General features: G+C 45.8%; 1 protein-coding gene across 7 annotated transcripts; it reads left to right on the top strand.

Annotated features, from left to right (window-relative positions):
- Positions 1-17,178: 17,178 nt before the first annotated feature.
- Positions 17,179-81,549, top strand: SLC25A29 (solute carrier family 25 member 29). 7 transcript variants are annotated; one of them, XM_069637782.1, is made up of 5 exons: positions 17,179-17,259; positions 23,404-23,447; positions 50,799-50,847; positions 53,673-53,756; positions 78,509-81,549. In XM_069637782.1, the coding sequence occupies exon 5, from the start codon at positions 78,542-78,544 to the stop codon at positions 79,250-79,252; it is 711 nt and encodes a 236-aa protein (XP_069493883.1). In that variant the 5' UTR covers positions 17,179-17,259; positions 23,404-23,447; positions 50,799-50,847; positions 53,673-53,756; positions 78,509-78,541; the 3' UTR covers positions 79,253-81,549. The 7 variants fall into 7 exon arrangements, with proteins under 7 accessions (XP_069493883.1, XP_069493890.1, XP_069493884.1 ...); XM_069637788.1 differs by lacking the exon at positions 17,179-17,259 and adding an exon at positions 19,065-19,211; XM_069637787.1 differs by lacking the exons at positions 17,179-17,259; positions 50,799-50,847 and adding exons at positions 19,769-19,791; positions 77,520-77,625.
- The last annotated feature ends 62,630 nt before the right edge of the window (positions 81,550-144,179 follow it).

A 144,179-nucleotide genomic window follows, 5' to 3' on the forward strand; every position in this document is an offset into this window, starting at 1 on the left:
CAGCATAACACAGTGTGGTGATCCAACAGGATTTATGTATCCTATAAGTTAGCACACTGTATCAAGCTGCACAAGTGATACATCTAATCCAGACATCCCGGACGAGCCCCCACTCTGTTAAGTGACTTCAATTCAGCAATCCCACTAAATCAGTGCCTCGTCTGGGACGCCCAAGGGAAGCCCTTATTTATATATTTTTATGACAAGTTATAATCTGGATGATAAACTCTTATATAACGCCCCACACTTTGAATCCCCCTGACCTCACTGAGCCAAAAAGTAGGTTTGTTTTGCAATTTAAAAGGTTTATTTGAAAATTAAACAATATATATATATATACATCACACTTTTATAAATAAATCAATATTTGATCGCACACTTATGAATATGACCGTGATCAACAATGGATAATATGAAAATTGTACGCTTATTTAATCCCTTAGGAGTTGATATAGAAAGGGTAAAGAAGCAGAGAATACTTTTATGGTTTCAAGGAAAAACAATGATGGAAAGAATGCAGCACAGAAAAAAACTGATATTGTTTCAACCAGGGATAATATAATCACTTTTCCCCTTGTGGCAATTCACTCCCCCCTATGCAATATAAAGAGATGGAAGGAAAGCACACAGTTTTCAGGAATACAATCAACATGCGATACAGATTCAGTTCAAATTCTAGTAATCTTGGAACAACCGGTATGCTTCTAAAACATACAGAAATATTTTGAATGTGATTTGTACTGAAGTGAAAATATGCTAAAATGCAAAGCAAAAGATAGGGATTTTTGACAGGCGAAGAAGTTTGAGCTAGTTTCCAATTCGCGACACTTTTTCCGAGTGCGTCGGGTGCGATTACGGAAAAACTATAAGGAGATAGTTTATGGCTTGTTGGAAAGCTTAGATTCTTAGCTTTAAAATGAAAGTTAAATCTCGTTCCTAGCATACGCGGTTCGAGAGATACGGACGATTTTGTGGAGATAGATTTTCAGAAATGAAATTAAAGTTTCAGAATGACAGATGTGCTGTGGAAGGTTTTGGATCAACAGGATGGACACACAATTCTATGATGCAGTTCTAGATAGGTGGAAATGGTTTGAATTAGATTATTTTAAACTAAGAGATTGGTTTGCACAGTTCTGACTGAGTACTCACACTATAAATTTGAAAATAGGCCGTCAAGGTCTGGTCAGGTTTCGACTGGACTCCTGGCGGGTGGTTCTGAAGTCACAGCTCTCTGGGTCAGCTCTGCTCTGCTGGTCTGGCACTCGCCACTGCACGGCAGTCTGGATCTCTGGTTCTGCTGGTCTGGATCAAGTGGATTCTGGATACAGCACTGCTTTCTGTGTACTGGCACAGGGTTCTAGCCAGAATCAAACAGCTCAGCCCGGCTGTTTGAATAATTTGCAAAAGATTTTGAGGCCTGCTGAAAAAGGATTCAGCTGGTGGTTCAGGCCTCTCTGCTACAAGTTCTGAAGTTTGGATTCTAAGTTCTGGAGCTGGTCCTTCTGGATATTGTCTGGTCCGGCAAAGCGCTTCGCAAGAAAGGGGAAAGTGAATTCTCTACCTGGGTTTCGGTGTTCCTTTTATGTCTTTTGAAAATGGGTGTGTGCGTGGGCGTAACTAAGCCTGCCCCTCACAACTTATCATTGGCCAAGCTCTCCACTCTCCCTTGATTGGGGGAAGGAATGGAGTGTCAACAGGCATCAATTTTATGGCATACACAAAGAACACTCCCCTTGTCAATTTGCACACAAATCTATTTTTGATCCAAATACATAATTATCTATGTACAATTTTTCTAATATTAAATGTCCAGTTAACCGATTTTCTGTAGCACCAAATCATCCGATCCCTGTCTTTGTAAGATGTCGTGTCCACTTATGACAGAATTCTGCCCTTTTCATCAAGAACACAACCTCTAAACATTTCCAGAATTTACACAAACATGCACAAGGAATATGGGCATCAGATGATAAAGTGTCAGATTTTTAACATACAGACATTTGGAGTAATACCTTATTTTCTGCTACTACCTCCCAGAACATACCACAGAGGCCTAACACCTCTTAAAATGTGCACAGAAAAATCACAAGAATAATGATATTAATTATATAATTTTGACAAGTCCGTACTATGAATTATCCATCTTTTTAAAATTATGCTCTGGCCAAGAGAGGTGTGGTTTCCCAAAGCACATGGTGGAATTTCTGGTTTGTCCACTTCCTCCAACTCAGGTTGCTCGCAGAGGCACTGCTCCTCCCAGTTTCTTCCAAGAGGAGGCCATTTACAACCCCCCCTAATTTAACATTTGCCTGAGCCAAGGAAAGCGTGCCCCTCACAACTTATCATTGGCCAAGCTCTCCACTCTCCCTTGATTGGGGGAAGGAATGGAGTGTCATCAGGCATCAATTTTATGGCATACACAAAGAACACTCCCCTTGTCAATTTGCACACAAATCTATTTTTGATCCAAATACATAATTATCTATGTACAATTTTTCTAATATTAAATGTCCAGTTAACCGATTTTCTGTAGCACCAAATCATCCGATCCCTGTCTTTGTAAGATGTCGTGTCCACTTATGACAGAATTCTGCCCTTTTCATCAAGAACACAACCTCTAAACATTTCCAGAATTTACACAAACATGCACAAGGAATATGGGCATCAGATGATAAAGTGTCAGATTTTTAACATACAGACATTTGGAGTAATACCTTATTTTCTGCTACTACCTCCCAGAACATACCACAGAGTCCTAACACCTCTTAAAATGTGCACAGAAAAATCACAAGAATAATGATATTAATTATATAATTTTGACAAGTCCGTACTATGAATTATCCATCTTTTTAAAATTATGCTCTGGCCAAGAGGGGTGTGGTTTCCCAAAGCACATGGTGGAATTTCTGGTTTGTCCACTTCCTCCAACTCAGGTTGCTCGCAGAGGCACTGCTCCTCCCAGTTTCTTCCAAGAGGAGGCCATTTACAACCCCCCCTAATTTAACATTTGCCTGAGCCAAGGAAAGCTCATTGTTCTGTTTCCCTGCTCCCAGGTGCTCCTCCCCTGATTCAATCAGAGAGGTGTAATCTCCTTTTGGTGGGAACAGCAGAAGGCAGCCAGGCCTGCGAATGCAGTTGCTGGGCAAGTTTCAACTCCTGTCGGGGGTAGTTGCCGGGCAGAATTCAATCCCTTCAAGCCAGGCTTCAGCTAAATGTCACTTTTGTTCCAGTTTTCTTCATTCAAATCAAACTTACAATTTTTACACATGCAGCTAGAACGCGGATTCTAAGTTCAAAACTATGACCTTTAAACAGTTGCAACCTATGTGACACTCAAAAGTAGGTCACTCATTTATTTTAAACATTTCGATTTTAGTGGTTTTAAATCCAATTTCACTTAAGCTGCTGACATCCACAGCTCAGCCAGTTTTGTTATAAACGTTGCTTTAGGCTCTTCATCCTTCCAGATTTTGTATGCACACAAGACTACATTCTGCCAAATGCCTGCTGGTGTTCAGTGAGATTTTTGAATATCTTGCAATGTTTAAAATAGGCATTTTTAGCTTGCATTTCAGAGAAGCAAAGGTGATTTCAAAGCACTTTTTGAGCTAACAGTGTCACACATCGGGGTCTGAATGACCCGCGCGCCTTTTCATCACGCCAGGTGAAACAGACCACTTTCAAGGTGCCTACCAAAGTCGTGACACTTTGCCACAGTATCTGACGTTTCTCAGCCCCTTATTTCTCAAGGTGGCGGTTACCCTGGAGATTGGGCTCAACAACATCAAAGGTATCGACAACCCAGCCTTTGCCTACAACTCCCAGGAAACCTACTTTTTGCGTGCAGTTCCGACTATTCGGAACGTGAGCTCTGACGGGCTTACGGCGCTCCGCCTCCTGGGTATATTAGGCACTGCAGCGGTAAGGACGCTGCTTCTGATTAAAGTTGCAACCGGCACCCGAAGTTTTGTCTTCTGTGCAATTCCAATCATTGCCTTCCCTGTACCAATTCCTGTTTACGGACTGCCTTGAGACTTCTCAAGTCTTCTTGCCGACCTGTGTACCGGACCTTTGCCTGCTCTACGGTTTGCTTGCTTACTGATTCTGTACTGTCTTCTACCTACCTGTGTACCGGACTTTTGCCTGTCCTACGGATTGCTTACTTCCTGATTCTGTACTGTCCTCAGCCCACCTGTGTATCAGATCTCGCTGCCTGTTTACTGGATTGCCTTCCTTTTGTCCTGATTTAACTACCACTGCCTTCAACTGGTTTTCCTCACCTTCCCAGTTGACTCCAAGTACTGGGTACTGTTTCCTTCTTCAATTCCTGTGTTCTTTTGTGGATTCCGACTCCATCCCGTTATTTTGGATTTGCTCCCTCAAATGTACGTAAGGACGCTTTGCTGATTTTACACAAAGACTCATTTCAGAAAGTGCACACAGGGACGCCTTGCTGAGAAGTGTGCACCTACCCGTATCTAGTGCGCCCCTCGTGCCGGCCTGGTATAGCATCCCTACTAACCTTCCTGTTTATTATTTTGTACCTCCGTTGTTCTAACCTGGATTGTTTAGGTTATCTCAATTCATGTTCTGGTAAGACTTCCTTAACCTTCTTTATTATTTCCTATCTGAATCCTCAAAATAGAGGTTAATCTCTTTTTCTGTACTTACAGGAGAAATTCCATTTTGTTCCTTTTCGATTACAAGGGGAGTGGGTGACCCAGGTACTTTCTGCTTTTGAGAGGCTTTTTTCTTGTGGTGAACTTTGCTCTTCCCAAAAAATTTACCAATTGTCTTTTTCTTTTAGCTGGGTCCGTGGCGGTGTGTTCTCCCCGCTCTTTTGGGTGATCGGTCTTTCAGTCTGTAGTTTAGTGCAGCTGAGAGTCATATCATCAAAAAGAGCTTATTCCCTCAACAGAGAGGTGGCTCAGGTGGAGGCTCCATCTCGAGCTCTTCAAGCAACATCCAGTACAACTTTCCTGGTCGCTTGCCCGAACTACTTGCCGGCCGGTGAGTAACAAAATCAGAAGCCATGGATGAGACGGTGTCATGCATGCTGGACGTGGTTCTACCTCTTACGCTCATAGAACAGCTAGACCGTTCTATTCCAAATGGCGGTTGTACGATTCATTGCCGGGAAAGCGACGTCTGCACTTTTCACGTAGCTAAATTCACGTGAATTCTGCTTTGTCACGTGAGCTACGGCATTACGTATATAAGTAGCGTGGAAACTTCACTCGCTGCTTCTGATTGAATCATTTGGCATTGTGTAGCTGAACCTCCGATCTGCGTCCTTGCAGTTTTCCTCAGCTGCTTCTTGGGCCTTCTATAGCGTGTTTTCCGCCACACGCTGATTCCTGGAGCTGTTTGTTTGCGTGTACTTCCACACGCGCACGTTGTCTTCAAACGCGGCTGTCCTGGGCTGCGTGTATCCTGTTAGCGTGCAAATCCACAAGCGCACGTTGTCTTCAAGCGCGGCTGGCCTGGGCTGCGTGAATCCTGTTTGCGTGTAATTCCACACGCGCACGTTGTCTTCAAGCACGGCTGGCCTGGGCTGCGTGAATCCTGTTCGCGTGTAATTCCACATGCGCACGTTGTCTTCAAACGCGGCTGTCCTGGGCTGCGTGTATCTTGTTAGCGTGCAAATCCACAAGCGCACGTTGTCTTCAAGCGCGGCTGGCCTGGGCTGCGTGAATCCTGTTCGCGTGTAATTCCACACGCGCACGTTGTCTTCAAGCGCGGCTGGCCTGGGCTGCGTGAATCCTGTTCGCATGTAATTCCACATGCGCACGTTGTCTTCAAACGCGGCTGTCCTGGGCTGCGTGAATCCTGTTTGCGTGTAACTCCACACGCGCACTTTGTCTTCAAACGCGGCTGTCCTGGGCTGCGTGAATCCTGTTCGCGTGTAATTCCACACGCGCACGTTGTCTTCAAGAGCGGCGGACCTGGACTGCGTGAATCCTGTTCGCGTGTAATTCCACACGCGCACGTTGTCTTCAAACGCGGCTGTCCTGGGCTGCATGTATTCTGTCAGCGTGCAAATCCACAAGCGCACGTTGTCTTCTAGCGCGGCGGACCTGGGCTGCGTGTATCCTGTACGTTGTCTTCAAGAGCGGTTGTTCAGAACCGCGTGTACTTTGTTTATTCCACAAAAGGGCGCTATTTCCGACTCCTGCATCTGTGATATTAACAGGTGGATTTATTCATTTCTATACTTTTCTCTACGTGGGAAGGAAGCTTTTCAAGGACTGTTGGAAGGTGACAGTGAACAGTACTTTGGACGCTATCCTGTGGTGCAGCAACCCGGTATCTAGCGTGAGCCTCGTGCCGTTCGGGATAAGTCTCCCTTACTAATCTTCCCTTCCTTGTCATTTGTTCCATTCCGGATTTTCCTCAAGAGACTTCTGCTGGATTCTTCTACACCAGTCATAAGGTCCGTGTGTGAATCAATGCCAAATACTGTTCTATCATTGAGAGTCGATTTGGGGCAGTTTCTTACGATACTTTATTTTGTTCTAGGCTGACTTACTATACCTTACCCACGCCCTTTCCAGTGATCCATCTCTCTGCCTGTTTCATCAGTCAGAGAGTCGTATCATTTGGAAGGTCTAAACTTGACTTCACAACTATCAAATCGTGTGAACAGGGATCCGGAAGACCCTACCATCTGTATCCTTTTGAGTACCGTATCCTTTTCAGTCAATACTTTGGTGCTTTATGACAGACGGACCCTCTGAACGCTTTGGTTCGCTTGGTGTTCGAACTCTGTACGGATATGACGGCAGCGCATGATGCATTGCATCACAGGATCGACAGTCTACAGAGATTTCCAACTCCTCAGACTCTGGGCATAGATTGCTCCGGTGCTACGGCTTCACGTTCTGGCGCCTCTACGGCTGCCGCCTCCGGGTTTTCCGCAAACCCTGTGCTCATGGCTACATAGTTCCCATTGGCCCCCCCCCGGAGCGTTTCACAGATGATCCAAAACAATACCGTACTTTCATTAATCAGTGTAAACTACACTTTCTTTGCCGCCCAACTGCTTTCACCAATTCCACTACAAAGGCAGCTTTCATTCTTTCTCATCTGGGGGGGACGGCAGCTGCTTGGGCTAATCCTTTACTTGAATCTAACAGTTACGCTCTATACAACTGTGACGCTCTTATCACAGCCATGAACAGGGTCTTTGATACCCGCTACAAATCACAGGCCACAGACCTGGAATTTTTGAACCTACGCCAGGGCACTTCCTCTCTGTTTACCTACCTTACTCGTTTCAACCAATTGGTGGCTGAAACAGATTGGCCTGAGGAGAAGAAGTCGGCAGTATTCTATAAAGGGCTGTCTGAGGAATTAAAAGACACCCTAGCTACTGTCCCCGTGGTTCCTACTGTTTTTGGGGAACTTTTGGATTTAGTTTTGCAGATAGACGCCAGAAGGTCCGAAAGGAAGGGGAGCGTAAGCCACAAGTAAATTTAACTCCCACCTTTGACCCTGTGCCAACACAATCTTCCGCTCCAGAGCCAATGCAAGTGGGGGCAGTGCGGGGCCCTCTAACCCCTGCACAACGTGAGTATCGACGTTCTCACAATCTATGTATGTACTGCGGCTCGGCCGATCACCCGCTGAAAGACTGTCCAAAGAAACCCAACAAGAAGGCGGGAAACGCCAAATCCCGGCGATAGACAGAGTCCCTACGCCGGGAATCTTATCATTGGACTCTCATGGTACTGCCTCCGCCCCTGTCACTTTGCCAGTAGTATTTACTGCAACTGCTGACACTTCTTTTTCTTCTCTGGCTATCATCGATTCTGGGGCAACAGGGAATTATATGGACTATGATTACGCCATCAATCACAAAGTTCCTGTATTAGATAAGGCCCAACCAGAGGCGGTCCACGCAGTGGATGGCACTTCTCTGGTTTCTGGGTTGGTAACCCAAAACACGTCTCTCGTCCGTATGCAAACAGAAGACGGACATGTGGAGACTATCTCCTTTGATTTGATAAAAGCACCTCAGTTTCGGGTCATCCTAGGAGTTCCATGGTTACGCTATCACAACGCGGCCATTGATTGGGCTGAAAAAACTGTCCAATTTCCTTCCTCGATCTGCAATGAAAAATGTTTTCAGGACTCAAATGTGTGTCTGGTGTCTTCTTGTCAGGCATTGGCAGCCTCCAATGCATTTATCGGTGCTATTACTACTGCCAAGGAAGTTCATGTTCCCTCAGAATACAGTGATTTCCGGGATGTCTTTGACAAAGGGGGTGCAGATGTTCTGCCCCCTCACAGACCCTACGACTGCCCTATTGATTTAGTTCTAGGAGCTAAGATACCAGCAGGAAGGCTGTATTCGCTTACACTGCCAGAAGACAAAGTACTCAAGAAATACATCGACGTTCTTAATCACCGGGTTCATCAGACCATCTAAGTCTCCTGCGGCATCTCCCCTCTTTTTCGTCCCTAAGAAACAAGGCGATCTTCGCCCTTGCATTGATTACAGGGCCTTGAACGCTATAACTGTAAAGAATCAATACCCTCTTCCGCTGATATCTGTTCTTTTGGATCAGCTTGGTTCTTCGGCAGTATTCACTAAACTGGACCTTCGAGGTGCATATAACCTTGTTCGAATACGAGAGGGGATGAGTGGAAAACAGCCTTCAAGACCCGGTATGGACTGTTTGAGTACCTGGTGATGCCCTTTGGGCTGTGTAATGCACCTGCTACCTTCCAGGCATTCATGAATGATATTTTTCATGACTGTCTGGATCAATTTGTCATTGTCTACCTAGACAACATTTTGATATACTCTTCTTCAATGGAGGAACACATTGACCATGTTTGTTTCGTGCTTCGGAGGCTACGAGACAATCATTTATTTGTTATAGCTGAAAAATGCATATTCAATTCTACTGAAGTAGAGTTTTTAGGGTACAATCTTACTAATCACGGCATTAGAATGAGCTGTTCTAAAGTCAGAGCTGTTCTTGAATGGCCTGTGCCTACTACTACCAAGGCCTTTCAATCCTTGTTGGGTTTTTCGAACTTTTACAGACGATTCATTCACTCGTTTTCATCCATCTCAGCTCCTTTGACAGCGTCAACCAGCTCGAAACGGGCATTTCAATGGAGTCCGGAGGGGCAACAGTCCTTTGAAGCTCTGAAAGCCGCCTTCTCGACTGCTCTTGTACTGCAACATCCAAATCCACTCTTACCATATCTAGTGGAGGCAGATGCCTCAGGTTCCGCCATTGGAGCAGGACTATCCCAGCGTTGTCCCGATTCGGGTGAAATCCATCCTGTTGCTTTTCATTCACGGACGTTGACTCAATATGAACGGAACTACCCTATCACGGAAAGAGAGTTGTTGGCCATCAAGGAAGCTTTTTCTGAATGGAGACATCATTTGCTGGGTGCGCGTCATCCTGTCACAGTCTTTTCAGATCATCGCAGTCTCCTTGCGTTCAAGTCCATGAAATGTCTTACCGCTAGACAGGCTCGCTGGCATCTCTTCTTTTCACAATTTAACTTCACCATTACTAATCGGCCAGCCCGATTCAATACATGTGCTGACGCTTTGTCACGTTTGTCTTCCAATTCCGGCGGTAAAACTAACAACCACTCTCTCTTGCTACCCTGTAGAGTGGTCTGTGCATGCACTCCTCAACCTCCACTACGCTCCCTGATCTCTGAGTGGGTTTCATCACATGCAAGGGAGTGTGAGGCTCTCAACCTCGATATAGTGCAGGGTTTGCCCTACATCCAGGGCAGATTGTTTCTACCTCCTGGCGATGCGCGTTTACGTGCACTTACTTGGTCTCATGATTCGCTTATGGCGGCTCATCCGGGACAACAAAAGACCATTGACTCTTTGCGCCGTTGGGCTTGGTGGCCTTCTATGTCCAGCGACGTAAATGATTATTTGGCCTCCTGTTCAGTATGTTCTCAGTCTAAAATCTCTAGATCTAAACCTGTGGGTTTGTTGCAGCCTCTTCCAGTGCCACACAAACCATGGTATATGGTCTCTATGGATTTTATAGTCGATCTACCTTCTGTGGATGGCGTTCATACTATTTGGGTTATCATTGATAATTTCACTAAAATGGCACTGTTCATTCCGTGTTCCGGCCTGCCTTCTGCACCTGTATTGGCCTCCATGTTTCTAAAACATATTTTCCGATTCTTTGGGCTCCCTTCCATTGTGGTTTCGGACCGCAGCCCTCAGTTTACGTCCCGCTTCTGGAGGGCGTTGACATCATCTCTTGGTGTTGATGACAGGTTCAGTTCTGCTTATCATTCGCAGACGGATGGCCAAACCGAAAGGCTCAATGCAACTCTTGAACAATACCTGGGTTGTCTCTGTCTTGATTTCCAGTCATCCTGGTTGGCAATGTTGCCGCCCGCCGAATTCGCTTATAACAACTCGCGACATTCGGCTTCTGGTGTTCAGGGTCGGACTGTGACAAGAAATAGGCCCGGACGTCTGAAAAAAAAAGTGGCCCACCCCTCACCTCAAAAAAGTGGCCCACCACTCGCCTCAAAAAAGTGGCCCACCCATCGCCTCAAAAAAGTGGCCCTCAAACCATAATCCCTGAATCGCATCAATTCACGACTTTACAGAAAATGCTATGCCAAAAGAGAGAGAGGCGGAAAGTTCACAATCATCGAAATGGTTACACACCCCAGTCATCTGTGCAGAGGGCTATCGAGGCACACAATCTCACAGACTGCGTGTGGACACTCACACAACCGAACACAAGGGCACCTGGGGCAGCAACAGACCTCGCCCCCTGTCAGCGTACCTTCACTCCCCTAGCACCGAGTCAGGGCCTTCATGTTCCCTTGCAATCTATGCAAAGCTTCCTGCATAGCCAGCCCCGCATGCGCACATTAAGGGACTTCACTGTTGACACCCTGATTGGAGAGTGCCACGTTCACGCAACTCTTCATGCAGACCCTACTCCCTGAACTCGCATAGCTGCCAAGTTGCCCACATACATGTCTGACTCCTCGAGCCAGTCCTGTTTCTGTTCCCCACTGCATACTGGGACTTGTAGGCTATTCCTTACAATGGGAAAAAACAAACTACAAGTTCCAGCATGCAATTGGAAATACAGAGTTGGACTAGGCAGGGGTGCATCTACACTAACATTTTGTCGGGAGAGCTGGGGCTAACCTTTCAAACGTTGGGAGGGGCGCTAACATCACAGAATGTGTGGGGGCCGGGGGGGACACTTCCTTGTGTGGGGGAATCTAACTTCTTTACACATTCAAAAGAGACTATTCTAGTGCACTCGCAACGTTACAAGCAATTAACTCTCCCCTTCATATCTGAAACCACACACACCTAATAACTGCAGTGAGAATGAGCGGTCTGAACCCCCTAATCTTCCGATCCCTCCACTGACATGCAAGTACTAACTCCCCGACCCACCCCCCCACCAATCCCGATTTCAATTGTCTACAAACGTATGTATAAGAACGCAAGTACTAACAGTGAAACGTGTTACATTAGTAATTGCCGGGCTTGTGTTAATTGTGCAGCCGAGGGCACTATTTATTTTCTGTGTCCTGTCCTGCCCTGCCATGACTCTGGGTCAGCCAGGCCACGCCAAATAGGCCATAAGAAATAGTCGGTCACATTTTGGAAATCCTCATGACTATTCCCTCTGATCACAAACACGTAATGGAGGACTACTCTGTGCGCACCAGCGTTACTTATTAACACTGCATGATTGGCGTATTGGAAATCACACCAGCCAGTAAAAAAAAAAAAAAAAAAAAAAAAAAAAAAAAAAGAAATGTGTAACTTACGTCCGCCGACTGCGGGCCCAGGCGTGGGCTTCAGCAACCGGCCGCAGGCCCAGTGCCTCATCCATGATTTCGGTCCAGCAGCCACGGGCTGAATGGCCGTCGGGTCAATCAGGCTCTGTCACCTCCCCACCCGAATCTAATCCCCGGAGTTTCCCCATTGCCCTCCTCCCTCTCCAAGCCCTGGGCGCCCCCCGCCCGGCCCTGCTCGCTGTTAATTGAATCGTGTCGGCAGCCCATTGACGGCTCGGCTCCGGCTGCAGGCGATTTCAAGCCGCAGAAGTGATCACTGAGGCCGGATCTGAGGGGAAATCGATGGCAGCCACAGCCCGAGGATTAACTGCGAAACCGGGGGAGATGGGGCGGGGGGAAGCAGAGCAGAGAGGTGGGGGGAAGTGGACGGATGAAACAGACAAGGGAAGAGGGGAACTAGACAGAGAGAACGCAGCCGCTCAGCCCTCTCAGCACCAGGAAGACTTCAGGAACTCACATGACCGGCCCAGCCCCCAACAACCTGCCATTGCAAATGCAATGAATCACAACAAAAGGAGCGGCTCCTGGCCCAGGAGCCGCTCCCCTTGCCGTGACCCACTGCATTTGCAACAACTGGCGCCACACTGTCGGCGGATCGGCCCAGAGCCCAGGGCACCACCAGGCCAGTGCATTCACCAAAGAAAGGCAACACTCGCGTGTTACCTCTCTTTAATGAATGCACACGCTGTGCGCCGTGCAAGCCAGCCAGCACACCGGCCCACACACAGCAAACCGGCCCCCAGGGCCTCGGAACGTATCGGCCACGGGCCGATTGGCCGGCGGGCCAGTCCAGCCCTGCTGGTGTTTCGCCTTTCTTTGCTTTGTATGGCTACTATCCTCGGTCTTTGCCCCTGGATCCTACAATTCCTATTGACAACCCGGCTGCACAAGCTTGTATTCGGGATCTCAAATCTGTTCATAAATCTGTTCTGGAACATCTCCTCCATGGTCAGGTTAAGGCTTAAAAGTATGCGGATCAGCATAGGATTTCTGCTCCCAGTTATAAAGTGGGTGCAAAAGTTTGGTTGTCTACTCGCAACTTGAAGATCCCGGGAAAACGCTTGCCCCTTCCCAAGTTCGTGGGTCCGTATGCCATCACTGAGGTGATTAATCCGGTTGCCGTGCGGCTTTCTTTGCCTTCTTCTTGGAAAGTGCATCCGGTTATTCATGTTTCCCTGGTTAAGCATTGCCCGCCTTCTACTCGTTTGCCTGCTCGTCCTCCCCCGATCAGGGTGGATGGCGATGTCGAATACGAGGTGGCGGATATCCTGGATTTCCAGCTGCGCGGGGGTCGTCCGTACTACCTTGTTGATTGGAAGGGATACGGCCCGGAGGATAGATCCTGGGAACCATTGGTGAACATCCGAGCTCCTGTGCTTCTGCACCGCTTTCATGCCCGCAAGGGGTTGGCGCTGCCTTTGGGGGTGGATGCTGTCCCACATCGGGGTCTGAATGACCCGCGCGCCCCGCGTGCCTCTTCATCATGCCAGGTGAAACAGACCACTTTCAAGGTGCCTACCAAAGTTGTGACACTTCCCCACAGTATCCGACGTTTCTCAGCCCCTTATTTCTCTCGGTGGTGGTTACCCTGGAGATTGGGCTCAACAACATCAGAGGTATCGACAACCCAGCCTTTGCCTACAACTCCCAGGAAACCTACTTTTTGTGTGTAGTTCCGACTATTCAGAACGTGAGCTCTGACGGGCTTACGGCGCTCCGCCTCCTGGGTATATTAGGCACTGCAGCGGTAAGGACGCTGCTCCTGATTAAAGTTGCAACCGGCACCCGAAGTTTCGTCTTCTGTGCAATTCCAATCATTGCCTTCCCGTGTACCAATTCCTGTTTACGGACTGCCTTGAGACTTCTTAAGTTTTCTTGCCTACCTGTGTGCCGGACCTTTGCCTGCTCTACGGTTTGCTTGCTTACTGATTCTGTACTGTCTTCTACCTACCTGTGTACCGGACTTTTGCCTGTCCTACGGATTGCTTACTTCCTGATTCTGTACTGTCCTCAGCCCGCCTGTGTATCAGATCTCGCTGCCTGTTTACTGGATTGCCTTCCTTTTGTCCTGATTTAACTACCACCGCCTTCAACTGGTTTTCTTCACCTTCCCAGCTGACTCCAAGTACTGGGTACTGCTCCTTCTTCAATTCCTGTGTTCTTTTGTGGATTCCGACTCCATCCCGTTGTTTTGGATTTGCTCCCTCAAATGAACGCAAGGACGCTTTGCTGATTTTACAAAAAGACTAATTTCAGAAAGTGCACACAGGGACGCCTTGCTGAGAAGTGTGCACCTACAAGTATCTAGTGCGCCCCTCGTGCCGCCCGGGTATAGCATCCCTACTAACTTTCCTGTTTATTATTTTGTACCTCCGTTGTTCTAACCTGGATTGTTTAGGTTATCTCAATTCCTGTTCTGGTAAGACTTCCTTAACCTTCTTTATTATTTCCTATCTGAAACCTCAAAATAGAGGTTAATCTCTTTTTCTGTACTTACAGGGGAAATTCCATTTTGTTCCTTTTCGATTACAAGGGGAGTGGGTGACCCAGGTACTTTCTGCTTTTGAGAGGCTTTTTTCTTGTGGTGAACTTTGCTCTTCCCAAAAAATTTACCAATTGTCTTTTTGTTTTAGCTGGGTCCGTGGCGGTGTGTTCTCCCCGCTCTTTTGGGTGATCAGTCTCTCAGTCTGTAGTTTAGTGCAGCTGAGAGTCATATAATTAAAAAGAGCTTATTCCCTCAACAGAGAGGAGGCTCAGGTTGAGGCTCCATCTCGAGCTCTTCAAGCAACATCCAGTACAACTTTCCTGGTTGCTTGCCCGAACCACTCGCCGGCCGGTGAGTAACAAACAGGCACTGCTGTTTTTCCTTTGGCACCACGTTTCCCTTATGGCGCTTCTGGCCCACCCCGCTCGCACTGGTGGGTGGCAGGTTAGGCGACCATTTTGGTGTGCGGTTTTCTTGGATTCTGGCGCAAATGTGGGCTTTTCGGCCATCTTGGATTTTCTAAGCCCACAGCACCAAATGTTGCAGCATAATAACTTGAACGTGGGTCAAGACACCCAACAAGCACCATCAAATCGAACTTAGTTGCATTACATAACGACATTCACCACACATTTAGGGCTCTTTCGCTATAAACGTTTAAGTTTCGGCATCTCATCGGCGACAGACATTTTTCAGGAGGAGATACGTAAGATTATCTGTCACATTCCCCATTGCATTAACTATAGCAATGACATTTTGATCTTCTGACATTCCCAGGAAACTCACGTTGCCACACTGATGAAAGTGTGCGCGGCACTAGATGAAGCCAATCTGACCCTGAACAAAGAGAAATGTTATTTCAACAAAAGCACACTCAAGTTTTTCGGCCACATTTTTGCTCTAAAAGGAATTCAACCCGACCCAGACAAGTTAGATCCTTCTTGGGCTTAGCGAGTTACTGCACGAGATACCTACCAGACTTCGCCACCACGAGCATGCCGCTCCGGATGCTCACAAAACAACACAAAAACTTTGAATGGGGCCTGTCACAGCAGGAAGCTTTTGACACAATAAGAAGAGATATGGCTGCGGCCATTTGCATGTCTTAGTTTGATCCCAACCTACAAACTGAGCTCACAGCCGACGCCAGCCAGCGCGACTTGGAGCAATTACTAGCGCAGCACTCAAGGAGTGAGCATGCGCAGAGGAAAATCATCTTGTATGCCAGTAAGAGCGTCACGGAGGCTGAGCAGAGATATTCGCAGGTAGAAAAGGAAGCACTGGCAGTCGTGTGGGCATGTGAACACTTACATCTGTTCCTCTATAGCAAGCCCTTCACGATCATTACAGACCATCAAGCTCTTGTCATTATATACAGGAAGCCGACTACACAAATGCCACCTAGAATAGCAAGATGGGGACTGCGCCTACAAGAATACAAGTGGACTATACTCCACAAATGAGGAAAGGATGAAAATCCAGCAGATTTCTTTCCTCAACATCCGATTGCCGGATCCACATCATCTGGAAGCAGGGTGGATGGGTACATAAACAACATCGTCCATCAGGCAGTTCCATCAGCCATCTCCGTGGCAGAATTGACAAAATGCACTGCGGAAGACGTAACACTCACGCTGGTGACATCATGCATCGGAAATGGGAGATTGAAGTCAGTTGGAGATGCCATGCAAGGGAACCAGGCCATGGACAGACATTTGTTCAAGACGCTTGCAAAATCTAAACCATCATCCCCGATACTGAAGGGAGACTGGATTGTCACACCCGCAACACTCCATCAATGCATAGCGGACATTGCATAGGAGGGTCACTGCGGCATAGTGTCCAGAAAACACATGCTACGGGGCAAAGTGTGGTTCTCAGGAATGGACAAGTTGATTGAAAGGACAATAAAATCGTGCCACATCTGCCTCAGCCTGCAAAACCCTGCATTCCCGGAACCAGTTCACATGACCAAATTCCCCAAAAGGAGTGTGGGAGGAAGTGGCAATAGATTTTTACGGCCCTTTGCCGTCAGGGGAGTATGCCCTAGTAGTAATAGATGAACACTCACGTTACCCAGAAGCAGAAGTAGTACCCTCCACAGCTTTGATACCAGCCCTAGATCGGATATTCTTGGTTTTTTCGGAGTACCAAAGCTGGTCAAGTCGGACAATGGTCCACTGTTCATCAGCAGGGACTTTCGGGACTTTGCACATTATTTTGGTTACCAACACCACAGGGTCCCTCCTCTCTGATTGCAGGCGAATGGAGTGGTGGAACGCTTTATGGCAAACATCAAAAGGGCCATCCACATCGCTACCATTACACACATGCCTATAGAACAAGCTCGGTGCCAACTCCTAAGGGATTATCGCAACACGCCACATGACTTCACTGGGACGTCTCCAGCTGAACTAATGTTTGACCACCCTGTGCGCTCGAGAGTGCCTTAAGAGGATCACGGAACAGAGGACAGTGACACCATGAGCGAGTGAGATGGAGAGATGACAGAGCTAAAGAAAAAATGAAGACATGTGCAGATTGAAGAAGGGCACAGGCTGCAGAATTGGCAGTGGGGGAACAAGTCTTAGTGTGCCAAGTGCAAGTTCACAAGGACACGCCACCTTTCGACCCGCAATCGTCTCCCATGTTAAAGGATCCATGATAATGGCAGAAAGAGAAGGATGGGTCATGATAAGGAACAGTTCATTTTTCAGATAGGCCGGGGATGGCACACTCCAGGTCAGTGAACAATGGAGTGAAGAGGGTTGCATAAAAGAGACGTTGGGATAATCAGCAGATGAATGAGAAAGAGAAGAACAAAGGATCATGGGAGACATCCTAGACGAGAACAATATCACATCCCAGGAACAAGCAAAACCCTGCCACATCGTTCGAAGACCCCGACGGTGGATCGAGAAAATGGGGTAGGATGTTATTTTGTGGGGAGATGTAGCATTGCACGCAGTCACCCTGGTGGGATGCTGCGATGCGCAACCTCGGGTCAGCTGACCCAATGTAAAGTAAAAGTAAGCGCGCTTGGCGCGCCAACAAAGCAGTTACTGTTGATCATCCATGGTGTGTTGCTGTATCATTGCTGGCGGCCCGTGCGGGGCTCCCTGCGCAAGCCCACTCACTGCAGGGGACAGTAGTCCCTGCGCTGTTGGATGATTGCGTAGAAGGCATTCCAAGGGGGTGTGTGGCAAATGAGCTGTGCCAAAGAGCCCAGTGCCTAAACGTTCTGTGCTGCACTGCACGTGCATGCACGACATTCTGTTGCACTGTTCCCTTCTTTTTGCTGGCAACTTTTAACGTATGCGTGTGCAAGGCGTGGAATTATGATTTTACAAATTATAAATACCTACAAAATACCTGCTATAAAATGACATACAAAAAATGTTGACCGATTTCATCTGTTAGTGGTGATTTTAGACACAAGGCATGCGCACTGCTGTTTTTCTGGGTAAAAGCCGTTTTTGTAAGCGTCTTTCTTGTTCTTTCACTTTGATGCACTTGGTTTGTTTGCACGTGGTCAGTGATGGGCTTGAAAAAGACACTCTCATTCTCTCCAGTCCTTTCGTTATCTCGCTAATAGCGTTTTTACAGTGTCCGGCCTGTGACGAACAACTCAAACACGCACGGCTAGGGCTAGTAGCTAGCTAGTCTTTCTCTCTATTATGCCCTTTATTGACACAAAAGACCGACTATTTCGCCTTGACTCACCAATCGAAGAGTGCAGCTATGGCCGCCATCTTGAATGTAACGTTTTGTCTAAAGTTCAGACAGTGTCTGAGGTGCAGCGAGACAAATATCAGTTTGTGTTCATTAAACGAAACGCGTAAATTCAGTCTTCATTAGTATGTGAAGTTGGAGGCAATAAACTATTTTCCAGTATATTAACATTTTCAGGGCAGATGACTTTAGCATTTTAAGGGCAGAAGAAATACATCTACTTTTACTTTGCGTGAAATCATGCAATGAAGCATTTTGTGATTTAGTTTCAATCAGTGCAATTGCCTTGTAATTACTGTGGGATTGGCTGCCCTTCTAAAATGGCTTCTTAGCTTACTTAGAAGACATAGAAACGCGCTTCGCCCTCTCCCGTTCTGGTCCCTGGCCCTCTTTCTTTGTCTATGGCCATCCTTTCACCTCACTGTATAGCTGGTGACGCGTTGGGGTACTAGAGGCAATGCTTCCTCCAATCCGTGGCAGAGGCAGAGGAGGAAGCTAAGAGGGGCGTCGCCGTAATCCCCTTCTCCAATAGGCTGGTGTCCTCCCCCCACCCATAAAAGGATATTTACACCGGTCTGCAGCGGCGTCAGAAATAGAAAGCACAGAAGCGGGCTGCAGTGCAGTTTAAGATTTGTGCACACCCAGGCCGCTAGGATCCTGCGCATGCACTGACCCTCCCCCCCAGCCATCGGTACCCCTAGGTGTGGAAACCCCCCCAAGACATCCTAAGCATACCTGACATTCAAAAATTAGAAATAAAGAGAATTTGCACTAGTTGCTGAGCAGCCGCTTGACCCGCGGGAGGAAGTGGTGCAATTCATCTGGCGCGAGCTTCCAGCCTCTGTGCTACATCATCCAGCTGCAGTGTGCGCCTATACTCGGGATTCTCGGCTGTGTGACTGTCTGCCCGAGCTCTAACTGTGCGTGCACTACTTAGATTACATTCACGAGGCTTGCAGTGGCTGTCCAGTGCTTCTGTGCCTCCATTCCAGGCTAATACCCCTGTGCTACAGTGTGGCCCCAAACCCCAAGACCATCCTTGACCGACTCCCCTGCAGGAAAGGCGTACACTCCACCGCTCTTTGAAGTTCTGTGCTGCTCGCCGGGCAAGGCATGGCGATGGATTTTTTGGCCGGCTGTGCAGGAGGTAAGCGCATCATTGCAGGTGGTTCGGTGCAGCTGCTTGCATCGTTTTGTATAGCGCCAAGCTTGTCACCTCAATGTGTCGTGGGGGTAAATTTAAATTTGAGGCACAGCAGGATCTCGAGTCTCCTCTCCTCGATGCTGTGGAGGAGACTAATTTTGTTATTAGTATTGACAAGGATTTGGAAATATGTTTTCCATTTATTTGCCACGTAGCTGGCTTGTCTTCATGGCGGACAGTTACAGTGTTGTTTCCCACTATGTTTGCCACGTCTCTTTAAGTTACAATTTCCTGGGGTTTTCCGAAAAAGAAACCAGTGCAACCTGAATCTTCTCCATAAATATTTGAATTATTTTCCAAACCTGAGCTCTGCATGTTTGCATGCTTGTGTGGTCTTTCCAGGCAGCTGGTAGAGGGAGCTTCGCCTGCAAAGTCGGTGGGCAGAACTCTAGTTTGAGGTAAATGGGCACCTGTGTGGGCGGTCCTGCCGAGGAATTTTCGCGGTAGAGAACATCCCCGCAACCCCCTCCAGTCACGAGGACGTAGAACAGGATCCTGCTCGCATGACCCATGGAGCTGTGAGGTAGGCTGTGGCATGGATTTAAGTCATGGGACGTACTCGATTTTTAGGTGTGCAACGCAGACTTAATGCGCATGTATGACAGAATGGGTAGGCAGTCATCATGAAATAACATTACTGGACTATTCAGAAACCGATATTTTTTATTTTCTTATTGCTTGGTTTTTCATCACTTATTTGGGGGTCGTGTTTAAGGATTGTCATTTCGACCAACCTTTTGTATGACTAAATACGTACACTTATTTTTTTGCGGGGGATGTTGCGGAGGGAGGTCTCCTCACTGGCATTAATGACCGAGGACTTGCAGTGCAATTCCGAGTTTCACATCTTTAGGCTTGGTTGGCCAGGGCGTGCTGTTGGACATCTCGTTAACCAGGCGACTTTATGCCAGGCTTTTAACCCATGTGGCAGCACTTGGAGCTTTGGGAGTAGATGGGAGCTTTACCTCTGGCAAGGTCGGCAGCCCGCGGCTCACCAGATGTTCTAGTCTGATTCCCATGCTCACCATTGACTATGCTTGCTGACTGGGGAAGATGGGAGTTGCAGGACAAAACATCTGGGGAGCTACTTGTTGCAGACCCCTAACCAAGCTTTATAAGTGTGTCTAGTAGCCTATCGGTGCCCCCAATTCCTTACAGACAAGTAGTTAAGCTCACATCAACTTCAGTCTTCTATTGGTGCAAGCTAGTTTCCGGCCGTATTTACCAATTAATTTAAGATAGCAGGGAGGCCTAACTCCACACACAATACTTGGGGACAAAGTCAAAGAACTCCAACACAGGAATGATTGGTAGGCCACCAACCAGCTTAGTAGATCTGCGTAAGTCTCATTTACCCATTGTAAATAGTAATTAGGCATTTATCCACCACTATAACTCTACCAAGCTGTCTGGTAGGCCTTCACTAACGCTGTGATGACTGATGGGTCTCCATCAAAGCTGTAAACTCTCCTGGTGGCGTTTGACAAGGATATCGTCCACTAACTCAAATGTCGTGTAGGCCTCCATGAACATCAGACTGCTTGTCTATGGGTGCCTGCACACCATTCAGATAACTGTGAGTGATGTCTGGTAAGCTTCCCGGCACAGCGCCAACCCCACAGCCATGCTTAAATCACCAATTGTTTCAGCAACCACTTCTATACATATTGTGATGGTCTCCCTTGCACTTTTACCCCATTATTGTGGTTTATAGAACTTCACCGAGCTTACAGTAGGTGATGGCAGATGCATTGTAATTGGTGGGTTGCTGGCCAGCCTCCATAAGCGTTATAATAATCTGGGAATGATTGGCGGCGACCATCCATTTTACCAAGCCATTTGATTCAATACACCGTATGCTACCTTCCAAACACTTGCATGGATGGTAGAACTGTGGTTATGATGCCTTCCTGCGACAGCACTTAGATGCCTCAGTAAACTGTTTTTCAAAGGCATGTATGTGTTCACCCATCTCAAGTAGTATTACATACACACCTGTAATCTGTTGGATGACAGCTAGGCTTGCCTCCTGTCTCGATCCCCTTTCAGGATGCTGATCAGCTTCCATTGGTCTTGAAAATCTTAGCAGTCGTTGTCAAGTCTTTATTGATCTCAACAACCACTTTCTTAGATAAGACCAGCTCAATGTAAAGCAATGCAAGGATCAAAATAAAGTTTCGATAAGCTTTAAATGTTGTATAGCTGTGTTTTTTATGTTTATTTATAGATGCTCTCAAAGCACATAGGTACATTCACATAGGTGTGCGTGTTCGGCATAAGTTGGACTGGGGGCCAAACGTAGCTGTTGGTGTCAAGCAAACCAGGCTCTACTAGGCTACAAGCAGGAGCTAAATAGCTTCCTGTTCCCCTGCAATTTCGAACCTTGCCATTAGGTTGGGTTGCCCACCACCTCAACAACTCATTTGAAGTGGAAATCTGGGAGACTTGGTCTTCAACAACCCATTTGGAAGGCCTTTCACCTAATTCTCCTTAGTGGTAGCTCGTAGGATTCTACAAACCTCACCAACATACAGGTATAACTAGTAGGCCTATAGTCCCTGAACAAGTCCTTTGAGGTGGCTATTGATGTATAATTTTTAGGTTTGCAGGGGCATGCTAGCAGGGCTGAACAAATTGCTATTGCATATTCTTATCACAGTTTTATAGCACCTAACTTCTATTGTTTTAATTGTTCTTTTATAACGTGCTTAATACCACCAAGTGATTTCTAAGCATGGGGTCGGAATTCGAACCTGTGTTGCGTTGTCTTGATTCCAAGACAAACGCATTGCCCCCGAGCTGTCCACCTCTAAGCGCTGTGGGATGACTGGGAATTCTGTTGCACGTAGTCTAAACATGAAAAACTGTACTTTAACCCTTTGGTGTTGGGGCCACTAACAGTAGTTCTAGCGGCTTTAAACTTGGCCCTATAACCGATAAAAGTCGACGGGGCCAAGGGCGTTTTTCACAATTTTTTAAACGCACATTAACTAAGTTATTCGCCCTCCCTGTTCGACCCACAGTTAAAGTAGAAAGGATTAGAACCTTGTTAATATGGAGGTCACAATTCTGATGAATCTACCCTCCCACCCCCCACTTCAAATTAATCTGCCTGCATCTTTAGAGGAGGTTTTTGAGAGGCAACTGCAGCACGTGTTTGAGGCGAGTATGCTCGTTTTGGAAACTGTGTGCTCAACGCGCCACATCCCTGGTTGCGCTGCTTCAACCACACCCTGACCCTAATCCTGTTCTGTAAAACGGCTTGCAGTGCACGCTGGCCGCTGAAGCTTGTTTTCCATCTTTTTGCCCAATTGATTGACTGGTGGTTGTGTTTTCTGGGGTCTTTGCAATTGGTTGACAGTTGTGTACACACCTTCCAAGATGACGAATGAGAACGGGTGTCTATTTCTCCTATGGCATGCAGTAGGTGTTTCCCAATGTGTATGAACAGCTTATTACACGCCCTCCAAACTGGCCAATGAGAACTGACTTAGCCTAATCACTATTTCACAGCCAATGGGCCTACATAGGGTTGCTCTTCGTCAAGCCAAGAAGAGAACGGGTGTCTATTTCTTCTATGCAAGCCGGCAGTAGGCGTTTCCTAATGTGTATGAACAGCTTATTACACGCCCTCCAAACTGGCCAATGAGAACTGACTTAGCCTAATCACTATTTCACAGCCAATGGGCCTACTTAGGGTTGCTCTACGTCAAGCCAAAAAGATGTTATGTAATCTTGGTGTTTTTTTGTCTTTAGCGCCGAAAGGAGAGAGTCTTCTGCTATTGTGGCAGTGTATCGCTCTGCAAACGCCTTTTCAGATAATGTATTTACTACGCTTGCTCGCTCTCCTCGTGGATCAAGTCTTTTTATAGAGCACTTGTTTTGCTCTGTAGAGTTGGCACCATACCAACCAGTGTTCCCGGAATAAATAATGCAACTACAGTCGAAGGGGGCTTGTTTTCCAAAGGGAGAGGGGCACGGAAGGGGTGGGCAAAATTAGTCTATCCAAATAATTGCAGCAAATAAGAGTTGTAAACAAGGCACCCAACGGAGCACATCTGGTTTCCACCTGTTCACGTTAAATGGCATGTTCTGGCACATTGAGTTTAGTTCACAATCTACCATTTCTTTTTAGGAGCTGCCGGTGTACTCGTGGGACATCCCTTTGACACTGTTAAGGTGGGTACAATTTTGAGTCTCTTCATCAGTGCTCACATAGATTTTGATTATTCAGTTTGTGAAACTGAATTCTACTCTAGGGTGGGGGTTCATAACACATTATTTTCTATTTAGTCCCCGGAAACACAATTGGGTTGGTATGTAGAATGTGTTTATTGATCCTAGAGTTGAAGTTAATCCTACCGAAATGATTTTGTTTTGTAAATTAAACACAAAGGTACATTTCTCTATAAATGTTGCTTGTTTTTATGCATATATTTTGCTTTCTAAAATCTGAAAGTGTAGCGCCCACTTAGTCTAGTCTGCGTAATTTTGTGGAATTCTGCTTTGGATGCAGCCTTTATTGGATTAAAGATGCAGCACCAAGCCTCTGCGCCCATCTTTGTGTTGGTAGACAAATTGCTAGCCTTCAGTCCCCCGGATTCCCTGAGATGGATGGGTCTCTTCAAAGTGGCACCGGTGAATCTTGAATCACTTCCTGTAACCGAGGGTGCTGCCGGTAGTCTTTAACTGCTGATGTTACTCTAGAACATGGGTTTGCAACCTTTGGCTTTCCAGATATTTTGTACTCCCACCTGTCCTACCCAGAATGTCAATGGTGAGGTATTCTGAGTTCTAGTCCAAAACATCTGGAGGGCTGCAACTTGCATACCGCTGCTTTAGAGCTACTGCTGAAATGTGTTAAACTTATAAGAAGCCCCCCAAAAGGTGCTCATTTTTGGATTCTCATTGGAGTTTTGATTGGTTTTGTAGTTTCTGCCATACTGTCACCCATTGCACTGAAACTTCAATCAGTTTGAATTAACTCCAGATGTCTGGCACGCTGTTTTAGGATACCACATTTAGAGCTATTCCTTACTGCCAACATCGGACAAGGATTTGAAATATGTAGGCAGGAAGAACCCAGTGTTTTCCTATTTTCTACCTTGATTGCCTGCAGTACTGCCAATTGTTGGAATTCAATGTTGTGGCCAATACGGAACAGTCCCTTATTTAGATTGTGTAGTCATTTGAATGACGGATGTCGCTTTCAATCAGAAATGACTTCCAATAACGCATTCACAGATGGCAAATGGATTCCCCTGAAGGGGTACCTGTAACAATAGGATAAAGTGGTGAGTCAGAGTGTGCACAAAGGGGACCAGGGACAGACAAAACCACAATAAGAATGTAGGAAATGGTTGACTGTCATTAACCTGTCCCAGGGGAAAAAAGTTTTTGAAATTAAAGAGTACTTTACAAATATGCAAATGACATTTTTACGCAACACTGTAGGGAGTCGAGGGGCCTGCTAGGGAGGATGGGGATCATGCATGGGCTGACTCCCCCCTTAGCTAGTAAGTCTAGTTTAAGCCTAGCTTTGAATAGATCCACAGTTGGGTTGGCTTTGATCAAGATGAGCAGCGAGTTCCAGTGCAGAGGGGAGAGTAGGGAGAAAGAAGCGAGAAGAGTCACAAGGGGCATTGGACAGGGAGGTTGAGTGCAGAGGAGGAACGGTGGGAACCCGATGGCGAGTAGACTGAGATTGATAGATGGGTACAGAGGAGAAAGATCATTGATGGCATTGTAGACAAGAAGGAACTTGGTTGTGCTTATGTCAAAGATGGGGTCTTCGAATTCTCATTGCCCTTTTCTTAAGCTCTTACAAGGCTATTGAATGTGAAATTGAGCTCAATAGTTTCGCTCTTGTATACAGATGGGTTCGATTGAGTTCTTTCTGAGAAGGGATGCAGAAACTTCCTGACCCATCATGAAATGCATCTTCAATGTGTAGCTTGTAACCAAATATTAAAGCTTCTTTCAGCAGAGGAGAGTGTGGATCAGCTTGTCTAAACTGTTAAATTCGGCTAAGGAAACTTAAGCAGGTGCATAAAAAATGCAGTCACATTTTGCAATGAGAAATCAAACTTGTCAGACCTGCAAGTATTCAATTTTTGTTAAATTTGAACTCTTCTGTCAAACGATGTTCCATTCAATTCTCTGGTAGATTCAGCGGACTATAACAGGTGTTGTAATTCCTGGAAAAGAAAGCCTTACCACAGAGAATCGAAAACCAGCAGCCACCAAAGAGTGGGAAGAGTTGCTATAAACCGAAGTTGAAGTACATCGAGCACATGGCGAAATTTCACGCCATTCGACTTGGTTCTGCCTTCAACCGCAATCTATCACAGTGCGGAGGGGAATGGGGGGAGTCACTACCATTACATCCAGGCTAAAACTGCACTAGCGAGGGATGATTATGGACTGGCTCTGATTGATGGAAGCCGACTGAGCCACTTCTAAAATGGCTCTTGCTGCTAAACTGACTAGTTTGGTTGGTGGAAAAAACCCATCAGATGGAAGGGCCTGCAGTCCATCCTAAACCAGAGGGATGTGGGCGGTATTTCCAGCCGTACCACGCTCTTTGGTGTTTGGGAAATCGCAGCCTGTGAACTCAAGGAAGGAAGGAAGCAAGGACAGGAACAAGTTGAGATATCGGTTAACCTGATAATCTAGCATTTTGGCAAAGTTCATGAGCAGCATCTCCTTGCGTGTCGACACGAGCAAAGTCAAAACGACGACGATGACACTGATGTTTGCCGAGGCGACTGCTGCCACTGACGAGCCATAGCACCTTTTTCAATGTGATATTTATTTCTTATGCAGAGGTACCTGTACATTCAGGAAAATGGCATGAAGGTGTTTTGCAAGTCTGCTGTCCTGATGCTGTGCTTAAAGTTGCCGCTGTGGTTAATTTCTGCACACCACTTCAGAAAGGCTGGGAGGCCCTGTTACCCCAAGCAACTCTAAGTTGAGACTCTTCGTGCATCAAGCTACACCCCCCCCCCCAGCTTTCAGCTGTCTGAGACATCTCATGCACCTGACTTGGCTGCTACTGTCTTGGCTGCTAGGCTGCCTGGTGAGTCGGTTGTGCAGTTTCTCCGTGCATCAGATCCTCTCCCCATTTCCATCTCTTTGCCCTCACTCCATGGTGCTCTCCATCTCGATTATTTACTCTGCTACTCTATCACCTATTCTACCTCTCTCTCTCTCTCAAAACCTGTAAGGAAAAATTTCAAAAAGATATCCTTTCTAATCCAGTCCTGCCCATCATGCTTCTTCCAGGCAGACTGTCACAGACATCCCGTTTGTCGCCCCCTCTCCGGACCTATGGACTCCCCACATGGTCTCTGTCCTCTTCCCCTTTCTCTTTGTCACCCATTAAAGGTGGCACCAGATGGGAAGTACTCTTAGCTGGCTTCTCATCCTCTAGGTGCATCATTAAGTTCCATGTCATGGCCCAGGGCTCTCATCCCAACCTCCTCCTTCTTGATGGGCGTCTTCCATCTCTCATCAACTTCCTCCGCCTGTCACCCCTCTTGCCCATTCTCCCTTACCGACGGGCGTATCTCATCCCTGTACCCCTCCTCTGAAGACCTAGCTACCCTCAACTCTCGCTCTGCTGTTAAACACCCCTCTGGTATGTCTCCTTCTTGAAGAGTTTGACCTTGACGTTCTCGCTCTCACTGAGACGTGGTTCACTGCCAGCTCTGTCACTGCTTTTGATGCACTCCTCCCCGAGAGGACTACAAGATCCGCTCTAAGACCAGGCCTAACCAGACTGAAGGCAGAGTGGCCCTGATCTTCCCTGAATGGGTCCCTGCTACTGTCATTGCCACTAAGACCTACTCTTCCTTTGAATGCCTTGTCTGCAGGCTTGGTATCGCTCCCTCCCTCTTGCTGACTCTTGTCACCATCTACAGGACACCTGGTCCAGTCTCCTGCTTCCTCCCGGAGTGGTCTGACCTCACCTCTTCGCTTCTTGCCTCCTCCAAGCTTCTCCTACTCAGACTTTAATATCCGCCTTGACTCTCCTGATTCGGCCACTGGACTCTTCAGCAGCCTCTGGCTTTCTCTCCCTCACCATTCATCCCTCGAGTCCGACGCACTCAGCCGGAAATACCTTGTCTGCTCTTATCCAATCAGACATCCCCATCTCTAACCCTCACTAGACCTCTCTCCTGGTCTGATCATGTTCTCCTGTCCTCTCACCTGGATCTCTTGGGTCCCCCAGCTAAGCCTCTTCTGCACTGTCAGTCTCCTGTCATTCAACCAAAGAAGAGTGTCAGTTGCTGCTTCTGCCGCCACTTTCATTCCCCCTCCCACACTGACTCTGACCTTGCTAATCTTCTAATCTTCATCTCTCTATCGCAACACCCTGGACATCCTTGCCCATGTCACTGGGATCCGCAAGAAGCCTGCCTCTAAGCACAGCACTTGATATGACTCCGACCTCGCTTCTCTGAAACGAAAGTGCGGAGTTGCTGAGCGGTAGTGACAGGCATCAAGTCCATCCTTCCAGCAGACTGGCCCGCCGCCTGCTCCGAAGGCAATATAGACTCCATCTGCTCAAAGAAGAGGGCCCATATCCAAGTAGGTATCTTGGGCCATTAACAACACTGGCAAACTGTTTAAATCTTCAAGGAACTTGCCAATCCTACTGCAGTCTCCACTTCATCCCTGCCCCTCTGTACTTGACTGGCCTCACACGTGTAACCAAAACTCAGGACATCCTGTCCTCTATTTCACTCCCTCCTCCCTTGACCCCCCCTACCCCTCCTACTTCCTTTCTTACCCATAGCACCGGAAGGCGGTCTCTACACCAGTCCTGTGTGAAAGTCTCCTCCAAACAGGTACTACCCTGCTCCTCCAGAATCATCCAGGACAGTATTGCCTCGATTGCGCCAGCCTTGGCCGATTTCTGTGATCACTCCATTGCCACTGGCTCCCTCCCGATAGCCCTCAAGCACTCCCTTGTGCATCCACTCCTCAAGCCCTCTGCTGACCGGCTAACTGCCACCCTATCTGCATTACCCCCCTTCATGGGCAAACTCTCGGAGAAGCTGGTCATCTCCTAATTTATCCAACACACAGAATCTGTTGGTTGTCTCGACCACCAGTCTGGCTTTAGAGTAGCCTGAGGCACGGAAACGGCTCTACTGAGGCACGGAAACGGCTCTACTGAGGCACGGAAACGGCTCTACTGAGGCACGGAAACGGCTCTACTGAGGCACGGAAACGGCTCTACTGAGGCACGGAAACGGCTCTACTGAGGCACGGAAACGGCTCTACTGAGGCACGGAAACGGCTCTACTGCACACCCGTGAAGACTTGCTCCCAAATCTCGATTTTAACTCTCCATCTGTTTTTAACCTTCTGGATATTTCCTCTGCCTTTTCACACGGTCAATCATGCCGCTCTGACAAATCAGTTTCATGACACCGCTGGGCATCACAGGCCTGGCACTGGACTGGTTGACCTCATTCCTCTCCGACCAACCTTCTCAGGTTCAACTAGACCCATTTCTCTCCCCTATCACACTCTCCACCTGCAGCATCCCACAAAGCTCTCGCCGTGGCTTTTCAACATCTACCTTGCCTCTCTGGCCCACCTGATCTCCTCCTTCTCTCCTCACTTCCTGTGTTTTGCAGATGACACACAGCTCTTTCAAGTTTCTCTACTGCCTCCTGTTCCTCCTCTCTCATTCCTGACTGACTGCTATGGTGGGCTACCAATCTCTGCCTTAATCCCAGTAAGACTGAGACCCTTCTCATTGGGACCCCAGCTCCCTCCTACCCTCTGGCCGCCCTCTATGGGTCCCCTCCCCCCTATTGTAGGGCAAAAAACCGTAGTGTCATCTTTGACTCCTCTCGCCTTCTCTCCTCATATCGCAGAACTTGCCAAGAAGGCCCGCTATGAGCTGCACCTCCTCAGAGGCATTCTCCCTTTCCTCACCTTCCCCCATAAACTCAATGTCTCCAGGGCTCTGGTCTTCTCTAGCTGGGCTACTGCAACAGCCTTTTCCTCAATCTTCCTTCATCCTCCCTTTGCCACCTTCAACTAATCGGATTAGGACTGCAAGACTTATCCTTGACCTCAAGCCCAGAGACTGCATCTCCCCAGCCCTAAAATCTCTCCACTTTCTCCTGTTTGCTGCTAGGATGAAGTTCAAGACCCTCTGCATCATCCGTGAAGGTTTTTTGGTGCGTGAGACCCAGCTATATCCAACTCTCTCTTCCTAAATACCTCCCTGGTTTTCTAGTGCCAACTCTCTGTGGATCAGATGCTTCTCTAAGCAGAGAGTGGGGACTATATCTCTCTCTCTCCTCCGCAGGAGCCTCCCTCTGGAATGGTCTCTTCTCCCCTCTTAAGCTTGAGCCGGATCTCCTTAAGTTCCGGAAGCTCCCCAAGACCCTCCTTTTTCTCTTCTTCATTCCTTCTGCCCTGTCTGTCGCAATGACTGCCTGGCTTCCACCGAGTTTTGCAGGGCACCAGGCCCCTCTGCCCAGCCCACCCCCCCTCCTCACACTTAGCATGTGGACCCTCAACCCCTGCACCCCATGCAATTGCTTGGCACTTACTCTCCTGTCCTCCCTTAGCACTCGCCTAGCCTCTGTGGTCCTCTTTTCCCCCACCCCTCCCTTGCACTTCTTGTTACTGCACTTGCACAATCCGAATGTCGCATGGCCTAGTTGGACCGTTATTGTGATCTTCCTCCCCCTGTCCCCCTTTTTGTCTTGTGGTGCTTTGAAACACCACTTGTTGTATAGGCGACTTACGAAGAACCAAGTAATAGAATTTAGTGATTCTTTTTTGGTTACCTAATAACCCACTTGTCATTCGACACATCTCGGTTTTTATTTTTGAGTCTGCCATGGATTTGTGTTGTAGCACTGCTTCTAGCTTATGCTTGCACCTATGAGTGAATGTAGGCACTCCATCACACTGCTTTCTTCTTCTTGCCACTGTAGAATGAAGCTGCTATTCCTGTGTATCTAAGTTACCACCTTGATGACCTGCTTGTTGCTCAAGTCTTCGCACTCTGTGCATGCTCCATGGCTCATTTGGGCTGTAGAGCTGCTATGTTGGAGACCGTTTTCTAGATGCTCCCTTTTGGAATAGGGCCTTTTCTAGTACTCTTAGTGCCAGACGATATATTTTTTTTGCTTGAACATCCTTCACTGAATCTGACACGTGCAGATTGTCGCAACGAACCAGAAAAGCAGAAACGTTTTTACACTGTTCTGCCATAAAATGATAACCTATAGGACACTGCATCTCCATAGTCATCTGTTTAAACAAGAACGTGGAGTTGATGCAGAAGCATAGTGGGAGGATCTGTATGGTTGTGAAAATGCAGGAGTGACATACGCTTTTAAGTTTGGATATGCTATTTATCAATAGTTAAAGTACTGGCAGACTAAGTCATTTGGACATTCCAATTGCTGGAAATCTTTTTAACTTTGAATTTTGATGGCAAACGTTTGTAATTGACTATATGCCTTAAATAAAACCATTTTGGGCGTGCTGGTGAGAATTCTCATAAATGTGTTAATTCCCTTCACCTTAGAGACCCCCAGCAACTTTGCTGTATTTTGAGGGTCTGATTTTTTAAATATTTAACCTGGCAAGAGTTAGCCACCTGGATACCATTCTCGGAGCGGGTTAGGGTTAACCAGGGGGAAGGACACCAGCTTGTGTGTTTGACTACAGCTACTCGAACTGAAGTAACTCCATTTTGTCAGCGTTTTCCAACAATCCCGTGAAGTGCAGGAGTCCCCCCAACGTCCTCCATCTTGTCCCCATGACTGAGGCTCAGGAACAGTGAGATCTGCAGGAACTGCCAGGAACCACCTTCAGTTGCATCTTGTTCTTCATATTAAGGTACTGTGCCAACCCGATTGAGAGAACATCTCTCGCTGTGAAAGTTCGTGGAACTTTCCCAACTTGCAGGCCTAATCGGCTTGTGACCCAACATATGATTCTTTTTTTGTACAAGCTACTTCTGGGAACTTTGGCAAATACTTTACCGTTTACTACAAGAACTGCTCTTTCCTATCCAAGACACTAGTCTGTTGACCTTGGCATAGGCCTATTGAACTCAATCGAGTCCTCCAGTGAACTGAAACTATTTGCATTGCCTAAGAAAGTATTTGGGATCTATTCCCTCTATTTGCCCTCCTATTTAAAGTAATTGAAATGCTATTTTACTCCTATTTCAGGGGAGCCTAATTTACTCAGAAATGGTTTGGTGTTGAAGTTTATTTGTATATGATATTAAGTTGCCTCCTTCTAGTGAATGTTTTCTAAATGATCAGTGTTTTACCAAGAAACCTTGAGGACAAGTGTCTACTTGAACCACTGTTATTGTAAGGCCTCTGTGTAACCTCTTGTACTGCTCACATTCCCTCTTGAGATGAGCCTGGCTGCCCATCTCGCTACCACAAACTGTTTAGTAGACTTATTCCAAAGGTTGGTTTTGCTTAAACCTATAGTCCTAATTGTATGTGGTGGTCCCAGAGGGTACTGCATGCAATTCTGCCTAACAGGGTGTTATTGAAGCTGTTGAGGGGAGGGGTTGAGTAGCTGTAGTACAATTCATGACTCATCCGGTTCATCCGGTTTTAAACGATAATGACCACATTAGGCTTCAAGCTGCCCAGAGAGCCTAACTATTGATTGAAGGCTGGAAAATTGAAAATCACGCGATAATGAAGGTTTCTCCAATTACAATGGTTCTATGTGGTTTCATCCCCAATTTTTGATTTCAAAGCTTCCCAGATTTGTTGACTTCATTCTTGTAAGACAAATAAAACGTTCATAACCTGAAGAGGAAGTGTTTATAATAAATCCATGTTCCAGTCTGCACTGGCCAACTAAACCTTACTGGCTCTGACAAGACATTCTGATTTAATCAGATTGGGGATGTCCAACTCGAGGGCAGTCCGATTTCATGCTGATCTAAAGAAGGGTGAGACTCACTGCACCTAATAGTCATTCCATATGCATTGTACGAATGCGAAGCTTGATATAAGCTCCTACCCAGATGCCACATTTGGTTAAAAGGGAGTTATAAGTTGTTTGGATTTCAGGTGTGTCTATGCTCGCTCCTCCCCCACGCTAAATTCCCATTTTAATGGGGCTAGAGGGAAAAAAGGTTAATCCACTACTGCAGCTTGGTACGTTTACCCCTAGGCATTTTTCCAGTGTCATTAGTCAACCATAGCCTCGGTTCGGCAGTGGCTATCACTTCATACCAGCTTCTCATACCTGAAGATATGGTCAGAATTTACATGGGCGTAAACCAAGGAACGGTGGGGCCAAGCATGTGTGGGAGGGCCAGGCCCCTGGTATGTTTAACAGCTGCTGGCACACTTCTGTTGGGAGACTGCCCAATATTTCTCCCCTTTGGGGTTGAACGTGGACTGAAGGACTACTTGTTACTGCAGATGAGTAACTTGCTTCTCTCTACCTTTTCCATTCACCCGTCCTGGCGAGAGAGCACATGCAGAGATCCATCCCAGAGTTAAGGGAAGTTATTTCTCGTAGAATCAGAGCTGATGCTATCCATAGAAATGACACTAATCAATCGCGTAGATTCCTAGCTATCCAGTACAGAGGCTGGAAATCTTGCTGCAAGAGTGCAGACTTGCAGGTGCCTGCTCTAAATGCTATGATAGCAACGCTAGTCCACGCCTGATCTTAACATCAAACATATACCTGGAACCCTTGCACGGATTACTTGTGAAAAACCGTTTCAGTTTCCAAATATGTGTTGACAATGGACAATCTTAACATTTGTTTTGATCATGTAACTGACTTATTGTGCTTCTAATCGCTTGGGGTACACTTTTGAAAATGATGTACGAAATGTACCCTTTTTAAAATAAATAAAAACATTCTTGTTTTACTACATAGATAAAAATGAACCTCCTGCCGTCCCCAGAGTTCCAGCGCTTCCTCATCCTGTTCGCACCCTCCGTTGGTGCTTCCTCAGTGTAAATCTAGACGCTTCAGTCTTTGAGGGCACCGCTGGGTCCTGAAGGTTAACGTCTCACCCCATTCTTTAGCAAACTTAGGTTGTTGCTCATGGCGTATGTGGCCCATTCCAGTGATACTAGCTTGCGTCAGTTGAGGCTTTCGCTGCCACCTTCTCGCCCCCCCCCCTTCGGCTGACTCCCACCCTGACACAGCCCTCTCCATGCTCCACTCTGCTAGATCTGATACTCTTGATATCCTTGCCCCTGTCATGAGAATCCGCCTGAAGCCCAAAGCCAAATGTAACTCCTGGTATGACTCGGATCTCGTCACCCTTAAACGCAAGTGCAGGGTGGCAGAGAGGAAATGGCGTGCTTCGTGTTCATCCTCTGACAAACTGGCCTGCCGCCTGCTCCAAAGGCAATACCGTCTCTCCGTTCTCATCAAGAAGAGAGCCCTTATCCAAGTCCGCATCTCTACGGCATCTAACAACTCGGCTGAACTCTTTAAAATCTGCAAGGAGCTTGCCAACCCTGCTGCAGTCTCTACCTCTCCTGTCCCCTCCCAGGCCCTCTGCATGGCACTGGCCTCTCACTTCTTCTCTAAAACTCAGGACATCCTGTCCTCACTCTCCTCCTATCACCTCCCTCCCTCTCTTCCCTGCTCTTCCTCTGGCCCTTCTGCAGCCACCCCTCCTCCCTCCTTCTCTGCCTTTCCCCTTTTTTCTGCTGACGAGGTCTCCAGACAAGTCCGATCTATGAAAGTCTCGTCTAAACAGGTTCACCCCTGTTCCTCCAAAACTATCAAGGACCACATTGACTCCCTGGCTCCCGCCCTGGCTGACTTTTGCAACCACTCCTTCGCCTCTGGAGTCTTCCCCTCCCCCCTCAGGCACGCCCTTGTGCACCCTCTTCTTAAGAAACCCTCTTCCGACCCCTCCTGCCTGGCTAACTATCGCCCAATCTCCATCACTCCCTTCCTGGGCAAGCTCCTGGAGAAACTGGCCATCTCCCAGCTTAACCTCCATGCTGAATCTGTTGGTAGCCTTCATGACCATCAGTCTGGCTTCAGAACTGCCAGAAGCACAGAAACTGCTCTCCTGAACATCCGTGAAGACTTACTCTCCAACCTTGATTCTAACACTCCTTGTGTTCTCATTTTGCTCGATCTCTCTTCTGCCTTTGATAATGTCAACCATGCCATCCTGCTCAACCGTCTCCATGATAACCTGGGTATCACTGGTCAGGCTCTGGCGTGGCTGACTTCTTTCCTTTCCAATCGACCCTCCCAGGTCCAACTTGGGTCCTTCCTCTCTGACGTCGTCTTCTCCACCTGTGGTGTTCCCCAGGGATCTAATCACTCTCCCTGGCTTTTCAACCAGTACCTGTCACTCCTTGCTCACTGCATCGCCGCCCTCTGCCCCAACTTTCAGTGCTATGCCGACGATACCCAGCCCATTTTCAGGCTACCCTCGGCCTCCTCCTCTCCTTCCCTCATCTCTGACTGTCTGTCTGCTATCCAGGAATGGTGTGCCGCCAATGACCTCTGACTCAATGCCAGTAAGACTGAGATTCTACTCATTGGCACACCCACTCCCTCATTCCCTGCAGCTCTCTGGCCGGCCTCTCTTCGCCCTCTTCCTGCTCCTACCTGCAAGGTTAAAAACCTCGGGGTCATCTTCGACTCTACACTCTCCTTCTCTCCTCACATATCTGACGTCTCTAAGAAGTCACACTACCAGCTGCACCTCCTCAGAGGTATTCTTCCCTTCCTCTCCTTCCCCCAGAAGCTCACTGTCTCCCGAGCCCTGGTTCTCTCGAAGCTGGACTACTGTAACAGCCTCTATCTTAATCTGCCTGCCTCCACTCTCCGCCCTCTGCAACTCATCCAGAACAGAACTGCAAGACTTGTCCTTGGCCTCAAGCCCAGGGACCGTATCTCTCCAGGACTGAAATCTCTACACTGGCTCCCAGTGGCTGCGAGGATTAAGTTCAAAACCCTCTGCATTATCCACAAGGCCTTCTGGGGCCTGGGGCCAAAATACCTTCGACTCTCTCTCGCTAAATATCTTCCTTCCCGAGCCCTTCGCTCATCCGTCTCCAACTCCCTCAGGGTCAGCCGCTTCTCAAAGCAACGAGCTGGGGGTAGATCCCTCTCCGCGGCAGGGGCCTCCCTCTGGAACAGCCTTCCTGCCTCCCTGAAACTTGAGGAGAACCATCTCCGGTTCCGGAAGCACCTCAAAACCTTCCTCTTTGCCTCTGCCTTCTCTGTCCCTCTCCCCTGCTAAATTCTACACTGAAATTGCACTGAATCTGCAACTGGGCCACTCTCACCGACCTCGGTCCTGGGCCCAGACACTCTCCACTTGCACTGCCTCCCTGGCATCGCATCCCCTGCACTGCGGGACTGTCTGTATCCCTACAGCCCCCCTTCCCAGCACTTGCCTGCACTTACCTTGCACTTGCCACCAGCTGGCCCTATTTATTTATTTTTATTCTACTTACTTGTACTGCACTTCCCCCTCCCCTTCCCCTTGCACTTTTCCCTTCCCCTGCACTTGCGCGGTCTGAATGATACCTGGCCTAGTAGGATCGTTGTCTGTCTTCCCCTTGTCCCCCCCCCCCCCTGCCTCGTCGAGCCTTGAAACACTTGTGTATAGGCGCATTACAAATGCCATATTATATCATATCTTTCTCAGCCAGTCTTGTTCTGTTGGGATTGTTGGTCCCAATCACCGTAGTGCAATGAGGGCCATGGCTGCTAATGTGAAGACTACTTTTGCCTTTTCCCGACCCTTTTCCCTTTCTGTGCCCAGATCCCCCATTCCCGTCAGGACCAACCTGGGATCCTTACCCGCTCCCTCTCTGAATGCCTGCTTCTGTGTCTGCATGATTTCCCTCCAGAAGGGCTTAATCCTAGGGCATTCCTACCAGATATGTCTCCTGTCCCCTCTTCCCCACACCCTCTCCTCCGGGTATATAGCATGTAGGCGTGCAGGAGTGTAATGCCACCCATACAGGTATTTATACTAGGCTTCTTGAAGTTGTGCCTCCCTTGCCATCTTCAGTATTTTCCTCCATAGCCTCTCCCAGTCCTCCCTCTCCATATCCCTCCCCAGCAGTTGGTCCCATCGAGCCATGTACGCCCAGTTTTGCTTTAGGGTGGCACTTTCCAGTAACTTGTACTTATCTGAGATCAACCCTTTTGTCCCTTCCTTTGTCAGTAAAAACCTTTCGAACTGTGTGACTGAGTGGGTTGCCGCTGCCCTGATGTCTTTGTTCATTACCCATTGTCTGATCTGGAAATACCCATGTCTTTCACCTTCCTCTATTCTGATATTTTGCTTGCACTCTTGGAATGTTCTCACTCTCTGGCCCTGAAACATATCCCTTATTCTCCTGCATCCCCATCTTCCATTGGTCAAACGCCCCTTTTTCCAACAAGTCTTTATTATGAAATATCAGGGTGAACGGGGAGGGAAAAGACGTTAGCCCCTTTGTAATATCGCTTAAGTATAGGTGTTGCGGTCTGTGGTTGCATGGGAGCCAGAGAACCTCCCCTAGGTCATGCCACTGCCCGATCCATCTGCACCCATTTTTTCCCTTCTGACCCTAGTAACCATTCCCGAATCACCCTTCGCTGTGCCGCCTCTACATATACTTGGAAGTTGGGTAGGGCAAGACCCCCCCCTCCGCCCCTCCTTAGGTGCCGTCAATAGGCGGCAGTCCACTCTGGCCTCTTCCCTTCCCAGACAAACTTTCCTTGTTGTTGCTAGTTCCCTGAAGAAACCTGGGGAGACGGGCAACGGGATCGCCTGAAACAGAGTAGCCTGGGTAATGTAACCATTTTGACTGCTGCTGTCCTCCCCAGCCATGAGACTCTTGGATTCTTCATTTTTATTGCCTTTACCGTTGGGGGATAATTTGACGCGTACCAGCCTGCCAAAGTTGGTGTTATTGTGACCCCTAGGTGCTTAATTCCCCCTGGGCTCCAATTGAATGGGGAGCTCCCTTTTAATTCTGCCGCCTCTTCGTTGCCCAGCCTTAAGTTTAGTCATTCTGATTTCGTCCGGTTTACCCGCAGGGCTGACCCTTCCCCCCCCCCCCCCCTAATCTCGTCTGGAGTTACATGCAAGCCTATATTGACCTCCCAGGACTGGTTAGTGACAGTAGCATGTCAGCAAAGGCCGCCACCTTATGTTGCCTGCCCCCAAATGGGATGCCCCGAATTTCCACCTACTCTCATATCGCCTTGAGCAAGGGTTCCAGGTAGATCGCATATAGTAGGGGGGAGAGTGGGCACCCCTGCCTGGTCTACGCAGGGTTATTGGGTGAGACATTTAGCCGTTCACACTCTGGTGGGTTGAGTGGTTCTTGTAATTGGCTTGGACCATTTTGATAAATTCCCCCTCCTAGGCCCCTTCTCTCCATGACCCTGAATAGGAACGGTCCATCCACCCAGTTAAATGCCTTTTCCGCATCCAGGGCCAATAGGACCGCCGGAGTGGCCGTTTTCTGCGTTTTTTCCACCAGGTGAGCCACCTGCCTAATATTGTCCACAGTCTGCCTTCCAGGACAAACCCCTCCTGATCTTGGTGGACCAACGCCGGGAGGTGTCCCTCCAGACGGTTAGCCAGTATCTTGGTGTACATTTTTGCGTCCATATCGATGAGGGCGATGGGCCTGTAGGACGTGCAATCCTCCAGGTTCTTACCCATTTTGTGAATCAGTGTGACTTTAGCTTCCTCCATTGATGGCGTGATGCGGTCTAGTTCCCTAAATGTCGGGTGTGGGGTCAGGACATGGCAGTAGGCTTTATAGAACGCTGCTGGGCAGCCATCCAGGGTCTTCTTCTGGGGCAGCATTGCTATGGTACCCCTCAATTGTTTGTTTATTTATATTGCGCACCGGACCCTGAGCTAGCAAGGCGCATATGATAAGAGGGCTTACAGCTTGGTTACAGAAGTTACAAGTTTGCAGAACATGATAAAAACACTTCTTGACTCCACAGGGTCATGGTACATGAACAAATGGTATGCAGACACCAAGACATTGTATAGCTGGCATTTGCATACTAGCAAATCTATAACAGGAACGATACAAGCGGTCAGGATGTGAGCCAAATGCGGGTCACAACATTTTCAGTGAGCCATTTTATTGTATTTTTTCTGAATTTGTTGAACGCTTGGTCAGATCTAAATGCGTGGGGTAGGGAGTTCCACAATTGAGCTGCCCTAACTGGGAAGCTGGACCCACCAATAGTGGTCAGTTTGAATCTAGGCACAAGAAGGCAGTTGGGGCTAGCTATTCTTGTTGGTCTAGTGGAGTTTTTTTCTAGTAAATCGTTCTGTTAGGTAGCGGGGGGCTTTGTTTAAGCATTTGTGGATGAGGGAGGCAGATTTGAGGTTGATTTTCTCTTGGGTAGGGAGCCATTTATGCTCCCATTTTATTTCAGAAATATGTGTTCTTCTGGAAATATTTAGGGCCGCTCGAAGTCCATTATTTTGGAGCACCTGTATTCTGTTGATGGTTGGTTTGGTTGCCCCTATGTAGAGGGAGTTACAATAATCTAACTTAGATAGGATAAGGGCTCTGGATAAAATTAGGCAGCTGTCATCTGTTGTTTCACGGCTCGTATTAATTTACAAGTATAGGCCGTGGAAGAGGCCAGTGAATTTACCTGTTTGGTAAGGGATAAGGTTGAGTCGAGATAGAAACCTAGGTTTTTTACTTCTCTGGCGACCTTGATAATGTTCCCATCAATGGTAAATGCTGAGTAGTTTGGGTTGAGTTTAGAGATGCGAGCAGCGGTGGCCAGGATGATGAGCTCCTTTTTGTCATCGTTCAGGCATAGGCCGTGGTTGGCCCTCCATGCCTGAACGATGCTATAGACTCTGTTCACCAAAGCCAGATCTTCCCCATAATCCCCGGTAAGAGGTAGGAGAATCTGGGTATCGTCTGCGTAATTGGTATAGGTGATACCCAGATTGTCAAGATCGTCAAAGAGTGGCTTGGTGAAAATATTGTAAAGTGTTGGCGAGACACAAGATGGGTATTGGGTCTGCTGCCACTGAGGGGGAGAACACCCTCATAGTCCTGTCACTAAGGAATGACTGTATCCAGACTATGGCCTCCCCTGAAAAGTGGGCCGCAGAGTCCAAGTAATTACACAGGACACTATGGTCCACCAAGTTAAAGGCGGCTGAGAGGTCTAGTAGTAGTAGTAGTAGTAGGAGTAGTGCTACTTTACCCTCGTCTGAGTGAGTGTATTTGGGCCTTTAAGTCGATAAGGGCAGTCTCTGTGCCATGTTGGGGTCGGAAACCAGATTGGCGGGCGCCAAGGAGATGGTTCACCTCAAGGAAGTTCTGAACTTGGGTGCAAGCTACCGTATCTAGTATTTTTAGTAAAGGCACTGTGGTAATGGGCCTGTAGTTTGTGGGAATGTTAGGGTCCAGTGTTTTTTTTTCAGGAGGGGGGAGTACACAGGATTCCTTTAGGTTGTGTGGAATTGTGCCAGTAGTAAAGGAAGCATTGATAAGTTTGGTGATGAAGGGAGCTAGATCTCTAGCAGCGTCCTTGATCAATTGTACTGGGCATTGGTCGCCTTTGCAATTGGATGTTTTAAGTGCAAGAATAGTTTTCTCTACCTCGATCACTGAGACCTTAGAGAAGTTGAATTGGGAGAGTTCTTTGAGTTTGGATATGGTTTTGATCAAGGGATTTTGGGCTTGGGCTGATAGTGAGGCTTTCTTTAGAGCAAGTTTAGTTTGGAGGTTGGCCACTTTGTTGGTTAGTGTCAACTGTATGTCTGTGAACCAGGTTTTGTCTTCGATAGTCATCCTGTACTGCAATAGGGGTTTCCAATTCTTTAAGAATAGAGAAGAGCTCTTTGATTCTGGAGTTGGCTTGGGTAATCAGTGGTCGGTCATTTTTTAGAAAAAATGTTGAAAAAAAAATGACGAATTCCGTTTTTTAAAATTATATATTTTGGGGTTCGGGATAAAAAAAAATGGGTAAAACAAAAAAAAAAGGGGGTTGGGGGAACCCCCTCCCCATTTCGAAAAAAAAAAATCCATTAAAAAAAAATCAGACATTTTTTTTCGAAAAAATGACTTTCGACATTATTGGTTTCGAAATTATGACTATAAACCTGGGTAATCCTATTGTTATACTTTTGTTTGGCCAGGATGATATCCTTTTTATATTGCATTGAGATATTTATTAGATTGGTTTTATTTTCTGCGGTGGGATGAGTGTTCCATACAGTTTCACATTTTCTTTTCTGTAGTCTTAGGTTTTTTAGGTGGGGTGAAAACCAAGAGTTAAGATGCTTTTTTGGTTTACTGCTCCTGTTTAAGCGGAGCAATGCTATCGAGAGCAATAGTCATAGCATTATTGAATTCCTCCACTAAAAGGCCTGGGTCAGTATAGTCTGGTAAGGAGTTAAGATTAGGTAAAATATGGGGTAAGATATTGTCCGCTGTGATATTTTTCTTGTTTCTAGTTAATGTTGGTACAGCAGGGGATGGTGTAGGCGCAGTGGGCCTTTTAGTGTTGAGAGTAAAGGAGATTAATTAGTGGTCAATCCATATTTGGGGGGCAATGGATGTAATGGAGAGGTTACAGTTGTGACTGTTATAGCCCAGCCTGTCCTAACTGCTCCTGAGCATCCCGGACGAGCTTGGAGTGGTGGTGTATCAAGGAAGTCGGTAGCAATTGAGTCGGTGGGTTTTGGGTCGAGTATAGTGCCTCATAGTATCTAGCCAGGCGTTCTTGGATTTCTGCCGTTTGAGTGAGTCGGATCCCCCCCTTTGTCTTTAATGGCCGTGATAGTGTGCTGCTCTCGGGTGCCCCTCAATAGGCGTGCATCTGCCTCATTGCTTTGGCATACAATTTCTGCCGCACAAAGAGCATCACACCTCTGCTTTTTTAGTCCTTAGCACCCCAAGTTACCCCACTGCTCCCCTGTACTCCCTCAGTACTTGCCTTGTGGGGGCCTCCCCTGCCCTCCGTTGCACAGCCTCTACCTTGTCTTCTAATTGGGTCTCCAGTACCCTAATGTGCCTACCTCTTGTCGCCTTTTGTGCTATGATTTACACCCTCAACGTGGCCTTCAGTGCATCCCACCTTGTACTTTTGCATGTGTCAGTGGCTTTATTCAGTTCGAAGAAGGCTCTTTCTTGTCCCCTATTTCTTTGCGGATCACCTGCTCTCTCAGCAACTCCTCTGGAAACTTCCATTTCCAGACCCCCTGTCTACGTCCGCTTAGACCCATCTTCATTTGGACCACTTTGTGGTCTTCTATTCCCAAGGGCCCCACATGTTCCACCCTGCCTACCAGGCTCGCCGGGACCCAGATGTAAATCTCGACTGGGTTCCGTGGACCCCTGACAGGAACGTGCATCCTTCCTGCTGTCCCCGAAGTGCCTTCCAAACGTCCCTCATCCCGGCTCTCTCAAAGTAGTCCTTCAGCTGGGGAGATGCCACTGCACACCCCCCCAGCCCTTTGTTCTGTCCTGTCTATGCACTTATTCCACGTCAAGTTGAGCTCCCACATTAGGAGAACATGGCCCCTCATGAACCCCTCTTATCGTACTCAGGAGGCCCCATAGGAATTGTTCCTGACCTGCGTTCGGCACGTACACCGATGCAGTAGTGCAGGGTGTTACCTTATATTCTCCCCTCGCCACCACCTCTCCCTCCCTTATGCCTGAGGGTGTCCTGCACTCTAAAGTCCAGACTGTTCCTATAGGCCAGCGCTAGCCCCCCCCCCCCTATTTTCGTGGGGACTGACGCAAGGAATATCTGAGAAGCCTCGGACTCAGAGGTGCCCTTGGTCTTTTTTCAGAAGGTGGGTTTCTTGTAGGGCTAGGACATTTGGGCCCTGAGCCTTAGTGAATCTTTCTAGTTTTTCCCTTTTGAGTGGGGTATTAAGTCCCCTCACGTTATGTGTCATCCACTTGAATCTTGCTCCTTATGCGGATACCTCTTCTGCATAAGCCCCTGTTTCTTGCTCCCAGCCTTCCCTCGGGTCTGTCGCCCTATGTCCTTTTTGCCTGTTCTTCACCTCCTTGTACTCCTGGTGCCCCTTCTCAGGTTCGGGCCCTTCCCGTGCCCCAACTTGGGGATGCACCTGGTTCCCCCATCCCCCTGCCTCCCCTGGGTGCTCCCACCCTTACTCGTTCCAACATTTCTATCCCCTGCCCTAGGCCCCAACTACTTACTTATTTGGCCACCAACCCCACTTATAGTCGCGCTATGGGGTTTGTTTTTCGCCTGCATCAGTCATTGCCATTTCCTGCAACCCCTTCTGCAACCCAGCCCTCCTCATTCGCGAGGGGGCCTCTCAAGGCAGCCCTCCACCTTCGTCTCTCTCCTGATGTTGACCACTCCCATGGCCTGGGCCTCGCTCTTGCTTCCGAAGTGGCGGGTCCTTCGCCCCCCCCTCCCCTCCGTCATCCAGGTCCATCATGTCTGCCACTTCTTGGGGGTGGTTATCAGTTTCTGGACTCCTTCCCATTCAAACAAGAGGCCAAATGGGAATGTACATTTGGATCTGATGCTTTTCTTAGCCAGTTCCTTCACTATCTGGCTCATGTTCCTCCGTTTGAGAAGTGTACTGCTCGCCAGGTCCTGAAATAGGAGTATTGTTTGACCCTTGTACAGCCCCAATTCTTGTTGTCTAGCCGCCATCAGGACCGCTTCCTTCTGGCCATATCTCGCAAATTCTGGTAAAACGTCGCAGGGTCTAGCGTTGGGGCCCTTATTTGTTCGTCCCACTCTGTGGATTCGGTCCAGCTCGATACACTCTGGTTGGGAGGGGCTGTTTCTCCAAGGAGCTCTGCAAAAATCCTCTGCGTTTCCCCCTTCAAATCCCTGTCCGTCACTTTTTCCGGCAGCATTTTGATCCGAACGTTGACCCTGCATGATTATTCTCTAGGTACTCCAGTTACACTTACCCCTTCTATGGCTGCCCCGTTGGCGATGTTTCTCTATCTACCTCCTGGAGGCCTCTTTCAAGCAGGTCTGTTCTTTCTCCTAATTGCCCCATCTCTTGTCTTATTCCTCCAGGCCGTGCTCAGGTCAGACCTCCTCAACTGAAATTGGTCTTGAAGTCTGTGAGGGTCTCCTGCAGTGATTGCATCTCTCCCCTGAAGTCCTGTCTCATCATCTGTGCCATGGTGTCCTCTGATTTGTGGTCCCTCCATTCCTTCAGGTGTTCGTTGTTACCCTTGGTCGGTTCTCTAGGCTCCAGGGAGGGCCACAATGTGGATAGGGTTCCCAAAGAGTCACTTGTGGGTGGGCCTGCCTTAGATGACTTCCAAGGCAAGGGCCAGATCAGCAATCTCCTGCTTGACTTCCGTCCCACTAGAAAGCACCTCAGATGGCTCTTGTTCCTTTGGGGCCACTCCTCAGATCTGATCCGTTAGGGCACACCAACTACAATTGGAAAACACTTTCTTCCACTGGGTACGCCCCTCTTTGTGTGCGCCTCATGGCTTCACCCCTTAGTGGGTTCCCTACTGACCTTCCCTGTGCTTTCTGCAGTCTATCCTTCCCGGCTTCTTTCTTGGCTGGGCGCCTGTACCATTGTGGGTGGTGCCAGAGTAACTCCTTAGTTAAGCATCCCTTGTTTCACCCTGACCACTTCAGCGGATGCCCATCAGATGGCTGGGGCTCCTTGGTTCTCCCCCTTGGCTTTGCGGTCTTGTGTGCCCTTGCCCTTTGGCTCTCCACTCTGTGCGCCGTTGTCTTGGGTGTCATGCTGCTAGCTCTTTTTGGGGGAGGTTTATCCCTCTCCTTTGCGCCTGTACTATCTGCCTGGTGGCTGTGGAAGTGCTGGGTATCCCCGGTCCTAGCTCCGTCAATGGGTGGGGGTGCCTCACCCTCTTCTTATTTCTTTTGTCCCCTTATGCCACGCCCTTTTGTCCCCTTATCCCACGCCCTACCCAGCTGGTCCTACCTTATGAACGGGGGCCCTGGGTAGGGTTGCTGCGGTCTGTAGAGTCACCTACCGCCCTCATGTTGCCGGAGCTTCCGATGCCTCTTTGGACTTCGCTTGATCCGTTCCTCCTCCCTCTTCTTACCCACTGCGCGGCGGTTGTTCGACTGCTCGCCCAGCTCCTCTCCCGGTCCTCTGCGTGTGGCTCTTACTGAAGCCCCTTTACGCCTCGAGGCAGAAGACTCCTCCCTGGGTTCCCCACGGCTGGCCTCGCTGTACGACCCCTGTGCCGATGTTCATGTGGGTTGACTGCCTCGCTCCTCTCTTCGCAGCCGTTGCCAACGGTCCTCCCTGAGAACCGCAAACTCTTGCAAGGGGACAATGCACCGTGCAGGGGGGTGCGGCGCCTACCTGTGCCCGCTTGGCTTCAGTAGACACCGCCTCAACGCCCCTGGGGTGTTTTCTGTGGGTCCGCGTGGGGCTGCTCTGTCCACTTCCGAGCCTCTGGTTGCTGCCCTGTACTAGCATCTGCGTGCATGCATGCAATAAGACTCATACACACACGCCTGTACGTTCCAGAGTCCCGGCGGCATCTGCCACACGGACCGCTTTATTTCCAACACGCATGCGTGGCCAGAACGAGGCTTGCCTTGCGCACATCAGTCGAAGACATAACATCCCTTTTTTTCTTTAAACAAAATAGTGCAATAACTTACAACTAAACCATACCCGGAAAACAGTATTAACATTTGCAACCGTGGATCATTGGCCTGGGACAGTCACCTGTTCAGTCTCCAGAGTCTAGGACGTAGTTTTTGAGTCGAACAGGTATAGTGCGGCCTTGTCGCGCAGGGTGCCTCCGTTCCTCATTCGGGATAGGTGGTGGGGTCCCGACTGCCGGCGTCTGATCCATGGGTGGGTCATCTTCAGGGACTTCATCCTCCTCCTCTGGTCGTGCAGGCACTGCGGGGTCGACATTACAGGGCCGATTGTCCATTTTTTTAAAAAAAGGATTGGTTGCGGGTGATAGTTCCTTTTGCATTTGCCGCGGTAATCGTGGATCCCTTAACATGGGTGACGGCCCACGGTTGTGGTTCATAGGGCAATGACTGCTTTCCTTCTGGCCTGCGGTTTCGTACCAGCACCGAGTCTCCTACCACTATCTCCTTATCTTGCATTCTTCTCCTTTCGGTCTCCTTAGCGTTGTGCACTTCTCGATCTTCCCTCACTCTGTCATTGTCTATAACACCCGGCTCACGCCCTTCCAGTTCGGGGAGGAGCCCTCTCAGGCAGCGCCCAAAAAGAGCCTCTGCTGGAGCCACTCCGGTGGACTGGTGGGGTGTCGTTCGGTACTCTGAGAAACCCGAAAAGAGTCCTCTTTAGTTCCCCTCCACTGTTCGCCGCTATGGGAATACCTTGTTGAGCGTCCTCGTGAGCCCTTCGGCCTCTCCATTTGCCCGGGGCCAGAGTGGCGACACTTTCCGGTGCAGTATTCCTTTTTCTCTCAAGATATTGAGCAAATAGGTTCCCAGTGAAAGGCGGCACATTGTCTGAGCAGAAGATTTCAGGGAGGCCATGCGTGGCGAATTTATTTCTAAGGCCAGCATGGTATGGTCGCTGGCTGTTGAGTCCACGAGTTCCACCTCTGGGTACCTCGACCACTGGTCCACTACCACTAAAAAGTACATACCCCTTCCGGTGGATCCAAAATCTGCGTGGACTGTACTCCACGGCTTCTCACTCGGCTCCATTGACTTAATCGGCGGTGCCCTTTCTAGGGGGCTCGCTGCTTGGCACGGCAAACATCTTTTCACATGTAACTCAACGAGGGCCTCCAGATCAGGGGACCATACTTTTGGTCGCAGCCTCGCCTTTGTCTTTGCCACGCCCTGATGTCCGGTGTGTGCCAGCTCCAGGACTCGAGACCTCAGCGACTGAGGAACTACAATTTGCCGCCCTCTTAACAGCAAACCATCCTCCGACATTGAGAGTTCCTAACGAACCTTCCATAACGCCTGCAGGTCCCTCTGGGTTCTGTGTTCTCTCCTTGTATTGTTTTGCAGGACGTCTCTCCACTCCCCGCTCCGAATTGCAGTTTGGATGATCTTGAACACCTCGTCGTTCGCCGACTCTTGTGCCACTACCATTCTGTCCAACGCCACCGGACTGGCACATTCCACAATATTGTGAATAAAATCTTGGCATTCTACTTCTCCCAGGCCCTGTTCCCTTTTCTCGTTGGGGTGGCGGGACAAATAGTCCGCAGGATTGTTTGTTCCTGGCTGGTACACTAACTTGGCCCCATATTCAGTGAGGGCGAGCATCCACCGCTCAATTCTGGGAGGTGGTTTAGACGACACGCCCGCAAGGATCGGAAGAAGTGGCTTGTGATCCGTTATGACAGTTACGGGTTTCCCAAGAATATACAACCTAAAATGCCTGCAGCCCCACAGGATTGCCAGGGCCTCCCTCTCAATCTGTGAGTAGCGTCTTTCAGTTTTTGTGAGGGTTTTGCTTGCATATTCGATGCGTACCATTTCGCCTCTCGCGTCTTCCTGCATTAGGACAGCCCCTAGGCCCACGGGACTTGCATCCACGACGATCTCAGATTCGGCCGAGGGGTCAAAATACGCCACTGTGTCCTGATCGGACAGTGCCTTCTTGATGGAATTGAACGCTTCTTGCACTCTCGTGCCTCAGACCTAAGCAGCTTCATTTTTCGTGAGGGTCCGAAGGGGTTCAGATAGGGATGCCAGCCCCTTGATGAATCGGCCACAATAATTAACCATCCCCAGAAAGCTGCGGACTTCTGTCGGCGACTGGGGGCTTGCGGCTTCACGGATGTCTGACTTTCTCCGGATCCGGGGATACACCGTTCTCATGAAACACAAACCCAAAGAACCCAATGCGGTCCTTGAAGAACTCGCATTTGTCACGATGCAAGGTGAGTCCAAGGTCTTTGAGTCTCTGCAAGGTCGCCTCTAGACGCTTAATGTGCTTGGCATGTGATGGGGCGAAAACCAGAATATTGCCACTCATATTGATTACTCCCCTTAGACCCACCAGAGCGCCCCTGATGGCATTCTGAAAGACCTCTGCGGCAGAGGATATCCCAAAGCTGAGGCTTTTGAATTGGTACAGACCCTTGTGCGTGGTAAAGGTGGTAATGTACCTCGAGTCTGCCTGCAGTTCTAGTTGGTGATACCCTGCCCTTAGATCCAGTTTGGAGAATATCCTGGCCCCCTGAATTTGCTGATGTCTATCGTGGGGGTCAGGTGGCGTTCACGCTTAATGGCTGCATTGGGCAGCCGCATGTCCACACAGATGCGTACCTTGCCCAGCTGTTTGGGTTTGGGCGCCACCACGATTGGCGAGACCCAAGGAGTCGGCCCCTCCATCCTTTCAATGATGCCCATGCTGATTAGCGCTTTGAGTTCGTCTTCAACCTGGGACCTAAGGTGAAACGGGATTCGTCGGTGCTTCAGCGCCATAGGGCGGATCGTTTCATCTATGTGTAGTCGTACTGGCTCTGCTTTCAGTCGGCCAATCCCCTGAAAGGTACTCTCAAACCTCTCCGGAAGTGACTCGACGTCCCTTTGGTAGATCGCAAGTGCAAAGTGAACCAGGTCCAATGCTTCCGAGGCCGCACAACTCAACAGCGACCGTGGGCTGACATCAGTAACGAAAAACCTTGCTTTATCACCTTGTCCCCTCGGGCTACAGGAGCTACAAACACCCCTTTGATGGGTAGGGGATCATCACCACCGAATGCGTTTTGCTCTTGATTTGTCCAACGGAGGGGGACCTGTTATGGCCTCATAATGTTCAGTGGCCAGTACGCACACCAAGGCTCCTGTATCTATCAGTACCTGTGTAGGGACCCTTTGAATGTCTACAACGCACTTTGGTTGTCTGCGCTTCTTGGTCCCGGTAGCCAAGTTTGAGATGAAGAAGACTTCATCTTCCTCCTCTTCCGCAATGTTAAGTCTTTGGGCATCCTGTTCGACGGCAGCGACACTGCATTGTTTCCTAAACCGGCCACCCAGCCTAGCGGGCCCTCTCTGCGTGGTCACCAGGGCAGCAGCTCTGCACATCCTGGCATAGTGCCCTGGCATGTTGCATCTTCCGCAGACTCTCGTCTTAGCTGGACAGTCTTCCAAATGCGGCAAGTCATACCCACAATACTGCGGTGTTGATTCCTGCCTCTTCTGGCTCCACCTGGGCTTCGTCTGGGGATGTTTCCCCAACAGCAAAAGCGTCCTCATGCTTGCCTGGGCGTGTGGCCGCATCCATCTTAGCTCCTCTACTTTTGGCAAGTTCGTACACCCTTCCACTGTCCAAAATCTGCGCCAGCGACATGCCAGGCTCCCTCAGGACCTGCCTCCTCAGCTTGCCTGAACTGCAACCCTGAATCAGTTGATGGCGGATCATTAACTCTGCATCCGTCCATCTGCACGTGGTGGCTAGCTGTCTCAAACATGCACAAAACTTATCTAGCGGCGACTCCGCATGCTGCTTCTCCCCGCACATGACAAACCTGTCAAAGTCAACGTTGGATAGGGGGATGAAATGATCCTTCAGCACGGTTTTGACTGCATCATAGTTCATTGCGGGTAAGGAAAGAGATTTGTAAATGTGCAGTACCTCTGTGCCCGCTGAGTATAGCAGCGTGGCCACTTTGGCATCATCGTCTGTCTCCCCAGTGGCAGCGAAAAACATGTCAAGTTTCTTGATCCATAGAAGCCATCTCGGACTCAGTTTTGGCGGTGGACCTGAGGTGTCAAATTCTTGCATTGGTTGTAGGGATCCATGCTGCCTTCTCACCATTCTTGCTGTCGCCGGAGCGTCTCCATCGCTGTCCGTCATGTTCACAGGTCGCACAGGCACCTTAGTCCGTGTTAGAGGCCGCAAACCTGGCTGCACTCAGGTTCGATATACCTGACCTCTTGCGCAAAGTTGTTGTGAAGATGTGAGAGGTTTGCTCCTCTCCCACAACCTGTTGGCTCAGGTAAAAGTGCAATCCTCCCTCTTGAGGAAAATTGCAGGGTGTCCAAAAATTGAGGGGTGGTTTACCTCGGTGTCTAGGCAGCGCACGAGCACCCTTGCGGGCCGCAACTGCCTTCAGCATCCAAAACAAAATGGCCACCATCACTCGTGTAAGATTTGTGACGCACGTGAAGAAGAAATACCCATAACGACACGTTTACACGTGCCGAGTGTTTCTCTCCCCGTGTCCCGCCTCGTCGCCAATGTGATGGGGGGGGGGGGGCTTCCTGTGCCTCGGGCCGCCCTGTACTAGCGTCCGCGCGCATGCATGCAATAAGACTCATACACACACGTCTGTACGTTCCAGGGTCCCGGCAGCATCTGCCACACAGACCGTCTTTATTGCCAACGTGCATGCGTGGCCAGAACGAGGCTCGCGCATGTGCACATCAGTCGAAGACATAACACCTCGGTTCTCCCCTGCAGTGCTGCTGGGAGCTTTTGTCACTTTCTGCCGCCGGGTCCGCCCAAGGGAGACAGCCTCCTCTCTGCTGCCTGACGAGCCTCCTCGCTGGCAACTCTCTGGGGGCAGCCAGGGAGTACTTTCCTTCTCACGTAGGGCTCCTCACAACTCTCTTCTCTCGTGCACTGCTTTCCGTGGCTTAAAAGTGCTACCACTGGTTTCACTTTGCTCTGGGTCGTCCCCCCTGTGCCTTTTCGTGCTCTCTGCCTTCGGGGGGGTGGTGTATCTGCCGAACCCTGGGAGCAGCCGCTGACACACCTACCTTGTTTCGGCGGCCACCTGGGAATCGAAATGTAACCTTTTAACTGCTTTTCTTATATTGTAATGCATCACTTGTATGTTAACATATGAAGTCCGTGGAGGACTGATCGTGTCTCAATTCAGTTTCTAAACGTGTTTGTTATTTTCTTTGCACCCCACAGCAAATGTTTCATGGTAGAAGGCAGGGCAGGTGTTTATATCCTCGCATGAAAAATGAGTGTCACTCACAGGGAATTTGCTGTGAAATTGCTTTCATTGTTCATTATGGATGACATTTTAACAGTCCAATAAAGAAAGGGTAAAAAAAAAGATGCATGGTCCGTTGTTATGTACTTATCTGTGTTCACTTCTTCAAGGAAGATTGCCCCTTTTTGCTTTTATGTGCCGGTTTCCACAGCAGCTGTGGTAGTTCTAATTTTGAATTGTTAGGTCAGTATGACACCGCTCCCAGTATCCCTGCATGATTTAACACATGCTTGTACCATCTGACACTGTTAGTTAGGGCAGTGGCTATTGGGAGCTGAACAAACATAATAATGCGCAATCCTTTTAGTGAATGGGACCATATGGGGTTGGCTTCTAATCCAAGGGCACACTGTCGCTGTGTTTATGTAAAGTAGCATTGACCACCTGAGAAAATCACTTCATTAGCTGACTGATGCCTCTGTTTAGTTGATCAGTTCATCCAGGGCTCTGACTCCTATACAAGCCATGGTTGTCCAGACTAGCATTCCTCTTTCCACAGTATGTCAATGTAACGTGTACTAATGCGATGTTCTGTTGTAACTGGCTTTGCTTTCTGAGCTAGGCGCGGTCTTCATTAAGTGTTACTTTGTCGTAGGCGAGAGATAAGCCTCTTCCCGGGAGACTTGCCTCGTAAGTATAGACAGGTGAATACTTCTGTTTTTCTCTACATTTGTTTTGAAATGTGTCTATGCAGTCGTTGAGTTTTTAAAGGGTTTTTGTTTGGTTAAAAAAAAGATTTAAAAAAGGGAGGGGGGATATCTATTAAATTGCACAGTGCCCTGTGTGATCTTGTACAAACGGGCGATTATTGTTTGTGGTTTAGCATAACCCAATAGAACTGGCTCCTGATTACACACTCCCTGGCCCTCCAACCTGTTTTCAGACCCTGTATCATTTTTTTTTCTTCCCATTCTTCATCTAAATTCAGACTGAAGGTTTAATTGATCGTCAACAGCGTACATTCAATTTTTGATGCCGGTTTAGCTGGAGGCTCCTTGCCACTTGTCGTAAATCAAATGAGATCCATTGAAATAGGCAAGGGCTCATCTCTGGTAATAATTGTTAAAAAACAAATGGGTGCAAATCCTTTCACTTCCTAAAATACTTCAATACATGTGCCAACTCCCTTCCGCTTGAGTTATCTTAAGCCATTACTTAATGAGCTGATATCAAGTAGTCCCTGAAGGCTTTGGAAAGTTAAGTTTTAAAGGATTAAATACAGTTTACTGTAACTTGGGGAATCACACTAAAGAAATGCCTAAATGCAAAAAAGGTTAGTTAAGTTATGTGATTTTTGTCAGTGGGAAAACCCCAAGATGGCTTTTTAATGAGCCACAAGTAAAGGTGGAAAAAATATCGCGATTCCCTTTTCATATACCAAATATCTACATACAGTTCGTATCTGTGGTCTCAGTGGCATCTAGTGGATTTCACATTAATACGATTCCAGCTCTACAAACGTTTCTACAGTTTATTTTAATTTACATAACATACATTCTACCTACACATGCCCTCAAAAGAACCTATTAATGGGGGGGTAGGGGTTTTATCCCCCAGACCCTCTTCCTGCATCGACCCCTGGAGCCTCCCTTTCTTTTTAGAACTGTTCCCTTTTTCTTTCTTTTTTCAATTGTATAGCAACCATGCAATACTTCAGTATTCCCTGCAATTCGTTATTTTGACTTCAATTCAATGTTTTTTACCTTTATTTTTGAAATTCGTTATTTTTACACCTTCCATTATTCTCTCTTTTTCTGCAATGTAATCATTGGTTACCTGCTAGGGTTATGGATTTAATGTATTTTTTATTTTGTCGGTGAGCAAACCCTGACTTTTTATCGACCTTGAGTATGGAAACATGGCTTGGCAGCAGCAAGGAAGGTGTATTAAAAATAAAAATACTGCCCTGGGATCAAGGGCACTGTTCTATGTTTGCATCCAACCTCCCCACTGCAGCAGACTGGATGTGTGGTGTCTTATGGCACCCATGCACCTCAGCCGGCCTGGTTTTTATTGGCACCCGGTAATGATGCCACCTGCGAAGCTTAGCAACAGCAGATATAGGCATGGCAACACGCGTACAGGCTTGTTTTTCCATAGAGAAAAACTCTAATCATTCCTTTTTGACCTTGTGCTTAGAATGCTTATTGTGACATGCAAGAAGCACTCTAGTCATTTTTGCATAATGCACAGTAAAGCTAATGCATTTTGGAATCGAGCCTTGCTAAGATCATCCATTTCTCCTTTTGCTTGGTGTACTTGTCAAATATTTGGTTTATGGCTCTTTTTCTAGGTCCTTTGCAAATGTGCCCTTTGCATACTTCCGGTTCCCTTCTTGTCGGGTTTGCACATGACCCTTTTAGTTAATCGGGCTGTCCGAAGACTCCATTTAATGGTGTAGTGCTAGTGACGTATGTACAGAGAGCACCCAATCAATTGGTAAAAGTATCCGAGGGAGTGGTCTACCTTTTTGCTATCTTTGGCAGAAGTAGCAAGTTGAGTTTCTACGAGCGCCAACCTCCCATTAACGTCTCATTTAGAGCATCAACTTTTATGTGCCACCAAACAATGTGTTTTTTCCTTCTTCTATAGCTTCGTAGCGTGTTTGGGCTGTACCTTTGCCACTTCCCTTTGTGTCTTGTGTTTTAAACGTGTTATATAAATCGACGTTTGTGTGCAGTGGTTTCTGAAATCGACCCTATTCGAGTGGAGGGAGATTCCTGATATGTCTGCAACCTACTGGCACGACGTTTTGATTTAGAACTAAATGCTTTTTATTTTTCCACTAACACAATCGTCTCTCAAACCTATGCCTATTTTCCATAGGGATAGACCTAGGCGAGCTTGCATACCCACGCTGCGTCCACTGGAGGGGAAAGTCGGTAGTTTTAGGATATTTGCATAGAGATCTCCAGCTAATTTGTCAATTCTTAATGTGTCATTTCTTAATGTATTGTTACATCACGGGACAGAAATCGATTTGAAAGACACTAGCCAGTCTAAAAAGTGCCTTGCCACCTCAATTCTATACATACACACAGCACACCATTTCTTACTCACCAAGAGTCAAATTTCACTTGCCAATGGCTAGTGGTGAGTGCACATTTTGCAACCTTGTTACATTCGCTCCAACTAGGAAGCGTTGATTTGCAATTCATTTAATGCCGATATTGGTGCCAGTATTTTGCTCTTTAGTTGAATTCCTTGGGTCAAGGCACTTCCAGAAATTGCAAACATTTACACTAACTGCATTGTTAATTAAAGTTTGAATATCTCCATTGCCATGCATTCAAATACAAAAAGGGCAATCTGGATCTGTGACATCATGACAACAATTTAGATTATGTGTATCCTAGCAGTGTACAGAGTCGACAAACTTTATGTACATCCCAGTTGCCCTGTTTAAATGAAGTCTGTTTTAAGTGCTTATTGATCTTTGCATTGCGTTCATTGTTGAATTTTCTTGTAGGTCCGCCTTCAAGTACAGAATGCAGCAAAGCCTCTCTACCGTGGGACGTTCCATTGCTTCCAGTCTATCATAAGGCAGGAGACTGTAAGTCATGGTAGTTGGGTCAATCTACCATGGACCGGTAACTTTGGGATACAGGCTATCATTGAAGGGTGAGGGCGGGCGGGGGTCTTATCGCTTAATACGAGATGCAGCCACAATGTCTCAGTTTAAGGGTTTGTATTTGTTAATGTCAGAGGCAGCGAGAGGTCAGAAGGGAGACGCACATGTAAGTACTGAAAGATCTCTTCCCTCAGAGTTGAAAGGAGGCTATCATTGTTCCATTCTTCAAGATGGGGGGGGGGGGGGAGCGAGCACATCGTATTTGGTATTGTCATGCCCACCATGCGATATTTCCTTGAGCATAACCCAATGTTGAGTTTGGATAACTTTGCCCGCTGGTTTGCCAGCATACGTAAGTGGGTTATTTTATTTAATATTCGATGAAAGAGCCTATCGCTAGTTTCAGTGGTAGCACATTGCTCTATTAGTAAGATGCAGACAATAGTCCCTTTTTGCAGCTATAATGGAAGAATGGTGGAAGATTACATTCATTTAAAATTATTTCCCTATCTTGGTTTTTTTTTTTTTTTTTTTTTTTTTTTTACCCATTTTTAGAACGTTTAATGCTTGTACATTGGATGGGGCAAAATCTTTGGTGTTCTCCCTTCCGCATATGGTTTTATGAAAATGCTCTATATTTGAATGATTTTTTAATTTATGTATTAGATGTTATACTTTTTATGCCTTTTGCATGTTTATTCTGTACTTTTCTGAAATTAAAATTTCGAAAAAAAGTCAATTGATTTGACTCACACGTCATGAATTCCAATGATGCCCACTATTGATAGCTTTGCATATTTGTTTTCGTCTTCTCTGTAAAGAAAGCTAATGCTTTGAACTTACCTGTGTTCAGTACTTCTAAGTGTTCACATATTCTGAATGTTAATCCTTTGAGTTATTCCGAAGTGGGATAACTAGTCAACAGTTGTTTAATAATTAAAGGTAACAATATCTCCTCCCTTCAGCTCGCCAACTCAAAATTCGAATTGTGTTCTACAGTTAAGGAAAGAACTCAAGGCATTCCTCTTAGGAATGGCTTCTCCCAAACACCTAGGTCCACATCCTGCGCTTCCAACCCTACCTGAGATTTGGTCATCTGCTCCCCACTGTCTCCTCCCCTAGTTACTTGTTAGATCCCTTGGTGCCAATTGCCCACCATTTCCCTCTCGCTTGTTAGCTCCCCACTCCCTTTTTCTCTACTTAACTCAAATTATTATTATGATTAGAGAAAGGGTTGTACAAGTCAAATGGATTTAGCATCCAATCAATGTAATTGTGTTTGCAGATTAAGGTTCCTTTCCTGTGGAAGAACTTGACCCTATACACTTTAGCCTCTGCTCATATTCTTAAGTTGTTGCACGGTGGACCAACAGAAAACTGGACATGTTGGATTTCAAGTGGTCATAAAGTGACTTATCTCTGTGTAGTTGGTCGGGGGCGTGGGGGAGTGTTTTGGAGAGGAGGGCTTTGAGCATTCCAACCCTTTTTGCCTCCTGGTAGCCCCTGGCACTGGAGCAATTGGGACCAGTTTCAGTTAGACAAGAGCATGAATAAAGACCTACAGTCCTCACTGCCCTATCCCCATCATACCACCTTGTGTATGGTCCGATCACTCCTCTATTTCATGTCAGATACAACTCCACTCTCCACTTAGACATCAATATGAACCAAGTAGGAATTACCGGGCCGTTACAGCTGCTGATCCATCAGACTGCATGGTTGCTCTGATGATCAAATCAAATGATTCGGATCATCCTGACCGTCTCATCGAAAACTACAACAAAGACATGACATCGCTGCTAGACGGACTTGCCCCCATGAAATTAAGAAGTACTAGAGATGCGCCAAACTATCAAAAGTGGTTCTCCCCAGAACTGGCCCAGTTAAAAGCCAGTAAAAGAGCATGCATTGCTCAAAGATAAAAACGTGATAAATAAGGCAGCATGGAAATACAAAGAGAGAATACAAAGATAAGATTATTGAAGGTAAACGCAGCCATTATTTATTTTTATTAGTGTAAAATAGTTTTTCACAGTAAGAAGAAATAATTGAAACCAACTTTATTTTTTTTTATTATTTTTTTTCAATAACCTTTCTAATCGTTTCATTTGCTGGTTTCTATTTTGGCCCTTTACAAGTGAATCATTCCTCCCTCCTCCTTTAGTTTTTCCAGCGCTGCCTCTAGGAACTTTCCAATGGCATAATTTTCATGTCTCGGCACCCATATATCAGTTACCACCCTTGATCAGCCCCAGGGCCTCCCCGCTCTATTATTCGGTCATGCAGATAGCTGATCCTCAAACCTTTCAATTTCGGGCAAAATGGAATCAAATGTCTTAATGTTTTACTTTCTGATTGATAGAACTGGCAGTCTATGCAATTTTGGTGTTTCCTGTATCTTTGCAAAGTGGTTTTATTATGCAGCACATTTAATCTGAATCTTGGAAGTCTTGCTGCTTATGGTGATGGAATTTCTTCAGATACGTCGGAATAACATTCATTGCTCTCCAGTCAGTTTTCAAAAGTGTGTCCGAGATTTCAATCTTGCCTCTTCCCTTTTTTTCTCCAATCATCGACCCAAAGATTCATCTGTACTAGCATTGGATTTTGGCCAAAGTGTCTATCGAGTTCAAGATTACTCCAAGTGTAGTCACGCTCTGTGTTCCATTCGTCTAGGACCCCCTCTATATTTCCAGATTTATGCATTACTAGAACTTCAATTTAGGTGGGCAATCATAAGTGTTGCCTTTCTATGTAACATTAGCTTGTTCCAGATTACTTGTGTATAGAGCGATCTCAATCCTAATTCTTGTCTTATTATAGGCATTGGGATAGATGTTGGTAATTGTATATAGAATATTTTTCCAAAAGTAACCTTCTAGAAAATTCCACAACTCAAGAGGGCAGGGGACACTTTTTGCTTATAGAAATCAATTATTGGTTACAGCGAAAATGTTCTGTATCTTCTGTCTATAACCTTTCCTTGTGCAGTCAATCTTTTACTTTTATTCTCGGGGCATCCGCACAGGCTTTTTAACCTTTTGACATACTTATCTGCATGCCTAGATACTTCAATTCGTTTATCGGTTTCAGGTGGTTTCCATCTAATGACCATATTGCTTTGTGAGTACTCCATGTTTTATCTCCTAGAACCATAATTTCCAATTTTACAGCATTTAGTTTAAAATATTTATTTAGAACATATTTTGCCAACAGATTTAGGGACCTCTTCAAACCTATCTTGGTTTGGTCTAGGAGAATACCATCATCGGCATACAGGAGTCTGCCTACTTCTGTGCCGTTTATTTTTGGTGAGAATGAAAGCTTGTTATCCGGGATTGTTTTCATATCCTCGATATAATAGCTAAACAAAGTGGCAGCCAAACGGCATCCTTGTTTTAATCCCTTCTTGGTTTCGATTTTCTTTGATAAATTGCCACGCTGGTCTAATTTAACTTGCATAGACGTGCCGGAATAAAGCTCTTTTATCGCCTTTAGTAGATTGATTGGGCATCCTTTGGATTCCAGCTTTCCCCACAGCAGATTTCGATATATACTGTCAAAAGCCTGCTGTAGGTCAATGCTGGCTATATAGATCTTTTGCTTATTTTGCAACGCTACATTTTTTCAATAAGCTTAATAGGATAGGTTAAGGCTGCAGCCCACTTGTTCCACAAAACCTGAATGTCTGTCATATGACTTTGTTTCCTTGATCCTTCTTTTCAGTTGATTTTAAGAGTAGTGTAGCAAAGATTTCCCTACACAATCGAGCAGCGCGATCGGTCAGTAATTTGTAGGTTCCATCCAATCTCCTTTTTTAGAGGACTACAATCGCGCTCTTCCACGATTCTGGTACTATTCCCTCCACTATTCTTTTGAACAGTATCTCACAGAATTCTGACCATAGTGTTGTATTTGCTTTCAGTACAGCCTTTGAAAGTCTGTCTGGCCCGGGTTCTTGTGATGCACTGCTTTATTGATGAGGGTTTCAATATCATCTCGATTGATTTCTACATTCCAGGGCTCGGGGGCTTTTTGGTCTTTATCGATCTGCTCTTGCTCGATCTTTTTGTCATCAAATAGGATCTTGAAATGGTTTATCCAAGATTCTTCTGTAATCGGATTTATAAGGCATGGATCTCTATTGCCTTTTTTCTCGTTTAATAGTTGCCATAGATTTATGCCATTGAGTTGGCTACTGCGCTGCATATTTTCTGCATCTCTTTGAAGAATTATCTTATGTGATTTTTGCTAATTTTTATAACTTTTCTTTTCGTATCAACTCCATTTTGTTTATATTAGCCACAGATCTTTTCTTTTGTCTACATCTGTGTCATAAACATGGATTGCCTTGAAATGCGGTTTCGGCAACTGGGTTTGACTTTCTTTAAAGCACATCTGAGTTTATCTCTTGAAGTTGCCATGCTTTTAGATCTCTTGTCAAGACTGAGATGTCTTTTGTTTTTATTCTTAGTGAGTTTCGTCCAGATACCAGTTCCACCCTCTGTTCAATTTTTTTTAGTCTTTTTCTTTTTCTCTTCCTGCTATCGTGACAATAATGGGATCATGATCACTATATGGATTACGTTCCACCTTTTATCTCAGAATTTGTTTGTAACCTATTTCCAGATATAAAGATAAAGCGTGGCTTTTTGCTGTCCATTGGATCATGTTGTAGCTGGTGGCATATCTCCTTTGATATTACCATTTAATCTATGTATACTCCATTTCCTCCATCCAGAGTTTCCCTCGAAGGATCTTTCTATCCTTATAATTAGATTTTCGCTCTTGATTTTTCCAGTCTTCAAAGCAATTGGCGTTCAGGTCCCCGCAAATTACTATTTGGATGCAGCAGTAGTTCTCAGAGAACCGGCCAATCCATTTACATATGTTGTCTATGAAGATATCCCCTCTGCATTTGTGGGGTTCCAGTATACATTTAATAGAAGTAGTAGATCACATTTTTCTGGAGTGTAATTTGACAGCTTAATTATAGTTATCTGAATATATGGATTTGGATTTATGGCTTTGATAACACTCATGTAAGTCCCATTTATTGACATAGTTAATAGGCCAGAGGAAGGTCTTCCACGCAGTCCTCTTTTTGCTGGATTGAGTAAAATTGTGTACCCATCTAACAAAGGAAGCTCTTGCAGCCAGCATTCTTGAATGCATATAATTTTCAGGTCATTGATAGGTTGATGTTCTTTGTTTAAAAAGGTGCCGGTAACCTCTGGTGTTCCAACTCCCAATCTTCCATCTTGTGGGAGTTGAGGTTTTTGCATCCTAGGCTCCGCTTTTCGCTGCCAAAGTTCCAGTCACTGAACTCAGAGTCTGGATCTTCTGACAATGTCGAATTTGATCAGTTTTGAATGTCTGTGTTTCTGCCCTTGATGGTAATTTGAATTGTATTCTGAAAATCTTTTTTCTTTGAATAATGTTGAGTAGTGATCGTCTCAGTCCTTGCTACCTGATTTGGTATCCAAATGTTGTGATGATGATACACTAAGCCATGGTTGCCTTCCTGCTCTGGCATTCCAGGATCGGGGTACAAAGGTTTTAATTCCTTCTGGATTCTTACTCCTCACCTCACTTTCATATTGGACTTAACTTTTTAACAAGTCCCAAGGATCGTAAATCATCACCTGCTTCGATCATTGTAGTTGATATGGTAGAATTTAATGTCCGAGTCAGTCATTTTTGTTTTCGTCTGGAAAACTGTGTTTGTCTTCCGACCGTGTGACTCTCATTCGTGGAATTTATTGCAGCAATTGTATGATAGTGGACAGGTTTAATGAGTCCATCTTTTTCACTTACCATTCTCTCTAGTCTTATCTCAGTGTCCGGATCCCACCCCACTTGTCATTTACTAGCCTATTCCCGATTCATCTTGAGTTTCCATTTGATGCGATTTGCTCCGTTTCTTGTATATTTGTATACTTTTGTTTGGTAACTGGCTTTGGTTTTGTGAGGAGGGATTTCATTATTTCTTGTGAGAATGTTATTAGAAGCGTTGATTTTAGACCTACATTTCTCAATTTTTTTTTTCTTCACTTGACGTCATGAAGAGTACTTTTTCATCTGTCAAAGATTTTGGAGGCAAACTTCTCTTGCTACTTCTTTGAAGAAACCATGGATCTTCCTCTTTTGTTTCGGACTTTCAATTTGTTCTCCTTCGTATACTGATGAATTGAGTAATTTGCGGATACTTTCATCAAATTTGCTAACTTCTTCCTCTGATGTAATTGGGTTCTTGGAAGTTTTGTTCTGCTATCTTGTTCTTAGATGTCTCTGCAACGGGATTTGTAACAGGAATTTTCGTTACTGAAGGTATAGTAATTTTTCTGAGGAAACTCCTTGATCCACTGTTCCTTTTTATATCTTGTTTTTGAAAAAATGTTTGTCTTGCAAAGATGCTTGCCTCCGCAAGTTTGATTATTTTTCACATCATGGTTTTTTTGTTCAAAAATGGAGAACGCATTACTTTCCGCTTTTTCTGTTGATTAACTTCCGTAGGAAGTAAGGGAATCTCTTTGTCATGGTTTGGCACATTTCTGGAGATCTGGGCTTGGGCTGACATTGGACCAGTATGACTGGTGGAAGATATGTTTTTTTTTTTTCAACGACATCCACCTGAGCCAGATCCTTGCAATTACATGCCAAGCTCTTTTTTTCATGAGTCGTTAAGTGAATATGACTATTTGTTTTCTATCGGTCTCTCATCATTACTACGCAATTTTGTTTGTATAGGAGTAGTCTCATTTTAACTGGTTTTGGAACCCAGTGACAAATTTTCTCAGATTTGGCATCTTGGAAGAGATCCATCAGGGATTTAAGGACAATTCCTTGCATGTCTTTCTCTTTGCCTCTTTTTCCCTGAGTGCTTCCATAACCGATTCCACATAAGTCGTCTTGATATTCATCAATGCTAGTAACGTGGACTGTTCTTCATAATTTTCACTCAGTGTTTCATAAAAATGGGCTAGAATTATTGTTACTACTGAGGTGATCAAGTCTTGCATCTCTTTTGCCCATGATGTTTTAGCAAGTTCTATTTGTGGATTTGGATGTTTTGATGTTACATCTGTAGAAGGACTGCTGTCTAAGATTTCTCCTTTTGGCTTGTTGACATCTGGGACTTTCGCTATCATCTGACTCTGATGATTCATCTTAGTTCATCAATTTTATTGGATCGAGCATGGATGCTCTTGTTCGCGTCATCTGAGTTTGTCTATTTTTGTTTTTACAAAGAACATCTTTGATATGTGGCAAATCAAGTTTACAATTTATCTGCTCCTTATTATTCAAGTTCTGATTTGACGTAGTAGCCATCTCTAGATTTTGTATGAGCACTATCTCCAAGTGTCCGAAGTTGCCAATATTTTCTCCAATATTGGCTATTTCATGGCACACATTTCCGTCTTGGGAGTCAGCGAAGTTTGTTTGCCCCGATATTCCAGACAGCTTTAGGCTGGTGCTCTGAAGTGTAGGTCTCTTCGGAGCCCAGCCTTCCTCTTTAATTTGAATGACTGGCTTTCCCACCGTTTTGGCACAATTTGTCTTCCCATTCATTGTCACGATCTTCTCTAGAGGGTCTTGTACTACACGTTTCCTCTGTAAACTGATCACTTCTGCTTACAGCTTCTAAGTCGTTTGTTATTATGTTTTTCTTGGCAATTTATTGTTGTACTGCTAGTTGAATTTAGCCTCACTGTTCAAGATCTCTCAGGATGACAGTGTTCTGAGGTCTTTGGGCACTCTGACTCTCCACATATCAGTAACGTGCCAGACAGGAGATCTTCATCAGTTACTTTGTGAAGTAAATCATTTTCCCTTTCCCTCAGCTTCCTCGAGTGCAGCATTCATTTGACTCTTCAGCTGTTGTGCACTGCTGTGGGGGGAGCTTTGGCTTTAAAATGCCATTTTAATGTTCCGATATCAGAGCTAGAGTGACTTCTTTTGGAGGCTACCTTCCTCGAGTTTTAGCCACCAGTCGGGTGCCGTTGCATGTTTTGCCTATGGCATTTAAGAGCAGTTCGTCAGGGTGATTTCCAAGAGTTGTACCCGCCGACACAATCAGCTTTTTTTTGCTGACTTCCTGCTGTGCGCTATGTCAGATGGAGAAAAGGAAATCACAGCAATGTCTTCCATACTGTCATCAGTGGGTTCAGGCAGCTTATCAGCAGACTTTTTGTTCTGTCCTTTAATCGGCACAGAAGGAGGGGTCGTCGCACAGTCTTCCTTGGACTCATTCAGCTTGTCAGCTGATTCTATGCCCTGCTCGGATGACGTTGAAAGCTGAATCGCTTTGCCGTTTCCCGTGAGCTTTGGGCGGGGGGGTCTGTGCTAGTCGATCACTCACTAGATCGTATTCTGAGTACAGAGAAGTACTGCTGGAAGGGGTAGCGGGGCTTGGATAATTTGCGCGTAATATTTCAGAGTGCTCACATGCTGTTTGTACTGGGTTTCTTTTTCCTTTACTGTTGCCGCTTGCAGTTAAAACCATGCTCTGAACGCAAAGAGGCAACGATAACGTAAGCTTCGTCAGTGAGATACTTTAGCATGCAATTCGCTGTGACGTACTTGGCTCCTTGTATGTTTTAAGCCATTTAGGTCTGGGTCAATTTCAGCTGGATCTCTTCTCGACTCGTGTCGCGACCACTACAGCAAACACTCAGCGTGGCTCCGCGTCCAGAAGTGTGTTGATAAAGCTGAGGTATAGTTCAGACTGAAAACCAACTCCAATTCGGTCCAAACAATGAAAAACTACTCCAAAAGGAGCAGATACCGGGGGTAATCCACTCGGTCTGCACACTCAGCAAGCACTCCACATCCATTATAATGACCAGATAAATAGGGATGGGAATCAAACCAAGGAACTCTTCAAACTTTTCAGATTATGGGGAAAAACTCAGAGTTGTCAATCGGACCATTAACCCTACAAATGACGATTGTACAGAGTCCAAAGGGCCTTCCATGACAAACTCCGGAGCGCCCAAAATAAGGTCAGGGAAGAGTTGGACTACAGCTGTGGTCAATCCTGGTAATGGAGGTTTAAGTATGGAGGCAGACAGCCTGACTTCTAATCTTGGGGATCAAAACCAGAGGACACCGCTTATTGTCTTCAGCTTCTCTTCATTATCCACCATAGAAATTAAAGACCCTTCAAGCCATGCTCCCAATAAGCTACCCCAGGGACCTTCTTCCGTACATGACCCGATGAAGTCTGGAGCGATTTCTATTGCGAATGCCTTGTACCATTTTAACACATTATTTGGTCCAATGAAAGGTCTAAAAACCTGGATTTTGTAAGTGAAAATCATCTAGGACCGTAAATATTACATCGGTTTTTTTGCTGGAAAAAAAATTGCATTAAGAATTTTTCTTCTTCTGTAGGTAGTGATTTAATAAGACCTGGTCTTCTGTGGATTTAGTAGGTGTCCTTACCTTGTGTCCATGCATAATTGCAGCTTTTCGTTGCTGAAGTTGTGCAAGTTTCATTGGGCTCAGGGAGTCAATAGTTGTAATCATGTATATAAGCGATAAGCCCCGAGCAGCAGGGGCATTACCTGACTCAGTAATGCCCCTGCATTGCTATTAGTACCCTGGCCCACAAGAAAGGGGTACTAACAGCATTATTTTTCTGCTCCGAAGTGGAGGAGCACTTCGGAACAGAAATAAAGGCAAAAATTGGCTGCCGGGGGGAGTCTATTTTTCCTTGGTGGCCATTAAAAATTATTGGAAAAAGGAAAACAAATAAGTACCGCCATGGAAAGGGAGAAGGGACTACAAGTAGTCCCTTCTCTCTCCCTTTCCATGGTGGCTGTTAAAAAAATAGTTGTGTAGTCCTTTCTTCCTTTCCATGATGGCCTGTCGCAGATCGGGAGCGGACCCGCTGGGGACAGGAGTGTTCCCAGCGCGCCCACTCCCGAAATGGACCAAGAAGGTAAGTGGGGTTGGGACGATGGGGAGGGGATTGTCTGGATTGGAGGATGCAGGGGGAGTGAAAACACTTACCTGAATCCCCAGTGGGGGAAGATGGCAGCCTCCAGCTGTGGATGACCACCCACCCCCCCTGCCGGGGACAAGGGAAAGGAACTTTAAGAAAGGGATTCCCGGTTGGGTAAAGCCCAGGTGAGGGCCAATCAGATTGTTACAATCTGACCCTCGCCAGGTACTAATCTATGAAAGGTATCAAACTACTTTGAGGTGTTCTTGTCATGTTGTGCTATGGAAACTATCAGTGGTGCAATAGCATGGTAATCGCTGATCAATTTCCAATATGCATTTTGTTACACTTTGCGTATGTTTTACTATAAGTGAATGAAAGGGGAATTCCTGGGAGATCTGTCCAAAAGAAGAGCTGAGGAGAGCCCACAGAGAAATTAGAGGATGGTGCAAAGATGCCATGCAGCGTGTGTCCTAGAACATGTGCGACACCCAGGCAGTATTATCTAATGGTTTTAGGAGAGTCGTTCGGATCTAACCAAAAAATGAGGAAGGTTGGTATTGTAAGTCAAGCTAGATCTGATTTTTTTTAAAAAAAAAAAAAAAAAAAAAAACTTTAACACCCCTTTTGCCTCCGAGTGTAGCCTCAGAGTGTGGTATATCTGCTACATGGATTGACTCTAAAGGTCTACTGGTTGTATTGTTTGGCTGGTGCTGTTTTCATGATTGGCACGCTCTTAAATATTATGGCGCTGCCACCACCAGTTCTGTTTTGGCAGTTCCGCATTTTTGCTTTATGGCTGACTATATCATTTAGTATATGGGTAATGTGAGGAAACCAAGGGTGTCCTCACTTCGTTCCTCCCAGAATCCTCTGTTCGATGGCCAAAGAAAGGTTATCGCTTTTGGAACCTTCCGTTGGAGGTTGATGTGCAAGAGAGGATCATCTGGACCGAGGAAACATGGGGAGTGGGAAAGAGGATGTCCTTGGCTAAAACATGGTATTGCCCATTCCCTTTGCAGAACAAACCCTCTATCCCTCAAGCCTTTGGCCTACTGTCAGCCATGTCCCTGCACCCCAGAAACATCACCTCAACAATGGGACAAGGAGGAGACAACAGAGTTATGCACACTTCCTTTATTCAAACAAACTTCCCCCAAACACCATTTTCGTACTAGCACGTAGATAGTCCAGAGTCAATGCAGACTACATGTGAGCGGACTAGCTCTAATGATCCCGAGCCTCCGCATGGGATATTTAAAGAGCTTAATGGATATCCGTTGAGTAGCAGGAGAGGTAGGTGGAGAAGGCGGAGCACCTTCCTTGAGCGGAGAGAGGGTGCATTGGCACAAGAATCGCTGGAGAACCGAGACCAGTTACAGAGGGAAAGCTGTGTAAAGTGAGACTGCTGAGGTCCTGGGTGAACTGCGAGGAAGGGGCAGTCACCAGCTGGAGGACTCACGTCGGGAAGCCGAACCCAGTGACAGCACGCCGACTGTGGGAGCAAAGCCACAGTACGCTGCTTCATTGCTATAGCGAGATGCCCAGATGGGTAGCAAGACACTGGCTGCCTAGGACCTCACAGACATGCCATGGGTGAGTCTGGATGGGAAAGGGGGCACGAACACGGCAAGCGGGTGGTTTTGCCCATATGTGCATTATATTAATGAAACATTGAGCGGGGAACGTAAGAAAGGCAATTGTGAATACCGAAACAAGTACTTTTGTATACTAAACAAACTGACATTAAAAGCCCTTTTGAATGCCACCCAGAGCAAAAGCAAGCTGTGAGCACTCGTGAGTGGAGTGAAAGAAAGGTGGTACAGTGGCAGATACCACAAAATGTATTTTTTGAGATCCAAGCAGGGCAAAAGTCAAGAGACTGCCAAGAAGGTTATGAGCTGAGAAACCAGTATTGGGCAAAGCTAAGAGTTCAAGGCACTGCAGGTCAAGAGGAAACCTGTGTTGGCAAGAGCCAAGGAATACAGAACCAGGGTTCAAAGTGCATGGTGACCCAACAAGCCATGGAACAGTGTTAAGAGTGTGACTGTTTGTTGCAGTCAAACGCTGTTTTAATCTTGGCTGTAGTTTACATATTGCATTTTGCACATTGCTTCTCTCAGCACCTTCTTGTCGAGTTGATAGTTCTTTTAAAGTAACTTAAATATTTGTATCATTTAGCTTTGAAAGTGTCTAGATTGTGTATTTTTAGCTGTTTTTATTATTAAATTACCTGTTTTTGGTTTTCACATGTTTGGAAATCTTTCACCTAGTGCAGCCCGCTGGTGTTACTGCAGGCGTTGTCTGTGGATCGCACAGCGAACAATTCCCAGTGGAATTGTAGTCTGTGCGCTCATTTGACTGAATTCAGCCTCGTCGGCGCCGGCATGCCAGGGTCTAGCCAGTCTGTGCTAGTCTGTGCTGATGCTGCCGGCAACCCTTTTTTTCTGGAACTGGAGCTTTTCTTCGCACGTTTCTCACACAGGTATGGAATTGCACACGCCTGCATGTTTGGATTGTGAAATTCAAGTAAACCCCACTATGGAGCTCTCTTAGCTGCAATTGTGCGCCAAAAACTTGTAACACCTCTAATAAATGCTCACTCCTCAGGAGATCTTTGAGCATAGGACCCTTGGCACCAATTGTTGAAACTCGGTCGAGTATGTCTAATTATGATCACGTTTTGATACCGTCTATCAAGAAGCATGTTTCAAAACAGATTAAGGGTCTTGTGAAGTATATATCCCTTGACTGGATTACTCTTAAAGGTGCTCTCTTGAATACTAGGTCGCTAGGAAAGTCAGCCATAGATGTCCATGACTTTATTCTGGACAATGATATTGACTTCTTGGCCATAACTGAAACCTGGCTCCAGGCCATAACTGAAACCTGGCTCCAGGAATACAGTGATCCTATTATTCAGGCTGCTATCCCCCAGGGTCTTTACATATTATGGACAACCTAGAGAGTCGGAGATTGGTGGAGGGGGTAGCACTTATCGCTAGGGAAGAACTTAATTTCTTCCGTACCACCACCAAATGTGAAGGCTGTGAGCGGCTTAATTTAATAATCAACTCCTCTCCTACGCACTATATACATTTCTTTGTGACTTATCGCCCTTCCGATTTGAGATGCCTAATTTTAATTGGCACCTCTTGGCCACCCTGACCACATCCATCCTGTTCATGAGAGATCTTGGGAAACCACAATGATAAAGACGCAATCTCTCTTGAACTTCATTTAAAAAATGATATTCTGGTCTACAATAATGAGGCAACCCATATCAAAGGCAATATCCTTGACTGGGTAGCAGCATAATATACAGATTGGCCCTGTTAGTACCAGCCCCTGTGTCTGGTCGGACCACTTCTCTGGACTCTTAAAATTAACCCTTCCTGGAAATTCTACTCCGGAGGAGAAACCTTGTAGGAATACCAATAAAATTGGATCGGCGGATTTACATAAATGTTTAAATATCATGACACATGCAATGCCCTTCTCCAAACCACAAAGAGACCGGGGGGGGGGGAGTAGACCCGGTGGGCACTACAGTGCGTGCCTGGTCCAGCCTATTGGAAAGAGTGGGGTGCGACAACCCATACTGGCCACACACCCCGCTATGGCACAACCCACAGCTCGAACCAACCCTTGACAAGACCCTCCAGAGAAGGTGGGACCCAGGGAAGGGGGAACCTATATCCAGATGGGGAGTTTGCGTCGCTTGGGATAGTCCAGGCGAATGTCGGGCCGTGTTGGTCACATCACTACAGTACTATAGGTTCAAGTCAGCATGCAATAAGCAATGGCTCTCCTTTCCGGAAGTTCTACCGACTCACCAATTCTTAACCAACACCATGACACCAGAAGGATTTACTGGTGGAATCTCTTCCCTCTATCAAGCGGTCCAACGACATACCTCCTCAAACACAATGAAAGCCAAATGGGCTAGGGATCTCTATAGAGAATGCCGAATGGGCAAAATACTACCATTCACCAAATCTGTCTCCATATGTACCAACTTCAGACTGATTCAATTCAAGATACTGAATCATTTGCACATCACCCCCCAGTAAAATCGGCAAATTTGACCCCACATTAAAACCTGAATGTCCTAAATCCAGACCCAAGGGGCAAACTCATTTCACGTGTATTGGGACTGTCCCCTGATCAGAAATTTCTGGCGCAAAGTGGTCGATACAGTGAGTGACATTATCAGACTCCAAATCCCGGCAGCCCCGTTGAAGTACCTACTGGGCGATATTGGGAAGGTCTCGATCAAAACGCAGAGACTTGTCGCAATTGCAGGGGCGGTCGCCAAAAGATGTATCCTTCGAGCATGGATGGCAAAAACTCCCCCCACCCGACAAGCATGGCTGAGAGGCCTAATATACGTACATGAAACCAAAGAAATATATACCCAAAGTGTTGTGCCCACCTGTAGACCAAAGGACATATGGGCCCCCCTGAGGAGATACCTGAAGACATCACCTGACATATCAGAAAACGGATTGACCTGTTCTGCCAATGACTCGACCGACCTACATGAACACTTTTGAGAACTTGGTGAGCACATCAACCGCCACCTCCTCTAACAATGCAAAGGGGACCCTAGCCTGACAATGAGCACCGTGTTATAATGTGAATCTGTAACCGTTAAGTACATGTCATGCAATTATAATGCACTTCTCAGATCTTACAGGTTTTAAAATATCATGACACGTACATCCAATCTCGATCCACCAGATATCCTGTTTTCCAAATATGACTTGGTTATCACTGATATGCTCAACAGGATTGCCCCTGTCAAAACTAGAACTGTTAGGGACAGACACAATCATCATAGTTGGTTCTCCCTGCAACTTAAACTGTTAAAACAGGAAAAAAAGATTAGCAGAATGTTAATGGATTAAAACTCCCTTGGATGAAAACACAATGAACTAGATAACTGAGAGTACAGGGGGGAAAAAATGTTTACTACGTCAAAAATATTTAACACTGAAATTGAAGAATCCCCTAATAGTACAAGGAAACCTTTTTTCCTCCCTCTTCTGAATACTGTTTTAAAGTCCAACAAGCATTCTCTGATAAAATTACGACAGTGCACAAGAAAATTATGGAAGATCCGGCCTCAATTCTGGAACTTAACATGACGAGACCTCTCCACGTAAAGATGACATGCAAGCAAAATTATCCTCAGCAACATAATATCTTCTCGCCTTTTTTGACTCGCCTTACAAATGCCACCTTTCGCCATGGCACAGTCCCTAAAGAGGCCAAGAAGGATTCAGCTTCAAAAACACTTAGAAGATACTAACCTCTTGCATTCACGTTAATCCGGCTTTAGAGAACATAACAGCACAGAAAGCACTCTTAGATCTCCAGAGCCAGATGATGGATTGTATGGACAGGAGCAAGGCAGGCCTACTGATACTTTGTGATTTATCGGCAGCTTTTGATCTCCTGGACCATGTGAAACTCTTAGCTACATTATCCAATGTAGGTCGCTGCTCTCCATTAGCAGTGAAGTGGCTGGATTCCTTCCTGTCGGGCAGAATGTGAAGAGTTTGTTGGGTCCAAGCAACCTCTGGATCCATACTGTCCACTTGTGGAGTGCCGCAGGGAGCATGTTTGCCCCCTGCACTGTTAAATGTGTATTTACGCCCTTTGTGTAACATTCTTGATAAAGCAAGGAGTCGAGTTCACCAACTACGCTGATGACACTCAGAGCCAGATGATGGATTGTATGGACAGGAGCAAGGCAGGCCTACTGATACTTTGTGATTTATCGGCAGCTTTTGATCTCCTGGACCATGTGAAACTCTTAGCTACATTATCCAATGTAGGTCGCTGCTCTCCATTAGCAGTGAAGTGGCTGGATTCCTTCCTGTCGGGCAGAATGTGAAGAGTTTGTTGGGTCCAAGCAACCTCTGGATCCATACTGTCCACTTGTGGAGTGCCGCAGGGAGCATGTTTGCCCCCTGCACTGTTAAATGTGTATTTACGCCCTTTGTGTAACATTCTTGATAAAGCAAGGAGTCGAGTTCACCAACTACGCTGATGACACTCAGCTATTGGTGGAACTGAGTGGTAACTATACTGAAGACTTAAAACGGTACAGAATTTCTATGTAATCATCAAAAAAAATTGGAGGACCCAACATTGGCTTTGTCTTAATAGTGGAAAGACTGAGTTACTGATCTTTGGATCTCCACAAGCAAGGCTGAAATTGGGGCGGCATATGTTGAATTTCATGATTAATGGTCACTCCATTACAATCAGGTCAGAACTCTCGGAGTGATAATGGATCAGTCCCTCAGCGCTGACTCTCACGTAGCCAGTGTTATCAGAGTCAAAATATCATCTAAGACTACTTTAGATTGGGCAAGCCATATCAAGAGTAAGAACTGTGAAACCTTGGTCAGAGGTTAGTTATGGCTTGAATTGACTACTGCAACGCTGAGTTAGGGGGGAGCAAGCGAAAACAGTATTAAAACTTTTTCAAAATGACGCGGTCCATATTGTTAAAGGTGTGTCAAGCCAAGATCACATAACTACGGCCAGGAGGGAACTTCATTGGCTCCCGGTCAATCGCAGGATCTCCTTTAAGATCCTGACCTTGGCGCACAAATGTTTACACGGACTGGCTCCTATTTTACTTGAAAAACTGTCAACCCTCTGGGAGATCGAACAGGTCCAATAACACCCTTCATCTCGATTCTTCTTGGTTCTTGCCACTTTAGCTTGGAATTACCTCCCATTCGAAATGGGTTTGGAGAAGAACCACGTAACGTTTTGGAAAAGGCTGGAGACGTGCCTATTTGAATTGATTCTTCTGCCTCTGCCACTTCTCTTCCCTATCTACTCTCAGCCTGATCTACATACATGATTTGTTGGCCTTGTCAGTCTTTAGTCCTTTGTTTTATGTGTGCCCTGATGCCTCTGTGCTCCGGCGCATTATAAGCATCACAGAACATTGAAAGAACCAAGCTTCACTGTCCAAGAAGACAGTGGCAAATTGTTGATGGAAAGCAGTTAAGAAGGGGCATTGGTTGTGCAGAACAAATTATGTGACCTAGAAGTGAAGGCAGGAAAGCCCTACTTTCTGATCGCTCCGGGGTCTAACATGTTTATGATCCGTGGTCTGGGGCCGGCTGGAACCTTGGAATTTCGTAGGCCCTAAAGCTAAGGCATTTGGGTGCTATAACTTAGAATTGCGACTGGTGGGGATCATATCAAACAGAGACACTCATCCCTCCTCACATGGCCTTGCAGGGCACATTCTTCCCTAGGGCGTGAGGTTGGCAACATTTTGGGACAGTGTAGGATTTATGGATCTCTGGCCTTTCTCATCAGTGCCTGGGATATATTCCTATGCCATTTTCCTGCGTTCTGAAGGACGCACATAAACGTTTTTTGTTTGTGTTTTATATCTTTTGGTCGATTTTAGTGCGTCCCTCAAAGCACGAAGTGTGTGTGTGTGTGTGTGTGTGTGTGTATTTTAAAAAAACTTTGTTAAAGGGACGTTATGGTTAAGTTGCAGTAATAAAAACCTATGCAATTCAGTCAAAAGACGTTGTTAAAAAGACGTTATGGTTACAAGTAAAATCTAAAAACCCATCATCATTGATGTCCTGGGTGTTAGTCTTAGCAGGGCACGGTGGTGGCGCGAGTTATGGTTGCTTAGCTTACCATAACTGGCGAATATCAGGGGGTTTTAGATTTTACTTGTAAGCATAACTTCTTTTTAACAATGTTTTTTGACTGAATTGCATAGGTTTTTATTACTGCAACTTAACCATAATGTCCCTTTTTTTAACGTTTTTTTTTTTTTTTTTTTACTGAATTTCACAGGTTTTTAGTAGGTGTAACGCTCACCTGATTCCCGCGGAGGCGCCGGTCTTGACTGGGCGAATACCGTATCTTCAAAGGTGATGTGTAACACACGGTTGGCTCTTTGGGCTGGACCTCTGTGCACTGTATGTCTGACTCGTAGAGTAAGATGTCTTAGGTAAGTGAACGCCGAGCTCTCCATCTGCCTCGGGGCAGGGTGCCCTAACCAGTTTCTTCACTGGATAAGGGTGCAGGCCTCTTGACCTTAGAGGACTGCTGTCTGTCGTTTACTGCACGAACGGTAAGTTCCGAGTATTTCAAATGTCTTTAAAAGTCTTTTGTAATGATGTCTCTTGTTTTGCAGGGTTCCGGCGATGGCGGATGACGGGCTGAAGTGAGTTGAGGATGGAACCCGTGTGAGGAATAGAAGCGCCTGGAAGCACGTAAGTAAGCGCTTGTTGCCTGCTTCACGATGCGCACTAACTGTCCTTTTATCTTGCAGGTACAAGTTCGGAGCTGCTGAAGGGTGTCGGAATACCCACTGGGTTCGGCGTGGGAAGGAGTAATGGCACGTGAGTAATAAAGTTACCCAATGTCTTTAAACGCACCTTCTTTTGTCTTTCAGATGCCGGAATGCAGCGCGAGGCGTTGGTGACAGCCGATGGACCAGGTAAGAGAAGCGCTGTCACTGAAGACCGTAATGCTAACCTGTTCTTTCTTGTCTTTATAGGTGTTGCTGAAGACTGGATTCAGGATGGTAAGCCTTTTTCCCTTAGGCCCAGGATCAGATGCAGAAGACACGATGAGCGTTCTGCTGCAGAGGATGCAGAATAACGCAAAGCAAGATTCATCCATCGGGTGTGGTTTAAATAGCCTCCTGTAGTGCTTAGGTGTCTCCTTCCACAGCCTCGCCTAGGTAAGAAAAGAGTTCCTGCTTTCCAGAAGAGTTCCAGTGTTCTGAACCTAGGGAGTGGCTCCTGCCCCACCCAACAGGAAAAGTAGTCCCAAACAGAAGAGGATTAGAGGCTCAACTGGCAGGTAAGTAAGCAGCATGGTCTGCTGCAGGTAAGTCCACCCAAGCATTATGAGCCCGGCGCTTCCAGCGCTGGGACTGGGCATATTTATGAGCCTGGTGCCACTGGCGCCAGGACAGGGTCCAAAAGGTCCCAATTGGGACTGGTTGGCACTCGGAACCTGGGTTATGGGTCTGCTTCCAAGGGAGTTGGGTAAGTCCTGACCTTTTGGAAGCAGAGATCATGACAGTAGGGCAACTTAACCATACTGTCCCTTTAAGAACGTTTTTTGGCAAAATTTCATCGGTTTTTAGTAGTGGCACGTAACCATTATGTAAAGTAACTTCTGACTTAATTACACACCTTGCGGCGAGTGGCACATGACCATATGCTGGTGTACAGCACGGTGACGTGTCCGAGAATCTGTACACACTTAACAATAAGATGTATGCCTCGTGGACAGTGTGGAAATACATTTTATATTGATGAAGGAACGGCCACCTTCAACATTTCCCTTGCACAGCTCCAACACGTATTGGTAGTCAGCCATTACCAGTGTAGTACACATTACATACTTTTATCAAAAGGTCTAGTTATTTGAAAACATCAGCTAAGGGCATCATCCCTCCTTCCCAAAGAAACATCGCCACTGCTGCAATGAAGGAGCGTGAGAAACAATGGTCCTACCTTACAAATAACAAACGCACAACATTTTTAGCAGTCTGTAACGCTCACCTGACTCCCACGGAGGCGCTGGACTGGTTCGTGCTGCTGTGACCTCTTCTAAGGTGATGCGCAGGGTTCGGAAGACGACTGGACCGGGCCCCCAAATCTGGCTTGTCTGGCTCGCAGAAGTATCCTTCTTCGGGTCTGGAAGGACGAGCTCTCCATCCTGCTTCTGATGCAGGGGCGCGTTGGTATCCAGTTACTTCACTGGATTTTCGGGTTGGTGAGAACCAAACTTGCTTGGCTTCCAGGTAAGTTTTTTTGATAAAGAGGTTCCCCTTGTGTCCATGCATTAATGTACTAATGCTAGTGTCTTTTTCCCCATAGGGGCCGGGGTACGGAATTCCGGGGAACAGGCAACGACCCGAGATGAGAGGTGAAATCTTTTGTAGAAATCAGGCAAGTCTTTAATGAGCGTTTTTTGGTAATGTCTTTTCATTCGCTCATTAACGCTGATGTCTTTTTTTCCCCTTAGGGGCCGGGGTCCGGAAATGCCAGGATGCGGCGCAGACCCGAAATGAAGAGGGAATGAATCAACAGGTAAGTCTTAATATGGAGATTTAGCTTTCCTTATTCCCTTCTCCCTCTCACCTTTTATTCTGGTCTTTTTCTCCCTAGGCGCTGGGGCGTGACTGCGAATCCGGATGATCGCTGCTGAACATGGAGGCGCCCTGTAAAGGTGAGTGGAATGCGGCGCTGCAGCGATCGACGCGATGAGCTTTTAAATAAGTCTTCTTTTTCAGGATTGTCGGCGAGATGTCTCTGGGATGCGGATTTAGCAGGTAAGGACTTTTCCTTCTTCTGTTCTCTTCTTCTCTTCCTTTGCAGGTGATCCAGGATGCTGGCAGGCGTGGCAGAAGTCAGGATGCAGGAGCAGACACGGTGAGCGTCCAGCTGCTAGATGCAGAACAATGCGAAGCACGTGTGGCTGTTCGGGTGGGGTTTAAATAGCCTTGGAAGAAGTTCCAGGTATGTATCCTTCCCCGACCACGCCCGGATGGTGAATTAGTCCCACAGGTAAAGTAGTTCCTTTCAGGCCTCAAGGAGGCCGGGATCCTGCAGCATGGTCTGCATCGGGTAAGTGCACCCAAGCACTTCCATAATGAGCCTGGCGCCAGGACTGATGTCTTTTATGAGCCTGGCGCCATAGGGGCCAGGACACTGTCCAAAGGGCCCCTATATGGAGTTGCTGGGTCCTTCCTTGGGGACTGGATGTCCGCTTTTGGGGACGCAGGGCTTGAACCGGCTCCCTGGGAGAGGGCATCATGACACAGTCCACCTATCCCCCCATATAACTGTTTGGTGCCTCTTTCCTCATTTCCGTTAACAAATTTCCTTATTAGCTGTCCTACCCAAAAAAAAACGCCATCCGTAAACAAAGTAAATGTTCCTTTTTAAGAACCACCTTTCACAGTGTAAATATTTTTTTTAAAAATGGCATACACTCCATCTACTTTTTATATTTCTCAGTAAAGGACATAGACATAATAACATTTGCCATTAACAATGTAGATTTGCAAACCACTAACGTGTGCTACAAAAAAATAGGATTTCTGGTTATGCCTGCGGCGGGCCGGATTACAAAACAAAATCCCTTTTCAAGATGGCCACCATAGAAAGGGAAGGCGGTTGTTCCATACATGGGCCCTGTTCTCTTTCCATGGCAGCCTGCAAAAAACAAAACTGTGCCGTGGCGCAGAATCTGAAAATGAACATACAGCAACGTAGCACGTTGCATTTTGAAATAATACACTGGTTTTTAAAAGAAAACATTAACATTTTAGAGTTTGTAAAGTGTTTTTTTTTTTCACAAGAAACTGTCCGAGACCGTCGGTGAAAATGTTAATGGTGATTCAGACTTTCTTCTCTTCCCTTACACAAAGTATGCGTTTTCAATAAACTGCTTTGTTCGCACAGTGATTTACAAGACATCGCCATGACCTTTGGCCTACACCACTGTAAAACATGTAATGTTACTCCTTGTGGCCACTTCAGCGTACAGACAAAAGGGGCTGGGGCTATCATCCCACAAAATTGTGACCGACAGGTGGCGTCCAAAGAAACCACCACTCGGCATCTGGAATCCATGACACGCACAGTGAGGCAGGATATAGCTGGTTGGAAAACGTAAGAGAAAGTACGTATCAATACCCAGCCTTCAGCAAACAATTTTAAAACAGAAAAAAATAATGTGGAAACTAATACACAAATCGAAGTGGTCATACAGGACATTTTAAGAAAATATTAGCGTTGAACATGGCTAAATCTAGTGACAGGCTACAAACGCCGAAAATCTGCACTCTCCATAAGTTTAAAAAAAATGACGCCTACACAGAAAGATGTTACTTCAGTTACAAAGCCAAAGGTAATGTTCAAGTAACAAAAAATTACATCTCATCATTACAAAAAAGACCAAAAGAACATGCAAAGTGCTACACAAAGCGATGTGGTCAAACATGACATTTTAAAGCAGAAATAGTAGCGTTGAAAAAGTGTAAGTCTAGTCATAGCCTGCAAACACGGACAATATGCACTCTTCGTAAGTGGAAAAAAAATGAGAACTGCACAGTGAGATAATACTTCAGTTATATTGTCAAAAGTATTGTTCTGCTAATAACAAATTTAGTGGTCCTGTGTAGAGTCGTCAAAATTAAACTTACATGATATTTACCGCCTCCATTGGTTTTATCTAAAACCAGACAGCAAAGTATTTGCACCAAAGATTCTGCATGAACTGATATTTCATGTGCCCTACAAACGTTTTTAAAACATAACCTTATCAAATGTGTGTTTTTTTTTTTTTTTTTGTTCCAAACTTTGACTCCCTGCAATGTTGCTTATTTTTCCCTTTTGCTCAAGGTAAAAAAACAATTGACCCTTATGGGTTTAGTGGAATGCATGGGCCTACCGAGCTTGCAACGAAAAAAGCACATCAAGTGACCTTCACTCAGAATGCAAATACATTCTCACTTCGCAACAACATATGAGAATCCATTCATGAGAACCGCGACTCCCATAAACGTGCAGAACCCCGGTTTCCATCAAACCGTGCAGGTGGCTGGCTCAGATTTCAAACTGTAGGACGCCAGTATGACTGCAATAGTATTCTAAATACATTTTAACACAGACGCAGTAATTCTTGGCCATATATTGAGCATGAACTTCCAATTTACAGTATGGCTTTGGTGACACTAAAACACCACAGTTTGACTTCCTGCTTCCGCATCCCATCCCACGCTTGTCTTCCGAAACAGTATTTTATAAGTGAAAGAAGTGCAATAGTGTCTTGTTTTATGTGTTACCGCTGTAGTCGGCATACAACAAAACACCAACAAAAAATGGCGGACGCAGCAAAAGAATCTGATGTACTTCACGCTGTTCCACAACCAATCGGTGAACGCGTCACATGTCCGCGGACATGACACTACAGATTAGCCAATCCATTTCTTGTCCGCGGACGAAGGGGGGAAGTGTGACCGCGGAGCGGACATAGATATCACTAATTCTTTCAGACATACTTTTTGGTCGTTTTAAAGGAAACTACTGGACGGATTATCACCAAATTTACAAAAGCATGCTTTCGGGACCAAGGTCCTGCCCCTGCCGCAAATTTGGTGAAAATCCGTCCAGCGGTTTGGCCTGTAGCGTTGCGCAAAGTTTTTTTCCCCCCATTCAGTCTATGGGGAAAAAAGACGTTTTAGGACCCCGCTTATAACTCCCCCATAGCCCCCCCCCCCCGGACCAAACGTCACCAAACTTTTTATACTTTTTGCAAAGTTTGAGGATTCGTCCAGGGAGAGCGGAGTTATAAGCCGCCCAAAAAGTGCTCTTCCTATGGAAACAGCAACTTAACCATAACTACACGGCCACTACCGTGGCCGTGTAAAATATATATATATATATATATACCCCCGCCCCCCAAGGCTTTCCCCGTGTGTGTTTGGCAGGGCCGTGTGGTCATAGAGCAGTCTTTCTAAATCGATATTTGCCCTCAGACTCTGGGATACAACCAATTACTTCCCTCATGTTCGCAGCCTACCCCTGAGATGCTGGCTACTTTGCTACCTTTAGCCCTTACGTTCCAGTATGGCTGCTAATAGCATTTGTTCCTGCATATGCACTACATCTATGAAGCATGCAATAATGTGATTGTGTAGAAACCTTTAAAGGCACCCCTGCAACCCACCCACCCCCCAACCCTCTGATCTCTTATATTCTATCTTGCAGTCTTTGCCTTATTCTAAACCCTTGGAGGGTGCAGGAAGATCGTGTCCCCTTCCCAACAGAGTGAAGCGCTTGTTTGAATCTGTAACCTGAGCGGACAAACATCGGTGTAAGCTGCAAGCACTTCTCACTGAGCTGAATATCTAGCTTAGAATTGATATTATTTCAATAGAACTTTGTAGGGGACCAGATATTTAATCTCCCAAAAGCTAACTCCTACCTGCCGAAGCAATGTGCTCTGCACATCAGGGCACCCTACAAAGTTTTGGGAGTATCATGTAGGTACATCTAAAACTGTCACTTTTCTGAAATCTCCTTAAAGCCTCCTTCTCTCAATTCCTTTTAAAGTGCATCTGTTTACACAGGATGTATATGTTCAACTAAATGTCCTCCACTATGTTTTGAAAGCTTTTAAGTACACCACTAATACTTTAATACCATGCTATCCTAGAATGTCTGAGTTCTTGGTGGGAGTACCGTTTTGCTGCGTCACTCCTTTGTTGGATTGTGATTAAAATGGTCTCATTTGATGCTGCCCTCCTTTTGATTTTCTGTGCTGAGCTTATTTCCGTTGGATCTTCTCTTCATTTCAGGGTGCCTCAATATTCCCTTCTTTAAACTTGCAGAAGTGATAATATTTCGATATGTTATATTGTTATTGACCTAGTGGTGTCATTGATGTAAGTAAAAAGTGGGCAAATGTTGAAGGACACTTGAGGTTTGGTTCACTCTGTGTCCTCATAAGCTTTGGTTGGTGCTGGTGATTAAGGCACAAATAATATAAACCTACTCGGGGATTCGACTTGTACTTACAGGTCAGATTAGTAGTGAAATGAAGTGTTCTGTAACTGTTTCTTTTTTTATGCAGAAGACGGGCACTTCCAGATTACATTTAAGTTTACCTAGAATTGCTCTGCTAATTACTAAATATTTTGTGATTCTTTGTGCAGCTTACATTCTTAAAGACCCTTTTCTCTTTAATTTCTTTTTAGGCCTTTGGACTATACAAGGGTATTGGCTCACCCATGATGGGACTGACCTTCATTAATGCTCTTGTGTTTGGTGTACAAGGAAATGCGATTCGAGCTCTTGAGAATGACACTCCATTGCACCAGTTTCTCGCCGGAGCGGCCGCTGGAGCCATACAGTGTGTAATCTGCTGCCCGATGGAGTTGGCTAAAACAAGAATGCAGCTTCAGGGCACCGGAGAATACAAGTCCAAGTCTAAAAATTACAAAAATTCCCTTGATTGCTTGGTTAAAATCTATCGAAAGGAGGGGCTCAGAGGAGTCAACCGCGGCATGGTTACCACTTTCTTCAGGGAGACTCCAAGTTTTGGATTTTATTTCTTGACATATGACTACCTAACCAGATATCTAAGTTGTGAACCTAATGACAGCTATATTATTCCCAAATTGCTGTTGGCTGGGGGCATGTCAGGAATTGTGTCCTGGCTTTCGACGTACCCAATTGATGTCATCAAGTCCCGGCTCCAGGCTGATGGAGTTGGCGGAGTCAATCATTACAATGGAATTCGCGACTGCATAAAAAAGAGTTACGAGGCGGAAGGCTGGCGGGCGTTCACGAGAGGTCTCACGTCTACACTCCTTCGAGCTTTCCCGGTTAATGCTGCGACGTTTGCCACTGTCACTCTCTTCCTGATGTATATGAGGGCTGGGGAGAGCATACCGGAGTGTGAAGCGGTTCCAGCAATCCAGCAGCCTTCCAGTCTGTGAACTTGTTACCTTCTCCTCCAACCTTTAAGACTGTCCGTGACCTGAACTGGAAAGTTAACTGTTTTTAGACGTGTGTCCTTAGAAACTGATTGTATAAAGATTGTACGTTTTAGCTGGATGGGTGCTGACAGATTTGCAGGTAAGATAGCAGTTGTATTGCCTTATTCAGTGACCTAATGTTCCAAAGTCCACGTTACATGGGGATGCCACCTCCATGACCCTCTCTTTCAGTGGTGTACTTCATGAACGTTTTATTGTGGATTTAAACAACGGGCCAGGAACATTTGCTCGCTGGAAATCCTGAATTCTTTTTGAACAGACTACTGATGAAATCACAATAAGTGGGAAGGCATTTCCTTCTGTGAAGACTGTTACATAATGTTAAAATCTTAAACGCGCACTCCTTCGTCGAATGTCATTTTTAATATCTTAGTTTACTGGCGAGAGATTATTGCTGCTTTTCAGAAATGCCTCGTATCCCCACATGGTAAGTGTTTTGACTATACACAAGGGTCTAATAGCTGTGGATCTCCAGATGCCTTGGACTACACCACCTACGATCCCTCACAGTTGACCAGGCTGGCTAAGGTTGATGGGTTGTAGTACAAACCAGCTGTGTAGAGCCAAAGGTTGCAGACCCGTGCACAATATTGTCTTCTGTAATTGGGTTCCCAGTGCACCTCTCGTTTCTGCAGACACCATCAAGGTGAGGTTTATTTAATTAATTTGAAAAAAATGCAAGGGTTGAGTTAAGCCTTTGGCAATAACCCCGGCTGAGCAGACACAGGATAGCAACTCAAAAGATTTCAAGTAATCTTGCCTTAATGATTTTCACAAGGTCTTTGAAATGCCAGTACGACTGCAACTATTTATGAAACCTATTTTCAGTTCTAATTAACATGCATGAAGTTAATCGTAAAATAAGCCTCACCTACGTTTGGCTCTGACTCGGTTGATCTGCCCGGTCTTCTAGTTTCTTGCCCCTACAGTTACGGAAATCCAGTATAGTTGTGCCCTGTCCACCATGGTTTAAATTCTTGGGTTCAAACAATCTACACCCTTGGGCTCAGACTCATGCATGCAGCATCCAATGTTCAGAAAAAAATAATTACAAAGTACGTGTGTGTGCGTATATTATCATGAGTGGTGCAATAGCTGAATTGGTAATTGCACAAAAAAGCACTTAGATCGTCCCCTCTCTCCCATATCCAGGGTGGTTTCCGTGCCCTTAACCGTAATAATTGCTCTTTCCACGTGAAGCCATGTAAGAAGCAATCGGTGCGTCCTGCTGGATAGTATTGTGTTGCCAGTCGCCCAAAATAATAGTATGAAATCCTTTTGTTGTATTAGGAGTTAGTTCATAGTACACTATTTATTCAAAGTTAATGATGGTTCAAAGGGGTGCGGGGAGAGAACTTTTTAAACCAAACTGCAAATTCTGTGCGTTGGGGTAAAGGGACTATTTTTATTTATATATTTATACTGTTGCAAATTTTAATGTGACGGTTAAACGGCAACACTTTTAAAAAAACAAATGTTTGTTCTATCTTGGGTTTGCTCTTTCCTTTGTATGTGCATTTGTTGAACCTCACTTTATTGATGTTCATAATCCGTGATATGGTGCATAGTGAGGAGTTCAGGGTGATATTGTGCAGTGTCATCTGCTTCATGCAAGCATCTATTAGTTGCGCATTTTGCACATTGCAGATAATCATGTATTGTAAGCCTGATGTTGCCTTGTATGGCTTGGTAAAATATTGCTAAGAACCTGATGTAATAGTGGTTCTAACTATAGCAATCGATGAAACTGTAGTAGATGCTTTTTAGAGCACTTTCGAAGGTAAGGATACAATTTTCACTCCAGCGGATGTATTTGTGTCTGTGGCATAAGCCTGAACATTTGGCTCTTGGGGCTTTCTGAATGTTTTTGGTAGGTGACCGACTGTGAGATCAACAAAACATCACATTTGGCTGCTACAAATTTCAAATTTGAGGGAAGGGATTTTGGGCATATTAAGTTTTCTATCCTTTGCGGATAGGTGAGATGTATAGATTTGATTTACAAAAGCATTTTCTTCAGCGGGTTTGAAAGATCAATCTGTAAGTGGTGGTCTCATCATAATTTCGACTTGCAGTACACGTGTCGGAAAATACTTGCATCAAATTCAAGTAATGAATGCGTGGGAAACTGCATGTGTATTGATTTTCTGAAGGAAGCTGTCATGCCTGTTTTGTAGAATGCTGATGACTGTAAATAAGCTTACAGAAGGGAAATAAAGCTGTGTTTCTTTTTGCGATGTCTTTCACTGTTAATGTTTGCATGACCAACCATTGAATGAAAAGCTTGATTAGGATTGACTGCCAACCCCGAGGCCTGTTTGACATTTACATTTTGCAGAATAATTGATTTGACTGCTCTGCCTAATTGTGAGTTCCAGCGTGCCATTAGGACTTTTGTCAGTGGCTCTTTTTTTCACTGTGCTGTTTGATAACTTGTAACCTGTAAAGAAGTTCTGTAATTTGTGACATATGCAGAAGATAAAGCACTCTCAGCTAGCATCACACATCTTGCTTGATCATCCATCTTAGTTCCACGTACCTTGTGAACTACATCTCTCAAGCACCCGAAGGTATTTATAGATCCCTCTGGCACTTTGAGGGACCAGCTGGTCTTCGCTGACTATCTCCGTTTTGGTGGCCTGCTCTTTGATCCACTCCCTGGTGATTTCTCCAGTAAGTAGCCTTATAACCTTGACCCTGCACACTGGGTTTTCTCTCTGCACAGCATACTTTCTCTACGTCGTTAATAATGGGCATATCTGCTGCCATGGACTGGTTTCTTACCGCTCAAAATCTGGAAAGGATCACCAGCATTCAGAAATGTGTCAAACTGAAATTGGACCCGCCCGTCCAGTCATCTCAACGCCTACCTCCCACGGCAATGACAACACTGTATCTGACGGATTTCACGGACCTGCCCATTGCTTTAGATACCCGTACCATTGAAATTCACTCGGTAGGACTAATCGCTGCCCCCCAGCTCCCCCACTCTGTCAAGTTAGCTGCCCTTTGCAGGATATGATCACCTCATTTACTGAACCAGGGTAGTCCCTAAACCCAACCCCTGCCATGGAAAACCCCTTTCCCCAGGCAGCATCCACTATAATGCTGAAGATCGCCCTCCTAAATACCAGGTCACTTAACAACCACACCCAAAATCTCCACAAGCTCTTTACCCAAAGGGTCTGGAACTTGATGCATATCACGGAAACCTGGGGTACAGATTCTAGTGGTCCTATGACGAGCATGTCCGTTGTTAAAGGTTATTCATTCTTTAGTAAGAACAGGGAATCTGGCAGAGGTGTAGGCGTAGCAATTATTGCCAAATACGAACTCCAGCTCTTCCTGTCCCCATGCAAATGGGTTGGCTGTGAAATGCTGCATCTCAAGATGACACCCAACCATGTCCTCCATTTAAAAAGGAAAAGGGCCTTGCTAGTTCTTTCCCAGTCCGGGCTGCCCAACTGTGGAGTTCCCTTCCCTGGGACCTGAAACAAGAGAACAACCTGTTGAGTGTCAGGAAAAAACTGAAGACCACACTCTTCAAGTAGTAGACCCAGGAACCCTATGATCGCCCCTTATTCTGTCCCGTTTATTTATCTTTGTTGTCCTTGTGTGTATGTGCGCCCCAATGCCCGCGGGCCTCCGGCACTTTACAAATAAATAGGCAGAGCTAAAAGCAGCTCCTGGATATATTGCATCGACCCAGTAAGCAACAGCTTCAACTGTGTAAAATGGCGAGGACATAGCATGTTACAAATCTAAATTCCACGTGATCACACCCTACTGTAACCGCCTCACCTGGCCTTTGCATAGGACCCATTGGGCTTTGAATTGCTTCTGTGTTCTAATGCTGACTTATACACATTTGCACCCGGGGGAAGGCGCTCAGCCAATCGGGTGGCTGGAACAGCAGGCGAGAATACACCATCCCCTCCCGCTGTCCCAGCCACCTGAAGCCCTTCCCAGGGTGGCGCTTTTTCATTGTGGGAAGGCAACAGGGAGTCTCTCCCTATTGCCTCCCGTCCCCCCTCCATTTACCTGTGGGCCAAGAGCATTGCACTCCACTCCTGGAGCTCCCCCTGTCTGGCTGCTGCCATAGACATGGAAAAGGGACTTTGTCCCTTTTTCATATGGCGCAGGACATGCATCCTTTTTGTTCTTTCTTTAATTGGGAGATCGGCTGTGCTAGCAGCGCGGATATCCCAATTACAAATTGAGAGACATTTGCACCCCAGACAAACCCTGAGGCGATATTGGGAGGATAGCTCAGCAGCAACGTGCTCGCCTTGGAAGCAAGACGACATGGAGCAATACAGGTTCCATCCCCGGGTCTGTGCTTAGAAACCTCTGGGTATTAAGCGCGTTACAAATAATCTATCATGCCCTGCCAGGAGGGCGCCAATGGCCTTTAACGGCCCACAGCCCGAGCTGAAGCTCTCGCTTTGCTCGGCCATGCCCTAGCACGTGCTGGCCGGCCGTTAAAGGCCATGTCATCCCTTCTGGCAGGGCTTGAAAGCCATATTCCGAAACACTCAGCGTTAATGTTGGATGGAACAGATTTTCCTGATCAGTCAAAAGTAGCTTCTTGTAATTGTTGGTGTCAAGTTAACCAGGCTGTTTTAGGTTTCAAGCAGAATCTAAATGGCTTCCAGTAATTTCGAACCCTGCCATAAAGAAATTTGCAGCATCATAACTCGCTTAACGCCGGAAACCATTCTCGAAGCGCAGGACTGGGATTAGAACCAGTGCAGAAAGTGAGGAATTCATTTCCTCACTTTCCCACAGAAGCTCAATGTCTCCAGAGTTCTGGTTCTCTACTACAATAGCCTTTTCCTTAATCTACCCTCCCTTCAGCTAATCAAGAAAAGGGCAGCGAAATGTATCCTTGGCCTCAAGCCCAGGGAATGCATCTCTCCAGCCTTAAAAACTCTTCACTGGCGCCCGGATGCTGCAAGGATCAAATTCAAATCCCTCTGCATCATCCATGAGGCTGTTTGGGGCCGGGGACCACGCTACCTACAATTTGCTCTCACTAAATCTTTCTTCCAGATCTTTACGTTCCTCCGGCACCAACTTTCTGTGTGTTAAGCGCTTCGCTAAATGGCGAGCTGGTGGTCGATCTCTTTCCTCTGCAGGCTCACTCCTATGGAACAGCCTCCCCCCACCACTTTGTCTTGAGCCGAATCTCCTAAAATTCTGGAAGCTCCTCAACACTTTACTTTTTACTTCCTCCTCCCTCCTCTGCTAAATCCCACAGTTGCTGAGATTGCTGACCAGGGCCCTTCTCTGTCCTTCTGGGTCCTGGCCTTCCACACCCCATTGCCTACAGCCTCCACCCCTCCTAGCACTTTGCCTTAGCAACCACTGGCCTATGTGTGTTGTTCCCCAGGGGTCTAGCCATTCTCGCTGGCTTTTCAACCACTACCTGGCACCTCTTGTCCACTGCATCGCTATTTTCAGTGCTATGCGGATGACACCCAGCTCTTTCAGGCTCCCCGCAGCCACATCTGCTCCTTCTCTCATACCAGATGGTCTGGCCGCAATTCAGGAGTGTTGTGCTGCAAATGATCTGTGCCTTAATGCCAGTAAGACTAAGATCCTCCTCATTGAGACACCTGTTCACTCCTTACCTCTCTCTGGCGGCCTCTTCCTCTTCCTGTGAGGCTTTCATCTTCAACTCCACCCTCTCCTTCTCTCCTCATATCGCCGACGTCTCTAAGAATTCACACTATCAGCTGCACCTCTTAAGAGGTATTCCTTTTCTCACTCCCCCCAGCCCCCCCAAGAAGCTCACTGTCCCCAGAGACCTGGTCTGCTCTAGTCTGGACTACTGCAACATCCTCTTTCTAAATCTGCCTGTCTCTGCTCTTCAACCTTTACAACTTATCCAAAACAGGACTGCAAGACTTGTCCTTTGCCTTGAGCCCAAGGATCGTATCTCTCCAGCTCTGAAATCTCTTCACTGGCTCCCTGTAGCTGCAAGGATCAAGTTCAAGACCATTTGCATCGTTCACAAGGCTTCCTGGGCCCTGGGACCGCACTACCTCCAACTTTCTCTTATCTTCCTTCTCAAGCTCCCAGCTCATCCACCTCCAACTCTTCTCCAAGCAGAGAGTGGGGGGTGGGGGCAGATCTCTCTATCTATCTCTATCTCTCTCTCTATCTCCTCCCCTCCCCCCTCTCCCATCCCCCCTCCTTGGCTGGGGCCTCCCTCTGGAACAGCCTCCCTGCCTCCATCAAACCTGAGCAGAACCACCTCCGGAAGCAACTCAAGACCTTCCTTTTTGCTTCTGTGTTCTCTCTTCCTCTACCTTGCTGATTTCCCTGACTGCTCTGTGCACTGGTCACATGGCCACCCTCTAAACCTGTGGCGAGGATCCTGCATGTCCAGATGCTTTTGCAATGCCAGCGGGCTCCCCAGCACTTAAGGGTCTGTATCTGCCACCCTACAGCCCCATCTCTCTACACTTATGAACCACCCTATGGCTGCACTTATTGAGTTATCTGCACTTCTCTCCGTTCCCCTCTACCACTTCTCCCATTGCGCAATCTGAATGACACAAGGCCTAATCGTTGTTTTGTCCTTCTGTTCCACCGTCCTTGTCTTGTTGCGCACAGAAACACTTGTGTACTGGTGCGTTATAAATTACTTCTCATAATCGCCACACGCCTGCACTCACCCATTTATTGGCGGCTGAACTCTCCAACCAGGCACTTACAGCTGCTCACTCGCTAACACTTTCTTGATCCACCTAGCTCTTACCAACTCCCTCATCCCTTCTCTCTGCACTTGCACGTTCTGAATGCTCGCAAGGCCTAGTAGGTCCGCCTTTATCTTTTATTGTTATATTTATCACTCCCATGTTTCCTCCCTGTTTCCCTGTGGGCGCTTTGAAACGCAATTTACTTGATGTATAAGCGCCTTACAAATGCACAATAAATACAAAGAAATTAATAAATATGCATCGTCTTGCTTCCAACACCAAGCGTTGCCCCTGAGCTATCCTCCTGGTGTTAGATAAGATTCTCTGGACACATGATTATTTCATAAAACCGTCCTTAAATCGGTATAAGCTCAAAAATCTAATTTTTATTTATAGAAACCATCTGTAAGAATAAAAGCAATGTCATTCAGACAATATCTTTTCAAATTGTACTTATACCAGTACATAATTCAGGCAATTACAAAGAATACAGGCATTCATTCTTCACATTAAAATTATGAAGTATATGGAGACTGAATCCATTAGTAGTTGTGTACGGTTTCTTAACTTGACATGGTGGCAGATAATATTCCAAGAGTGTGATGCCGTGTTAGTGCTCAAAATAAAGAAATATAAAAAAAAGCAGTCATGCGCTGCCTAAATCGACTCTCTTCCTCAGATGGAAACGCAAATTACTAATTGAAAGAATGTGTCTTCCTGTTTCTAATGATTACCATCACAGAAGAATGTTTGGCCTGCTGCACCCAATCAACTTCATAACACTGTCACATAGACTACTGCTAGACGAAGAACCAACTTCCATTTTACGATGACATTTCTGATATATTTTCTTGACTAAAGAAAGAGCAGCTTTAATTCCAGTGCTAGAGTCAGTGTTACTGATCGTTTCAATAATCCCTGTGAACTGTTCTTCTATGTTGTAAATGTGCTGAAACTAGTAGGGGGGTTATTGTATCAATGTTGGCATTTCTCAGTGTGAACTGGTTTCCACTACTGTGGCGTTCATCCTCTGTTCCAGTGGCTGGAATGGGCAATAATGGCCCAGCAGCCCAAGTTATCGGCCAGAGCGAAGTGAGGGTGGATAACGAGGGCTGCTGGGCGGACGTTTCCCCATTCCAGCCACTGGAACGGGGGAATGAAGGCATTAATGCGTGTTTCCAAAGTGGTGACCAGGGGTGCTAAAAAAAAAAAGTTTCCTTCCTACAACAGAACATGCGTGGCGTCCTGCTGTTGGAAGGAAAATCCTTTTCCAAGATGGCTGCCATGGAAAGGGAAGGCGGGGCTCCATCTGGAGCCCCTCTTCGCTTTCCATGGTGGTCTGCCGGAGGCAAAGGGAAGGAGTGAATGCATAGGTGGCACCTGTTGCCCTGAAATAAGGTAAGTAGTCGGGGGGGGGGGGTGAAAAAAAACTTGGGAAGAGGATGGTGGTGGGGGGAGAGGGCGGCCGGGGGAGATGGCTGTTATGTGGCTTGGAATGTGGGCTTACACTGGTGGTTCAAGCCTGCATTCCTAGCCACCTGATTGGCTGGCACCCCCGCCCGGGGTTCTAATATATGTTCAGACTCATTGTGGTCTGAAAGCTCACTCGCTCAACAGCTGCCTATTCTTCGCAAATGAATTTCTGGAAATCTACCATGTGTCTTATGCTGGACCTTGACACATCTTTAAAATCCTGCCAGACCTGCAGCTCGAGTAACTTGGTGCATTTACTCGACCTAAGCAAAATTATCTCTACCCATGAACTGTGCCAAAATATATAGTTAAACCTTCCCAGAGACATGTTGGAACACAATTTCGTCTAGATGACAGAGAGTGCAAGATCCCTCACATGTTAGAGGCTAATATGAGGGTTATCATACATTTGGGTGACAGGCTTAGTTTTGCAATAGGATTGGACCAAGTCTGAAAGTTAGGATTTGAGTTTGGTAAATGATCCCATCCAGAATGGACCATCAGTCTAGGCCCAGAACAGAGTTTGAATGTGATTTTGTGTTTGGACTTGGATTAAAGAAAAGTAACAGTACAAAGTGCACGTTTTTACCAGAATGCATTTGGTTGTCTGTAAACTGACACAAAATTATATTAGTTTGCCTACCCATGCATCTATCTGTTCATGTAGAGTTTATAGTTGGTACCCTGCAATCTAGTCTCTGAATAATGATTTGTTTCCTATTGCACAACAGCAGTGCCCGAAGGATTACAGCGCAATGCCTAGTGTTGGCACACTATACACTCGTGTAAATGAATGAGCAGGACCATTCATCATTATAAATGAGCTGGGAGTCAGCTGACCCCCAAGCGAACTACACTTAAAGGGACAACAATTTACATATCTATTTTGATTCTTTACTAGTGGCTCGTCACCCCCCCCCCCCCCACACGCCTCCTTCTCCAAAAACCCAACCCTACTCCCGGAGGGGTTTAGTTCATTGTGGCTGCAACGGGGATAGTAGAGGCACTTTGCTCCAATGCAGCTGGCCCTCCTTCTCAGCCTCTCGCGTCTCATCTATCCTGCCACGAATGTACAAAAGAGCCTCTATGTCTAAAGTCTGTGTCGATGCTGCATTGTCCTCACCTTTTACGCAGATTTACCATAATCCCAGTACTTACAGTGGTAGCCCAGTTAGCCTCTACTTTGTGTCCTCACTGCCTGCATTGAATCTGCAGTGTTCATTCTGGTGCTTGCTGTTAAAGCCTTTGAGTGTGGAGACTAGCAAGCAGAGATTACCACTCTCTACGTCACTTGTATGTAAGCTTTTCTTACACAGAGAATTGGAGATTCTGCTTTCTTAAAAGAAGTAAAAGGCGTATGCCTGAAGTAAAGTTTGAAATGCCTGATATTTGTTAAGGTTGGTCAACCACTGTGGCAAAGTGATGACTTCTTCTAGAGTCAGGTTGTGCTTCAAAGTGCATGTCTAAGACTTGTGCCAGGAGTATTGTTCTTGCCCTGACCACAGCCAACTCATCGGAAATGAAACACTTATAACTTGGTGAGTTTTTCTTGGAGGCAGCAAAACATGGCTGCATCTATACCGCACACCTGCAGGCATTCTGTGCCCTAAAAAAAGTAATTGAGACTGATCGCGCTATGCTGGCTGAAACGGCACAGTGAAATGCATGAACCTGGAGGCCCCATTCTCACCCTAGTTTGAGTTGTGGCCCCCAAGTGCAAAATGGTGCAATGATGGTCTTTCCTTACCCCTTCACAGAATATATCATTCTTTGCTATCACAATCTCCCACTACTAATAGACCGCCTGCACGAGAGTGAGCTTGTGATGGCTATGCGTCCCTGATGTATGCCCATGAACTACTGTCAACGAGTAGGATCAGGTGGAGGGAGTCATGTAACGTAGTCTTTGGGTCTAGGTGAGGTGGACATCGGAGCAACAGGTGTTTGTGTCAGAATTGACGGAATCTTCATGCAGGGAATTGCTTGTTTGGGTTACAGGGACGGATGCAAGAGGCACAGGTAGTGAGCTCAAAGTTGGTGGCCTCCATCTTGAGGTCAGGCCGAGGGATATGGGAATGGGATGCATGAAGAGGCATTTGAAAGTGCTGATGCCAGGCTGACTCCCTGCCTTCTGGAAAGTGCTCATAACGCCTGGCCCATAACCCCAGTGAGGCTGACGTCAGAAGCACCTGAGACCAGAGAGCCAGCCAAGTCAAGTAGTCTGGACATAGGGACATTCTACCAGTCACCCTGACTGTAGTACAGACCTTTCCTGTTGGGGGTGTAGTGCAGAGATGGCTGGCTTTGTTTCTGGGGCCCCAATTTGTTGTTGGGGCACTGTCGTCTGCAGTTGCCTTGTCTGTTTTCTTTTTTATAGCACTTCGGGCAATATTTTGGTTGGCAGTACCTTTTACCAGCTATGAGCATAAATGGCCAGTGCTGCTCCTCCAAGGACTGTGTAATAACCCAGGGAGCATTTTAACTAAACAAAAAGTGTGCAGAAAAGATTTCCTTTCTGAAAAAACTATTTATGTTTAAGTTATAGTAAATTACAAGAGAATGCATTTGTGGACTACATTGGGAAGCATTGCAATAGATTCAAATGGTTCCTTATCCATGACTTCATGGGGCACACAAGAAAGAACAATAGCTGACCGACAAACTGCTACATCGTAAACAAAAGAAGTAAACGCGGACCTGCATAAGATGGGAGTTGGCTAGAAATTAAGTTTGACAATTTAAGAAAGACAGTTTAGATTCCATGTTCTGCACGTGTTGAGTCATGATTTGCAATCCTAAAACTGGTTAGAGAAAGTGTGTGGGCCCAGTTGGCAGGCATGCAATAAAACTCAATCGCTCTCCAGGGATGTTGTCCATGGAGCCAGTTGTTACAGGGAAACTCCTCCAAAGTCTTAAGGACCGTGTACGGGGTCCTCATTTGAACGATTGAAATATTTTGATGGGGGTACATATCCCTACGAATTTGTTCTGAGTTGAGAAAGTGTGTTTGCCCATAGCCAGTTGGTACCATGACCATTTCCAGCCAATACTCATTTGGGGGATTGGAGGGTGAAGCTTTCTTTTACAAGCTGTCTATTGAGATTCAAGTTGCTGGCTGATTTGACTGATCGGTGTATCCATAGGCAATCCCAATTGAAAATAGTCTTTACATTGACTGTACCTACTAGAACCGCTACTGAATCCAGAGGCAGCTGGGCATGTTACACTCGAAACCTGATACATTACTTCATTTACTAATCAGACCCACCTGAGATGTGACATGGGTCCTGTAGCGGTACATTTTCACCAATGCAAAGGAGAAGCTGCTGACAATATTTGATGAAGACGAGAGGGGGTCGGGGGGAGCAGGTACCAGCTCAAAAATCTTTGTAAAGGCTTTCTCCAAGTTGAATGCAATGAAAATACTTTGTCGCGCTGTCACATATTTGGTACTAAGTAGTCTCCAGAATTTCAAACCCACCTCCTCCTCCTCCTACTACTTGAAACTATACGGTAGCTTACCACTCGGGCTGCACCAAATAGCATATTTAGTATTCGGCTGAATATGAAGCCGAATAGTTGCTTTATTTCCAAACTTTAAAAAAAAAAAATGCACCATTTTAAATGCAGTCTATACTTTTATTTCTCTTCATTGTAATTAATGTAGCATCTTTATTAATCGAAAAACACATCTATTTTATTTTTTTGGGGGGTCCCCCCAAACCCCATTCCCTTTCAGTTTATATCTATTACCAAAAACCCACATCCCATATATAATTTTTTAACACCCCCCCCCCCCCAAATTTGATTTCTTTTTTTTGTTGATAAAAATTCACGGTAAACCCCCCCCCCCCCCCCCCCTCCTCCGAAAAAAAGTCCCGCGATCAAAGGACGTTGTACCCTTTATTTAAAGCATAAACGCCAGAAATAAATCAGATTAACCAAAATGAAGGGACCAAATGTACAGAAGATTGTGGTATATTCAGTACAAGTTAAAGTAGGAGGCTTCACAAATGCAAATGCTTCACAAACACAAATGGACTGCCTTTGTGAATCAGATGCATTGCATTCTCTATCCAGTTGCAAAGTCGATGTGGTAGAGTTTCGAAACTTCTTTGCAGCTCACATAGAATTGTATAAAATGGTTCATGTCGGCTCATGCAGGACCCAAGTCAAGAGGAAATCTGAAATGCGTGAACTCCATCTCACAACTATTCACGCCACCCAAACAAATGCTGCTCACTTTTCACTTATGCCACTTCTTCTTGCCAATACACAAACATATGCAACTTATCATACCTGATAAAATATCAGATAATGTTAAACTCTGGACCTTAAAAATAAAAATAGGAGGGACTATGATGTATGCAATGGGAAGTGACATGACAGGAACTGAAAGTATCTATACACATTTCTTTCAGTTTGTCTTTTCCAACTGAAAAAAGTGCACATTGCATATAAACATTCGCCAAAAGAAAAGATGTTCCTGTATTGTTGCAGGCTAAGTATAAAAGATTAGCACCTTTTATGTCTAAGAATCTGTAACAAAACATGCCCTAAAGAGCAGATTACAATATAAGATATGTTTCAGTTGTGTGATAGCAATTTGTCTGGTCTAATTCTACTCAGTTTTGCAAACTGAAGTCTATATTTCCCTTGCTGAGTTCATATTGCATTGTATTCAAATGAGATTGTCAAAATATTCGGCAAGAGCCGAATAGCAAGAAACTATTTGGCCGGAGCTGAATAGCTTATTTTTTCAGCTGGAAATAAGCCGAATACTTACTCGAAGCCAAAGTTCGGTACACGCCTACTTACACACCTGCTATCTGTATTGTGAGACTTCTAGACCTAGAAGAACACATTTGATTAATAGTTCATTTGGAGGTGGTTTTCAAGCCAAGTCCATACGAGAACCACATTCCCCGTTTTGTTACCAGGCGTTGCAAGAGAGTATGTGAACCTGTTTTGTTGAATTGAAGAACACAGAAAGCCCCCTGACCTAAACGAAATCCAATGGCAGCCTTTTATGATAGATTTTTCCCCAAAGTCTTCAGACGGCCCATTTACCAATGCTGACATGATTGCCTGGAAAGGCCATGGGAGAAGTGTTATGAACCACTGGAGTCAGCGGTCGAAATTAGGGCAGTGATTATATACTATGAGATTGCCTTCTGACAATAGAGAAAAGTGGTAGCCTTAGGAGTGAAACATTACAGGATTGCTCTGCCTGGAGCAAACTGCAACCAAGAGGAGTTTGGGGGTAGTGCTGTGTACTACATCCTTCTCCGTTGGTAGCCATAGCTGGCACAAATAATGCAAATTGCCACTCAAGGCATTCAGATCCAGCTGCAAATGTCAGTAACAAGGTCACTCGGATCTCTAGGGCAATTGCCTTAAAATCTGGGGTGGTTGGACATCAAGCCCTGGATTTGGTGTGAGAGGTTCTAATTGTTCTAGTGGAAGAGCTTGAATCGCATATAGAAGGTGGAGCATAAAGTTCATTTTCAGGGTGAATATTCGGCCCAATAAGGAAATCTTCTTATTTGCTCATCTGTATAAATCCTGATGGAGGCTTGATAATGGTTTGGGGATTTATGCCTACATAGGTGATTGCTTTTGGAGGTGATGTTTGCTCTTGGATATTAGATGTGTTCTCTCTATTAAATCTAGAAAGTTAGCTGTAGATAGTTGAGCCCCCTTTGTAGCTCTGCGGGATTTAGCATCTATGATTTCTAATAGTTACTTTTACAGTTTGATACATCTTAGAATCAGGCCCGGCTCCAGCAGGGGGGGCAGGGGGGCCAGGCGGGCCAGGCCCCCCCAGATCCAGCCCCTGGCCCCCCCTAGAAAGGAGGCCATGTCAGTGGTGTGATACACCACTAGTAACCAAGGGAGTGGGGAGATGGACGGCACTCTAAACATTAATCAGCAACCTCAAAGACATTCTGAGAGGCTGAACTGCAGGATTTGTTTTATTGCCTTAGACAATGATTTATGCCCCACAGCCATGAAAGTGCAAATAACCAGAGAGATGGAGAGCCACACACACCTCTAAGTGAGGTAGCACACATATTCAAGCAGGCTGCCTACAACTATTTTCTCAAACCTACAATCACAATGTTGGTTTCTGTATTTTAAATTGTGTTTATTTTTTGTGAGAATATAATGGTTTTTCACATCATGCTTAATAAAATGGTTAACTGTATCAAGTTATATAAATGACAGGTAAGATGCTTGAACACAGATTTATGCGCAAGGTGCGTCACCTGACTTGGGGCCCTTACAAATTACATTCAAAGTATGTATTCTGCTGCATTAACTACTTGAGTATAAGTGAAAAGATAAGTTTGGTTGTGTAACAAAAATGTAATTCTGGAGGGGAGAGTGTAGTAAAATCAAAAAGTGATACATGCAGGGCTTTGAATTAAACATTACCACTACCGTTGCTCTGCGCAACATTCCATGACATAATTTTGCAGTACGTCTGTACCATTAGAGAAGGGGACAAGCCATTAGCAAATGACTTTTGGTGCTGCCACCAAAAGGTGCAGGTCATTCTCAATTTCCATCTTCACTGGAACACAAGTAACCACATGGATTTTTAGGCCCTGTGGTCTAGAGGTTTGGGACGGGCTTCTGATATTAGTGACAGGGCCAAGGCTGATATGCAAACAATAGTATGCAAGACTGGCCAGAGCAATGACGTTGGTTTTAATTGATTCATAGACTTTTTACCTATTAGGTACAACCAGAACGCATGCAGTGAAACACAGCTAGGATGGCGATAAAATGTGAGAAGAAACACACATCCTATGGGTGTGTCTGTTCATTTACCCACCTAATGACTAGCCATGGCTGTGTTCATACCTCACCAGAAAAACCTAACGTTTCTAGAACTCTGAGCAAGCTCTATAACAAAGTAACACCAAACATGTTGCTGTATAGGGCCTGTCAGTGTTATATCTAAGCATTCTTTTGAGTGTTTAATTACTTAATTACCTGTGTAAATAAGCTCCTGGTGTAATAAAATTCTCTTAACGTGTGTCTTCAGCCAGTTGATTTTATAAGCAATATATTTGTCAATGCCTCTGTGATTGCACTGAAATCGTGTCTTAAACAAGCAATCACATTCCATCTGTTTTGGCTTGCTTATAGGCATTAGACATTTGCCAGGCAATGCCATCATATGCCCAGTTAGTGCCACCATTTTCCAGCTGTTCCCATCTTATGAACAGTTGGTACCCTTATGTGGTGCCCTTATGAAAGTGTCTGGCAAATGCCTACCCATGCCTAATCAAAAGCCCAAGCCGTTGGCTTTGCCGATGCATGTTGGCTTCTGTTTGTCTCCCTAAGTTAATGTGTATATGCCCAGATGTGGGCGTCTTGCTGGCTATGCCTTGGGAATCAAGCTGCACTGAGCTGGTCCAACAAGGCCCTACCTGAAAATTATTAGGCTAGGTTGGCAAGTTTTGACAAGTTTTAGATCTTCTCATGCATACTTACCATGGGGCTCCAACCTAAATAGAATGTATATTTGTTTGGAAGCCTAGTCTACTCTGACAGAATGTTTCATGATTCAAACGGATAAGTACTGACTTCATAACCTTAATCTGTTGAGTCGCTTTACAGAGTTTGCAAAGTATGATGTAAATCCTGGGTGCTGGGTGTTTAGGCAGTGCCAGAAATTAAACATGAACACCCACAAAATAAACAAAAAAGAGGAGCGTTTTCTATAATGTTCAGGGCAAAGTATATAAGGTGTACATCTTTTATGAATAGAAATCAGTATTTCAATATTTACTAAAGAGTACAATCAGAGGTGGATTTAACATTTAGACAAGGGACACATGCCAGTGCCCCTCCCATGCTCTAACATCACCCCTCACATGCAAACATCAGGGCTGAACAGGCCCTACCATTGAGGTTGTATCTTTTAACAAGTCTCAGAGGCAGATTATTTACAATAGGATGTGCTATGCCAAATATGCTGTTGATACTCGGTGTCTTTTCACTTTATCAGGTGACCACTCCAAAGACACTGAGGTCATTAATGCCACATACAACCAAATTGAGCTCTGGTTGCTGTATAATGGCCTAGCCCTGAATAACTTAAAAACTGAGATTACTATCCTGGGCACCAACCCCAAGTGGTGTCAGCTTGATCAGTCCTATTCATTCTTTCAAATCGCAGACTGTCTGCTCCCCACTTTGAAAAAACAATAAAAACCTTGGGAGTCACGATTGAGGTCCCATATCAGCAGCCTAGTGTCAAACTCAACATTATATTACGTTATACTTTTGGCACAACTCAGACAATTCCTTGAGGCCTGCAGTTGTGCCACCCTAGCCAGGGCGATCATAGGGAGCCGCCCGGACTTCTGTGGCAGCAGTCTCCTTGGGGTAGGCAAAGGAGAGCTCAATCGTCTGCAAGCTGTCCAGAACAATGCAGTTAGGGTCGTTATGGGGATGCGCAAAACAGATCATGTCTCAACAGTAAACCGAGCATTACATTGACTCCCTATTACAAAGAGAATCACGTTTCGTACCCTTTGCATTTCAGGGGCTTGCATGTATGGAATAAGCCCTTTTTATATGGCAGCACAGTTGAAGTGGCTATCAAACAGCCGTAATCTAAGATCCAATAACACAGGGTTGCTTTTCACCCCAAAGGCCAAACTGGTACAGGTGCAAAATGGATGCTTCCCAGCCACAATTCCTCACTTGTGGAATACTCTCCTGCCTGATTTGAGGCTGTGTGCCAGTCTTCCCAAGTTCAAACGTGTCCTGAAAACCTTGCTTTTTGAGCAATGGATCCTTGACCTCCACTAGTTTCTCTCAGGTTTCTCCTTAGGCTTCGCTGAGCTTTATGTTTTTTATTGTATGTCATGTCAGCGCTCTTATGCCCCCGGGCCACTGTAAGTGTGCTTTAGAAATAAATTCAATAAATAAATAAATTAGAAATGAGAAAAGGTAAAAAGGCAGTGATCATTGCTGTGGCACTTAAACAGCTTCTTAAATCCCTATATATTTTTTTAAGTGTGATTGTTAGGTGATTGGTAATTAAGGGGATACAGAACAAGCTGTGTGAAACAATAACCTTGACATGCATTTCATTTCACTTTGTGTCTGTAAGAGATTTTTTGTAAATTCTCATTCATTGCTATGCTGGAGCTTGTAGGCTTCCATTCAGGATGGGGAAAATAAAGCTACAGTCCTAAGGGATTCTTTTCCAGGTCAAGCAGAGTGGAAGAAGTGGTGCTAAATGCATTTAGCTCCACTTTGAATGAGCTACAGGATTTTGTATGATTTGCCAAGCGAAGTTGGAGAGCAGATCAGACTTAACAAGGCCCCCCTGCCAAATCCTATTGGCATTCCAGCAGCATGTATTTTTAAGTTGGCTGAAATCCAATGGATTCCTATGAGATGCTATGCTGAAATTATGGCTTTACCACTCAACCAAAGTGTGTGATCCTCAGCATATTTTTTTTATTTCACTATGCCTTGCCTGTTAAAAGTAGGTGCCCCTAGAAGGGATTCAGTTTGCATTACAAGCTATTCCCAAAAACCTCACTCATGATTTAATAGATGGCCAGCACAGGCATTAAAAGGGGGGGGGGGAAGAGGACACACACACACACACACACACACACACTTTCTCTCTTCCTCTCTTCCTCTCTTCCCCTCTCTCTCCCCTCTCTCTCCCCTCTCTCTCCCCTCTCTCTCCCCCCCCCCCCCAACTTTGAAAATATCCAGGCCACATTTATTGAACAAAATTGTGTCATTCATTACCAGTGACACATCAAAAAAAGAGTCATCTCGGACAATTGCATTTTATAACCAGTATGTACCAGACAATGATGTATAGGGGCATGACAGAGGAGCAAGACCCGCTCCTTCATGCCATACTCCACCAGGAGCGATACCAGCACCGTCTGCCTCCTGATGCAGCCCTTACAATGCTAGCACAGCCTTGCACTCTCAAATCAATTAAAATGTGCTGCGAAAATGCAACAGAAAATAACATTTTGTGTTTCAAATTTAATATTGGACATGAACCATTGATGGGAGACATTCAGAATGGGACTAATGTAGGGGTTCAGTTGGAAAGGAGGGGGCATTTGTGGAATGGGTGGGTGAAGGGAGAATTATATACATGTGTATGTTATTGGAGGATATGTTGTTGTGTTCTAAATATTGTTAAGATCAACAAGACTACCTGTATTGATTGAGCATGGTATGTTCTGTTCATGAAATAAAAAAGTTAGAAAAAAATATAATTTTGTAGGAAACAAAATCTCCTATTCCTTGCTTCAGTATTGTGGGGGGGTCTATCTTTCACAACAGGATGGAGCGAGCACAAGCATCCCCTTCGGGGCCCGCTGGGAGTAGCCACAGCGCTGAGGAAGGTATTTGTTGGGCAGACATCATCCATCTGCTCAGCCCTCTCAGAGGAAGAGGAGGAGGCATCGCCCTGAATTCTCTTAAGCCAGGCCAGGAAATGCATGCTGGGTGCTGGTGTGAACAGGTGAAAGGGTAGGTAAATGGGAACAGTGATTAGGGCAGCTGAAGGAACGTGTCTGGATGGTGAAAGGTGAAGGAGGATCAGATATAACAGAAAGGGGAGAGCAGATGGGAAGGGAAGACAGGTAGATTGATGTTGCAACACAATTGTCCTTGCTTCTCTTTTGCTATGTACTTTTTTTTATAGAGGTGTGCACATTTATTTTTGGAGCTCTGCAAAATCTGGATCAACGCCAGCACTTTGAATAGGGTTCTCCTAGACCCACATCCAATGGAATGTGGGCCCCCCTGGTCACAACCCTGGCCCACCGAGATGAAAATTCCTGGAGCCGGGCCTGCTTAGAATGTGCTTAATTTAGCAGAAATACAGAGCATCCTTCTGGAATACCAAATCCTAAAAATCATCCTGTCCTCTTCAAAGAGGATGGTTTTGTGGTGCTACATGAGGGTCTGCTATCTTAAACGTCCGCATTTTGTCAATAATTAGCACATGGTTTCATATCTAATGCCAAGTAAATAAGCCTTGGCAGTGCCAACCATTGGGGCTTTTGTGTAGGCATGGAAAGACTGCTGTGGTGGTATTAACTGCCATCAATGCTAGCAGCTGCAAAACAGTGCGAGTACCTGGGCATATAATAAGTGTCTGGCGAATGCCTAATACTTCTACACAAGCCAAAACTGTTGGCTCTGCCAATGCTCGTTTTTAACAGGACTTAGTGCAGGATATGCACAGTGCTTATACATCGAGTGGCTGAAGGCAGCCCTGGCTAAGAAATAGCGGATTTACAATTCCAATTAAGTCGTTAACTCTCAGAAGACTGTTTTCTCAAAACACTGACAGCCACTTAGAGTGGCAGATAGTGGGTGGTACTGGCCGTAGGGATTAGCATGGCCATGTGTGCAGTCAATAGGTGGGTAAATAACCAAACGCCTATAAGCTTTGTGTCCTTCCTCACATGCCATTTCTCCCTAGCTGTACTCTAATGTAATAGTTTAGGCTTAAAGGTGACGATTTAGTGCCACCTAATAGTCAAAACAAAAAAGGGGTAACCCTGTCTTATCCCTCTTTACAGAGGAAATTTCGCCTGAGTTGCGTTATTATTTGTTTCCCTTGCTAAACTCTAGCATTTTCTACTCTCTGCATTGTGCTATATGGTCTATGCTGTGCCCTGCTTTGAAATGCTGTGCTCGCTTAGGTTTAATATGCTACATTGCTTTATGTTAATAATCCGTGCCATGTCCTGTTTTTAAGCTGTAGGAACATGTTGTGTAATGTTTTTCGGTTGGAATCTGTTTTGCTCTCAAAGCTAAATTCTTGTTAACTGGAATCTGTCTGAGTCTTGGCTGTTTTTAATGTGCACTCTTATGTATTTATTCACCCATACTATTTTCTTTTTTTTTGGGTCTCCCGGCTGGTTTTAGTTTATACTAGCTGATTAGGGCATGTTATGTCAAGTTATAGAATGGAAGTATAAGGTGCAGGTATCACTAGTCTAAACATGCAAATAAACAAAACGTACAAGAAGAGCGAAGTAGACCTGGAAATGTAATCCAGTAACCCGGTAACCAGGCACTGTGTTTTGACTTCAGATGCACTTGGTGCCCTCTATTACCAGTGCAAGATAACTGCAGCCAATATTGAGCAGGATATGCAAAGACAAGATTAAGCAGGTTAGCCCTCATTAAGGCTTGTAACACTAAGTTTAGGGTATTCAGGGAGAATCTCACTGCGACTGGGTTTTTGATCAATTAATCTATCAAATTATGAACTGTGGCGCATTGGTCAAGCCCCCTACTCCATTAATGTGTAAATATTTAAGTGACACTTCTCAGAATGCGCCATTCATTCTTTATTGCTGATTATGCCCTTTGCTTTACACGCGTTTTGGCCTTTGGGCCTTTTTCAAAACTGGACATGAGTTAGATAATCATAAACATTGAGTAACAAATTAATATATGTATCCGAGACAGACAAAAAAGGGGTTGGAGCAGGGGAGGATTGTAAGGTTTAAAAAATTAGAAATCAAAAATAAATAATTATAAAGACAAAAGAAGAAATATAACAGGAGACAAAATGAAAAAGAAAATTTACGTAAGTATCGTGACCAATGGATTTGAATTGAACATGTTTCACAGATATTGTGGATAGACCAAGATCTTTATCAGAACCAGCGTTCTCTGTGTAACTTGGATGGATAAAGACATTCAACAGAATAAGTGTCTGTTGCTCTGCCAATTGTTTTTGCTGCTTGCTTCTCCTTATCTTTTCCTCCTTTATATTTTTTGTTGCCCTTTCTAACAAAATTGAATTCATTTTATTTAGATTTGCAGATTTGTTTATACATGTTCACTTATTTGTGTAAATATTTCTTATGTATGAAGCCAAAAAGTGGCTATATTCGTGTTCTCTTTTCTAAAATAAAATATATTTTCTTTACATATTTTTTGAATGTTTCATTATATGTGCTATCAACAATAGGCACAATTGAGGTTTGTTTGAGTGGTGATACAAAAATATACATGTTTGTATGATTTGTTTTGTTTAAGGTATCAGTTGAATATGCACTGATAGTCCTCTAAATCGTACTATAACTTGAGCCTCTCGGGAACATCCTTTGTTATGTTAGTTTTGTACTCCATTGTGTTCCCGAGGTACTGGAGATCCTCTTTGTTTATATCACAGATATTGTGTGCATAAATCTTTCAGCAACTATAAGGCTGGAATCCAAACAATAATTGCTCCAAAAATGGTACTCACCCCAAGAATATGTAAGTTTGCTTCTTGCAATTGGGTAAGGTAATTTTCAACAGTACATCAATTCCGGGTTAATCCCCCTGGTTATTCTACAAAAATAGACATGTACCTAATACACATACTTTGAGTGATTCATTGTATAACCCTTTCACTAATAATATCGTCAAAGCTTTTTATTCCCAATTCAACTGAAAGAACCCTATGGTGGTATACCATGAAATACACCTTGTGAAACTCCAGATTTGCTGAAAACCGCCAATGTTAAATTCTTGTATTCTTCCAAGTACAGCTCTCACTCACAGTAATCATAACTTGAAGTTTACAGATAAGTAAAGTCCCTCTCTTAATTAGTATTGGCTTGTAGGTTAAGTGTTACTCCTCATCAACCTAGTGACTCCCACTATGTAAGGAGAGAGGACTCTTCCAAACACTCACTATAACGTTTGGCAGCATTCAATTATGCTGCCTGCTTTAGGGTCATTCAGGCTCTAGGGGAGTAAGTAGAGGGGCTTTTCCTCAGAGCATGGGCATGTTCAAACCATGCCAATGAAAGCACAATGACACTGTGCTTCTCTGGAAGGCTTAAGTCTGACCACTTCTTGGCCAATTACTATATTTATATAAAATCGCAATCTTGGTTCTTGGTTTGCTATGAGACCGCTGAGATGGTGATGTGGTGCAGTATAATGTCTTAATTGTTTACCAGCTGCCCAGATCAACATTTTTCTTGCCTGCGAGTCTGCTTTGGGGCACATTCACTTCTGTTACATGCTATTATCTCCACTTTGTCTGGCTTGCTGGCCGAGTGGTCCCCTAGTGTTGATATTTCAGTAAAGTACTTGTGCAGTCTTGGAAACATCTGAACAAGTACCGATTACATGTTGACAGAGGCATTTACAGACCATTGTCAAATAGCTATGAGTAGGATCTGCCCAATGGAGGTACCTAACGGTCAGAGTAACCCTTCAATCCAGGACACAAACGACCAGGAGGTCTCGGTACAACTGTGTAGATGGGTTACGGTATGTCGAAGGTCGGTAACAATGATGGTGATATTGCTTTTGTAATTTGCTCTAAAAGTGCAGCACTCTCTTTTTTATGACTGCACAGACTCCCCCTTGTGAAGCTAGCACAATATCCAGAGCCGTACGGTTCTGCAATACTGTAATTCAGATGGCCAATGTTTCGTGGGATGACAAGGACAAAGAGGCAGCAGTAGCATTGGCAATGTCCTCAACTAGCCGAGACAATATGGTCAGTCGGACTCCCTACTCCTGGAACAAATGCTTCCCAATCAGTGCTATGGGAGTAGGGTTCCGCAGGAAAGGTGGGGGTGTGCCACACTGCAGGCAGGATATATGCCATGTAACAACTCCTTCCCCAATTGATGGGCAACCATGGAAAACACTCATCTCTGCAGATTAATTAAGCTTTGGAATAAGTGGTGTGAATTAAAATCTGTGGTCAAAGGCAAAAGTTGCATTATTAATCACTATACTAGAGTTGGTGGACATGTAATATTGATGTTTACTAGTCTCCAACTATAGAGGCCCTTGGTTGGTACAGCATAGGAGACCAGTCACCAGGGAGGACAGATCAAGTGTGGTGGGTTTTACTCGCACCAGATCTGGAGTAGGGGTGCAATGGTACACCGGTTTAGATACTGCAAACTCCTCGGTTTACCTATAATAACCTTTTTCCTTATACTAGTTTACTGTATTGGACACAGCAGCTAGGTTTGGTTTTGCAATTTGTTTTAAACTGCATCTGTAGTGAGCACATAATGGCTTCGGTCTGGCACTCAGTCTGTACGGGCAGCCTTGTCTTTGTAACATGGAGAGAGTGTCGTCAAGCGGCAGTAAAGTAGCTCCATGTACGGCTCCAGACCTGTGAGAGTTAAAGAATGGCTTGAGATGTAAGGAATCAAGGTGGGAGGGGCCCCATGCACCGTTGACATCCATTAGTCCACCCGTCTGCGGTATCTCCTGGTCTTGTTCTTCCCCTCTTGGAGGCTTTGCAGGTCTGAGGTGAAATGGGCAAAGGCAGTTCCCCCTTCGACGTCCTTCTAGGTCTTGCTGCCTTTCTCCTCTGCTTGAATTGCCGGTTTGGTGTAGCTGTTTCCTCGTGCATTTGTCCTTGCTCAGAGTGTGCTCTTATGCTCTGCCTTTTATCCTGGTGGGGAAGGTAAATGTCAGTCAGGTGTGCGTGATTATTATCAATGGCCTGACTCTGCCTGACCCTTGTGTTGGGGCATGTCAGGTAAAGGGCTCTGGTGTTAGTCCATTGTTTGTTACGGTGTAAGAAAGTGTTTTTGTCAGAAAAGGGGGGGTAGAGCTTCTAAATATCCTGCAGGGTAGAATGAGGGAAAAGGGGTACCAGCAGTGCTTCAAGTGGCCCGGGGCTGAGCCCGGCAGTCTCCAAAAAGTGAGGCTGAGCCAGGGCCCTCTGGGAGATGAGCCTGCCGTCATCAAGGCAGGCAGCTGTGACTGACCTAAGTGCAGGGCAGTCACGGCTTCGCTCAAACGAGTTTTCGTGAAGCTGGGGCTGGCTGGCACTTGTGTTAGTCACAGCTCAGCGTCCCCACCCACCATTAACACCCCTTTGTGTACACTCCCTGTTGTGCCATTTACAGCGTAGGGCTGAGAGTAATGGGCACAACCGGAGTGGAGACAAAAGGGTGTTAATGTTAGACCCATTAACCCCATGACAGGACTCAAAAGGTACCCAGCCTTCTGTGCCACCGCTTGGTTGGGACAGATGCCGGGTGAGGGGGGGGGCAGTGACGGAGACAGATGTCAGAATTAGTAGAGGCAGGAGGGAAAGGTGAGGGAATGTGGGGAGGTGTGAGGCCTTATGTGACGGAGGAAGGGAGGGAGGGAGGGACGGAGGGAGGGAGGAAGAGAGGAAGAGAGGAAGGGAAGCAAGCAAGCCTGGGTAGTTATTTTAGGGGTCTGACCATTATAGCATTTGCATAAACAGAACAGAGCTGAGAACGGATGCAGAGAACAACTTTGGCCTATCAGTGGAACCCAAATACACATATACCGCCTCTTCCTCACATGGTCATAACTGTCTCTTATTTCTTACACAACACCCCCTGCGAGCAGGCACCGGGGCCTTCACTCCAGAAGACACCCCAATGTATTTAAAGACAGAACCATTTGTAAACTTTTCTGTTTGCTTGTTGTGGAGGGGGGATATGAGAGCCCCCGGTAGTGCGCTTTCCTAGCCAACATCTTCCACCTGTCACCTTACCCTGTCGGCAGCACATCCATGTTCAGGCGCTGGGCTCTGCAACCATGCCCTGGCCGCATTGGGCAATGGCAGTGGTATACAAACTTTGTCGAGGCCCCTGAGAAAAAAGTTGTTGGTAGGCCCCCTCCCCGAATGCAAGGACTGCTTGTATTTTATATTAAAAGCAGTCAACTTTCTCTCTTTTTAAAAAAGCCTCAGCCTAAACAGTGTAATTAAATAATTTGCCAAGGAACACACGTTTTGGTTGCACCAGCAGTGTTACAGTATGCGCTTAGTTGTGTAGACGAGACCACCCCCTGTTCATTTTTACATGCTCTTCTTTAGGCCACGTCCTCAAATTTAAGCCCCCGCCCATCAGGCAGGCCACGCCTCCAAATGAGGGCCCCCTCTCAATTTCTAATCCCACTTATAGCACTGGGTACCGCGTCTCAACCTTCGGTGTCCCACTTCCACTCCCTGAAGACTCCCCATCCAGGTGATCCTCCCACACTGATCCACCCTCATGAATTGGATCCAATAGCGATGGGAGTGTCCTGGCCACCTGGATGACAGATCCCCGGGTTTCTCACACTGTCTCCTAAAAATTGTCAAGCATAACAGAATGTAGGCAAGCAATCGGGACATTCTATCTGAAGGCTGATGCTGCATGCTATCCACCATGGCTCTGTAATTTGGTGGGTAGCTTGAAAGCTCAGCAGCACTCGGATGCTGTCGGACATGATCAAAGTTTTGATTTCAAGAAGTTTGTCTGAAAAGGGTAGAATTGCAGAGATGGGCAATCCTAGTGCAGATACCCTCCTTTCCTTAGTTTTTGCACCTAACCGCACACCTGACACAAATTCAGCACAGTTTTTAAAATCGCTTACAATCGGCTCAGTCTGACTAACTGCACCCTTCACAATTAAACCTGTAAAAGTACATTTGTTTTTCATCAAATAATGAGCAACTTAATAGATTGTCTCTATTTGCATTGCAGCATTTAGTTTACCTACGTTTTAGGGTCGCAGTCAGTTTCCTTTGGGAACATTATTTTCATAATTTGTGTGTTTTACTGTAAAATGCCTATCAGCATTACTCTTTTGTCCAACTAACTTGGGCAACATAGATTAAAGATGCACATTTCCTTTTTACACTGGAGGTAAAAAGAAAATTGGTTTCCCACTCTGGGTAGAAATGGTATATCTTTTGCCTTTTGTTGGATGGTGTGTCTGCATCTTCCGCCAGGATTTCAACAATGACAGTTAATTTTCAACCTTTGGGGCTGCATGTGCAAAACAATCTCTGGGATTTTTCAGTCAATGTGTTATATTGTTTTTAAGAAATTAAGCATATACCATGTTCTGCTTGGTAAAAAAAATAAAATCCACTGCCAGTTTAGCAGATCCCCAATTCATACCAATTGCTCAGATGCCAGGTCACAGAATTCAGCCAAGGAAAAGTCAGCTGAAGCACACTTTGACTACCCTTAAGTTTTTTTTAATGTCACAATTGTTGGCAAGATTGAAAAAATTAACATTTAGAAACCATGTGATCATTGTATGAAGTAAGGTGTAACTCAGTGGGCTAAAATCACGTTTACTTTCATAGCGAAATGTGCATAAGTCATATAACAACCCAACCAGACAATATAAGAATCGTTATATTAACATTTTCAGCAAAGAGTGTTATGGTTGTAGTGGGGGGCAATTTATTCATAATGGGTGGCAACCTGTCGCCCATCTGCCCTTTTATGATGGAGGCAGTATCACAGAGAACAGCTCACAGGATCGCTCCTTAGACGTGTTGCGAGTGTGAATGTTGTATTTGTGCCCATAACATATAACAGTACAGACAATGAAATTATCTTATTTGAATTTTTGTGCTGTCTTCTTTTACAATCTAAAAGCATACTTATTGCAAAATAAATAGAAAATCAGCAGCTTCCCCTGACCTTCTGCATTCTTACAGGAAGTCCTTGTCTGTGATGAGTCTGTGAGAAATGGGGCCTGATTTACAACACGTTTTCTATGGGGGTTCCCATTTAAAAATGCATTGTAAATCAGGCCCGTAGACTGTATTTGCTGGCCCCTTATTTCCAACTGCAACATGGTCGCTCCAAACGTTTTAGTTCAAGGGCATAAAATGCAAAATGACAGTGGATAATTATGAATACGTTTTTTAAAATGATGGCTATTAGGTGGTGCTTGTGCCACTTATAAGCGAAACTATTGCATTAGAGTACAGCTAGGGAGAAATGGCATATGAGGAGGGACTTGTAGGTGTTGTTTGGTTATTGACTGCCCATGACCATGCTAAACCCTATGGCCTTTCCCACCCACTTCCTGCCCAAAATCCATCCTCCTGAGCTACCTTTATGAAGCTTTACCTTCAAATGTTGTGCTTCAAGTGCCTGCCAGTGTTATTTCAAAGCAGTCTTCTGTGAGTTAATGGCTTAATTAGTTCTTTAAATGTGCCACTAGTGTAATAAAAATGTCTTACCCAGGTCTTCCTTTAGCCGCCCAATTTATAAGTACCATGCGTATCGTTCACTGAAGTCCTGCTAAAACAAGCATTGGCAAAGCTAACAGTTTTGGCTTGTGCATTGTATTAGGTATTAGGAATTTGGGAGGCACTGCAATTCTATGGCAGGTACTTGCACGATTATGCAGATGCTACCATCAATGGCCAGTTAATACCACTATGGCAGTGCATGGAAAATACCTCTCCCATGCCTACACAAAAGACAAACCTGTTGGCATTGCCAGTGCTTTTGGGGCAAGCAGTTTCTGTTGGACCAGAGTTGTATCCCCAAAGCTCATATTTTAGTCGCACATTCAATGAATTCAGTGCAATGGGTTAAGGCAGGCAGGTGAGTTGTTTGCATAGATTTTTAGATTTTTATGGATATTAGTTCCTAATATGTATTACAATGCATGATTTCCTTATTTTGTGATTGAATTTGCACAATATGATATGGCATTTATATCACGCCTGCACACAAGTGTTTCTAGGCGCGACAAGACAATGGGGTGGGGAGATAGGGGGAGAGGGAGGACATAACGACCATCTTACAAATCCTTGTGTCATTCAGATCGCTTCACTATTCTCCAATGATATTCACTGCCCCAATACCAAATAACAGCGATTTTGAAAATCTTTTGAAGTGGTCTGTCTTTGTCCAGTAAATAAACTAAAGGTTTGTCACTTTAAATTTGTTTGAAGACCGATGCTTTCATAGGTAATATGTGCAACAAGGGATCTAACTTGTGTCTTTGTTCTGTAGCGTGCAGATTATCAGGTGGCCTGTTTATTGTCCTGTGGTGCACAGCAGAACAAAGAATGTCAGTCAGTGTGTGTGGAGGGAGTAGGGGGGAGGTGTTGGGTGTAAGGGTGATGTGTGCTTAAACCCAGCTATTCAGCTTTCTAACCGGTTGAGGGGTCTATTGGAGTGTAGAAATGGACTGTCAACAGTTATGGGTGCCTTGCTACCCTTACCCTTGGGCACAGTGCCTCTTTACCCTGGTGATGTGTGCACTGTGCGAGTCAGGCTATAATTCTTCAGCAATAAGCGTTCCGTTTTTGTCATGTCACTCACACTTTTTCCCCAAGGGAAACGCACAGTTAAAAATAAAATCGATCATCCCATAAGCATGCGCCCCAAGACGCAACAATTTTTCTGGTTTTTGTGATTGGTCACCGGGATGTGCGCCTGACTCCATAAAATAGACTAAAATGTGTCTTATCTTTTTTTTTTTTTTGGGTTTTCATTTCAAAGAAGAAAACCTTTACAATACTAAGCATACCAATTCAACCAATTTGAAATGACAAATTACTTTACAAATTTTATATGTGTACATAAAATAAAATGACAACTAGAATTGTCAATAAAACGAGAGAAAATTCTCTCTAGATAAGATTTAGAACAACGTAAAATAGACAGCACAGTGGAAATAAAGACCACTTTATGCAGCAGTTTTCACAATGCTTAATGTAGAGCCCTAATGCAACACCATTATGTATGGAATCAACCTCATTAGAGATTAATCGATCTATAGGATACTGTCACGTGATGAAATACAAAAACTTGGGTAATTGAACCACATACTTCAGAAGAAGTCTGATCAAACTTGATCTGGAAACGCCATTTCAGTGTTTGATACGAATTTTCGAAAGTACAAGCGTTTGGTACTAATGAAATCACATTCTAAGAGGAGGGCTCTCGGGGTTTCCTGAAGATCTGATCTTTGACAAAATCGACAGAGCACTGTCCCCTTGCCTATGGGATCTCTAATTTGTAGAATCTCACCTGTTAATAGAACATTGAAGCGGAACCTCATATTAGCATTTCGCCATAAATCTAATCTGGTATGATTCTAGAATACCCATAGGTTTCCAGTTAGATGCCAAATGAAAATGTATTGGTGAATTAAGAACGGAATTCATAGTGCTAATCCAGTCTTGATACTGGAGTAAAAGTTTTACTCGCAAGGGATTGGTTAACAAAACTTCCAGTGAGACACCAATATTTCTCATGGCTAATAAACAAATTTCCTGCAATGAAGACAGCCAGAGGGAGTCCAGATTCCCTAGTTTTAATTTGGCTCCCAGATGTACGTATAAGCTATTACCTTCTGCTGAAATTAAATTTCTATACAGGGAGATTCTCTTCCATTCTATCAGACTGCTCAGTGATTGTAAAACCAGCTCGTATGTCAGAGCGGCTGATGGTATCCATTTAGGTAAACAGAACAACACTGGTCTCCAGATTTTAGCCTCAATTTTCTGCAAATCTAATTTGAGATGAAAGGGAAACAGTTCAAGGCCATAGCAGATGACTAATCTGCTCCATGATACAGTTCCAATACAAAGACTTTAAAACGAGTGTCAAAAGCGGGAAAACTGAGATGTCGCAACAATCCCATTTTTGTTAGTTTACGATTCTTCAAATAGCAACTAAAAGATTAAACATTTTTACGGTTACTCAAACACATGACTACTGATTTCCTGTAATTTATTTCAAGGCCATTTAAGATGACACACTCAGCAAAGGATTTTCGCCCCCTCAAATTTTGGAGAGATCAATGCTGCGATATCCAGAACCTGTCCTGCGTCCGACACGTACAGGTTAAAAAGTGTAGGGGCAAAGATACACCCCTAGCGTAAACCATTCATAGTTTTTATCTGGGAGGATAGTTTTCCCTCTATTTAATCTGACCTGTACTGCCGAGTCTTTGTGGAGATGGACCAAAATAGATGGGATGCCCAAAGGGATCCCCGTCAATAGCAGTTTTGACCATAATAGAGCGCGATCAACGAGATTGAAAGATTGAAAGCTATAGTCAATAGCAGCAACGTAAATGGGGGCAGCATTCTTCTTCCAAGCTTTTTCCTGGAGTAATGTAAATAATAGACCCCTGATCTCGGTCCCCATGGCCTTGCGGAACCCAAACTGTCGATAGGAACTAATTTTATTTGCCTCAGACCATTCCACCAGTTGTTTTAGAACCTGGGCTGCAAAGATTTTAGTCGCTGTCCATCAAAGCGATGGGGCGGTAGTTCTCGGGCATGTTCCTGTCCCCCTTTTTTAAATAAATTGGGATGATATATGAGATTTGTCAGGATTTAGGAATTTGTTTGGTCACCATGATATTGGAAACAGCATAAACAATGATTTGGCCCAGACCGCAGGATTGGCTTTAAATATGACTTTAGCCAGGCCATTCCGACCACTAGCTTTGGACGAGCTGGATTTTTTTATTTGATTTTCAATATCTAATATCGTGAATTTGACATCCCATCTTTGCCCACTTAATTTCCGATAGTTTATCGCCTTTATGGGATTTCTCAGAATAAAGTCTGCCAAAATGACCAGCCCAAACTCCCTCTGAGATGCAATTTGATTGGGCCGACATTTGGGAAGGTTCTTTTAGATTTCTGAAATGCCAAAAGTCTCTGGAAGAATGATCTTTGAGGGCTAATAACATGGCTTTGTTATCGGCCTGGAGCATATGTACTTTGTGACCTTTTAACCAATTCTTCAGAGACTGTTTAAGTCTGTGTATTTTTGGTAAATTTTCTGCCCAGAGTAATGGACTATTCCTGACCCTACGAATCTCTTATTTGCATTTTTGCGTTGTTTAACTAAAGGATCACAAACATGTGAGCGTACATGATTCTGGGAGGGCCTCCACTTACTTTGATAGTATTATTAATCGGTGTCATCATGTAGGCGGGGAATGCGACGGATGTAAATATCTGATGTCTGCTATCTATAGAGTTTTTGGAGAAATATGATAGAAACACAGCGTTCAATTTTTCCACATTTCCGTCATGCTATCTAATCTTTTTCTAGAGGAGTTAATAACCAACCGATGAGTATAACTACCAGTCTTGGTATTTCTCAGTTCGATCCCCACTGTAGCATCCAAGATTGCATGGTCACTGGTAGTAGTGGGTATGATTTTAAATTTGTGACAGGCATCAAAAAGTCTTTGGGATGAAAATATATGATCAAAAGTGGAGGCCCTTATACTGTCTGACCAGGTATGGGGATCCAGTTCGGAAGTTCTGGATAACATTGGCATGAAAGGGGCCCCAATTTGTTAAAAAATCGAACCATATAAATCCCTGGATATGATTTTGAGACATACCAGGTGGAGCACCCAGGACTGTTTTGATGTTAACACGATTAAGTGTTGTAATGGAACCTACGTTTTTGTGTATTCCTGATGCTTAGGGCATTTCTGCGTTCAAGTTGTCCGCTATAATCCTATGTAGTCTGCTAAATCTCGCAGTCAGGTCAGTAAGACCAGAGTTAATTCTTTCTGGAATTAAACTCAAGTCGCCAATAGGATTCCAATAAATACTCATTACAAGGATGTAAGCCGTCATGTCAGCAAATTCCAATTTCAGGCCCACAGCCAAGACGCCCGCCGTAATATCAATTACTTCTGGATATGGATACCTTCAACACTCTTTATTACAATTGCAAGGCCACCATGCGGTCGGCCTTTAGTGCCCCTTTTTGCCAATTGGTTAACACACTGGAAACTATCTATGTGATACTCTGAGGTCATCCATGATTCTTGGATACAAATCAATTGATAGTTTATTAGTTTTGTGCATAACATTTCCGAAGAAAAAAGGTGTGACATGACCCTCGTATTCCAAGAGGCTAAACAAATATCATAGACTTGAAGATTGTTAAAGATCCTTTCTCATGGATTTTAGCTGGGTAATGAGTCCCTCAATGTCAAAGCGAGCCATCAGCAGCTTTGTTCATCTTTAACCCTGAGGGAACTGTGCTCTAAAAAACGTAATCCTCTCTTGCCGTGTTGAGCAGTTGGACATGGCTGCCCCATCTCGGCAGGATTAGATGTCTCTGGGCCAGAACTGAAAATCAGGCTGTTATGTGTTGCCTCCCTCAAAATAGCTTTCTATACAGAACGAGAATGAAAGACAAGTCTGACATGATCATAGGTGTATAAAATCAATTAGTTTTAGATCAGCCGATGAAATTAGTCTAAGAGCTGGACTCTCATTAAACAGGCTCAATACTTGTTCACGGTTCAGTGAGGGAGGTCGAGCATGTTCGAACAAATAGTAGAGAAGGAAACTAGGATTATCATTGTGAGCCGATTGGCGCCACTAGTCGTGTTTCAAATTGAATTCCAATCTTGAGGGTACTAGATCTTGCTCATTTACGATAGTGATGCGGGGCATACCTCCCTGCTTTGGAGACCCTACTTTCTCATTCACAACACCTTGTTCTTTTTGATCTGGGAGTAATATATTGTCAGTATCTGTGTTGGTCTCAGTAATTGCCTCCACTTGCGATACTTGAGTATTTGAAAAAGCAAGTGGAGGCAACGGGGAGATTTGTTTTTTTTGTATGAGATTGCAGTATTTCAATGATGGTAGATTGAATCAGAGATGTTATTGCGATATTAGTCTCTAGAGGTTTATCTATGTGTGGCATGTCGTTGCTAGAAATGATGCCCGGTCCGGACATCACAAGAGGGACCTAAGGAGAAATAACAATAGTCTCTCCCTCTAAAATCTAAGGGTCATATGAGATTATTGAGATTTGTGAATGATTTACTTTTTGAGACTTTTGAAGCTGAGACTCTTGGCGAGTTTGATTACCCTCCATATGTTCTCGAAATACCTCTTCAAATGTAGAGGGACCGATTTTTCATATCGTTTGCCAGATCATTTTTTATCATTTATTTGATGTTTGGGTGTTAATGATTCCAAAGTTTGAACTTGCTTCTTAACAAATATGTTATAAATTTCCTTTTCGGTTGCCTGGGTTTCCCTTGTCACAGACAGTGGAATATTCCGGCTTTACGCAGCTTTGTCCACTATCTGATGAGCTGTGTTCTTATTTATAATTTTTTCTTTTAGTGTTTTGCCTGCCTTTTTTGTTTACTGAGCCTTTGTGGGTCATTTCATCTGTAAGAGTATTGCATGCTAATTTCACAGGCCCTAGATCAATTTTCGTATCTACTTCCGCTTCGTGGTCCAAACCTGCCCCATATGCGGTGATAACCTCCACCTCCTCAGTAACAAAGGATTGGCAGTTGTTCCTCGTGATGTTTTTCCCTCCTTTGTATCACAAAGGACGCTGGTTTTGTGATTTTTGTTGTTGCTTTTTCTTTTATTTTTTTTCAGTTTTTTTTAGGAAAGATCCAGATCTATAATGAGGTGCATATTAGGCTTGGCTTCAGTGCTAAGGGGGGATATCCAGTTGCGGGGTATCTAGAGGGAGAATTCGTGGTCATATAGTGTCCAGTTGTTTTTGTCTACCCTCTTCACTAGTTGGTAACAAGCCAACTTCAGTATATCTTTTTTCTATTGCGTTAACGAAGACCTAAAGGTCACCCATACACGTTGTGAGCTGAGGAAAGCATGAGGTACGGAGTCTCAGTTCAGTAAGAATCAATTTTAGGAGTGTCGGGTCTATGTTTCTACCCGGACCAGCGGAGGGATTTGTTTGAGACTGCTGAGGAGAGATCGTCGCCCATCTCTTCGGTCCTTAATGGATATTGGGAAAGGGACAACAGAGACACTTCACCTTCCTGAAATGCTGGAGGAGTATCGAGTAAGGAGCGGTTGATCAGATTAAGATTTCCAATCTGTTCCTCACGGACCTCTTGGGGCGAAAGGTTCTCCTCTATCACTGGAATCCCGGACTCAGTATGGGTGAACCCGGCCCCCCCCACATTCCAACATCAATGAATCCATAATAGGTGGATGGGAAGGGGCATATTAAGGGCCATACGCATAGTGCCTTTCACAGGCACAAATACGAGGGGTGCAGATAAGATATCATCATACATCTGCACCCCATGTAACTTCACGCTCTGTGTCTGTGGGCCCGTTTTGTTCTGCATGATATGCTGGAAAGAATATAGTTCTGTGCCCAATGAAAGTACGAGTGTGAAGTAATATGGAAAAGCAGATGATCACAGTACAATGGATATGAACAAATAAGAAACATTAACCTCCAGCCCCTCCAAATGTCAGAGCTGTCAGTGCTCATTCAAATCAACCCGAAACCACAGAACACCATTGACCTATGCTCTGATAGTAAATCTACTGGTCCAAAGTTACAAATATAAGCATAGACGTGAACACACATACATTTTTGAATGGAAGCCTTCTTGACTAAACTAGTCACAATTTCCGAAAGTGGGATCTACCAAGCAAGTCAAAAATGTTACACATGCATTGGGTCACACTTACATGTATGTCCATACAGATCCCAGGGGCATTCTGCTGGACTTGCACGTCACACTGCCGCACACCCAAATAGCAGACAACTTGAGGTCCACTTGGGGTATTGTTATTTTAAATGAAGTCTAAATATGTATTATATTCCACGATAACCATGGTATACCATCATTTGACAAGAATGCTATCGTACCATGGAAAAATAAATACTGTGACACCCCAAGTCTGGAAAGGGGAAATTCGGGGCTCAGTGAAACCCATATGCGATGGAGCCTCCCGACAGGGTTCGGGACCTACGGACTAGGTTATGTGTCAAAGTTATCAACTTGTGTTCCAGACAGGTGTCTCCCCACTGGAAGGGAATGGGTGCGATGGGAAACTTTGAAAACCGGTCATGGGACAGGTGGGCACACACACAGCAATCGGTCAGGATGAAAATGCAGGCATATTGCCACGAGAGGTGAAAAATATGTGTTCACATTGTGAGCCCAGGGGTGTACGGTGGGGCCCTCATTCTCTTGGCATGTGCTACGGAAGGAGCCATACACAAGTACGCAGGAGAATATAATTATTCTCATTGGTACAATGACAGAAATGTAAGCAGACCTGGTGCACTCCTTTTGCTTCACTGCTTCTGAAATCCTTTGTGGCTTTACAGGGGTGATAGTTTGTGGTGTATGGACAACGTTCACCTCTGTTGGTCGGAACTAGTGTGTTGCAGGGTGCAGATGCAAAAGCTTGGCTATGGGCAGTCCTTTCATCCGGGATAGTGGATGTTGTAGAGCAGTCACTGAGTGCGAAGCAAAGTTCCAGTGCTCCAAAGACTAAAAAGTTTAAAGGTTCCACAGTTCCAGGCTCCTACTACCGGTACATTCACTGCAACTGCAGGTACCACAGCCAGACAAATACGAGGGTCATGGTCACAAAGAGGAGAACTAACAATTGATGGTAGCAGGGGTCAAAACTCAGATGACTTGGGTGTAGCAGCATTGGCATCTATTCTTGGCTCATGCACCACCACAGTTGGACTCATCGCTGCTGATGGGTTAGATCCACTGGCGAGTAACTTGACCAGTCTCCACTTCGTTCAAAACTTCGGTAGTTTTTGGTGTTCTTCTTCGGGATTGCAGATCATACCGCCAACTAGTTGCATTGAGATTCAGGGGTGTCGGACTCTGCGGATGGCGAGTCAACAGGGGAACTTGGATCCAGGTAGTTCCCTACGGTGCTGTGACCTCCTGCTGGGGGCACTTCAGCAATAGATATTGCAGGGCTCTCATAGTGATGAAAAGACTTGGCAGTTGCGGGTTCCATCTCACTACGTGAACATATTGGCTGATGGAGGGATGGGTCCTTGCTCTCTGATACAAGTCATCTTGCTTCAGAAACACAGGGTGAATCTGACACTGACACAGAGCTAGAGGTGTTACGGAGGGGGTGGTCAGTGGTTGTGGTAAACCTGGTGCTAGTCTGATAATGACTGGTGGGGCTGGTGGTGATGTCATCGGCTGGCGCTGGGACCTTGCAGTAGTCTGATCCCGTCACACTTAATGGTAGAGTTCACAGTGAGCAGCACCTGCAACGACCCATGCCACCTTAGCTGAAGTGCTGATTTCCGAATTATGGGTCCTGACCAGGACCCAGTAACCCTAGCAGCGGGGGGTTGCATGTTACCACAGCTGGTTCTGGCATGGCCTTGTGGACCTTTGCATGGAGAAAGCGAACAGTTTTAATTGGTGTGCAACTATAGAATCAATAAGTCTTCCTCCAACGCTAAATATGGACATGTGGAACAGTAGGTGATATGGTCCCCATTCTCATTGTGTATCCTGTAAGGATTTTGAGTGGACAATCTGTTTATGCTGTGGGTTATTTGTCGTGCCTTACAAAACTAAGGGTAGAGCATGAGGCCATTTCAACCCTGTTTATTTGCACACTTTAGACTGCCTCAACTTGAGGTCACCGTTTCAGCGTTCTACGTGTGCACTCAAATGCGGGTGCCAAGCGCAATGGAACTGCTGTAGTATTCTCAGTGCCTTACTGACTTCCCTAATAACCTGACCAGTAAAATGGGTACTTCGGTCACTGGCAATACTGAGTGGCAATCCAAACCGAGGTATAAACTCGATGAGCGGTTTCTTGGCTACTGTGACTGCGTTAGCCTTCCTACATGGATAGGCCTCCACCCACCAGGACCAGACAATGGAGAAAAGTCATGCATGCAGGTAGCTGATGAAGTCTATCTGCACGTGTAAGAACGGATGGTACAAGATGTGCAGATAGCTTTGTAGGCACAGCTCTCCCAATATTGTATAACAAGCATGTAACACAGTTTTCACAGTAATGTTGGGCCATAGAAGAGTAACATTATCACAGCGTTTTTACCTGAATGTGGCTTTGTGGACCAAAGAGGGGCGTATCACCTTGGGTGCATCCAGACGCTGTCTGGAGAGCACCACATGGAGTCTACCCCCAGGCTATACCTAAGCTGCGTCCAGGTCACCTGCTCAGTTGCCAGAGCTTGATCTTGGAGAATCGACTGACTTATAAGGGACGGGATGGGTGACCCTGGAACTGCAACACAAACAAGACCTTAATTAGGCACAAGGGGCCCTCTCAGGGCTGCTCAGCGATCTGCACCGTCAGCTAAAGCATTTCCCAGGGCAGTAAAGGCCTGATAGGGGTTGTGCCCTTTATATTTCACTATGACTATGGCAGCATGCATTCCATAGGGATGTAACCTATTTCCCATTTTGGATTGGGGTGCCAGAAAGGTTAAATATCCATGTTTCCAGAGAATGCTGAAGTCTTGAACCACCCCGTGGGCATACCTGGAGTTGGTGTTGATCATAACTGATCTAACCTGAGCCAGGGCACAAGCTTGGTGAGGGCCGCAAGCTCAGTGACTTGTGCTGATTTGGCTGTGGACAATCTGTATGCATCTAGGACTGAGTAGGGGGTGCACGCAGCATATCTAGAAACCAGGTCCAATATGAGGGTACAACAGTGTTTCCAAAACCACCTGACGGTCTTGTGGCTATAGGTCAATGCTTATCACTGTGTAACTCGGGCAACCCACCTTGAGCAAACCCATTGCGCTTGGCGCAAAATAAGACAAAGCGCTTGCAATAATCTGGCACTCCTAAAGCTGAAGCCTTTTGCTAGTGCTTGCTTAATGGCAACAAAGTCTTCTTCTGCTTCCAGAAACCTTGGCAGAGGCTTTGGGGTTGAATCATGCATTAGGTCCTGAAGGGGCTTAATGATGGCTACAAACCTGGGGACCCATTGCCTGCGATAACCCACCATCCCGATAAGCCCTCTCATTTGCTTCTTGCAGATTTTATGGATTGTGGTAATCCGATCTTGGGACAAGTGTCTTCACCAGCAGAAATCTTGTGGCTCAGGTCATGCACACAGGGCAGACATAGTTGCAATTTGTCTTTAGAAGCCTAGTGACCTTTTTCAGAGAGCGCTTTCAACAGGACCCGTGTGTTTTCCTCACATGCTTTCAAGGAGGGGGACGCTATTTCACCCGTGTCGACCCTCCTGGAAACCGTACTGAATCAAGATCTTTTTTCTAGATTTGGGAAAACAGTGTGGGGCTTTCTACGTACCCTATTGGAAGACCAGCAAACGTGTAATGCATCATTTTATGGGTGAACGTGAAGCGATACGGACTATCCGGGTGTATGGTTATGGAGAAGAATGCCAAACATAAATTGACAGTGAAATATTTGGCAGTACCGGATACATGGCAAAAATAGTAGCTGGATTTGGTACCATAGGAAAGGATGGTAACATGGTGTTCACTGTGCATAGATCCTGAATAAAACGTTACGCCTCTTTGCCTGGCTTCTTTGTAGGCAGTATCAGAGTAATGCAGGGGTTGCGGGTCGGTACACTGATGCCCTGTTGGAGAAGGGATTCTATCACTGGGCGAATGTCTTCTTCGAGTTGTCGGGCGATAAGATATTGAGGTACACAGCAAGGTTTTGGCAGGATTCAGTGTGATTGTAACAGGTTCAGCATTCACCATATACCCATTATCATTTGCATGGGTTGACCATAAACTGTCTGGTACAACAGCCCCTGCTGTGGACAGGGGGTGTCGATCCGGTCTTCAGGTCTTGAGTGGGTGACATTGTGTAAAACTGCCAGCACCTCCTGCCCTCTGGGTTGGGATATCCAAAAATACACCATTGGGATAGCAATAAAGGGTACAAGTCTGTTTACAGAACAAATCTAACCCAAACAAATTCACAGGAGGACATGGGCTTAACAAAAATGCATGTTGTTTGGAATTGGGACTACCGTGACCATCTGAGGGGTGGACACTGGGTGAGGTATTGGCGTACCTCCTATGCCGATTGCATTTACTACGTCATGTGGTATCAGGGGAAACATGCTTCTCCAGCATGGGGTCTGGCATGGATTCACATGCTCATGAATATTCCCCGTCGTCAGGCTGGGAATCCTTGGTAAAGAAAAAATCAGTATCAGTTTCGTTTCTGATCTGTCTTTCTTAGTAGTAACCAATCACTGATCTCTGGGTCATACTGCCCCCAGCCAATGACTGCCCTCTCCCTAAGCCTCGCCTCTGGCAGCCATCCTCAGATTTTTACCGCACGATCAAGTGTTGGGAGTCCTCGCGTTTAGCTCTAGAGTTTTTTTTACTGCGTTGTCATGTTTTTTTCAGGACATTTTCTCATTTTTTCGGTTTAATCGAGCCTCCAGCTCCACCGTTTCTACTTCCGATAACGGGGGACCCGTTTCGGAATTCTTCTACGCCCCTCAAGGGTGAAGTTTTCATCGAGTTTATACTTCTTGGAGGATTCCGGAAGATCTGCGGCCTACCTCAACGGACATGGCCCAAGACAAGGGAAGCTCGACGCCTGGATCCAAGCTGTTCAGGTGCTGCCCTGGATGCGGATTACAGAACGTTTTCAAGGAGGACGAGCATTTGCGATGTCTCTACCGCCTTCATGAGGACAAGACGCACGTGGAGAAAGACTGTGCGTTCTGCAAGAACCTTTCGGAACGGACCAAACAAGATCGTTGTTCCCGCCTCGCCGCCTAGCTGGAGAAGGGTACAGCAGGTGAGAAGGCGAAGAAGTCGTCTGAGCGGCCTTCTAAGTCCTGTGAGGGCGCCCTGGCGACGGGGGCCCAACAGAAGACCAAACACCACGAGTCCGCGGGCACCGGGAGCGCCTAAAGGTCGGCCTCTTCGGTTGCCAAGCAGGGCGCTACTTCCCCGGCACGTTTGACCATGAGCCAGCGCTATGGTTCTGGGAAGAGGAAGTCAGAGAACCCGGGAAGGCCGCTGGAGCGGACCCGGTCGATCTCGAAGGGGGAGCGAGGTGCTGACCCTCCCCCCAAGGCGAAGGCCCAGGACGCACCTAAGGTGGTGAGGGCTTTGATCCATCCGGCAAAGGCCTCTATCGAAGTGGTCGCTGCGACCCTGGCAAAGCCGGCTGAGACTACGCCTGTGGAAACGCCCTCCGGGCCCAGAGTATCCCTGCCACCGCGGAGGGATTTCTCTTTCCAGCCCATCGCTAAGACCCCGTGAAGCCCCGGCTGAAAAAGAGGGGGGGGGGGCGGTGGCCATCACAGATTCGGAATCAGCCTCTGAGGAGGAACTGGTGGAAACCGAGAAGGGCCTCAATGAAAGGTCCATAGGCCTCAATGAGAGGGCCTTAGGCCTCAACGAGAGGTTCATAGGCCTCAACGAGAGGTTCGATCCCAGGGGGCGGTCCCCGCTGACGTGATCGAAGATGGCAACGACGAACAGGGCCCAGTGGAGCGGCCATCCCGTCCGTCGCAGCCATTGCCCGAGCCCCAGGATAGCTTGGCGGCCATTTTGTTGGCAATCCAATCCTTATGCACCGAGATAAGGACGAGATTACCACAGACCCCGATGGAGGATCCAGAACCAGGCCCGTCGGGAAGCCCTTCGAACAAGCGGAGGAGAGTCCACCCCGCTCCGCCCTTCATGCTGGCGAGACCGGTGGACCCCTCAGCACCCTCGCCGGACCCTAGAGAGGATACGGCGACGTATACAGCGACAGGGACGGACGATGACGGCGGCGATGACACAGCGGACATACTGTCGTCACCCCCCACCCCCGCGGGCGTCTCCAGCCGACAAAATGGGCTCTTTCCATGCCATGATAACCAGGGCATCCGAGCTCTTCCAGCTCTGCCCTGAAGAACAGAAAAAGGAGGGGTTTCTGTACCAACGGCAAGAGGCCAAGAGGAAGACAGTCCTTGCGGTGCCCTTACTCGACGACATCTGGGAGGAGGGGCTTGCTGTCCTCGAGAACCCTTCCACGACACCCGCCAAGAGGGACAGGTATGAGAAGAAGTACTGAGTCCCCGATGCCGCCCCCTTGTGCCTCAGGGCCCAGCCCACGCCGGACTCTGTCATCTCGGCAGCGGCTAAGAAGAAGGCAGCAGGTGCGCCGGCTTCAACTTCCACTTTTCCGCCGGCAGCGAGGGCAAGAAGTTGGACTCTATGGGACGACGAGTCATCTTGTCGGCGGCGACGACGATTAAGGCGGCCAATGCCTTGGCGATCGTGGCTCGCTATGACGGGGAGCTCTGGTTCAAGATAGCTCCCCTGCTAGACTTCCTGCCTGATGACAAAAGGGCGGAGGCCCTAGAAATTCTGCAGGAAGGCGAGGTGGCGTCGGATCACGCCATAACGGTGGCAACGGACATTGCCGATACCGGTTTTCGCCAACTGGGCAACGAAGTTTGCCTCCGACGACGAGGATGGCTCAAGGCGACAGACTTTCGCCAGGATGTCCAGACCAGGGTGTTGGACATGCCGTTCGACGGCAACAACCTCTTTGGTAAGGCGGTGGATGAGTCCCTAGAGGCCATCAAGACCGACTCGGAGACGGCCCGGGCCCTGGGGGTGCTTCAACAGCGGCAGCCCTTTCGGAGCTCCGGAGGGAGACAGGGTGCCTCCAAAGGATCCAACGGTGGCTCCTCCACTTACCGCCAGGCGGCCCTCTCCTCTTCCCAGGAGGCCTACAGAGGTCGCGGCAAGCAAGGGGGTTCCCGCCGCCGTCGCCAAGGAGGCAAGGCCTCCTCCAAGCAAGACTGACCCGGCCGGGTTGTCTGGCCCCCACCAAAGCACCCCGGTGGGAGGCCGGCTGACGAAGTTCGTCAGCGTGTGGGAGTCCATCTCCACTGACCGTTGGGTGTTGGACACCCTGGCCAACGGGCACTCGCTGGAATTCCAAAAGAAGTGGCCTCGCATTCCTCGCGTGGCCAGGAAGGAGAATCACGTCCCTCAACTACTGTTGGAGGTAAAGGCGATGCTCAAGAAAGGTGCCATCGAGCTCGTCCCCAGGGGGTTCCGGGGCTCCGGAGTGTACTCAAGGTACTTCCTCATCAAGAAGACAGCGGTTGGCGCCCAATCCTGGACCTGCGGCGCTTAAACAAGTACATCAAGGTGCAGAAATTCAGGATGGTCACCCTTCAGCATGTGCTGGGACAGCTGGAGGAAGGCGACTTCCTATCGTCTTTGCACCTGGAGGATGCTTACTTCCACATCCCTATTCTAAAAAGGCACAGGAAGTTCCTCAGGTTCGTGGTTCAGGGACGCCACTACCAATTCAGGGCCCTACCGTTCGGATAAAAGTCGGCACCCAGGGTTTTCACCAAGTGCCTGGCACCAGTGGCGGCGCGTCTGCATCTGCAGGGGATCCACGTTTACCCCTACCTGGACGAATGGCTAATCCGGGCAAGGACAAGGGAACTCGCCTTCGAACACACGGCGAGGACCGTCCGGTTGCTCACGGAGCTGGGGTTCACCATCAACTACCCCAAATCCCACCTGGTTCCATCGCAGATGGCACTGTTTCTGGGAGCGAAGCTCAATACAGTGGAGCAATTGGCCTTCCCTTCAGAGGAGAGGACCAAGACCATCCTGGGCAAGGTGCGGCGCCTGCTAGCCACGGTCGTGGCCAGGGTGAGGTCCATCAAGTCCCTCCTCGGGATGATGTCATCATGCATCTATCTTGTACCCCTTTGCAGACTTCGGATGCGTCTGCCACAGGAGTTTCTCGACGCCCGCTGGCTTCAAGCGAGGGGCTGTTTCGAGGACAGGATTCCTCTCGACGAGGAGTTCTGTCGGGCGATCTTATGGTGGGGCATCCGTGCTCACCTCACGATAGGCACGGAATTTCAGATCCCGGCGTTTCAGGAGACGGTGACAACAGATGCCTCTCTGGAGGGTTGGGGGGCCCACACCGGAGACCTCCACGCTAAAGGCCTTTGGCTCCCGGAGGAGAGGTCTCTCCACATCAACATTCTGGAGCTCCGAGCAGTGTTCTGGACTCTCAAGTCGTTCCTTCCGTCCCTCAAGGGCAAAGTGGTGAGGATCTTCACCGACAACACCACCACGATGTTCTATATACGTAAGCAAGGAGGCACCAGATCCCCAGGCCTATCCAAGGAGGCCCAGGATCTGTGGCACTGGGCCGTCGCCCAGGGGATGTTTCTGGTTCCCTTTCACCTGGCAGGAATAAAAAACACCATTGCGGACTCACTCAGCAGGGAGCTGTGCTCGTGCCACGAGTGGGAACTGCGCCAGGACCAAGCGAATCGACTCTTCCAACGATGGGGCAAACCACAAACTCCAAGTGCCAGAGGTTCGCCAGCAGGTTCCCACAGCCGAGGAGCATGGGTGATGCTTTCTCGTTCCCTTGGGACGGCCTGTTTCTATATGCGTTCCCTCCGTTGCCGTTGCTGCTCTGCCTCATCAACCAGCTCAAGAAGTCCAGGTGCAGGAGAATCCTCGTTGCACCGGCGTGGCCGAGGCAGTCTGTTTCCCGGACCTTCTGGACTTGTCATCGTACCCACCAGTCAAGCTGCCGGCGGATGCAGATCTTCTCTCCAGAGAAGGAGGCGCCATTCTCCATCACGACCCACAGTCGCTGAACTTGCAGGCCTGGCTCCTGCAGCACTAGAGTTTGGAGGGTACGATATATCCCGGCTGATTGCAGAGAGGTTCTTGCAAAGGCCAGGGCGTCCTCAACTCTCAAGTGTTACGGTCATAAATGGAAGAGGTTCTCTGTCTGGTGCCGTGCACAGAAGATTAACCCTCTGCGGATTACAGCCCCTCAAGTGCTGCCGTACCTACTGTCACTGGCCAAAGCTGGACTGGCTCACGCCTCCATAAAAATACATCTGGCTGCCATCTCCCAATATACCAGGACTATGGGACGGTCGTCCTTGTGGTCTCATCGCCTGGTAAAGGAATTTATGAAGGGACTATTCCGATCATTCCCGCCGGTGAAGGCCCCTGCCCCGGCGTGGGAGCTTAATGTGGTGCTGACCAGGCTCATGGGAGCCCCATGGCGCCTTTGAAGTTCCTGTCATGGAAGACAGAGTTCCTCGTGGCCATCACCTCTGCACGACGAGTGGGAGAGATTCAGGCCCTATCTTGCAAGCCTCCATACTTGACTTTTCATGACACGAGGGTAGTGCTGAGGACGCACCCTTCCTTCATGCCCAAGGTGCCGTCGGACTTCCACCTCAACGAGCCCTTGGTGTTACCAGTTTTCTTCCCGCCGCCTTTGACGCCGGCCGAGAGGACTTTGCACTCGCTGGACGTAGCTAGAGCGCTGAAGCTCTACGTGGACCGCACGAAGAGTTTCGGAAGACGTCGCAACTATTTGTAAACTTTGGGTCTGTGAATCAAGGGAAGACTCTCTCGAAGACTTCCATTTCCAGATGGTTCTCCGGCTGCATCATGCAGTGTCACCGGTTGGCAAATCGAACGCTGCCCGGCCGTCCGAGAGCCCATTCGACCAGAGCGATCGCTGCTACCACGGCGTTCCTGTCTGGTGTGCCCCTGCTGGACATCTGCAGGGCTGCTACGTGGAGGTCGACGCACACCTTCACAAGATTCTACTACGTCGATTGGGACTCCAGGGAGGAGTCCAGGGTCGGCCAGGCAGTGCTGCGCAACCTGTTCGCTTAAGGTGAGCCTGGTGAGGAGGTAAGAGATGCTTGATGTTGAGTTGTTGTATTGCTTAATGTTGAGCCTGTTGCCACCTCCCGTGGTTGTGCATGTGTATACTGCTATGTATTCTTTTATTTATGAGCATGTGAATCCATGCCAGACCCCATGCTGGAGAAGGAACAAGTTACTTACCTGTAACTGTTGTTCCGCAGCATGGGCTGGCATGGATTCACATGCGAACCATCCCACCTACCCCTCTGCGGCTCTTCTCTTGGTCATACTGCCACTTGGCGTGCTACCAAATCTGAGGATGGCTGCCAGAGGCGGGGCTTAGGGAGAGGGCAGTCATTGGCTGTGGGCAGTATGACCCAGAGATCAGTGATTGGTTACTACTAAGAAAGACACATCAGAAACGAAACTGATACTGATTTTTTTCTTTACCGAGGATTCCCAGCCTGACGGGGAATATTTATGAGCATGTGAATCCATGCCAGACCCATGCTGGAGAACAACAGTTACAAGTAAGTAACTTGTTCCATACGAGTTATCCCAACCCATCATGGATGTTGGAGTGGAGCATGTTGTGCCCGTATCCATTAAACATAAAACCTTTCGACCAGCAATATTGCTTTCAACATAGGGGGCAGCAGGTTCAATTGATAAAAGTGGTGCAACAAGCTCAGGAACCCCTTAGCAATCCTATACATTGGTCATAATAACGACTGTGGAGGCATGCGGTGCCACCTGAAAAGGCCAGCTGTCTGCCTCGGCTGTTGTACTGAAGTCGATGTGGGCATTGTTAGGCAGAATTATATGCAGTACCCTTTGGGACCACTACACACAATTAAGACTACAAGTGACAGTACAATTTCACCTTTGGTACAAGCCTGTACTACAGTTATAATGGTAGCAGTAGCGGAGCAGCCAGACTTATCTCCAAGAGTAAGTGAGCAGTACAAATAATTACACAAAGGACAGCAATTGCTATGATTCAGGCAAACACTGACTCAAGGTTCCTAAGTAAAAGAATATATATTCATTTACTCAACAGTTGTATAACATTTCACTATTCTAAGCAAGTTAAAAATCACAATCATAAATACACCACACCACTTTCCTTAAATTCCAGACAAGTTAAGCCACAATATGAAGTGGGAGCAAAATGGCACTCCCAGCAATTTTAAAAGGGAGAGCAAGACAAATCTATTAGAAATTAGTCAAAACCAACACGTAAGTACCCAGGCCAATTGAACAAGAGAGACTACAGTGAGGAGATCAGCTAGAAAAGGCTTAGGGCCAAAAGTCTTTTGCTCAAGATCACACAGTTCAGGGTAGTTTGCGGTAAAGTTCGTGGCACAGATTCCGGACGAGGTTGGTTGGTAGAAAAGTTAGTTCAAAAAGAAGAGAAGCCCTCGGATTGGAGAACGATTTCAAACACTTTCACCGCGGCTGAACAAAACGGACAACCGGATTTGCACAGTACCTTAAAACTGAGAGGGAGCTGTAGCTGAGGTGGACGTTCCTGGTGGTTCCTGCAGGCTCACGGTTCCTGATGTGACTGTCGGACTGACACGAAGTAGGAAGACTGGAGGGTCCTGCGCCACCCAGGGAAGAAACCAGCAGCAGAGCAAAACAACGAATAAAAGGTGCGCTCCTTAAAACCCAAGCAGGGTCTGACCTTCCTGGCTATCTGGCCCACTGTAGTTCTGTACAGCGAATTCTGGCTTGTAGTTTGGGCAAACTGGTTGGTCCCACCAGCTCAAGAGAAGAAGTTTCCTTTCTGGAGGATCTTCTGTCTTCGGATTCTGGTGATTCGGACCTGCAGCAAGGCTTCACCGGGCGGTTCAGTCGTGGCAGGGGTCCTCTTCTTCCAGTTCCTCGTTGGTTCTTTAGTTCCTGTGGCGACTCTGCCTTTCCAGTCCCAGAGACCTGCTTTTTATGCAGTTTTCCCCCATTCATACAGCCTGGCTGTCAATCACACAGCAGGGTGACTGGCCTGGCAAGGCCAGTCCCCTAAGCCAATCAGACAAGAGTGCGACTTGGGTTACCAAGGTAACCCATGGCGGGGATCCGAAGTTGCCTCCCTCACATACTGCCTGCCTACACTATCAGGCGCTTTAAGGAGCGCTTCTGTGCACAAGCCTGCGAAAAGACTGCGAACAAAGGAGTCATCCCCGGTTTGGCGCGCAGAGAAAAACACGAGAAAGACTTTAACAAAAAGAAATGGTGAATAAACCCAGCCGGAACCAAAATAAAATGTATTTGGTCAAGCAGGTTTATGTTCGAGGCTAATATAATGGCCTAAAACAATACCACGTTTATTTAATATAATCGCGGTAGAAAAGTTAGGGTAGTTACCACTGCCACCAGCCAAGTCTCAATGTTAAGGGAGCAAAACAAGGCTTCAAGAGGCACAGACAAAAAGAGATAAGAGTTAACCCTTTCCAATACTCCATGTAAGATGGGGTGTACTGGGTCTGTGGTTTAAAGTGACTATATAAAGTTAATGGCAACTTTACCTGTTTGTGGGGGACGGTAGTCAGCCCCAGAAAAATTGAGTCAGTGGGAAGTCTCAAAGAAAACCCAGTGTCGCTGCACTGAAGGTGCTGTGTAACACACACAAAAAGTGGTGCTCATGGAGTAGGTGAGGCTCCAGTGCCTAAGATCACACAAAAAGTGAAAACACACACAGCAGAACACATGTAAGAGTGGAAAAAAAGGCTTGCACTCTTACCAGGTGGAAAAAATAAAATCCAGCAAAGCTGCTGAGAGACTCATTAGGTAAGGGAAATCAGCCATTTATGAGAATTCTCCCTAACAGGCATTCAGCTTTCCAGTGCCCAAACTCTTTTCAATAGTTGCACTGGTCACTGCTTGTTTGAATACCCTTCAGCAGGTTGCTCTTACTGGAACGATTTAGGCGCTCCCCTTCCTCACCTTTGCCCTCGTTCTTCATTGCTGGGTGGAACCCTCCTCTTCCTTGTGAAGTGTGTAAGCTCTGTATCTTTAGTGCTATAAGTTTGGCTTAGGTCATTTCTTTTTGCCTTTCAACCTTTAAATACAAATGTTGTGCGGGCAGCAAAACCACAACTAACCCCTTTCCTTTCCATCCTAGCATTACTGCTTTAATCCCTTCTAACACCTGGGTTGCAACCTTTTTGGGAGAATTCTCCAGAATGGCTAATTTCCCTTACCTACTGAGTCCCTCAGCAGCTTTGCTGGATTTCTAGGATTTATTTTTTTCACCTGGTGAGAGTGCGAGCCTTTTTTCCCACTCTTACATGTTGCTGTGTGTGTTTAACATTTTTGTGTTCATAGACTGTGGAGCTTCACCTACTCCATAGGCATCATCTTTTTACTGTGCGTCACACAGCACATTAAGTGCAGTGACACAGGGTTGTCTTTTTCAGACTTCCCACTTCAAACTCCATTTTCTGGGACTGACTACTGTCTCCCAGAACATGTAAAGTTGCCATGAGGGTCATTACGACCTGGGCGCAAAGGGATACCGGCACCGGTAATGACACCGTTGCCGGTAATCCCTTTGCGCCCTATTCCGAGGTCCCTTTGCGGGTCCCTCCCCTAACGCCTGGTTTTACCAGGCGTTATGGACGGGACCCGCAAAGGGATACCGGGGGTCAATAACTGTACCGCAATTAGCGGTACCGTTATTGCCGCCTTCCCCCTTCCCTTTGAGCCCTATGGGGGCTCAAATGGGAATGGGGAATGGCTCTGGTGAATGGGGAATTACCGGTCCCGCCGAACTCGGACTGGACAGGTAATTACTCCCTTCACCAGACTGGAGTCGGACCGATTTTGGAGGCAGCCATGGTGCCAATAGCGCCATGGCTTCTTCCAAACTCAGAATGAGGGCCATTGACTTTATTAGTCTTTTTAAAAGCACAGACCCAGTACAAACTATCTTACATAGAGTACTGGAAAGGGTTAATAGTTATACCTTTTTGTCTGTCACTCATGGAACATTATTTCGTTCTGCTTTCTTTAAGATTTGGCTGGTGGCAGTGGTATCTACCCTATTCTTCCCACCACAGTCTATTTAAATAACCTTGGTACTGTTTTAGGCTACGTTAGTAGCCTCAAACTTACAATCGCTGGACCCCATTTACTTTTATTTGGTTCCGGCTGGGTTTATTTGCCATTTCTTTTTGTAAAGGTCTTTCTCGTGTTTTACTCTGGGCGCCAAACCAGGTTTGGTTCCTTTGTTCTCCGTCCTTTGGCGGTCTTCTGCACAGAAGCCCTCCTTAGGCGTCTGAATGTCTGAGGGGGACAAGATGTGAGGGTGGGGTTTGAGACTCCCTGCATAGGATCTCCTTGGAGACCCATGTCGCACTCTGTATGATTGGCTGTGTTGACTGTCCTGCCAGGACAGCCAGACTGTCAGGCTGTGTGAATGGGGGAAAACTGCATAAAAAGTAGGTCTCTGGGACTAGGAAGGCAGAGTCGCCACTGGATCGAGAGAACCGAAGAGAAGCTGAAAGAAGAGGACCACTACCACGGCTGAACCTCCCGGTGAAGCCCTGCTGCAGGTCCGAATCTCCAAACTTCGACGACAGAAAAGATCTGCAAGGAATCTTCTTCCCTTGAGCTGGTGGGACCAACCGGTTCGCCAAACACCAAGCAAGGCCTCCCTCCCCTGGTCGAATTTGCTGTGCATAGCTGCAGTGAACCGGATAGCCAGGAGGACCGGACCCTGTTTGGGTTTTAAGGAGCGCACCTTTTATTTGTTGCTTTGCTCTGCTGCTAGTTTCTTCCCTGGGCAGTTTAGGACCCTCCAGTCTTCCTACTTCGTGTCAGTCTGACAGCTGCTTCAGGAACCATGAGCCTGCAGGACCTGCCAGGACTTCTGCCTCAGCTACAGCCTTCTTCATTTAAGGTACTGTTCAAACCCGGTTGTTCTTTCCGTCCGACCGCAGTGAAAGTGTTTGAAATCTTTTCGCCAATCCGTGGGCTTGTCCTTCTCTACTCTTTTAAGTAACTTTTCTTCCAACCAACTTCGTTTCAAACTCTTGACAAAGACTTAACCCCGTACTACTTTGAACTGTGATCCTCTGCAAAGACTCTGAACCATTAACATTGGCCCAGGTCTATTGATTTGAATCCTCACTGTAGCAAGCCTTTTCTAGATTGCCCTGCCTACTTACTTGTTGGTGCTGCTTAATTTTGTATAACCTGGTCTTTCCCTTCCTTTTAAATTGCTGGAGTGCCATTTTGCTCACACTTCATTTCGAGCTTAACTTGTCCAGAATTCATTGGGCGTTGTGTAGTGTATTAGGATTGTGATTTTCTGCTGCTTTACTTTAGTGAATTGTTTTACAACTGATGGGTAAATAAATGTATATTCTTTTACTCAGAAACCTTGAGTCAGAGTTTGTTTAAATCATAGTAATTGTTGTCCTTTGTGTAACTATTGATACTGCTCACTTTACTCTTAAGATAAGTCCGGCTACTCAGCCATCGCTACCACTTTACTGTGTAGTAAGGGCTTGTACCAAAGGTGAATTTGTACTGTCACTTGTAGTCGTAATTGTGTGTGGTGTTCCCAAAGGGTACTGCATATGATTCTGCCGAACACTGGTGTACAGCGGTGAGGATCAAGTATAGTGAATACACTTAGAGTGCTGCTATTACCTTGGATCAACTAACCACAAGGCTAAACATCGCTAAAAGCAATTTTAATCATGTCTGATATGGAAAGCTACAGTCAGGAGACCCTCCTTAGTTATACTGTGGATTATCTGAAAAATCTGTGTAGAGAAAGGAATCTCTCTGCGAAAGGCAAAAAGTCAGAATTAATTGAAATGTTTTTAGAGAAACAAAGTCTGGGGAGTGGGCCTGAAATACCTGCCCCTCCAGCAAATGTGGAAAATTATGAGGATGATAATGTCTGTTATTATGGATGAGTTAGATTAGGCAGATGTGTTACACAATGTAGGCCTTACTGCTCCTCTACCTGCTCAGCAACCTCAACCTTTGACCACTGGGACCCCATCAGGTCCTACACTCAGTCCCGAATTCATTGCTCTAGAAAAGATGAGGCTTGAATTGGAATTTATTTTTATTTTTTAGTTTATACAAACTTTTTGAAAAGAGGGAAAAAAAAAGCATTTTTTTCCTTCCATACTCATTTTACAAAGGCAAAGAAACAGTCATGCAGGCTAAAGTTTATCACAAGTTACTCCTTTCATCACAGAGAAGATGCGGAGAACGGGTTCGCACCTAAGCCCAATCCAGTCTACAATAATCACACGGCTGCCAGGGAGTTATCGGTTGATGTTAGTTAGATTTTTTTTGCAGTTTACTGATTCAACTTCTCTGCCTCTTTGTAAATTCCAATTCCTACATAGATCCTTTCCAAATTTATGCTAATAACATGGTTTCCATTTTTTGTACGAAGTTTGTCAAGCCGAAAACGTCTTTTTCCCTTTGGTTCGCAAATTTCAACCATAATTCTTCTCCGGAAAGAGTGGAATATTGATTGACTACTTAGCTCAAATGCACACTTCTCAGATCTTTTAGGCCAGAGCAGTATAGCGTAAGGTGTTTTAGTGTCTCAAGATGATCATTGCAGAATCGGCAACTCTGTCGCATCTGGTTTCTGGCATTAGCTGTTTTGACCACATATTGTAGTTGTTTTTTCTGATTTTTCCCTTCGCTCGCTGCATCGCTCATCAGTTTATGGTGATTTCTGTCGTCTACCGTTGCACACCAATCTCATACCCATAGCTTGTTCTTCATAGTTTGGGTTGATTTTTAATGTTTGAGTCAGTGCCTATTTCAGCAAGATGATCTTTACATACATTGATCCATTTTCCCAGGAGAGATTCCTGGTTTCCTCTCATAGCATCTCGTAATATCATGAATTGAGGTGTACAGTCGTCAATGATTATTTTTCAGTAGATTGACAGCATATTCCACATAACTCGCGCGTTTATGGATATTCGATTTAGTTCATACCGTAAACATGCGCTAGGAATGCCTCTTTGTAGTTGAAGAACACGCCTCCAGTATTGATTTTCTAGTTGGCCCCATAGATTCGAGGGGACTCCTAAGGCGCATTCTGCTCCATAAATCAATGTTGGCACTGTTTTTTGATTGTAGTGAGCCAAGGCAGGAAACATGGAAAATTTCCCATATTTTTTGTTTATGATCAGGCCTTGACATGCAAGTTGTTTGCATTTTTGCTTGGCATTCTTGACCCAAGGAGCATCATTTATGTTGCTGTTGATCCACATTCCCAGGTATTTAACCTTTTTGACGCAGTTCAGTTTTTCGTTGTTCAATTTCCATATCGGATTGTTTTTTTTTGGCTTGTTTTTTGTTTCGTGTAAGATCTTGAAAAATTAGTACCTCGGATTGATTTCCAGTTTGTTTTTTCGCACATATTCTTCTAGACTCTTTAGCTTTCTTGATAACCCGATTGGGGTAAGTTCGAGCAGCACAATGTCATCTGCATATAGCAGCCAATTTACGCTCATTCCATTGATTCTTGGTGGATTAGAGTTGACTGCTTTGATGGATTCTCCGATGTCAGACAAAAACAGGCCAAACGGGGTCGCTGCCAATGGGCTACCCTGTTTTACTGCTTTGTTTGTTTTGATTGGTTCACTGAGAGTCCCCCCAGTGTCTAATCTGATTTTGATTTCTGTGTCGGTGTGTAACTCTTTGATGGGATCTAATACGTTTTCGGGACAATTGCATTTTTTCAATTTGTCCCAGAGCATGCCATGATCAATAGTATCAAATGCGCTGGACAGGTCGACAAACACGATGTAGATCTTCTTGTTTTGTCGGATAGCTTCCATTTTTAGGAAGTTTATTATTGCCAGATTTAAGCCACAACCGACACCCTTAACAAATCCTGCCTGCAGAGGATCATAGCGTTTTGATTCTTGTATCCATTTTAGCAGTTTCAACTGGAGTTGAGTTGCAAAAATCTTTCCCACCACGTCTAGGAGGGCTATTGGGCGATAATTTCTTGGATCAGAGCGTATACCCTTCTTAAAAATCGGAACAATAATAGCACTCTGCCACGTGGTAGGAATTTTTTTTTCCTGTAGGATTGAGGTAAATAGGATATGACACAGGTCTGTCCATAAATCCGGGTGCTGTTTTAACATTTGATTAGTTAGCCCATCCGCTCCTGGGGCTCCTGATGTGCGAAGTCTCATGATGTTTCTGCGTATGTCTTTGTCTATTCTGATAGACCAGTCACTTCCCGAAGTTGATGGTTTGCAAGGTGTTATGTTATTATCATAGAATGTGTCTGAGTAGTATTTAACCCAGTCCTTTTCCGACACCATGTTTTTTATTACAGCTTCTTGTGGTGTCGATATGTTGTTCAAGTACGTCCAGAATGCACTAGTGTTCCTTTTGGCTATTGTTTCCATCATAGCTTCTACATCTCTTTGTAACATAACATATTTGTGACTGATCAACCAGTTCTTATACGTTTGTCTCATTTGTTTTGTCTTTCTTTCACAATTAGCATGAGTGTTGTTTCTTTTTAACCTTCTCACTGCTTTATTCGGCTTTTTTTTTAGTATTTTTTATTTTTTTATTTTTTTTACCCCAATCTCTGGATGCCGTACGTGTAGTTTTACAAAGTCAGGCCGAGCTCTCATAGTTTGCTGCTCTCGATATATCTCCAAGAGAGTTGTATATTCAATTTTCCCAGTGTCCGATCTGTTCTCCATCGCTTTATTTTTTAAATGTTCTTTTTTTTTTCAGCTATCTTATTTTGGTTAAGCCGTAATCGATTACGCCCTGGGACTTCGGCCAAGTTTGTACCATGATAGGCTGTTTTCCCCTTGACTGATGTAGCTTCAAAGTTGTCTTTAGCATACAGTGATCGCTTGATTCCATTTTGATGATGTCCAATCGAGCAACATCCTGTTTCATTCTTTCGGTCCCAAACATGTAATCAATGGTAGATTGTTGTTGGTCCCGTTGCCATGTAAAGTGTGCCGGTATGTCACCCGGTGTTTCTCCGTTAAGTATCTTTAGATTCCAGGCTTTCATTTCTTGCATCCACCTTGTGGCGGCTGGATTGCTAAAGTCTTTCCCATTGTTAGTCGTTTCCGATCATGTCTGTGAGGCAATTTATGTAAGATCACCGCAGATCAAAATCTTAGTTTCCTTCCCGCTTTCTTTAATATCCGAGATTGTTTCTGAAACTAGTTTCATAAATGCTTCAAGTTGCATTACAGTATGTTGCCAATAGATGTTTATCAATGTCAGTTGGTTCGCATCTTTGGATTGCTGTATCGGCAATTTCATCCCAATTACCTGTATGTACGGTGATATGTTTTTTGCTGATAGAATATGTATGCCGCTTTCAAGTTTGACGAGAGTGAGCAGCCCAGACATTGGACGTCCTTTGGTTCCTTTGATTGCAGGGTTGAAAACAATCTCATAGCCGTCTGCTGCTGGTATATGCGTTAGCCAAGTCTCCTGTAGGCATAAAATGTCTACATTTTCTAGATACATTGGAATCTCACCAAACAAATGCCTGTGACCTCTGGTGTTCCACGAGGCAATACAGATTTTCTCCAGTTGACAATTGAATTTAAACTTATTAAAGCTCCAACTGAACAAAAACATCAAGAACTTGAGCTCAGAGAAATGGAGTTGAATCATGCCTTAGAAATGAAAAAGATGTCTATTGAAAATGCTTCTCTCCCAGAGTCTTCTAGTCTTCTAGGTCTTCCATTCCTAAGAAACCCTGTATGCCTAAAGAAACTGTTTGTATGTATGAGGCTAAGCTTGATATTTTGGATTGGTTGGCATTTTTTGAATATAAACATGGGATTCAAGACATTACAGGGAAATCAATTGCTTCCTTGGCTCTTCTCTAGGCTACCCACTGTTGCATCTGATGTAATGGAGTTGGGGGAGGTGGATAGGATGGATTATGAGTGTGTGAAGCAAGCTTTAATTGCTAGATTTGGGAAGACCCCCTTCCCAGGACCTTAAGAGATTTAGGACCCTCAAAAAGCATGATGGTACCACTTGGGCTACTGGGTATGTGAATGTTTGAAAAACTTAGATGGTTGGGTTAAGGGTTAGAGTAAAAACATATGAAGGTATGAGAAATCTTGTTATGTTGGAGTCAATTTATGATGCTTGCTCTGCTGAGCTCAGACAGCACTTGGCTGATTTTAAGGAGATAGATCGAAAGAAGTTAGCTAAGGCAGCTGACTTGTGGGTTGCCAACAGGGCTACTCAAAAGGATTTGGGGGCAACTCAGAAGAAGGATGAGGGAAAGCAGCCAAAGAAAGATAACAAGGAGAATTCTAATACCTCCAATCCAAAAAAGGGCCCCAAACAGCAACATAAGGGTAAACCACAAGGGAAACCGAATCAGGCTAGTGCACCAGCTGGACCCAAACCAGATGGAGGTCAGAACAAACCCCCATTCATCAAAACATTTGGGAAATGTTATGTTTGTGGGTCAACTGACCATGTGAAAGGGGATCCCAGATGTAAGGGTGAACCTTCAGGGGTCCACACTGTCTCCTTTGCATTCTCCCCACAGGAAGAAGTACCTATGGCAAGTGGAAACTTTCCCCTACTGGTTGATGAACCCATGATAGTTTCAGCTAGTGTTTCTTTAGTGTCCCTGGGCTTGTGGGAACAACAGAATTTAGATGTCTGTAATTCCATCCCAGATAATACTAAAGAGTATTATAACGATAGTGTTCTTGTGAATGGCCAGGAGACCCCTGCCATCGGAGACACTGGAGCCAGCATAACTGTGGTTGATGAATCATTTTTCAAGGTGGAGGATGTTGGTAAGTCACCCACACGCCTAACCAAGTTAGCTGGAGGCCCTGTGCAAATGCTTCCCCAGTTACCAGCTCTCATCCAGTGTAATGATGTGACTGTCAAAATACCTGTTGGTGTGTAGAGTGAAGTGCCTGGGAGAGTCCTGTTGGGTAATGACCTGAGAACTCTTGGAGTTGTGTCTAGCACCCCCAGGCCTCCCAGTAAAAGGAAACAGGAGCTCACTAGGCCTGCAAGGGAGAGGACCTTGAGAGGCTCTCCACAGGAGTTGGTAGAGGAAACTATCACTCCCAGTCCACAGGAGTTGCTCACTGCTATTTCTGGAAAGAAAGAAGCAAAGGGGAAACCCAAGACCTCCAAAAAAATGACGGATAGCACCCGTGTGCTACCAACAAGGACATCCCCCCAAGATTGTCCAAAGTCGCACCTGTGACTCCTCCACCTGCTGAGGAAGAGTGTTAGTACAAGCCTGTGTGGTTGATCCAGTTTCTGAAGAGTCAGAGCTGGAAGAAGACATTGGGCCTCATTACAACCCTGGCGGAACGGTTTAACGGGCTCCGCAAAAGGAGGCAGACCCGTTAAACCGGTTCCGCCACATTACGAGGCCCCCTCGCTGGACCCGGTAAGGACGCCTGGTAAAACCAGGCGTCCTTACCGGGTCCTGCGAGGGGAAGAGGGAGCAAACACGGGCCACTCATAATCGGCCCATTGTTTGCTCCATCTCCCATTCCCATTCAGCCCTATCGGGCTGAAATGGGAAATGGGGAAGGTCCGGGCCCGGATTCCTGGAGGGAGGAATTACCGGGCCCTTCAAACTCGGAATGGCCAGGTAATTCCACATTCTGGGAACCCGGACGCGATTTCGGCGGCAGCCATGCCGCCAATAGTGGCATGGCTACCGCCAAGGTCGTAATGAGGCCCATTGTTTTAGTTGGAGATCTGGACCCTGTTGACCATCCTGAGCTGCAGTCTTTACTGGCAGAAGGTTGATCCAACAGGGCGTACTTCAGCAGAGGACAAAGAGAGTGTCCTTCTCTTGAAGGTCTTTGCCTACAGGCAGCTTTTCAGCTCGATGGGCAAGAGTCTGGGAAGCATAGGTGGCACTGGGAAGATGGCCTCTTCTACAGTGAACTGGCTGAGTCTATCCCTGGGGACTGCAAAAGACTTGTAGTGCCCCTAGAAAACTCCATTTCCTACAGTTGGCACATGAGATACCTTTTCGCTGGTCATTTGAGTTTCAAAAAGACCAAGGAAAGGCTCTCTTTATACTTCTCTGGCCTAAAATGGGTTCAGAAGTTGACATATTCTGTAGGAGCTGTCACACTTGCCAAACCTCTGGCAAGAGTGGAGCCAAGAATGTGGCAACCTTGGTGCCTCTCCCAGTAGTGGGAGTATCTTTTTAGAGGGTGGGCATCGACATTGTTGGTCCCCTTGCCCCTGCCACATCTTCAGGAAACAGGTTTATCCTGGTTGTAGTAGACCATGCTACTAGGTATCCTGAAGCAATACCTATGAGGACTGTTACGGCTCAGGCTCTACTTGGTAATTTTACCAGAGTAGGGTTTCCTAAGGAAGTGATATCCGACAGGGGATCCAATTTTATGTCCCTCTACATGCAAGCCATGTGGAAAAACTATAGTGTCACTTACAAGTTCTCTACAGCCTACCATCCACAGACAAACGGACTGGTAGAGAGGCTAATCATACTATGAAGAGCATTATAGGTGCTTTAGAGGAACCCCTTAAAAGAAAGTGGGACCTTCTACTGCCATGCCTTCTCTTTGCTTATAGAGAAGTCCCTCAAGAGGGAGTTGTTACAGTCCCTTTGAATTCTCTATGGCCATGCAGTCAGAGGTCCATTGGCCCTGATTAAGAAGGTTGGTGAGTGCTCCTTCCCCCAAGCCAGTCAGAGTGACTATGTGATGGGTCTCCGTAGGAGAATGTCACACATGATGGCAGAAGCTAGTGATAACTTAAAAGCAGGTCACGCTCTGGTCAAACATTTGCATGACCAGAAGGCCAGCGTGGTTGAGTGCACTCAAGACCAGCTTGTACTAGATATGGGGCCAACAAGGCAGAGGGCCAACAAGGCAGAGGGCCTTGCAGGACAAATGGATAGGACCCTTCAAGGTTGTGGACAAATTTGGAGAGGTGAACTATTTGGTGGACTTAGGCAGACCTAAGGAGGCTCCCAGAGTCTTTCACACCAAACGTTTGAAGGCATATGTCTCGAGACCAGAACTGGGAGCGTTGCCTCTAGCTCAAGAGGAGGAGGAGAGTGAACCTCTACCTGACCTACTCGGAGGCCAACCTTTGGATGAGAACATAGGAGTCAATCTCTCTTCTAATCTGACATCTGAACAACAAGAGGAGTGCAAAGTTCTATTAAATCAGTTTGCCTCCCTGTTTTTACTTTCACCAGGCTTGACCCTTTGGGGCCAGCATGATATTCTCACTGGTGACTGTTTACCTGTGAATAGCAGACGTTACAGAATGTCACAACATGTAGAGATCCCACATCAAAGTAGAGGTCAACAAGATGCTTGATCTCGGGGTTATAGAGCCCTCTACAAGTCCATGGTCTAGTCCAGTTGTTGTACCAAAGGCAGGATCCAAGGAGTTGAGATTCTGTGTGGACTATAGAGCTCTAAATGTAGTCACTAAGATTGATACCCATGCTTTGCCAAGGACAGATGAGCTGGTCGATAAACCTGGTGTAGCCAAGTACCTCAGTACATTTGATCTGACGTCAGGCTATTGGCAAATAGCCCTGACAGACCATGCCAAGGAGAAAACTGCATTCTCAACGCCAGCAGGCCTCTACCAGTTTAAGGTTATGCCTTTTGGATTAAAGAATGCATCTGCTACATTCCAAAGGATGGTCAATCAAGTTCCGAATGGGATGAAGTACTTCTGCATGACATACTTGGATGACGTGTTTTAACAAAGGCAAATGACCCCTTGTGTAACACCTCACTCCACGGTCAGAGGCAGACCATAAATATTTATACAAAAAAGGAGAAGAGGTACATATGATCTAATGTAATGACTTCCTCATCTATCTTGATGTGGTGCTTTGTAGTATCCTCTCACCATTAGTTCTGAAAAAAATGGACTTGGTACACAATGACCTTATATAAATTTCACAATTTTAATTCATTCTCAAAGTAAAAGGAAACACTTCTAAAAATTTTTAAAACAACAAGACCCAAGATTTCACCCACATGGTGGGTATAACATAAACCTATTGGGGTGAATTACAACAACAATTCAACACACGTTACAATTAAACAGACGCCAAATGATTATAGCACACTCTACACCCTAACAAAATTTTACAAAAGCACACATCCCGACATGTTTCAGTTCTTATCAACTTTGGATGCATGAACTTTCTTCAGGGGAACATTTCTTTACACAAAAGTTTTCACCACCATGCAATCCAGGGTCAAGCTGGGGGATTCCAAATTCAATGTGGAGACACCTCCAAATAGGACTTAAGTAGTGCTAGTGTCCAAATATACCAAACGTAGCTGCAAACTTCTTAAATCAAGTCTTATATTTCCAAAAAGCTTCATGGTAGCTCAACTGGTTCAGAGATCTCAAAATGTGTAGTCCAGTCGAAATAGCTTCCCAAAATGGCTTCACAAATGTCCAACAACGTCGTGTGAAGATGAATACCGGGCTAGGATGTGTATTCCTATCCCCCACCTGAAATGGCCACTCGCTAAGTCATGTAGTTTGATTCTCCAGATAACCGTATCGCTCGCTTCAATGCAGCATGCACTATTGATACTGCTCACTTTACTCTTGAAATAAGTCTAGCTGCTCAGCCATCGCTACCACTTTACTGTGTAGTACAGGCTTGTACCAAAGGTGAATTTGTACTGTCACTTGTAGTCTTAATTGTGTGTGGTGTTCCCAAAGGGTACTGCATATGATTCTGCCTAACACAACCCAATAACAATCTGTGCTACTAAAGCATGCGGTCCTTTAAGCGTGGCATCCACGATCCCAGAATTACTGAACACTGTTTTAGACATACGAGATATTCCGCAGGGTGCTCTCCCTTGGCCTGCTTGCACAAATTAATTTGAACCCAGTCAGTTCTTCAGGGGCAAATGTCGAGAATAGTTTGTACCAATCTGTCAGTGAACGTTTTTAAACCTCTAGCTGGCTCTTCATTTGGTCAATGTGCATGCATCTTAAGAAAAGCAAATGTGTTCGAGGGCACTCATTTGCTGCATGAGCGTGGATTGGTGGTAGGTTGATGGTTGAGTGGAATCTGGGCTATTGGGTCACTGGTCAGGCAAGTTATTCAAGATAGCCGAGTTATAGGTGTCCCAAATATCTTCGGGGCTACCTTTCAGCGGCTCCCCATGGAGAATGGGATATAATCGTTTCAACCCAGTTTTGTGGATTGTGACCTGCAGATTTTAATACTCAGTCAGTTTTCATGACTTTTACTTGCTCCTGGAGCTTTTCTTGAGTATTTTAGTGCCCAGGTCATAGATTCAGTTTGTCTCTTAGTGGCTTTGGTATACCAGTCTAGGTAGCTGTCCCATTGGTGTTGGGCACACTTGCCCCATTCTTCTCTAATTTGTTTTTGTAGATACGTTATTCTGTCTAGATCAAATGCGCCTTCCTGGGGAAAATGATTAGGTGAGTCGCTCTGTGTATATTCCTGCCATTTTTCTAGGTACATGCATGCTTTTGGCGAATAGACAAGTATCCTAAAGTGTGCTGGACATTCTTTAGGAGGAAGGGGCACTTGTCTAGCTTGCCCTGAACCCATTCTCACAGGATAAGACAAGGTGTGGCTTATTTCGGATCCAGGTCCATTATTGAGTCATGTGGCTGTCAGTGTTGGTACGGCTCATTACTGCTCTTCCATGACTATTCGGCGGCTCAGGTATCGCCCCCTGAGACCCATTTCTCCCACCGGAAAGATCATTCAAGATATAGAGCAGTATTTAGTTCTTCAGAGATTGGTAAGGGTCAAAGACAAGACACATAATCAGTAAAAATACAGCCTGGTTCAGCTCCTGTACTATTATAGAGGAGAGCATTAGATATAAAGCAGGAATGCAACTTGCTTTGCAGGGTAAGGGTTTTAAGTAATGAGGTATGGGTTGAAACAAGACAAATGTTTCTGTTCATTCATACAGAACACCTTCATCTTTGTCCCTACTCAGTCCTACACTTCTCTGACCAACACTGTGGTCTCATGTTTTCTTAAGACAGTAGGGAGCTTGGAGGTGCTGTTTAAAAAAAAATGTTTTAAGTGAGGTGGCCAACCACTTTTACTTTTTCTTACTTCAGATAATCAGTTCTGGTAGGCACAGTACTTTCTCTCCTATTACTCCCAACAGATTCCCTACTTCAGATACAGATATTTTACCCAGTTTCAGACAACACAATACATGGCATCACACTTCATTGACACAATCGCCGGTGTTCCCCAACCCATTACTTTGCCTTCCCCAAGTCTCTACGGGTGCTCTGGCCGGTCCCCTCCTCAGAGGAAATTGACTTTTCCGGGCCCAAAGGAATTGCAGGGAAGTGTGCGTGAAGACCCTAGGTCTGACCACAGAGCAGCGGGGATCTGACATCTGGCAGAAATTACCACTCACGATTCCGGTGGATTGATGAACACTTTATTAGTAAAGCAATAGCAGACACATAACCAATGCCAACACAATACTTTGGCGCAAGTGAACCCCCTCCCTCTTTTGTGCCATTCTCTTATACCCACATACATTTCAATGGCAGGGGGATGGGTCCTAGCTGGGCAAAGTCACACCTTGCAACATTATTGTTGACTTGGAACAAACCCTCATTATACGGGCCTTTGATGCCAGCTGCACTCTGCTATGCTCCTACCTGTTATCAGCGAGAGTAGTGTAGCGTAATGCATGAACATACTCTCAAGGTGAACATGCTCCCTAAAGCTTTGCACCTGCTCTGAGGCAGGCGAGAGTCCTTGTATTGCGATTCATTCTGCCAGCTAAAGCTGCCTTTCAGTTAAAGAGCGAGTGCATACAATGTACTTGCCTGTGCCAAACTGGATTTATGTCGGAAGCGAGAACTGGTAAATGGAAGCATTCTTTTGGGATATGCAAAGGGCTTTTGTTTATTAGCTCAAGAACCTACATTCTCATATCAATAAAGCAATTTGCACAGTTGGATCTCAAAGGAACCTATCAACAAACATTTCTAATGATAAAATGCGTCGAGCCCTCCACCCCTACTAGTCTAGGGACGGCTACACCAAGGTGTCACCCCCTCCCCCTCCCCTTCTCCAAGGCTCAATCCTCCTCTGGCAATATCCCTACTCTTTGGAATGTATAAGCATGTATAGTCCTTAAGCACATAGGTAAGGAAGGGTGACCATACCTTCCCAAACCTCCCCATCGTAACCCGAACAATCAGCGTTATTTTTTCCACCCCAACAATGTGCCAGATTGCATAATAACATTGTATAATGCAGGGTGGCTCCTTCTGCCTCCACTGTTTCATAGTGCATCGTTGAGTGCTCATTAATAGGTTTTCCCGGAGCGTAGCTGACTGCCCTCCCAGCCTTGACCCCCCCCCCCTCAGCGGGATATTCGGGATTGCCATAGCCCCATGCATTTCTATATCAAGACCCAGCATCCCACCCACCCTCAATTTTACCTCCTGCCAAAAATGTGTAATGTGTAAACTGCGGGCATCCCTACCAGATGTGCTTCGTTGTTCCTCCACCACACAATCCCACCAGCAGAGTGGCAAGTGCAAATTATACATCTTATATAAAGTTTTTCTGAGGTGTGGTACCACCTATGTAGCACTTTATATTGTAGCTCCTGATGTTGCACCGAGGTATATGGTCTATGCCACTCCTTTAGAGCCTCTTCCCACATCCCATCTGTGAATGCTCTTCCCAACCCTGCCTCCCAGCCCCCCAGATGCATGTGGGCCTTTTTTCATGCACAGAAATCTTGTCAATACAGCCTTTTTAATTATTCTTTGCGCATAGCTTACAAAGGCTATTTATAGCAGCACCCTCCTAAATCATGGAGTTCACTAGTTGCAGCCTGGCAAGCTGCTTGCAAATCCACTCTTTACTTTAGAAATCCACACAGTTCCTTGAGAGAAGCAACTCAGATGAGTCCTGCTCTGTTTGTATTATTAATGAATCTATCAAGATAATACTTTCTGAGTAATGTATAAGGGAATTTGTGTTTTGTTCAACTGCCTGCATTTTGTAAGTTACAATTTTATTAAAGAATTTTGAATCATGAACATGCTTTTCACATTCCTTTAGGACTTGTGTAGTATTGTGTATAATGAAAATTGTCTTAAACTAGGGCTGCATTTTTGCATCATTTTCCTCTTTTCCTCTGTTTCAATCTGCTTTAATAGAGGCAGCACAGTAGCAGCAGCATGCGTATTTCATACTTTTTCTTTTCATCACAGAAGCACATCAATTGCATTTAATGGCTTGGGGTTCTTGATGTCAACGTTTTAGGAGAGTCTCTTGGCAAGCAGTTGTTTGTCATTTATGAGAAGGAAAAGCTTTTGGTGTTCTATATGAAGACATGTATGAAAGGGCACTGTACTTAAGTTTGTTGTCTTCGAGAGCAAGGAATAGCTGCACATGTGGTCTGGACTTTACTTTAACTCCCTTTCTGACCACCCACCCACTGTGAGAAACCAGAAGATGTCTCATCCACTAATCCCTGGGGATCTGTCATCCAGGTGGCCAGGACCTGGCCATCGCTTTTGGATCCAGCTCCTGGGGTGGACCAGTGCAGGAGGATCACCTGGGGAGGGGTCTTGGGACACCGGATGGTGAGACACAGTATCCCCTTCCTTGTAACTCCTTTACCCCATCCTACCAGGTAGCATATTTAGTAACTTTACCCCCACCCCCTTTAACAACACAAACACTTTCTCACAGAGAACCTGCGATGAGGGACAACGGCCTAACACCCAAGCCATATACCCGACGTGTCCCTATACAATGGTCAGACAATTATTGACATCACACACACCTGACTTCCATTACACTTCCCCACATGGATAAAAGGCGGAGCAGGAGAGCACACTTTGAAGGAGGCAAAGCACTTGAGGAAACAGCCATTTCAAGATGGCAGCTGAGTAAGAGAGGAAAGACGACAGAATGAAAGAAGATTTCAAGGAGGGATATTCCTTTGACCTTTTCGACAAGGAACCGTTACTTTCCAAAGCCTCGAGAATAGAAAGCATAAGACCAGGAAACCAGGCTGAAGAATCCTGCATTGTGTGTCGGAGATACCTGATGCCCTCATGCGTCTGTAATCAAGGCGGGGAGAATCACCAGCCACTGTGGTTCCAACAATGGCTCCAAGAACAAAGCAGCATCAGTTCAACACAGCCGGTGAGTTGCGGAGACCGATACAAGACCGGTCTGTGTTGAAGCTACGGTTGCAAGCAAAAACATTGTATGGCGAGTGCTGGAATGAACATTGTTAAACACGTGTGAAAAGAGACGCAAGTGAAGTGAGCTGCTGATGATTGATTAAACTTCAAAGCAAACTAGAATTCCTTTGACAGAGTGGTACAGCAGCGTGTGGGTGCTCAATTGAAGGTCTCTGTAAGTTATCCAGCTGAGGAGTGAGGAAAATAGATACATTTGATCCGAGCCCGGTGGAGGGAGATCATTTGAAAGTGAAGGAATGAATGTGAATCGAAGTGGTCATGCGACGGGCTCAAGCAAAATCCAGCACACAGTTGAAAGTCTTTGATTTTGATGAAATACAGAAAGTTTGGAAAATTACATGAATCTAGAGGGAGACCAATTGAAGGTTTTTGTGTTAAAGTGGATATGAGCCCGGCGGAGGGGGATCTGGGTTGAAACGAAAATCACCCAAGAAGTTGTGCATGAGAATCCTGTGGAGAAAGGAACTGTTGAATATGTGTTTTACAAATCAGGCCCTCTGAAGTAAGAGACTATGAACGATAAAGAGACTTTGGCACAGAAGGCCCTGATATTGAGATCTGAACTGCATCCTCGTGCTAGAGAAGCCAGAGATTGTGCTAAACTCGAGTGTGCCGTCCTGTCCCATGCTTAAAATGTGGGGACAGGAAGACAACGGCTTGAATATACTGATATATCTTTTCTTGAACACTTTTCTTTTACATAACATTGTTTCCCACACTATTTGTATTTAGAAGTAAGGATTGGCAATAGGTTTATTAGTATAGGCCCTGTTTATTTAGACAGACTCGACTAGGACTGCATTATTATTATTTGATGTTCGTAGCTTGCTCCCATCTTTAGATTTAGGATTAGATGGGTGTTTTTTTCAAACCAGATTGAAGTTCAATAAACACCCTTGAACTGTGGTCACTTGTGTCTGTCTTGCTGTTTGATACCAGGCCTTCCTTATACCACCCACTGCAAGCCAGTATAATGGATGCAGGTAGAATCAGTGCTGTATATATTTTCAGTGGCACAGATTGTACCAGTACCTGTCAACAGAACTGCTGTATATTCAGGCAAAGTAGCCTAATTTATCAGCAAAGCTCCTATATGCACATCCTGGCACAATGCCAATTATTCACAGCAGTGCTGATTGCATCATGCCCAAATGTCTTAGCAGGACTGAATTTCTTAATCAAGCTGCTGTAATGACA

Source organism: Ambystoma mexicanum, chromosome 14, assembly GCF_040938575.1.
Source record: "Ambystoma mexicanum isolate Mex_15411 chromosome 14, UKY_AmexF1_1, whole genome shotgun sequence".
NCBI classification, from domain to species: domain Eukaryota; kingdom Metazoa; phylum Chordata; class Amphibia; order Caudata; family Ambystomatidae; genus Ambystoma; species Ambystoma mexicanum.

Coding starts and splice junctions, on each gene's coding strand:
- SLC25A29 (XM_069637783.1), top strand. CDS start 19,178: ATGGCGATGGATTTTTTGGCCGGCTGTGCAGGAG. Junction 19,212..23,403: donor TTTGGCCGGCTGTGCAGGAG/GTAAGCGCATCA, acceptor ATTTCTTTTTAG/GAGCTGCCGGTGTACTCGTG. Junction 53,757..78,508: donor CTATCATAAGGCAGGAGACT/GTAAGTCATGGT, acceptor ATTTCTTTTTAG/GCCTTTGGACTATACAAGGG.